The sequence below is a fragment of the Neomonachus schauinslandi genome, chromosome 8 (genome assembly GCF_002201575.2).
Source record: "Neomonachus schauinslandi chromosome 8, ASM220157v2, whole genome shotgun sequence".
Classification (NCBI taxonomy): Eukaryota; Metazoa; Chordata; class Mammalia; order Carnivora; family Phocidae; genus Neomonachus; species Neomonachus schauinslandi.
In genome coordinates, this window is record NC_058410.1 from 45,251,551 (window position 1) to 45,395,729 (window position 144,179).

Below are 144,179 nucleotides of genomic sequence, written 5' to 3' on the forward strand. Positions count from 1 at the left end.
CTATGCTTAATACCTATTGGGTCGCTGGGCCGCTGCCTGGACCAGGTACTTAAACAAGGTGGCCCGAAGCACTGGAGACTCCAGTCAGTTGGGTCTGCAGGTAAACTGTCACCTTAGAACTTTCCCTACAGACAGACTGGTAGGGGACTGGAAAACAAATTAGCTAAGGTCCAAGCCCTCTTTTGGAAGCAAGGCCTTTTCTGATGAGGGAATATCATCCTAGCCAGAGTGGGGCTTCTCAGGGACAGCTCAGTGGTAATCTTGGCATCTCCTGCCTTAGCCCAGTGGGAAGCACACAGTAGCTCTCGATAATAAATAATAATAATAAAATAATTTAAAATTTACCCACACTTTCCACTCAGTCTACATAATAGCCTTATTTAAAATATACTCCTAGTTTTAACAGTTTTAACAGTGTAACTAAATTAACCGTAAGAAATGGAAACATAAACCATCCTAAGAAATGGAAACGTAAACCATACTAATCAAAAACAAGCCCTGAAGGAACGAAACTGAAAACAGTATATACAAATCAGATGAACCACGGGATTGAAAAGTAATATAATATAGTACACAATGGGTAAACTAAAACCACCACGGATTAGTAATAAGCTCTGTAAGAGGCAAAGAGTTTTATTTGCTTACCTGCTGCAACCTCAGATCCTAGCACATGGGAAGCACTCAGTAAATATTTGTTGAATGAATAAATAAGCCATCCTGGTTTTTAAAAAAGAAAGAAAAGAAGGAAGGAAGGAAGAAATATAATTAGCTACAATTAGCTTTTTCTTCTATTAGACGTTGATGTATTTTTTTTTTTAATTTGGTCCAATTCTAGAACTAAAGAAAACATCTCCCATGCAGCTGTATTTTTTTTTTTATGTAGACCACTGCCAAATAGTGATATTTTAATCCCATAAGGAATAGAGAATAGAATGCAAATTGTTCTTTTTCTCATGATAGAAGCTCTTATTCTTTTGCTCTGTCATTCTGCAATTCTAGAGAAGCTGGAGATAGAAAATCATGTGTAGATGCTTGACATTTAGTTCTTTCCAGGGAAATAAACTTACTTGGCTATTTTAATACTCCTTGGTGAACTATTAGCGATGGGTTGTTTCCCAGAGATGTTTTTCTCAGAAACATGAAGAAAAATAAAATCTTAAAAGGAAAAGGAACACATCTGAGCAATGGGAGAATTTTCAAGTAGCATATTCCTGAAACAATCAAATATGATCTATGGCAACATACTTCGTCAGGCAGGAATTCACTCAGTTCATCTTGTAGCACATCCTCAAATACTTCAGTCTTTTCTTAAACTAGCCCAGACAGAGTCTGTTTTATTATTGAAGACTTGCACTCATTTATTCACTTAACAAATACTTATTAAGGATTTACTAAGTGCCAAAATTTTCAGCTACATCCTAAGCATATAGTGTTAAATAAAACATAACCCTTAACCTTCCGGGAGGGCATAGCCTCCGACAATTTGCTCCATGAGATTTCACAAGTTAAAATGCCCTTGTGTTTTGGGACTAGTGAAACAAAAGATGTGAAAGGAAGAAATGATAACATCTTTTGAAATGTTATTACGTGCCAGGCACAGTTAGAGGGGTATCCCTAGCCAAGCTTTCTAAATAGCTTCCCCAATCTACCCCTGCTTACTTTTTTTTTTTTTCATCCTGCGTTTTGTTTCTTCATCTACTAATTTCCACTTGACATTGTTCAAGGCTCTATCCCCAGCTCTGGGAAGTAGCCTGCAGACAGTACCATTTTTTGTAGTCATTGCATGAATGAGCTTGAGAGGTAGGAATACTTTTACAAATGAGACCAAGACTGATCACATAAATGATTTGCTTATGATTGTGAGACTCTTAAGGCACAAATCAGGGGCTTCAACCTTTGTATGAAGGCAAAGCCTGTGTTCTTTCTACAACCACTCCTTTAAATGCATATTTCTGTACCGACTCTCCTCTTTTGTTAAGCACTGTTAGGTGAAAAACACTTGGAGGTTCAGGGATCTTGCCTTCAAGAGCCTGACAGTCTGCTTAGGAAGAGATCCAACTAAAAGTGTAAGGCAGTGTCTGGCTCTGGAAGGAACCTCAGAGACAGTAACAGGAGGAGGCTGAGCTGGGCCTGGTGCTGGGTCCTGAAGAGCACCCTTACCTGGCTGGGGTCTGTTGCCAGAGAATAGGAGTAAGCAGAGTAAGTAAAATGCTTCAGAGTAGACAGCTTTCCTACAAGCCCTTTCCCTGAGTCCCTGTTTCCATTTAGATGCCAGAGAAGAGCGGATTCCCCCCACCCCTTTTTTTGCAGAGGGAAAATGGAGGAAGGTAGAAGAAAGGCTCATTTTGAAGAACGTTTGGAGAGTTTGTGGTCTTAAGAAGAAATGAAGAGATGGAGAAAAACAAATTGCAGCAACTGAGGTTGTTTTGCCTAGGAAAGAGAAAAAGTATGGGAGTGCAGGGTGGGATGAGGAGCCAACTTCAAAATCTCTGTTCATGGGGAATTCAGAAGTTTGTTGCATGTCCTCACACTTACTTGGAAAACATCTGGCGTGTCTTGCCCTTGAAGGACTGTTGGTTCTTTTTGGAGGAGAGGGTTTAGATTTACTCTCTTGATACCAAACAGTGGAACCAAAGGGTGAAGGCCTGATGGAAACGCGTTTCTACGCGACACAAAGAAATGCCTTTAAAGGGAGCTGCAGTCTCAGGAGGTGGTGAATCTGCTCCGAGAGTTTTCCAGCAGAGACAGGTCTCCCCCTGGGCCCCGCCCGCCAGGGAATCGGCCCCCAGGGTCGTGGCACCCGGGTCCAGGGTCTCAGGCCGGGGGCGGGGACCGGGAGCGAGCGTGCACGTGCCCGAGGCTCCAGCTGCGCGTCCCGGGCTCCCCTGGGAGCGCCGCGGGGCGGAGCGGGCCGGGGAGCGGCGACAGAGCTCTGCCGGCGGCTGGGAGCGCGGGAACAGGGCGCAGCATGTTCGCGGCTGTCGGGGGCCTCGGGGGCCTCCGGCGCCTCCGCCTGGGGCGCATTTTACGCTGGGCCCCGGGAGCGCACGGAGAAGCCGCGCCCCGGCCCATCGCGCCTCTGCGGCCTCGGGGTCTGCCCCGCTACTGCAGCGGCCGGGCGGCCAGTGGCTCTGAGCCCCAAGGTCCAGGTGAGGCCGAGCTAGGAACGACCTGAGAGGGAGGGGGTGCGGAGCGGCGGGCGAGGAGCCGGGGCTGGGGTGAGGGAGGGAGTGGAGGCGTGAGTGCGCTCTGAGCCACTGTGCCGTCGGTCAGTCGGTTCCTCCGCAGCAGGAAAGCTCCACCGGGTCCCCGCCGAGTACAAGCCTTCGCAATTCGATAAGAAAATCCTGCTGTGGACCGGGCGTTTCAAAGCGATGGAGGACATCCCGCCTCGGATCCCGTAAGTGTGGCCTGCGCGGCGGCCAGGTTTCGTGCGCGTGGGGGGTGCGCGGTCGATGCACGTCCCGACCGCGGCGCGCCCTGGAAAGAAGGCGGCCGCAGAGCTTCACAGCACCTACCACCTTAAGGAAAGTACCTCCCCAGCCTCCCCCTAGTGCGGTTCAACGTCAAATGCCTTGACTGAACAGTGGGCACCTAAGCTTACAAGGAGATTGGTGAAGTTGAGCGAAACCCCAGAAGTTCAGTGGGCACTTCCACCATCGCCCAGATACCAGCCCCAGGGAGCTCAGAGCCGCAAGGCAGCGGAGTGCCCCGGCCACACGGAAGGCATGGTCCGCGCGTGCACCTCGGGTGCCTGCGGGGTCCCCAGAGAGGGAGAGGGGCTCTGCCCGGGGAGCAGCTCCCTGCTCCACCCAACGAAGGCTAGTGGCTCCTGGGAGGACTATAGAGCCTCTGGGAAGAAGCCGCACCCACGCGACCTCCTATTCTGGGGCGGGAGAAGCCTGGTGTACCTGGTTCTGCAGCCCACCGAGTGCCGGGTTTACTCGGGCTAGGACCCTCGGAGCGTCAGCATCGCTGGCCTCTTCACCATCCCAAAACCGAGATAGAGGCTCGCTTAAATGATAAAACTCAAGCTGACAACTTCACCCCAAGGGTAAATTTAACCTGTAAAAACCATCTTTTTACAGTTTCAGTTTATGCAAGCCCAAAATACTTCCCAGCATTTTTTACAAGGGAGTGGATTAAAAAAAAGGGAATGAAGGAAACTAACAATAAAACCAATCTACTACTTTTTAAGCTGATCTTTAAAAAAAAAATGAGACTAGAACTATAATATCAAATAAGGATTTCAGATGTCCTGTATATAATTTTTATACAATGTAATCAATACCTAGTAGAATGAATAACGGAAACTAGGCCTCCATCTTGTTCTCCACATATTACCTACACTTTTTAAAATTTAAATTTAAAGTTACATTTGTTTAAATTGAAGTATAGTTGACACACAATGTTACATTAGTTTCAGCTGTACTTGTCTACACTTTTATTACTTTGTAATTTACTAGTTACCAAAAGCATATCAAATAAGTGGAAAAAAAACCATGTGATGGGAAATGTTCGGTCAATAATGAATTCTCAAACATTTTATCCCTTTCTTGGATCAAATTATTTAATGAGGAAAGGACATGGAATTTGAAATAACACAGAATTTGAAATCTGTATTCAGCATTTATTCAACCACAGAGACACTTTTTAATATTATAAAACAAATATTGTTTTCTTTGAGATCTGTAGACTCTGAACTACAGACTTAGCCCAAAGCAGAAATTATCCTCAGAACAGCTAAAATACCATCCTTAATTTTTTGGAATTTTGAGTTTTAGTGCTATAACAGAGTAATCAATACTTCAATAATAAATAAAAATAAATAAACTGATAACTTAAAAAAAGAATGTAAAGAACCTGCAATATTGTAAATTAATGCTTGTCAAGAGGCAGTAGGCCCAATATTGCATTAATATAGCTCTATGTGTGAAGAGAACCATTTTATAGAAATAATTTAATTTCCCCAGGATCACAGTCAAAAGAAATGTTATAAAAAGGAGAATTTAACTTCAAATAAGATGTCTAAGAAAGGAATTATAGTTTGGCATTGGAAACATTAAAGTATTTGAATATTTTTCATTGTGCTGTTTTCTATAATTTTTTTATTTTTTTATTATTTATTTGAGAGAGAGAGAGAGTGAGCACGAGAGGGGGGAGGGTCAGAGGGAGAAGCAGACTCCCCACTGAGCAGGGAGTCCGATATGGGACTTGATCCTGGGGCTCCAGGATCATGACCTGAACCCAAGGCAGTCGCTTAACCAACTGAGCCACCCAGGCACCCTGTATTCTGTAATTTTTTAAAGCATTGCCGTTGAAGAGGGATATGCCTCCCAAACTAAATTTTAGACTTACAATGTGAACAGCTTTCACTTAGTATGCTCTTAATGGACATGTAATTAACAAGTGACCTATAATTTTTGTATCATACACTAATGATATTTAATAATAATGCTTTTTCTTGTTTTTTCAGCACAAACCTAATTTGGTATAGCAGATCAAAGCCAGATGGATGGGTAAAAAAGATCGTATCTTCTAGGCTCCATCTGGAACAAAAGTCAGCAACAAGTATAATCTAATAAAGTCTTCATATTCACCTGTTTGCAACTAACATCTTAAAACGTACATTAATCTGTCTCAAATTTAAGGAAAACAGGCTAGATATTGGCTTGCTGTGCTCTTTAAACTGGTGGAAAAGTTAAAAAAAAAGTTTTTCATTTTTAAAAGAAATTGCAACTTGTCTTTCTGAAATTTTTTTTCAGTGTAACCACATTCTGTTTAAACTTGACATTAGATAAGAAAGAATACTGCTGCATACATTCTCAAGAATCATTCTTTAATCATGCGTATCTATAAACTACCACTTCGTATTATTGCAAATTGTTAAAGTTTATTTCAGTATAAAAGGCCTACAGACACGATTAGGTTTGTAACCCTGCTTTGTTAAGTAGCATTGCTAAAATCTTAAACAACTTGCCTGTAACTTTATATTAATAAATAAGTCTCCCCAGTATTCAAAGAAGTATATAAAATTTCAGAATAATAAGAAAACGAAGGTGACTTTGTCTTTTTCTTCGACAAATCATTGTAATTTTGATCATTTATTTTGAAAACTTCATGCAAAAGCCACAAAGGAAACACGTTTTCTCTAATAGTGATCCCCACAGAATGGGGATAGGATGGGAGGGGGCAAGAAGGGATCGGGAGCCCAGTGAGAAAACAAAATGAGGAAAACGAATTTTAAAAAAACGTGTTTAAAACTAAAAAGGAGGGGTGCCTGGGTAGCTCAGTCAGTTAAGGGCCCAACTCTTGGTTTCAGCTCAGGTCATGATCTCAGGGTCATGATATCGAGCCCTCCTCAGGCTCCAGGCTCAGCACACAGTCCGCTTGAGATTCTCTCTCACTCTCCCTCTGCCCCTCCCTCCCACCACCACACACTCTCTCTCTCTCAAAATAAATAAATCAATAAAATCTTAAAAAAAAAAAAACTAAACTAAAAAGGAAGCCCACTTAATAACAGAGGGGCCAAATGAACACGAGTCATAGACATATATAGACTTAAATTCTTACCTTTACCCTGATCTGTGACAAAAAAATGAGAGTCAGGCCATAATTTTTAGTAGTTCTGTTTTGAGTAGTTAGAAACTAAATATACGACATTGTAGTTTCATGGTGACTAACATTAATTAAGACCTAAATATACCTGTCATTTGAAATTGGGAACATAATGGGCTAGCCTTTGGATGTCTTCCACATTGGCAGTTGGCATTCAGGGAAATTTGGGGAATATTTACATAATAAATGATTGTCTATCATGCCAGTGAGAAAAAAGCAGATTGCTTCAATTAATTAACAGAATACACATCTTGGTTTAGGCCAGAAATGATAGATGCTGCAAGAAACAAGGCTCGGGTGAAAGCTTGTTACGTAATGATTGGACTCACCATTATCGCCTGTTTTGCAGTGATAGCCTCTGCCAAAAGGGTGAGTATCTCTTTAAAATAAAGCTGGAATGGTGAATTTTAAGAAATATTATGAGCTTTGTTCTCAATTTGGGGATTATTGCTGTGTTTTCAGTGTAAGCACAATTTCAACTTAAACACCTTGAGGCACCCATAAATATCTATCCTCCTGGAAACAATTTCTTTCATGAAAATTTGAGTCCACAAATGCAAACTACATGGGCAGACAGGAGGAACAAATGTTTATTTCCATTTATAAGATGAAAACAAAAACAGGACAGTTCATAGCCTGGTTAAAATCTGCACAAGAAGTTTGTTGTGTGAAAGTTACCCAGACTAGATTGTTCCCTAAGTCATGAACTCAATCAGAGCTGTCGTATAGAATCATGAAATCGTCAGAAATGGCAAACCTTGGAAGTGATCAAGGCCGACTTGTTTGTCTGTATCCTGTATGTGAGCCCTTTCCTTGTCATCTCCAGTACGTGTTTTCTAGAGACAAATTAAGAGCTGATTACTCTAATTGTGTTTTTTGCTTCCCCAAATCCTTTCATCTGCTGATCAGTTTTTACCATGAAGAGCAGCCCCACAAATATTGGGAGACATCTAACACATCCCCATGAGTCTTCTCTGCTCCAGTCTTAATTTCCCTATCCCTTACAACTTCCTTCTATTTTGAGCTCTCCTCTAAACACACTGCAGTTTATCAGTGTCCCTCTTCACTGTGGCATTTGCAACAGAACCCATCAGAGCACCACTGTAACTTCCTTGTTTGTGAACTGCACCCTGGAAGCGCAGCCAGAGTTGGAACTAAGTTTTGGCAGCCGCATCACACAGAAGAGTTTGCTTGGATCCGTACATCTTCACTCTCTGGGCGTGTGTAGCCGATTACCATTCTCCCTCCAACTTTTCAGGTTTTTGAGAGTATTTGAGCCCACTCATTCACATAGGGACTGAGGCTGCAAGCTTACTGATGTCATGTACATATCCATTCATTTCTATTAGCATGGCAGAGAACGTGTGCTTTGAAATGATTCTCATCAAAGGGGAAATTTCTTAAATATTTCTTAAATATTCAAACATAGAAATAAAGAAATTTGGTCATCTCTTGTTTATAACCTACTGTAGATAAAATGACTGTCCACCAAGGTGATGATTCTCTAGCTCCTGAATGACAGACTAGAGCCTGATATTGTCTGGACCCTCCTTGTTTTATAATATCTTCTCTTTGTTCATTATGCTCCATCCACACTAGTTCTATTTTTTTTTTTTTTTGCTTTAAAATATTTTATTGGAATCCTTTCAAGAAAAACAAGTATTTATGTTAAAGAAATATAACATAAATTTTGTAATGTTCAATTAACATAAATTTAAGTACTACTTAAGCATCTCAAAATTTCTGGGCAGTTTCTTTCCTCCAGTAAGTTGACAGCTGCTCACACAGGGTAATGCAGGAAAGCTAGATGGAAGCTCCTAGGATCTGCCCAACACCAGATAAGAGAGATCCTCTGCGTTAACAAAACCCGTAGTAGCCAGGAAGAAAGGACAGGACGCAGCTCTTCACTTCTCATCACAGCCTGTAGTTTCAAGTGGCAGGAGCCATTACCTAGGCATCACAGACATCTCTCCACAGCATCTCTCCCAGAGGGCGAATTCCAAACCTCAGCCCTTCGGCTACCTAGGCTTCCTTCTTTCCCCTCACCTTGCCATAGCTGGCTTATTCTCACTCTGGTCAGAGACCTTCCCTGACCACCCCCTCTAAAATGTCCTTGCCCAAGTGCTCACTATTTTATCATCTTCCCAGCTGCTCACGAGTAAGCCATTATACATCAACAATCCTCTTGACTCCACTTTAAAATATACCTACCATTGGACCACTCCTCACCATCTCTCCTGATACCACCCTGGTCTGAGATAACTAACATCTGTTGCCTAATGGATTGCAAAATCTTCTAATGGGTCTCATGGTCTCCCTCTTGCTTCTCTCCAATTCTTTTGTTTTAAATAATCAATGCATATGCTTTAACTGAGACTGTGATAGATGGAGGTGGAGAAAAGTTTAGCAATTTGAGATATATTTGGGGAGGTAGAAAGGGTAGAACTTCGAAGTAAATTTGATGTGGGAAGAAGAAAGAAAATGGAAGACAGAAACCAAAAAGCCTGGGTTTTTTACTTCAGCAACTAGGTGGATGGTACCACCATTTGTGGAGATGTGTAAAGCTGGGGAGAGAACTGGTAGGCACGACAGGCAAAATACACTAAGTTCCGTACTGTGGATATATTAAGTGTGAGGGGCGGATTAGGCATTCAACAGTATCTATTAATTTTTTTTATTCTGCTAAGGACTTTGTACACTCTTCAGTCTAAGGACCTATATACAGTTTCCCTCACTTCTGAAAAGTCTAAGCTGTCATAACTTCAAATAGGGCCCCTTCACCCATTCTGTCTATTCTTTCCACCTACTATGCATGTGTGTTGGAACTTCTAATTCGATTCTCCATGTCTCAACTTTTTTTCTATTTTTGGTATCTGTATCTCTGTATTGCACTTAGATCATTCCCTCAGACCTATTTTCTAGCTAGAGGTTTTTTGTTTTGTTTTGTTTTTTAAGATTTTATTTATTTATTTGAGAGACGGACAGTGAGAGAGAGAGCACAAGAAGAGCGAGGGGCAGAGGGAGAAGCAGACTCCCCACTGAGTGGGGAAACCGATGTGAGGCTCAATCCTGTGACTCCAGGATCATGACCTGGGCCGAAGGCGGACGCTTAACTGACTGAGCCACCCAGGCATCCCTCTAGCTAGAGTTTTTACATCCCAGTTATGATGCTGATCATCTTATCTTTTCAGAGGTGATTCCCCCCCCCACCCCCAGATAAATGCCTACTTTCCTTGCCAGTTCCTTGGGCTAGTAAGAGGAATTCTAGTCATTTCAGTGGAGTATCTGATACTTCCAACCCCAGATCCAAACTCTGGACTCACCTTTTGGGGGTAGAGATTAAACTCCCAGCTCACAGCTATTAAAACCAGTATTTTTGGGGCACCTGGGTGGCTCAGTCGGTTAAGCGTCTGCCTTCGGCTCAGGTCATGATCCCAGGGTCCTGGGATCGAGCCCCGCATCGGGCTCCCTGCCTGGTGGGAAGCCTGCTTCTCCCTCTCCCATTCTCCCTGCTTGTGTTCCCTCTCTCACTGTGTCTCTCTCTGTCAAATAAATAAACAAAATCTTAAAAAAAAAAAAAGAATTAAAACAAAAAAAAACCCCAATATTTTCCCCTAATGCCCCCTGCCTGAAACCATTCCTTCCCATCCTGGCCTCAGTCCTTCTTATTACCCACCAATTCTTGCCTTTTGAGTTCTTTCCATTTCGGATACCTGAGGATTTCCCTTTCTTGATTTTGAACATAACTATTTGAAAATATTTTTATTTTTTTATCCAAAAAATATGTTTTTGTGTGTCAAGAGAGCCAGGGCAGATTTCTGATGTCAGTTGTCCTATTGACTAGAAGTCTCGCAACTTACATAATTTTTTTTCTATACCAAAGGATTATTTTTCTTGGATACTATTTGTGACAGATGTTTTAAGTTACTTTTCTCCTTTTCACAGAGTATCTGGTATGTATGTCTATCTGAAACACAAATCCTTTCCAGTGGAAATGATGCTTTGCTTTGTTTTTTGTTTTTTATTTTTTTATTTTTCAGGCTGCAGAACGACATGAATCCTTAACAAGTTGGAACCTGGCAAAGAAAGCTAAGTGGCGTGAAGAAGCTGCATTGGCCGCACAGGCGAAGGCCAAATGAAATTCTAAGTGACACAGTGTTAATCAGAGGATCATTACTATTATCAAAAACAATAAAAGATAGGTAAAATAGAATATTTAACAAAATAATTGCCATGGTTTTATTTGGTAAAGAGAAGCACAAAGTCTTTTTATTTTTACTTTTTAGTAAAATCTTACTGAAGTGGAACTGTATTCAGAAAAGTGCACAGAAGTGTATATAGCTTGATACATATTTACATAGTGAACACACCTGCATAACCACCTCCCAGGTCAAGATGCGCAACACCAGTAACATCTCAGAAACCTCCTTTCTGCCTTCTGTCATTCATTACCCTCCAAAGGTAATCATTGCTGTGTTTTGTCACCATAGGTTAGTTTTGCTTGTTTTTGAACTTTATGTAAATAGAATTACACAATATGCACTTGTGAGGATGGATTCTTACACTCAACATTATGTTGTGAGATCCATCCACAAATTTTGTGTAGCATGAGTTTATTCATTTTTATTTTGTTATAGTATTCCATTGTATGAATATGAGTCAGTTTATCTGGGTATTTGTTCCAGTTTTTGGCCAAGACAGATAATGCTATAATGAGCACTCTGTGTATGTCATTCACTAAGCGTTCTTTAAAATCTAAACTAATTTTCAACCAAAGTACCACTATATTTGGGTAGGACTCTTACATTGATTGAGAGGAATGTAAAACTATCAACTTTAGATTTTGTTAAGTTAAATATATATGTTAAGGTTTCTAGGGTAACAGGAAAATATGAACTCTCAAACAAGTAGAGATTTAAAAAAAAAAAAAAGATGACTGACTATAGTCAAAAGGCAAAAAAGGGGGAAGGGAAAGAAAAAGAGAATAGAAAAAAGAGAAACAGGACAAAATAACATGGTCAAAATGAATCCAGATATACTAGTAGTCAGAATAAAGAACACTACTTGAACAATAGAATACTGTATAGACCGTTATGAGAGCTAAGATTTATAGAATAAAAAATGGGAATTTTGTCAATGGAGAAATGAAACCAAATGGACACCTAGCTTCGATACATTAACTTTGCTAAAGCTGGCTGATTCATCAGTGGAGAATTAAACCAAACTATCAGCCGGTTATTTTATCTTTTAAGGCAGAATTGCCTTATGGCCAATTAGTTAGGCTGTAAAAAGATTTGAAGGGAAAATGTTTATGGCAAAGATGTTTACAGAAAAATTACCTATAACAGAGATCGGGAGCAGGACTTCTGTTGTTAGTCCTCTTTTGTTTTAGTCACATCATTTTATTAACCAATCTGTTCCCTGTCACCTATTTTAACAGTAAATCCCTAGACCAAAGGTTTTGTGCTCTTTCATTCTATAAATTGACTGCTTTTTTGGATGATGGCCATTCTCTAGTGCATTGTACAGAAGATTTCACCATGAAAAGCTGTGATTGAACCTTCAATCTTATCACATTTTCATCTTGGCATAATAAGGCTGCCATGTCTTCAGCTTTCAGCATTAAAGTCCATTGTTCCCACCATAACAACTGAAAAAGAAAACATTTTCTTTTCTTTTTTTTTTTTTAAGATTTTATTTATTTATTTGAGACAGAGAGAATGAGAGAGAGAGAGAGAGCACATGAGAGGGGGGAGGGTCAGAGGGAGAAGCAGGCTCCTTGCTGAGCAGGGAGCCCTATGCGGGACTCGATCCAGGGACTCCAGGATCATGACCTGAGCCGAAGGCAGTTGCTTAACCAACTGAGCCACCCAGGCGCCCAAGAAAACATTTTCCGTTAGGTTTCAACTGGTTATGTTTTATTTAAATTCAGTCACCACATAAGCTGAAAATAAAATTTGTAATAACTATTATTCTGGTTTTTTAACACATAAATATACAAATTCTCACTTGAACTTGAAAAATGTTATACTAATTCTAAATTTGTATGCACAAAGTAATGTAGCATCTAAATACATAAAAAACAGAACTACAAGGGAAAAATGGACAAACCCACCATTATCTTGGGAAATTAACACATCTCTCTTAGAGACTGACAAATTCCACTGACTAGTAAATATATAAAAGATGTGAATCAATAATACACATTCTTTTTTAGCATGCATGGAATTTTCACTAAAACATCACATACTAAACCATAAAGCACATTTCATCAACTTTTGAACTTCATGCAATCATATCGCAACTTAGAAATTAATAGGATGATATTTTTATTCACTTGTTTATTTATTGTCATAAGGTTTTTAAAGTGTGATTTTCTAAATGACTCATAGGTCAAAGAGTAAATCATGATAGAAATTTAAAAATGCTTAGAACTGAATATTAAGAAAAAGCTATATATCAAAACTTGTGGAATGTACTTGAAGTGGTAATTCAAAGTAAATTGTTAGTCTCAATATGCTTTTCTTAGAAAAGAAAGGTTTATAACAAATGTATTAAACATCCCTAGAAATTTGAAAAAGAAATATAGAATAAATCCAAAGGGAATAAAGGATTGGAAATTACAAAATTAAGAGTAGGAACTAACAAAGTAAATAAAAACATAGAATATAGAGGGTTGATTTAACTGAATTTGGCAGAGTCTTCAAGATAAAAAGTATAAAAAACAGTTTAGAAATGATAAAAGGGATGAAAGCCAAGGTACAACAGAGATATTAAAAAGAACGTTATGAATTGGTATGCCATCTTCTGCTCTGGCCAAAATGGAGTAATAGGGATAAGATATACTCTCTTGCCTGAAACAACTAAAAAATTGGACAAAAACATGAAACAACAATTTCCAGACATTGGGCATCTAGCAATGAAGGGCAGTGATCTGTGAAATAGAGAAAATAAGTTAGTTGGACCTGGTAATTGCTCCACTTTACTGCCTAAAGAGTTTCAAGACTACATGGCATAGACGGGAAACCTGGGTGGAACCTAGAAGTCTCTCAGAGTTGAGGAGAAGAGTCAGGAGTCCAGGGAAGATAAGACAATTAGATTTCACAGGCTAGGGAACCAAAGTGAGAGAGCTGTACAGAGAGCTCTAGAGATCTGCGGCTGAGTGTTGATGACCACAGGTGACCACTACACATGGTCATGTAAAGAACAACGTGAAAGAACAAGGTGAAACAATTTTTGGAGCTCACACATGGCCAAGAGTAGTTTGAGTTCCACCAGCCAAATTAGAAACTCTCATATTTGACAGAGAAGCAGAGTACTTGGAATGGTATTACCTCAGTAGTAAAATAAAGGCTGTTCTGTGCCTGCCTTACAAAGTTTAAAAGCAAAAAAAAAAAAGTTTAAAAGCAAGACCGTAAAGTATCAAATTGTCTTCAAGTAACTTCATTGTGTCCCATAACAAAGCTTAAGAATAGATGTAGGAAACCCAATATCTAATAGCCAACAGTCACATTCACAATGCCTGGTATCCAATAAAAAATTACCAGACATGAAAAGAATATATGCAAAATGGAAAATACAAACCATAATGAAGAAAAAGAATAAAAAGAAACAGACCAGATGATAGAATCAGCAGATAAGGACAACATAACAGCTATAATCATACTTGCTGTGTTCAATAGAGTACAGGAAAGCTTGAGTATAAGAAACATGGGAGATATGAAACAGACCCAAGGAGAACTGCTAAAGATAAAATATACAAAATCCGACATGAAAAATACACTAATGGAATTAAAAACAAATTAGACATAACAGAAGACAAAATTAGTGAGTTTAAAGACCTAATTACCCCACCCCCCCCCAGCCAGCTCCCCTCCAGCAACCCTCAGTTTGTTTCTTATAGTTAAGAGTCTCTTATGGTTTGCCTCCCTCTCTGTTTTTATTTTATTTTTCCTTCCCTTCCTCTATGCTCATGTTTTGTTTCTTAAATTCCATAAATGAGTGAAATAATATGGTATTTGTCTTTCTCTGACTGATTTATTTTGCTTAGCATAATACCTTCTAGTTCCATCCACATTGTTGCAAATGGCAAGATTTCATACTTTGTAATGGCTGACTAATATTCCATTGTGTCTTTGTCCTTTCATCTGTCGAGGGACATCTGGGCTCTTTTCCTACTTTGGCTATTGTGGACATTGCTGCTATAAACATTGGGGTGCATGTGCCCATTTGAATCACTATTTTTGTATCCTTTGGATAAATACCCAGTAGTGCAATTGCTGGGTGATAGGGTAGTTCTATTTTTAACTTTTTGAGGAAACGCCATACTGTTTTCCAGAATGGCTGGACCAGTTTGCATTCCCACCAACAGTGTGAGAGGGTTCCCCTTTCCCCATATCCTCACCAACATCTGTTGTTTCCTGAGTTGTTAATTTTAGCCACTCAGGAGGGCACTTGATGTAATGAGCACTGGGTGTTACATGCAACTGATGAATCACTAAATTCTACCCCTGAAACAATACACTATGTTAACTAAATTGAATTTAAATTAAAAAAAATAAAGACAAAGCAATGAAAACTACCCAAACACATAGAGAAAAAGAAATGAAAAAAGCATCAGTAAGCTGTATGACTATTTTGAGAAGCCTAGTATAAGTGAAATTGGAATTGAAAAACTATTTGAAGACGTAATGGTTGAAATGTTTCCAAAATTGATGAAAACTATAAACTCATAGACCCAAGAAGCTCACCTACCTGCAAGAACAAGAAACATGAAAAAAGGCAAACCAGGACACATCATAACCAAATTGCTTAAAATCAGTGATGAAGAAAAAAATTTAAAAGCAGCCAAAGAAAAAGTTAACATTACTTACAAAGGAACAAAGATAAGAATGATAGAAAAATTGTTGTCAGAGAAAGGCAAGTCAGAAGACAGTGGAGCAACATCTTAAAAGAACAAAATACATCTAGAATTCTATACTCAATAGAATTGCCTGGGTGACTCAGTTGGTTACACATATCTGACTCTTGATTTCAGCTCAGGTCATGGGCTGTGGAACCTGCTTAAGATTTTCTCTCTTCCGGGGGCGCCTGGGTGGCTCAGTCGTTAAGCGTCTGCCTTTGGCTCAGGTCATGATCCCAGGGTCCTGGGATCGAGCCCCGCATCGGGCTCCCTGCTTCGCGGGAGGCCTGCTTCTCCCTCTCCCACTCCCCCTGCTTGTGTTCCCTCTCTCGCTGTGTCTCTCTCTGTCAAATAAATAAAATCTTAAAAAAAAAAAAAAAAAAAAAAAGATTTTCTCTCTTCCGGGGCACCTGGGTGGCTCAGTTTGTTAAGCATCTGCCTTCAGCTCAGGTCATGATCCCAGGGTCCTGGAATCAAGTCCTGCATCAGGCTCCCTGTTCAGTGGAGAGCCTGTTTCTCACTCTGCCTACTTGTGCTCTCTATCTCTCTGTCAAATAAATAAAATCTTAAAAAAAAAAAAAGATTTTCTCTCTCCCTCTCTTAAAAAAAAAAAAATCTTTCAAAAATGAAGGTGAAGTTAAGACTTAGGCATACAAAGGGTGATGGAATTCACCACCAGCAAACAGAATGCAAAAATATTAAAAGTCCTTCATGTAGAAGGAAAGTGATACCAGATGGAAATCTATATCTACACAAAGAATTGAAGAGCACTAGAAATGGTAACTATGGGGGCAAATATAAAAACTTTATAATTTTTAAACCTCTTTTAAAACAATAGACTAAAGTAAAAATTTATGACTAAACCATGAACGTATTATGGGATTTATAACATATAGAGAAGTAAAAGGTATGAAAACAATAGGACAGAGGCAGAGAAGGAGAAAATGGAAGTATATTTAAGTTGCTTATAATAGTATTGTCAAGTAGAAAAATAATGCCACCTATGAAATTTATAATTTTTTAATAGCCATGTTAAAAAGTAAAAAATAATCAGTAAAATTAACTTTGATGGAACTTAATCCAAAATGGCCAAAACAGTATTTTAGCAAGTAATCATAATATAAACATTATTAACATCTTTTGCATTTTTTCCTTTTTAAATTTTTGAGATCCAATGTAGATTTTACATCTCAGTTCAAAGGCTAAATTTTGATCGGAAATACTTGGTCTATATTTAGACTTCATAAAATGTATAGGAAAAAAAAAAGATTCCCTTACCCAAGTTGTTCCAAATATACTTAGGTTTTCTAATAACCAAGTAAAGTTATCAGTTTTTATTTTTAACTTGATTAAAATATTAAAAGTTCAATTTCTCAATGGTACTAGCCACATTTCAAGCGCTCAAAAGTGCAGTGTGATATGTGATATGCTTCCATATGACTTAAGAGTAGCCAAAATTAAAGATGCCTATTTTAAAGCCGAAAGCAACCAATAGAAAATAAAAAACAAATATAGATTTACAGCTAATAAGTCAAAAAGGAGATGAAATGGAACCCTAAAAAATACTTAATCCAAAACTAGGTAGAAAAAGAAAAAGCAGGCCAAAAAAAAAAAAAAAAAAGGGACAAAAAGCCTGATGGTAGGTCTAAACTAAATCAATAATCATGATAATTGTTAATGATTTATAAACACTCCAGTTAAAATGCAGATATTATCAGAATAAAAAAGCAAGACCTCTTCGTTGCCTACAAGAAATCTTTATAAAGGAGGAAATTAATTAAAATTTTTACTTTTGGGCACCCGGGTGGCTCAGTTGGTTAAGCAACTGCCTTCGGCTCAGGTCACGATCCTGGAGTCCTGGGATCGAGTCCCGCATCGGGCTCCCCGCTCGGCGGCAAGTCTGCTTCTCCCTCTGACCCTCCTCCCTCTCATGCTCTCTCTGTCTCATTCTTTCTCTCTCAAATAAATAAAATCTTTAAAAAAAAATAAAAGTTTTTACTTTTTAGATGGAAAAAATATACCATGCAACACAAAGTAAGTAGGAGTAGCTATAGTAATATCAAAGTAGATTTTAGAACAAAGAATATTATCAAACATAAAGAGGGTTATTTGATAAAGGGGACAACTCATGATAACCAACGTGTGGAAACAACCCAAATGTCCATCAACCAATGAGTGGATAAATAAAATGTGTTATATCCATACAATGGAATATTACTCAGTAATAAAAAGGAATGAACTATTGATATATGCTACAACATGGACAAACATTGAAAACATTATGCTAAATGAAAGAAGTGAGTCTCAAAATAAGATGTTCTACAATTGATTGTGGTGATAGTTACACATCTGTATGAATATAGAAACCACTGAAACCATTGAATTGTGTACTTTAAGTGGATAAATTATATGGTATGTAAGTAAATAACTCAATTAAAAAATTTTTTTTTAAAAGAAAGCAGCATGTCCTTGATACCAGAACAGGGAAAAATTTTTTTTTTTAAAGATTTTATTTATTTATTTGAGACAGAGAGAATGAGATACAGAGAGCATGAGAGGGAGGAGAGTCAGAGGGAGAAGCAGACTCCCCGCCGAGCAGGGAGCCCGATGCGGGACTCGATCCCGGGACTCCAGGATCATGACCTGAGCCGAAGGCAGTTGCTCAACCAACTGAGCCACCCAGGCGCCCAGAACAGGGAAAATTTAATGTAAAAAGATTAGTAATGAAGGATTGGCTACTAGAGGTAAAGAGAAGTCAGATAAATAACAGAAGCAGTTGTAGGGAACAACCACTATGTCCAAGGAAGGAATGAACTTGGAATAGGGCCCTCTCCTCCAAGGCTAAGATTCAGACCTTGTTGGTATGTAGCATTCCTGGATGGCAGCTAGGTTCTTTAGGTGTCTCAGGCTGAGGCTGGCAAACAGAAAACTGTCCACTGAGATGCCAACAAAACTCACCAGGAAGTTGCTCTCAGGGGTGCTGGAGGAACTCCCTAGAATGTTTGCTTGCAAGGTGCTGCTTAATTTTACTGAGAAGTTGCCCACTGGGGTGCCTGCAAGGCTCATTGCAAGCCTGCTGGAGCACCAGTGAAACAAGCTGGGCAACTACCTACTGGCTGTTTGTGCAACTTCCTAGAAAACCAGATGGAGGGGCGGGGGCACCTGGGTGGCTCAGATGGTTAAGCATCTGCCTTCGGATCAGGTCATGATCCCTGGGTCCTGGGATCAAGCCCCGCATCAGACTCCCTGCTTGGCGGGGAGTCTGCTTCTCCCTCTCCCTCTACTGTTCCTCCTGCTTATGCTCTCTTACTCTGTCAAATAAATAAATAAAATCTAAAAGAAAAGAAAAAAACAGATGGGTTACTGGGGTAACTCTCCAGTGAGCTGCCCATAAGAGTGCCAACTGACCTTGCTGGAAGCTGATTGGAGGTGCCAATGAAACTTACCAGGAAGCTGCCTGCAGAAGTACCACTGCAACCACACTGGAGGTGAACGCCGGAAGACTTCTGCACAGTGGCTGGGCATCACAGGAGCAAAAACTAAGAAAAGCACACTTGGAAGAGGTCAGGACACTTCCTCCTTCAATGTCTCTCCAGTACCTTCTACTGACAAAGCTTAACATCATGCCACTTGGCAAAGGAGAAATGTTTACAGGGTCCAGTACCAATATCACAAAGTAGGTTGAGGAGGGGTGCATTTAGAGCTTAAAAGCAATAAAATGGTAAATGACATATTGGGTTTATCTTAAAATAGGTTCAATACTGGAAAGTCTATTTTTCAACATATTAACAATGGAAAACCATATGCTTATTCATGATGCAGAAAAAACACCGGATGAATTTCAACTCCATTCGAGTTAAAAACAGAACAAAATAAAAACCTTACACTAGGAATAAGAATACTTTTTAAAGCTGACAAAAACTATCTACAAAAAAAACAGTCAATTCTCATTACTCATGGGAGTTATCGTATAAAGTTGCTGCAAACACTGAATTAGCAAGTACTAAATCATTACTCTTTGGGGAAATACAGGGTTAGATTCCTGAGAGCCTCTGGTAGCATTTTTGTCAACTAAATACATAATCTGTTCTGTGTGTGTTTCTGCTTAAAGACTATATATATGATTCATTAACACTGAACTCACAGCCTACAGAACCGTAATTCATGCCTAAACAAAACCTAGCTAACATAATGTGTTTTTTTGTTAAGACACATCACTGTTTTCTTGTACTTAGGAACACTAGACAGCACTTCAGCATATTTGGAGGCCATTTTAAACAGAAAAAAAAAAAGGTGCAAGAAACGTAGCACTAAATAGATCAGGAAAGGATAGTTGTTTATAGTACGAAAGCTGAAATAAGACAGCAGAGCATTGTTTTGTTCAACCTCAGCTGGGAACATGTGCCCTAGGTGACTCAATTTTTTCACCACTCTACACAATGTCCACAAATAACCTTGAAAATGCCCTGAATTTTGATTTTGGGTAGGCAAATTTGATAATAAAGAATCTGCAAAAAGCAAGAAAAACTACACTGACTACATCATATTTTGTGGTGCAACATTAAAGATGTTAAAAAATAAGAACAAGTTTAAAATGCCTGCTACTATTACTTCTAATCAATATTGTACTAGAGATACTACATAATAAAATAAGAAAAAGAAACAAAGATTTGAAATGAATGCCATTATTCAGTTACTATTGTCTACAGACACCCCAAATCATCTATAAATTGGAATTAATTTAGCAAGGTTGTTAACGTGATTAATATATAAAATTCAATTACATTTCTACACCCCAGCAGCAAGTTGGAAAATTTTAGGTAACAAAAGATAACTGTTTTTACAACAATGAAAAACATAAGGGAGTTTTACCTTGGAGTAAACTTTAAAAATGTGAATGATCTTTGTAAAGAAAACTACAAAAAAAATTTTTTGAAATACAGTAAGGAAGCTCTAAGTAAATGGTAAGCTATAACTTGTTCATGGATAGAGTTAGTATCATTAAGATGTTAATTCCTCCAAAACTATCCTCTAGATTTTCATCCAAAAACCCTATGGGGCTCTTAACCGAATTTGAGAAGTGAATTCTTTATGTGAAAATGCAAAGAGCTATGACAATCCTGAAGAAGAACAAAATAGAAGACTTACCTTATCAGATAATCATGATGTAGTCACAAAATGGAATAGTATACAGCAAAGAAAATGAACCACAGACGTATACAACAATGTGAATGCATCTCAAAAGATGTTAACATTGAGCTAAAAAAATAATGGAATACGTAAAATATCCCATTTTATACATTTCAAAGACAGGGAAGGGAAACTATTTTAGGGATACATAAACATGAGATAAAACAATGAGGAAAAGCATAGGAATTATTAACATAATCCAGAGTAATGGTTACAAAGGACTGATAATTTGTTGGGTGGTGAATATGTAAGCGTTCATTTTGTTATTCAAACTGTCTTCTTTCACATTATTCTCTTTGTGTATATTTTATAATAAAACAGTTTAAAAGATGAAATGCTCAGAAAATGGTGAGTCACGTCAAAACCCTAAATAAAGTGTATTAAATTTTGTCATGCTATTTTAGATTTTAAAAACATGTTAACCGGGGCGCCTGGGTGGCTCAGTTGGTTAAGCGACTGCCTTCGGCTCAGGTCATGATCCTGGAGTCCCGGGATCGAGTCCCACATCGGGCTCCCTGCTCGGCGGGGAGTCTGCTTCTCCCTCTGACCCTACCCCCTCTCATGTGCTTGCTCTCTCTCACTCTCTCTCTCTCAAATAAATAAATAAAATCTTTAAAAAAAAAAAAAAAAAACATGTTAACCGTAACTGAAAAAGAACAGGAGAGATCCCTCAAAAGTAGCCTGTAAGTTTAAAACATTCAATTTTTAAATAACAGGCACCTTTGGGCATTACACATTAAATTCCCTCAACTGCCTACTGTCTCCAAATTAAAATGGTTGTGCATTAACTACTGAGCGTTCCAAGTTGTTTATTTCGTGGGGTTGCCCCCAGTCAACATTTTAGTTCTGGTGGTGCTTTACAGCAATTATTTCAAAGTTCTATTTCATACCAGAATGGAAAACTGAAATGTTAAAGTGCTATTAATAATGATATGATGCATGTTTCCTAAAACTTAAGCTCCTGAAACAAATACAAAAATTGTTTGATGTGCTAAAAGGGGGAATCATGTGCTCACTGAACTTAGTCAACTCTTTGATATGAAAGGAAAGGAAATTAAAGAACTCTTAATCATAGGAAACAAACAGGGTTGCTGGAGGGGAGGGAAGTGGAGGGATGGGGGAATTGGGTGATGGACATTAAGGAGGGCAGTGATGTAATGAGCACTGGGTATTATATAAGACTGATGAATCATAGGCCTGTACCTCTGAAACCAATAATATATGTTAATTAACTGAATTTAAATAAAAAATGTTTAAAAGTTTTAAAAAAAGAACATATATAAAATTGAGCAAACACATCATTAAAGGATGTACTTAGGAATTTCTGGGAAGGGAATGCCACTGCATATTTAAGTCTTTTGATTGACCTGTACATTTTATCTTCATACATTTTCAGGAATTCATTTGTCACTAGAATTGCAGACTGCCTTATTGAGAATAAGGTACCCTAAAAATAACCGATCCAATTACTTTCACTACTGATTAACATAGTTTCAAATACTGAAGGAAAAGCCAGGCAAAGCAAAAAACATAGTAGCAACAGAAGAAAACAAAAATATTAGGCTAGGGAGGCTTAGGCTTGGCTACGGTGTGGACCATGTATCCCAGAGTTCATTAATAAATTAAATCGGACATTCCCTCTGATTTCTGTTTATCAGGTTTAAAACTCTACCCCTTAAATAAATGCATTATATTGCATTAAAATAATAGTAAAGGAAAAAATAATCTCAAAACATGTGAATGTCTGGTAACTTCCAAAGCTTGAAATACAAAGACAAATTTGATATATAGCAGAATGTATGTTCTAAAATAAAAGCAACATACTGTTTTATCGGATATGCTACAAACAACAATCTGACTGGTTTTAGAAAGTGGATGGAATTATAATCAATGAGGGCATCGTTTTTGTTCCATTAGGAATACACCATCCTGAGAACAAATGAAACAGACACATTTATATAAATGCAACTGTAAAATAGTATTTTATTATTTTTAATATAGTGCTGTAACATTTCATAATATTGCATACTGCTCAAATGTTGGTTTATTTAGTTAGGCAAGAATATCCTCCCCTCATCCCACTCCCCAATTCAGAATTTAAAGACACATTATCCTTGTAGAGCCCTACCATATTGGCTCCTAATGTCACATTTCATAAAACAGTAACGCTATGAACTAAAATGAGTAAAGGTTAACAACAATTACTTTGATTTCACAGTTTCACAAAGCAGCCAGTAGATTGTTGAATTCAGAACAGCAACAAAAATTCACTAAGACTTTGTATTAGAGTTACCTTTTCCATAATGCTCCTTCTTAAGAAAAAATATGAGGCAAAGGTAATGCTTCTTTTAGTCCTTTATTCAATAAATCAACTTTACCTTGCAAATAAGTTTTACAGTTACCAAATGATGTTATTTCTGTGCCAGCAGATTTTTTATGTGTGTGGGGGGGGGTTTTTGTTGTTGTTGTTGTTTTTGCTTTCTTGTTCTGGTGCTACCAGTTAAGTGAACAAAATGACACTAAAAATTAAGTTCTAGGAACACCTTTCAAAATAAAACTTGTTAAAGAAAACCAGGCTAGTGAGTCAAGTACTTACAAATATAAAACAAGCATAATTGCATAGATTAACTAGTACAAATTCAAATTCAGACAAAATAAAACAATGAATTTAATTAAATAAATGTAAAAGGCTCTTTCAAGTGTTTTGTTTTTTGCATTAATGTTGCATGTGTTTCCCCTTTACAAGATGTTTTAATTTTTTTTTTTTTTTTGGCACAGTTTCTCTTGAATTTAAATATATCTTATTAGGAAAGCAAGATAAAAAAAAGAAATTTTTTTCCATAAGGGTAAGTGAAGATTAATGAAAATATATTTTGGAGCATTTTAAAGATTTTATTTGAAAAGAGTAGCCATATATAAAAAAAATTTTAGTAACAAAGTATTTGCTAGTCTTGGTTCAATGAAGTCATCATCATCATGTCCATAGCTGGTCCCAACTATTAGACAGAAACTCGCTCTTGCATTCAAATCTAATCAAATTAATTACCCAAATAACAAATCTAAGAAATTAAATATAATTCTAAATTTAGATGCTTAAAATATAGTCATACTCTGTATTTAGAGATACAAGGTTTGTTTTACTGGCAAAATTTAAAAATTATCCCCTCAAAAATCATTTTATATGTGTGTGGGTATGTACACACATATATATTATTTTTCCTTCTATAAGAACCATTTTGTTTGAAAGACTTGGCTTAGATATTTTTTAATGTGACTACAGGGTCCTCAAAATAAAAGCAGGCACAGCTGGTTAGTTTATGAATTATGCTGCATTATCAAGTTCGGTTAGAAAGAGTGGAATACCCTGTCACCTGATACTTAGAACCATCTGTACCACAAAAAAATGTTTATCTCATAAATTCACCATCAATTTGGTAATCTTTGATATAACTACCCTGTTCTTTTGACTATATATAATGCAAAAGAAAAACTTTTTATACTAAACTTTATAACTTCCACTACAATAAAATGGGCACAGATACAATCCTCTACTTAACAATATAAAAGAGGTTTGGCAGATACAGTCAGCATTATGGACACCATTTAAACCTGTATTTTATAGCTGTAGGTTTTAAGTGTCTTGCCAAAAGCATAATTTCATGATACATAATTTACAAAGTGTCATACTATTTAAAAGTACTCCTATATACAATTTCTTCTTGTAACATGCCTCTGATTTCCAGCAGAAACATTATAAATGCTATCATAAATGAATTCTTTCTTTACAGAATAGACTATGAATCATATCAAAAATGCTTTAGTTCCCATCTTAAAACAGTTGTAAATAAGTATTTTAGGTATATAATTGGAAGTGTAAATAGCCTGCATATAACTATAAATGAAAAGACTGAGTTCAACAGTACCATATCTGCTTAGAAAGCTCTACCAAGTACAGCACTGTGAGAATAACACACAGACAACATTTACATATGTATCTATAAATAAATATATATATACTTTTTCTACTGAAACTTTTTTTTAAAAGCTTCATGTTTTGAAGAGGTTTTTGCTGTTAATACATAAAACACATACATTATATTGACCAATCTGATACAAATGTAATTTAATACACTGATTTACAAGCAGCAGTATGGCCCTCCCAAGTATTATGAAAAATGAAAAAAAAATTCCTAATACAGATTTCAACTATATTAAAGAATCCTTAGCAATTTTCATTAGTGTCATCCTTTAGTGTCCAAACATTAAGAGCATTTAATAAAATTTAACACATTAACAAGGTGATTTCTTCAGGATAATTTTGTCAAAGTACCTAAGTTTATTATTACACAAAAAGTGAAACTTTTCAATTACTGCTCTGAAAAAATCAGAGAAAGAATTACAGTATTATTTTTGCTATGCAGCACTACTTTAGATTCATGATGGCATCTCTATCATGATGCTTTTTAAAATGAAGAGTGAAAAAATAATAAAACACTATTTCAAAAAATGGTAGCATATTTGGTCAAAATACAAAATATACTAATATAATAGCATTTACATGTTAAAAACACAAATATTTAAATGTTGTGTAATCATTTCAATGTGTTCAACATGAAGAACAGCTTTTCTCTTCACAATTGCCACATTTTAATTGATTATCAGTACAATACTTACATGTTTTATAAATAAATTTTACAGGTTTTCTGTTGTAATTTTTTTTTTTTTTTGCAAAGTATAACCTACAGCACAGTGATTTATAATTTAAGGTAATAGATATTTTCACATTCTAATTTAGCTTTTACACTATTTCATGCTTCTGAAGCTTTTTTGTTTTTGCTTCAAGATAGAGGTAGATTTAGTAGATTGGGCGTGTCAGACTTACTGCCAAAATGCAATTATCAGCTGTACTGCTAATGTGCAGTTTCCAAGATGCTAGAAAAAATTCAGAACCATATGTAATACTTTACCCAAAGTTCTCCTTTTCAAGCTTAAGTTACTAAATAATTTCATATGTATTTAATTGCTCACAAATAGTTACAAAAAATAGACAAAACAATAAAAACACAAATATAGGTACACCAAAATAAAAACAAAACTATAATGAAAGATTGCATCTGAATGGAAACTTTTTTGTTTTGCTTTTTAAAAGTGCATCAACTTTTTCTTTTCTGTTCTAAGTAAAAACACATCAAACATTCCTACTGACATTGTAACAAAGAAGATATCTCTGAAACTATCCTTTGTAGCCATTAATTTTTCCTCCACCAAGTTAAAGTTGAAACCCTTCCATTGGTGCTTCCTGCTGCTGAAACACGAACTGTTGCTGACTTTCATCCACCTGAGGTACAATGCTGGGGTCATCTTCCTCTACACCAAAGTAATGTTCAATCAGATCAAAAGCCTTTTGGTAAATTTCCTGATTTTCATGGCTTTGCAGAAATTCAATTTTATCCAGACCTGTTTTATACATATATATATATATATGAAGAAAATTGTTACTCAAGTTTCATCAGATATTTGAACCAAAATAATGAATCAATAGCATCTGTCAGTCCATCAGCAATGGGGTTGTTATTCTTATCTAATTTTTGCATATACTGATAGCCAACACCACTTATGTCTTAAACTTCAAGAATGACAGCGTAAGGCAGTGTGGTATAAACAAATAGCACAGGCCTGGGAATAAAAAGATCACAGGGGCGCCTGGGTGGCTCAGTCGTTAAACGTCTGCCTCCGGTTCAGGTCATGATCCCAGAGTCCTGGGATCGAGCCCCGCATCGAGCCCCTCATCGGGCTCCCTGCTCGGCGGGAGGCCTGCTTCTCCCTCTCCCACTCCCCCTGCTTGTGTTCCTGCTCTCTCTCTCTCTCTCTGTCAAATAAATAAATAAAATCTTTAAAAATAAAAAAAAGATCAGACTCCACCTTGCTAGCTGTGTCATTTTGCCCAAATAAGTTTGGTTTCTCTATACATTAGTTTCTCAATTTTAAAATGACAGTTTTAGAGTATGTAACTCCAAAGGTCCTTTCTAGAGTAATTATGCTATTTATAAAAAGCACAAAAAGGATAAGCACCAAAACAAACACAAATGAAGAAACTAAAAGGTGAGCAAACTAACACACACACACGTTCTCTCAGAGAAAGAGCCAGAGGAGATCAATATGGAATGAGTACTATTTACAAATCCATGTAGCTACTGTATATATACCAAAAGTACAAACTATAAGTGAAACTGAAAAAGCCTATTTTTACAAAATAAGCAAAATCTAGAGCATTCTATTTTATTGCTTACAAGAAGAAAAATCTACACTAAGTCTGGGTGATGCTGAATATATTTTTCATTTAATTACAGGTAAACCTCTTCAGTTATATCATTGCAGAACAGTACAGGAAGTACCAGCCAGAGCAATTAGGCAATAAAAAGAAGTAAAAGCCATCTAATTAAAAAAGGAAGAAGTAAAACTGTCACCATTTGCAGATGACATGGTATTATATATAGAATATCCTAAAGACTCCACCAAAAAACTTAAAACTAATCAATGAATTCAGTAAAGTAGCAGTATACAAAATCAGTACAAAAATCTATTGCATTTCTATACAATTTCTATACAAACTATCAGAAAGAGAAATTAAAAAATAATCCCACTTACAAGTGCATCAGAAAGAATAAAATACCTAGGAATACATTTAACCAAGGAGGTGAAAGACCTGTACATTGAAAACTATAATGAAAGAAACTGAAGGAGATATAAATAAATGGAAAGATATTCGGTGCTCATGGGTTGGAAGAATTAATATTGTTAAAATGTCCATACTACCCAAAGCAATCTACAATCTACAGATTCAATATACTCTGTATCAAAATACCAATGGCATTTTTCACAGAAATAGAACAAACAATCCTAAAATTTATGTGAATATATATGTATTTAAAGATTTTATTTGTTAGAGAGAGAGCACACAGAGGGAGAGTGAGAGGGAGAAGCAGACTCCCCAATGAGCTAAGAGCCCGATGTGGGGCTCGATTCCAGGACCCCGGGATCATGACCTGAGCTGAGGGCATGAAGGCAGACACTTAACTGAACCACTCAGGTGCCCCTATATTGAAGCACAAAGAACCCCAAATAGCTCAAAGCAATCTTAAGAAAAAGAACAAAGCTGGAGGCATCATACTCTGATTTCAAACTATACTACAAAGCTATAATAATCAAAACTTATTGGCATAAAAACAGATCAGTGGAATAGAATAGAGAGCCCAGAAAGAAATCCACATATAAAATCAATTAATTTACTACAAAGAAGCAAAGAATGTAACATACAATGGGGAAAGGGCAGTCTCTTAAAAAAAAAATGGTGCTGGGAAAACTGGACAGTCACACACAAAAGAGTGAAACTGGGCCACTAATGTATACCATACACAAAACAAACTCTGAATACATTACTTGAATGTAAGGTCTGAAACCATAAAAGTAGAAGAAAACATTAGTGATAAACTATTTGACATTGGTCTTGGCAATATTTTGGATTTGACACCAAAAGCAAAGGCAACAAAAGTCAAAATAAACAAGTGGGGATTACATCAAACTAAAAAGCTTCTGCACAGCAAAGGAACCCATCAACAAAATGAAAAGATAACCTACAGAACAGGAGACAATATCTGCAAGTCATATACCTTAAGGAGTTAATGCCCAAAATATACAAAGAACTCAGCACCAACTGAACACCAAAAACAAGCAATTTGGTTAAAAAATGGGCAGAGGATCTGAAAAGACATTTTTCCAAAGAAGACAGATATCCAACAAGTACCTAAAAAGGTGTTCAACATCAGTAATCATTAGGGAAATTTAAATCAAAACTGCAATGAAATAATTACCTCACCATCTGTTAGAATGACTATTATCAAAAAGACTAGAAATAACAAGTGTAGATGTGGAACAAATGGGACCCTGGTGCACTGATGGTAGGAATGTAAATGGGTGCAGCCACTATGGAGGTTCTTCAAAAAATTAAACTACCCCCCCAAAAATAGAACTACCACATGATTTAGCAATTCCATTTCTGGGTATTTATCCAAAGAAAATGAAAACACTAACTAGAAAGACATCTGTACCCCCATGTTCATTGCAGCACTATTTACAGTGGCCAAGATATATAAGCAACGTGTTTACTGATGGATGAATGGATTAAAAAAAAAATGGTATATATGTATATAATAAAATATTATTCAGCCATAAAAAAGAATGATATCTTGCCATTTGTGACAACATGGATGGACCTTGAGGACATTATGCTAAATAAAATAAGCCACACAGAGAAAGACAAATACCATATAATCTCACATATCTGTAAAATCCAAAAACAAAAAAATAACAAGCTCATAGATACAGAGAACAGACTGGTGGTTGCCAGTGGGGCAAGTTGGCAAAATGAGTGAAGGAAGTCAAAAAGTACAAACTTCTAGTTATAAAGTCATGGGGATATAATGTACAGCATGAGGACTATAGTTAATAATACTGTATTATGTATTTATAAGTTGCTAAGAGAGTAAATCTTAAAAGTTCTCATCACAAGAAAAACATTTTGTAACTATGTATGGTAATGGTTGTTAACTAGACTTATTATGGTGATCATGATAGTTTTACAGTATATACAAACACTGAATCATTATGTTGTACACCTGAGACCAACTTGTAATGTTATATATCAAATAAAAACAAAAAGACTTGACTATAATGATACATTTTGAACTGACTGCTTACCATATGCTTCTTCAATGAGAGCACAGTATGGATTAATGCCTATTCCATTCTGCTTAGATTCTTGTTCTCCAAGACGTAAAATATTTTCAAGTCCATTTAAAGCCACTTGGACTATTTTAGAGTCCATAACAGTCAATAGGTCACAAAGTGGTTTAATGCAACCTAAGGCTACCAAATACCTTCAGAGTGATTAAAAAAAAAGTAGAGGAAAAAAAAAACATTTAAAGAGACTTAAGTATTATTTATAGCAAATATTCTTCAGTGAAATGTTCTACAAACAATTAAGAAAAGTATTTTTATACAAACTCAAACATTAAAACATTTAAATTTTCACTGACATAGGAAACTGAAAACTTCTTTCTACTCTCCTATTTTCATTTAACATAATTAGCAATAAATGAGATAACAAATATTACAAAAATATACATACAAGCAAATCGGTACTTGGGTGGTTCTGCATGGCATATGAGTAGTACTAAGAATAACAGTGGCTTCAAGGTGCTACTATTTAAAGGTGAGCCTATGTACACACACTGGGGTCATATGGGAGTAGGTAGAAATGAAGAGGGAGAAGGGACATTCAAATCAAATTTCCCACAAAAACAATCATAGCTGATGTTCTAAAATACCACCTGTGCTTCAGAAGCATATAGAAGGCTTCTAGGACTAACATAACACAATTAAAAAAAAAAAAAAAGGCTTCTAGGAGCAAAACATGCTATGTTGCGAATAATTTTAATAAACAATGTTCACGAAAGTTATTCCACTCGTTTTTTAATACTTTGTCCTTTTCTAGTTTTTATTAGCTCTTTTCCATTCTCTATAATATAAAGTGACTGATTTATTTCCTTGGAAAAAAGTCCATTAAGGCTAAAGGAAAAAAAGATGTACTGAAGCCAGACTGCATGGCTTCAAGTCCCAACTCCACTCCTTATTAGTTGTGTGACCTGGAGTGACTGCTCTGTGCCTCAGTTTCTCCATCTTAAAATGGGGATAATAACAGTACCAAGCTCAGAGAGTTGCTATAAACATACAGTTAAGCATTCAATAAAAGTTAGTTTCCACTTTCCTTTTTTTAAAAAAAAAAAAAGTACATACCTTCACTAGAGCACTCACTTGCCATATACTATACTATAACTAATCAGTATATTTGTTGAATGAATATCTCATAGCTGTATGAAGTTAAAGGACATAAAGTATATGACAGTATTGGATACTATCCTGGCACTCAATAACTGAAATGACTTAGCACAACAACTGGCAATATCAGACATTCAATAAATATTAGTGGTACACATGCTGAAATCAATCTGAAGATCTCCTCCCATATATGTAGAATTAATGAAATGGTGAAAATGGTTAGAAAAAATAATGATCTCAGTTTGGACACTTGATTCATATCAATAAATTTAAGTAATAATATATGGACTAGACATAATAATGAAAATAATTTGAAAAAATACAACTATTTGTAGGTGAACAAAGAAACTTTGGTTCCCAAAGCAGATAAAAATTATATTAGTTTATTAAAAACTGCAAGCTAGAACAGGGGGAAGATCTTGTTTTATTACTCTTTATATTCATAACATAATGAGATGGAAATGTAATGGAAAGAGGAAGAATGGAAAATAAAAAGCAGAAGAGATGTTATCAACATATAGAAATATAAATCTAAGACACCAAGATAATAGCACAAATGAAGGCAATAAGACAAAGATCTCACAACAAGTTATTTCAAAATCCTCTCAGTGATTTTTTAAAATAGCTAGTAGCCTTATTTACTGTTTTATAAATTAAGACATAAATTAAATACTCATTAGAAAATACTTCCTAAACAGTCACTTCAAGAAACCTAGAAAGTCCTGAGTTTCACAGACAAATCCATAGAATAAGAAAATTCTGTAGGAAGTCAAGCTTTTATACAAGTGCGAAGTAGAACCTTGCTATGGGGGAAAAGAGAATAAAAGCACAAGATAATAAGAAATTTAGGAATCAATTCTGATCATAAAAGTTGTGATGGTTACAAATAACGATAATAGCAGCTAATCTTAGTAGAGAACTTAATGTTTAGGCACCATGTTAAGCACTTTAAATGTATGAATCCCATTTAATTATCAAGAGACTACCATAAGGTATTATCTGTTAATCAAATTCATTTAAAAAATGAAGAAACTGTGGATTAGATAGGTAAAATGGTTTTGTCAAGGTCACACAACCTTTACCGAGGCAACAGGATTTTAAAGCAGCCTGATTCAAAGCCCATGTACCTAGTATTTATGTTGTTAGTAAAAGAAACAAGTAAACAACAAAAGGCCTATCAAAAAAGCTACCATAAAAAAGAAAAAAAGAAAACTAGTATAGAGAAAGAAAAGATACCATCCACAGGTAAGGCTAACAACTGACTAGGAGAACATCACTATACAAACAAATGTCTATTTCAGTATTTAATTTTATTTTTAATAATTATTTTAAGTAAGTGGATGTTCAAATCATTAGTCATTTTTATATAATAAAGTCACATGCACGTGACTCTAACGGTATAAAAAATATTTAATGTCCATCAGAGTATATTTTGCAAATTAATATAAACTGTTCTTTTTCAGATTCTTAATCTCTGATTTTTCATAAATAGTCTGCGAAGGCAAGTGATGTTAATTATCCTTTACTGAAAAAACAAAACAAAACAAAAACTACTGTGAATGAATAATACAACTGATGTAACAAATGCTTTCATTTCACATTAAAATGACTTAGAAATAATGTTTCGGTTTCATCAACAAATAAAAAGTACGTAGTACTTCATTTTGTCCCATTTACATTTAAAAAAAAAAATTAAAAAACTCTGTATCACACCTTATTTGTTCTGGAGTACCTCCTGATGTTGCATTAGTTATAGCCCAAGCTGCTTCTTTCCTGGTGCGAAACTCTGCTTTCTGAAGAATCTCAATCAAAACAGGAAAAATATTTGCATCTATAACAGCCTAAGGAGGAAAAATGATAAACAGTGCCAATACTGTTTTAAAAATGTTATTAAGTAGAGAAATTGTAAGACCCAATGGCTTTAAAATGTCACATCACGCTTTTTGGAAATAAAAATCTTTGGAAATCTTTCTAATCTTTCTTTCTTTTTTTTTTTTTAAAGATTTTATTTATTTATTTGACAGAGAGAGACAGGGAAAGAGGGAACACAAGCAGGGGGAGTGGGAGAGGGAGAGAGGGAACACAAGCAGGGGGAGTGGGAGAGGGAGAAGCAGGCTTCCCGCTGAGCAGGAAGCTTGATGGAGGGCTCAATCCCAGGACCCTTGATCATGACCTGAGCCGAAGGCAGAAGCTTAAAGACTGAGCCACCCAAGCGCCCCTCTTTCTAATCTTTCAACAAACTTTCATACTTTCAAGACTGGAAAATATATTAACAGAATATTAATTTTAAAGATGATAAAGCAGGGGCACCTCGGTGGCTCAGTTGGTTAAGCGTCTGCCTTCGGCTCAGGTCATGATCCCAGAGTCCCAGGATTGAGCCCCAAATAGGGCTCCCCATCTGCTTCTCCCTCTGCCCCTCACCCCACTCATGTTCTCTCTCACTCTCTCTGTCTCTCAAATAAATAAAATCCTTAAAAAAAAAAATAAAAAAATAAAGATGATAAAGCACAAGGTAGATACTTGATCAAAATGGATAAGTAATTTTTGACTCAAGAAGCCTGATAAGACTCTAATAAATCATTACTTAAAAGTTTTGAGAGGAAGATTATTACCTAACTTATTTAAAACTAATAAAAATCAATCCCTTTTTAAGACTAGCCATATGTGTCCAGCACCGTGGGCAATTTTATACACACACCCACACACAATTCCTCCCTAGACCACTATAAATGAATGTTATTATTTTAGAGGAGAAAAGGCCATGTTCTGTAAAATCCTTCTCAAGAATTTAAGTAACTCATTAAAAAAAAAAAAAAATCACTGATAAAATGCTGACTTTTGTCCAAACTGACTCAAGAGATCTTCCTGTTTTCTTAGATCTGCAAGGTATTTACCTGAATCTGAGCTCTATTTCCAGCAGTGATGTTAGAAACAGTCCAGCAGGCTTCTTTTCTGATTGATTCCTTTGGGCTACTCAATAAGTGTAAGAGACATGGTAATGCAGAGCAATTCAGAATTACCTGAAACAAAAATCAGAAATGGAAACAAAGTTTTATAGCAAAATACTACAGAAAGATAGACTGATTTATAAAAATACAAAAATCACTCTTGAAAAACTAAATTAAGAAAAAAGAAATTCCTCTCAAAGTAAAACTTAGGTACTTGCTACCTTCTACTCTTTCCACTTCACCAAAACTTGGTGCCATAAAGTACTCTGTCAAACCACTAAAATGAGAATAAGCAGGACACCAGAGGTGTGTCCTTCATGTTTACGAATACACTCAAGAATTCAACTGATATGACAATTCAAGAGAGATTTAGTGACTGGTCAGGATCCAAACTCTAGTTTTGCCAAATGAGATGATGAAAAAAAGATGATGAAACAGTTTGAAAGTACCTAATTCCATAACTGGTAAGAAACCTCAATGTATAGAGTAAGTCAACTTTTTTCATTAAAATTTTTTACTGTTCCACTTTTCTTTTGTAAAGAAGTATGTTCTGCTTTGTCCCTTTACATTCTTCATTCCATGGCATAATTAATTATGTTCCTATTTTCAGAATACCCACAATGATTTATATTAAATTTACTTGGTGAAGAATGTATGAAACAGTGTACCAAAATTCTGTTGAAGAGTGTTATGTTTAGAAGGGCATTCTCATTTAAAGAGATATTTTAAATTAGTAACTATCAAATTACTAAGGATCAACTATTTAATAACTAATATATCTAAATAGGATTAAATAAGATTAAACCTGAAAGATGATATGTAAATCAGAGTAAAGTTTAAGTTATGGTGGCAAGCAAAGGAGAATCTAATGCGTTAGAGTTTAAGTTTCTATCTTCAAGAAAGATTGCTCCAGATCTAAAGTCAATCTTGACATTACACCTTTTCTGGTATCTCACCATCCTCCAAAAGACAGAGAGACAGACAGACACACACACACATAGTTACTAACCAGGAAAATGTTTCCTTTCTATCTTTCCTTCCATTCCCATAATCTAGGTCTTCAATCTACTATAAAAGGACCTCCCGCTTCCAACCAACCTCATGTTTAAACTATTTATAATTAATCACCCTTTCACTAACAGTTCCTTCTCCGGTCAAGCTTAATGTCTCTTAAATACAACCCACACATGTCTGCCTTTGCACCTATGTTCACATAAATCTCTTCTAGTTTACTTAAGTTCTTCCCCAGCTTTAAGATATAGCTTTAATTCCAACTTCTTTATGGAATCTACAAAGATTTCTCAGCATAGTGATTTCTTTTTTAAACTTCTATAGCGTTTACTGACCAACCAACTCTCAGCAAACATACACTAACTTGGGTAATTTGCTTTGCTTTAATATATATTTTCTCTTCAATTTTATTATAAATCCCTCAAGAGCCAACCTCCTACCTTGTACTTCTTTATATCGATATAGATCTAGGATAGTGCTTTCACATACAGGTATTCGAGGTTGAGCACTTATCATCAAGAATATGCTGTCACATTATAGATGCCTATATAGTTATGGTAATGCTAAAGTCTTGATTAATATGTAACCAAGTATGAAGTATCTAGTATGAAACTTGATAAATTTCTCAAAATCCATTATCTTAACAATTTATCATATTAAAGTCTGAACTCACCTGTGTTTGAATATCATCACCAGTCACAATATTACCAACTGCTCTTAATGCAGGTGATACAACTTTATAATCATTGTGCCTAAAAATAATAAAAATATGAACTTACATACTATGCAAGAGTTAAAATTTACAAAAAAATTGCAAGAATAATACAAAATAGTCCTGTATACTCTTTACCCGGAGATCCCACTCAAGTTTCACTAATTATGCCAGTAATACTTCTGTAATAAAGAATCTATATATTAGACCCAACTGTCATGTCTCTAGTCTCTTTCAATTCAAAACAGTTCCTATTTTTTCCTTTATTTCCTGATCTTGACATTTATAATGATCATAAACGAATTATTAGGTTTTGTCCAATGTTTCCTCATGATTAAGATACAAATTATATACTTTTAGCTAGGATATCACAAATGCAACCATCTTTTCATTACATAGGATAGCATCTGATACCTGTTTTGTCCACAATAGTAGCACTGAACTCGTCACTTAAAATGGTGTCTGTCAGATTTCTCTACTTCAACATTACTGTTTTTCCCTTTATAATTAATATTTTTGAGAGGATATTCTTTTAGACTATGTTAAATCCCATTCCTTATCCCACTTTCACCAACCACTACTTTCACCACTTCTTGATGTGTATTGTCTGAATTATTATTAATATTGTTGCCAATGATAATTTTGTAATACCATCATTATATGCTTTTTCAGTCTATCTATTGATGTACCTACTTATTTTAGTGTGGACTCATGGACTCCTATTTTATTCAATACTCTTAACATATTACCATAATTTATTTTAATGCTCAAATCATCCGAAGTTTGGAAGTTTGAACGGTTGGAGTCCCCTTAAGTGGGCTTCTGTGTCCTTTTGATATTTCTCCATTCTTTGAGCACTTAATACTTTATGGGGTCACCTTATTTTTTCTCAATGCCAGCCCTAGAATCAGCCATTTATCCAAGAATTTTGGTTCCTGTTAATGAAGAGTAGTTTTTAAAAACCAAGATTTGGTGTGTTCAGCTTTTTAGTACAGAAGTGTCACTGCTCACAGGGCCTTTAAGAGCGCATGTGCGTGCACGCACACATATATCTATTTATTTCTACATCTCTTTATGTTGAAAGCCATGAGTTCACATTGATATCTCCAGTTCTAATCTAATAACATAAGATTATTCTGGTTTTCCTCCTTTCCGTATTTGTATCTCCATTCTCTTAGAATAAGAAACTGGCTTCTGATCCAGCTAGGCTGTTATCCATCATGTGTTGTTCCAGCCTGCTTGCTATTCTGCTTTAGTGGGTGCCATACTCAAGCTTGAGCCCTGATCCCCTCATTGGACCTGCCTGCCTACCCTCCTCAGATGTTGTCTTTGGACTAGAGCCACAACCCCTTATCAGACCTTTCTTCTTTGTGCCATCTGCTTTGTTTGAGCCTACCTAATGGCTTTTTGACAAAAGGAAGTAGTATAATAAATCTTTTTAAAGAAAAAGATAAACTATCCTTTTAAAACAAATTCTCTTACAAGTTTTTAAACTTCTTTTATAAAAAAAATCTGTTCTTTTTAAAGAAGGTAGCAATAATAGCCTAGCAAGTGAAATACTAAAACAAGTGAAATACTAAATGTTTTCACTACATGAACTTGTACACAAATTAGTTACTGTAATGAACAACTAACTAGATTACTGGTTCTGTGAGAGCAGGTACTGAGTTCTGTACTTCATTAACAATATGTTGTACAATACTCTAGCAGGTAACAGGCATTCCACATATACCTGTTGAATTAAGTCCCTGCCATTCATAAAAAGATTAAAACTAATGAAATACATTCACAAAATTATTAGTTCCAACTAAAGGATGAGATACAAATTGAAAAAGGTCAACTTTTCAGCATTACAGCTATTCTGAAAAGTGGGGTTGATGGCTTTTCAATTCTTCTGAAGATAGTCACTCTCGAGATATTTATAAAGCCATTAACTGCTAAATTTAATACACAATCATACAATTATTAATCATAAATTGTAGTTACATCAAAAGTTCCACCAATCTTCGACAGACTCCAGAATCAATGACTGCTTGAATTTTATCATTGGGTCCATCAGAAAGATAAGAAAGGGCCCAGCACACATCTGCTAATACATCTGGGTCACTGCTAAACAACAATCGTGACAAGACATTTAAGCAAGGTGAAACCTGGAAGAAAAGAGCCAATATTTAACAATTTTCTCTAAGACTGAGTTTCTTTAGGAAAATATAGAAACCCATTTTAAAACAAAACTAATGCTATAAAAATACCAGTGAAATTAAAACATTCTATTGTTTTAAAAAATTATGATCATATATATGAACATGTAACTGATTGTTTCCAATTAATCTTTTTTTTAAAGATTTATTTATTTATTTGAGAGAGAGAGAGAGAGGGCACAAGCTGGGGGAGGGAAAGAGGAAGAGAGAGAGAGAGAAGAGAGGAAGCAGACTCCCCGCTGAGCAGGGAGCTCAACACAGGGCTCGATCTCAGGACCTGAGATCATGATCTGGTCTGAAACTAAGAATCGGATGCTTAACTGACTGAGCCACCCAGGCGCCCCTCCAATTAATCTTACATTAAGTAAGACATGTGGTAATTTAAAATTTTTAAGAGTAATGAAATACATATTTGAGATCCCCTATTTTTAAATCACACACATAACACACCCAAAAAAGGCATACCAAAGCTAAGGGAAGTAAAGATGTTTTAGTTAGGTGTTTAATATGATCATGAAATATGAACCAACTGAAATAAACCTCACCCTACTTATTACATGTACATTATTGGAAACAAATCTAATAATCAGTTGAGGACTAAAGGTGTAGAAAATACAAAAAGAAATCTGAAGGATTTTTAAATGAAAGTCACTAATAAACTGTACTTCCTAATGTACTGAAACCCTGAATCTTCAATTCCAAAAAAAAGAAAAACCACATACATGACAACAGGTTTTAGTCCCTCTAGCATTAATATTACAACTACTTAGTTGTGAAATGAGCATATCACTTCACCTCTCTGAGACTCAGTTTCCAAATCTGTGAAACAAAGGCCAAATTAGACAAATTCTATGATCCTTCCTTTCTCAAATCAGACAGTCCTAGATTCACTAGCTGTATGACCATGGGAAAATTACCTACATCTCTGAAATCCAATTTCTTCATTTATAAAAGAGGGATAAAACAGTACTGTTAAATTAGTAAGAATGCATGTAGCATCTTAGAACAGTACCTGACATACAGTAAGCACAGAGATGTTCGCTCTTTTTATTGCCATGATCAGTACTGATTTTATAATCCTTAAAGTTTTTTTTTTTAAGATTTTTATTTATTTATTTGACAGAGAAAGAAAGAGAAAGGGCACAATCAGGGGGAGTGGCAGGCAGAGGCAGAGGGAGAAGCAGCGGGGAGCCCGCTGTGGGCTTGATCCCAGGACCCTGAGATCATGGTCTGACCCAAAGGCAGACGCTTAACCAACTGAGCCACCCAAATGCCCCAAGTTTTTTTTTTTAATCAGCAACCTAAAGTATCCCTCAGATAAGAGCTGTGTACTAAATTTAGATGTGCCACAAATAAAGAGTAATGACAGCTTTTTTAGGGTTCTAGTACTTAAGATGAATTTTCTCTTTACCTCTATTTTAAAGATTGCAAGTACATAAACTATAACCTTCTGAAAATACTTATCTATTTTCTCTGCTGGGCCCTTCTGTACAGATGACCCCAGGGCCCAGGAACAAAAAAAACAGTTTGCTAACAAAACAGATGGGTTTGTAAGTTAGTAAAACAAATCTGCACAACTGGATCCTTTCCAAACAAACATGCCTTCACCCTTACCAATGACCTCCTCTTCCTCAAACAGAGAAATGTGAGAATCATTTAAAGCAAATATAAATTTTTGAGTTAAAAAAATCAGCATACTGATCCGTATCTTTTTACTGATATAAAAAATGAAGCTATTACAGCATTACAGATTTCTAGTTTTAAGGGAGCAAAATAAAAACACTTCTGAGCCACTGTCTTCTCAGAAACAAGGGAAAGAAGAAAGAGAAATACAAATCCGATCTCTGAGAAGTGCAGCAGACATCTGTAATCATGCCCATAAGATATCGTGGACAGGATTATAAGTGAGGAGAGAAAGGTGACACCTCTATACCTGCAGAGAGAACTACCAATTAGAAGAAAGCTAATTTTAAAAAAAGAAGAAGAAGAAGAAAGCTAATTTATCCTCCAATCATCACCCCAAAGGGCCTCAAGAATCAGAGGTGCCAGCTATCACAGAAGGCACAGGAGAGGAATGATGCTAAAACAGAAAGAAAGCTTAAAAAGTTAAATGAGAAAGAGGTTAGACTACAGGTAGGTGTCTAATATTCTCAATGCCAGCAAAGACTAGAGGTTTATTTTAAGGAGAAACTGAAAAACAAAAAGTGAACTACAGAAACTACACTCGGGGTATCAAAGACAAGTTTGAAATAAAGCATGAGAACAGAAATCACAGAGATTAAATAAAAGTTTACATACTGACTGATGAAAACCTGTAGTCCTCTTCCAATGCCCAGCTCCCACATCTCCAGTAGTATTATCTACTCTACACTTCAACCCAATCTATTCACTTTGCAGCAGGAGACTGGAAAATCTGTCTCTGGAGAAACAGAATGGTCTCAGAAAACATACAGAAATTCTGAATTCCTCAAAGAAGACATGGTTCTGCCGCCCAATTACTCTATAATGAAGCCCATGAAAGGACAAGTCTATACACCCACCTCTATACCCAGTTTCCATTTAGCTTTTAGTGTCTGCCTCCTAAGTATGTCCAGAGTGCCCAGGATCACAAGTTATAGGAGGAGATCTTCCAGTAAAAAAGAGACTAAAACAAACAAACCACAAACAAAACAAAAACATAAAAAGAAACAGAGATACCAGAAAAAAGAAAACTTCAAAAAAATTATAAATCCTCAGGTAGATAATTTGCTGGGTCCATAAAAAAAGCTGTAACACCTATATAGAAAAAGTCTATCTAAAGATGAGCAATCAGAGAACAAAAAAAATTCTTGAAAATACGATTGTGAAAATAAAAATTTCAAAAAATGTGAATGATAAAATCTCTCATAGAAAATCACAGAAAATTTACCCAACAAAAGTCTTAAGCCCTATTAATGTGAATTACACTGTAAGTTTGGAATACATAAGTAAACAAAAAGAGACAAAGATTCCTAACTCTAAGGAGTTTATATTTTAGTGGAAGAAAGATTTTTTTTTAAAAATTAAATAGGTAATAAATTTTTAAAAACATGTATTATGTTAGAAGATGCTAAGAAAAAATTAGAGTAAAATGTGGAGGTCAGTGGCTGGGGTAGTAAGAGATTACATTATTATGTAGGGTAGTCAGAGTACAGCTCATGGAAAAGGTAACTTATAAGCAAGCACTTAAAGAAAATGAGGGAATTATATAGATATTAAGCATTAAATTGTAGGCCAGTGGTTCTCAAAGTGTGGTCCATGGACTCCTGAGGGATTCTTGAAACCTTGGGGAAGCAATCTTTAATGCCAAAATTTTCATAATTATACTAACACATAATTGGTCTTTTTCATTTTGTTGACATTTGCACTAAAGCTATAAAAGCAATGGTGGGTAAAACTCAGCATAAATCAAAGCAGTGGTACCAAAATGTACCACAGATCTTTGTATTCTTTATGTTCACATACTTGCAAAGAGGCCGGCAGGGGGAAGGGGGAGGGTGCCTATTTAAGAATTACCTTGTAGAAGCAGTAAAAATTACTAATTTTATTAAATCTCAATTCTTGAATACATGTCTTTTGAAAACATTGTGAGATGAAATGGGAAATATGCATACACACACACACACACACATATATATACATACAAAATATATTTTAAAAATATATTTGCTGGCCTATTTGAGAACTGCAGATGTTATCATGATACTTCACCCCTACATCCTTCAGCATGTATCTCCTAAGAAAAATGGCATTTCTTTACATTCTTCTAAGACATTGTTATTGTCACATCCAAAAATTTTTCATTGGTACAATAATATTATCTAAGATCTAAAGCAAATTTAAATATTTTAAGCTAGAACTTAATTTCAATCCATGATCTAATCAATAATTAAACACTGCATTTACTTGTTAGAGTATCTTAAAAAAATCAGGTTTATTGAAGTATAAATTACAGTAAAAATAATTCTTTTCAGGTATACAGTTCTAATGAGAGTTTTGACAAATACATTCAGTTGTATAGCTACCACCCAATCAAGATATAGAATATTTCTATCACCTTTAAAACTACCCTCCTGTCCCTTTTAGGCAATCACTGATCTGATTTTGTTTCTATAGTTTTGTCTTTTCCAAAATATTATATTAACGAAATATACAAGATATAGCATTTGTGTGTGGCTTCTTTTGTTTAGCTTAATTCTTGTGAAATTCACTCATGTTGTTGCATGTACCAGTAGCTTCTTCTTCTTTATTGTTGAGTTATATTCCATCATACGAATGAAACATCATTTGTTTATCCATACACCAGCTATTGTACGTTTGGGCTCCTTCCAATTTTTGGTGATTATGAATAAAGCTCTCATAAACATTTATGTACAGGTCTTTTGTACACATACTATGTCCTCTTCCTTGGATAAGTACCATATTGCTAAATAGCACAGTAAGAAACTGTCTTCTTACTTAAAGATTTTAAATAAAATCTTTAAAAAAAAAAATGCCATTTTACATTCCTATCAGCGATGTTTAAGAATTTCAGTTGCTATCCATCTTGTCAGCACTTGGTATTATTAGCTTTTTAGATTTTAACCGTTCTAATAGGTGTGTGCCATCTTTTAATCTTGAATAGCTCCTCGGCCTATCTGTGTGCCTTCACACCGCTGATATTCTTAGAGTCCGGACATTTATTTCACAAACCATTCCTCAATTCTGATTTGTCTTACTGTTTCCTCATTATTAGATTCAGACTAAACATTTCCAGCAAGAGCGTTACATAAGTGATGATGTGTTATTTTTTAGTCATGACACATCTGAAGGCACATAATGTCAGTTTTCCCTTTATTAGTAATGTTAAACTTAATCATTTGGTTAAGGTGACTAAACTCCACTAGAATTCTCAACAGTAAATAAAACTCCCTCCTATCCTCTTTGTAATTAATAAATACTCTGTAGGGCAATACTTTCTAACCATGTCAATATTCTGTTCCCAACGATCTTTCACCTAAATGTTATAGAACTCATTGATGATTCCTGCCTAAATCAATTATTAGCATGGTAAATGACTTTTCTAATATGAAGTCCTTCTACAAGTATTAATTGGGATTCTTCTGTTAAAAAGAGCTTTCTTTCCCCATTTTTAGTATTAGGATAGACTCACAGATTCTTTTTTTTTTTTTTTTTTAAAGATTTTTACTTACTTATTTGTCAGAGAGAAGAGAGTGTGTGCACACACAAGCAGGGGAAGCAGGAGGTAGAGGGAGAAACAGACTCACTGCTGAGCAGGGAGCCCGAAGTGGGACTCGATCCCAGGACCCTGGGATCATGACCTGAGCCGAAGGCAGACGCTTAACGACTGAGCCTCCCAGGCGCCCCTAAGGAAAGGAAATACTTTTAACACATTGAATAAAAAGAATCTGGGGTGCCTGGGTGGCTCAGTCGGTTAAGCATCTGCCTTCTGCTCAGGTCATGATCCCAGGGTCCTGGGATCGAGTCCTGCATTGGGCTCTCTGCTCAGCAGGGAGTCTGCTTCTCCCTCTCCCTCTGCCTGCCGCTTCTCCTGCTTGTGCTGTCTCTCTCTGTGTCAAACAAATAAATAAAATCATAAAAAAAAAAAAAAAGTATTTCCTTTCCTTAATTCATCTTGATCCTCAAATAGTACCAAATTTGGCTAGAGGAACCCCTACGTGAATATAATTCAGAAGTACAGCCAACAGGATTTACTGATGGAGTGAATGTAGAGAATGAGATAAAAGAGAAAGCAGGCAAAAAATGTTAAAGTACCTCATTTAATGATGGAAGATGAAATTCTATTAACTGATACGAAAAACTGTTGGCACAAAAGGTTCTGGGGGAAAAGAACAGGAATTACATTTTAAATATGTCAGGTTTAAGATGTCTATTAGATATCCAAATAAAGATGCTGAGTTTGGAGTTAAAAAGAAGATCTGAGGGGCGCCTGGGTGGCTCAGTTGGTTAAACGACTGCCTTCGGCTCAGGTCATGATCCTGGAGTACCTGGATCGAGTCCCGCATCGGGCTCCCTGCTTGGCAGGGTGCCTGCTTCTCCCTCTGACCCTCCCCCCTCTCATGTGCTCTGTCTCTCTCATTCTCTCTGTCTCAAATAAATAAATAAAATCTTTAAAAAAAAAAAAAAAAAAAAAGATCTGAGCCAAGCACTGAAATCTGGAAGTTGCTGGCATGTGGATGACATTTAAAGTCACAGAATGGGCAATATCAACAAGAAATTGAATGCAGATAAAGATAAGAAAAAGCCAAAACCATTCACTTTGTACTCTCAACTTTAGTAGAAAAAAGAGAAGAGGAACTAATATATGAAACTGAGAAGGAGCAATCATTGAGGTAGAAGGAAAACTTGAGAGTAGTGGCCTGAAAACCAAGTGAAAAAAAATTACATAGGAGGAGGAAGTGATCAAATATGTCATATGAAGGCAATAGATCAGGTAAGATGAAGACTGAGAAATCACCACTGTGATGTAGCAAGTCATTTAAGATGAAGTCTAAACACTGACCCCTGGATTTCACAATGTGAAGACACATGTGCCCTTAGTGAAAGCAGATTCAGTGCAGTGACTGAGGGAAAATTTTGACTGGAGAGGATTCAACAAGAATGAAAGGAGAGAGAGTAGACAATGAGAATAGACAAATGAGGAATTTTGCTATAAAAGGAAGCAAAGAAATGGGGTGGCAATAAACATGGGAGCTAATAGGGCTTTCAGGGACTAAGAAAAGATTTAACATGAGAGAAATAACAGTATATTTTTATAGTATTGAGAATGATGTAGGAGAGAGTAAAACAATTACTGATGTTGGAGAGGAAAGGAGTGATGCACCTGGAGCGATGACCCTAAATAGGGAAAACAGAAAGCTATGTAGTGTCCAAACAAAGGAATTGACTTTATAAAGAAGCATGGCTAAAGTAACCAACAATGACAGGAATGTATAGCAGTACAAATGATGACAAGATGGCAAATGTAATGATGGTAGTAATCTACGGAAGTTCTCTTCAGAGTGCTTCAATTTTCTCAGTGAAGGAGCAGGGTCATAAACTAAGAGTGAGGATGGAGAAGGAAGTAGAGGTAGGACGGAAGAGAAAATAAGAAACAGTCTCCTAATTAAGAAATCCTTTTTTTTTTGCCAGCTGTTAAAGTAATATCTACCATTATAAATGTGAATTGGCCTGAAATTAAGATAACCACATGGCTTCTCAAGATTCATATAACTTCTCAAAGTCCTTAATGTTCCATTAGATGTCTCATAAAGACAATAATTTTTTAAAAGGAAGCTTAGAAAAATGTGGTTTAGACTACCAGTTTTACAAATTATAAATTTTATAAATTTCAGTTTTTTTCAAATAAGCAAATTCTTCAGGCAAAGCATCTCTATGAGACAGTTTTTAAAAATGAGTCCTTTATAATAAAGTAGATGATTGTTATTATAAAAATTTTTTAAAATCTTTACTGCTTGTCTATGGCTAAAGAACTCTTAAAAACCATGTAATATAATTACACAAAAAGATCTCAAAATTTAACAATGCCTACGAAAAATTCCAATACTAAGTAGAAAAAAAAAGAAAAATGAAATATGGCATTTTAAACTAATTATATATTTACAACTATTATCGCATAATTATTATCTCAACATATACACATAGAGATGCACACTATTTTAAAAGCAAAGGGTAAAAACCTCCAAATTCTTAAAAGGAATGTATTTTAAAGAAATTTAAAATGAAAAGCAATGCATAAACCAAAGTTCATTGAGTAAAAACTCAATCAAAACACAGTTATCCCATACCATTTTTTAAGAGGTAAAATAAAGAAATTACTGTAATTGCTAAAACCATGAATCTATATATAATTAGCAAGCCAATTCTACATATGCAAGTTTAAACCTACAAATAGCTGGTGAAGGATTCACCATCATCAGTTGAATTGACCCTTATTATCTCCTCAGACAAAATATGAACATTTTTTTCCTTTCAATTCTATAATAATCATTGCTAAATGATGTTTTTATATAGAATGTTTAAAAAAAAAAGGTCATTGAGGGATACTTGCTACCACATAAATATTCTTTTCCTTGTATTATACTCAGTTCAAATACTCATCCCTTATCCTTCTACTATTAAAGTGAAAATTATAAAAAATTCTTTTAAACTAACTAAGGCCATTGCTGCAATATTATTTCATAACTTGCTTCCTTGGAGAGCAGTGGTATATAGTTTACTCAAAACTTTTCTAAGATATATATCTACTAAACCAAATTTCTGATTAAAACAGTAATTTGGGGGGTGCCTGGGTGGCTCAGTAAGTTAAGCATCTGACTCTTGATTTTGGCTCAGGTCATGATTTCATGGGTCATGAGATCAAGCCCCGCACTGGGGTGGGGCGGGGGGGGCCCATGGTCAGCATGGAGTCTGCTTGAGATTCTCTCCCCCATGTGCATGTGTGCCTTTTCTCTTCTCTCTCTCTAATAAATACAAGTCTTTAAAAAAAATAAATTTTGTTCCCTCTTTTATTTTTAGCATACTTTACAATGCTTTAAACTAGCTTCTTAGTCATATTACATACTTGTCAATAAACATGGAATAGAATAGGCATGGATGGTTACGGAAAAATTTTACGAATTATGATTGAACCCATAACATGCTATGGGGTGTGGTAAAAGATCAACAGATGATGGTACCAATGAGATTTTAAAGTCATGTTGGTGGTTCAGATGAAACGTGGCTAAAATGATCATGCATTTTTCAAACTGGAATGGTAAAAGTATAAATGAGAAGGCATACAACTCATGCATCATATTTTTCAATTAGGAATTTATTATTTTTTGCCCCCAGAAACTTTATCACTAAATCCTCACCAGATTTTGAGCTCTTCTTAGTGCTACAGTCAATGTTGCCCTTTCATTCATAGATACTGAATTCAAAAGAAGTATAATGGTAGCCCAGAAATTTACCTACATTCTGTCTTTTTAACATCTTATTGGTAAGAAAATAGAACTAGATTGGAAACTTATTAATAATCTATTCTTTTAGCAGAATATGAGCAGATGGGGAAAAAAATATTCTAAACAGATAAAAAGTACACCGAGAAAGCACAAGCCACTGTGGACTAATTAGTTTTCCAATTTTACAACTAATAGTGGACCTGGATGAATTACCTTAACCCTTTTGGGGGCTTCAATTTCATTTATAGGATATAAATGAGAAGAACTAGACTAGAAGATTTCTAAAGTCAACACTAACATACATAAACATCAAGTGACAGTGGTTGCTGAGAGGCAATCATGAGGTAAAATAAGAGTAGAAAGGGAAACTTCCTTTCTATTATATATCTCTAGACTTTGTATATGTGCAAATATTGTCTAGTAAATAAAGAAAATAATTGCTAAAAAACGGCATAACGTTCCTTCAATCTCTGAAAGTCTATTATAAGGAGACTTAATTAAAAGTTTATGTATATAGATTCCTTAATTTGTATATTTTACTCATACCTTACTAAAGTTTGGAGGAGGGTTTTTGCCTCTACATAAATTTGAGAGGGCCCATACGGCATTTCTGGTTGTTGTAAGTCTGTTTGAATTTGTTAATAACCTGCCAAAAAAAAAAAAAAAAAAAAATAGAAAAAAGAAAATTGTCACTTTACATTCATTTCTTCTATTTAGTTATTTTATATCATAAAATATAAAAATTCTCAATATACTTTATAACATAGTCAATGTGGTAAACTAGGAAAAGGTAATTTTAAAAAATCATTATAAATATATATAAATATATATTTAGCAATTATATATATATATCACCACTTTATTTTTAAAATTCTGAATCTATGATCTGAATGGATCCTTAGAAGACATAAAACGTGTTCAAAATAAAGGGTGTCATGGAAAACTGACTTATCTGCTTCTGTATACTTTATTTTTTTTAAACCTTGACAGATTTATTGTTTTAAGTTACAATATAAAGTAATAGATAATGCAATTTTGCATATGAAATCTTTACACTGGGGCTTTAGAGGAGCAGAAAAGGGAATGCATAAAGTCTTACCAAAAGTAGCCTAAGCATTACAAATTAAGACCAAATTATCTCAGTAAAAAAAAGAAAAGATACAAAATACTGGGTTTGGTGCTTAAAATTATTTCTATATACTTTAAAAAGAGTATTAGGATGCTGGGAGAAAGAAGAAAAGATGGCGGAGCAGTAGGGGACCCTATTTCAACTGGTCCCCAGAATTGAGCTGGATATCTACCAGACCACTCTGAGCACCCACGAAATCAGCCTGAGATGTAAGAAGATCTAGACTTCTACAAACAGAATATCACAGGCGGTTGGTTTCGAGGTACAAAGCGGGGAGCCGTGATTCCGCAGGCAGATATCGGAGGATAAACGGCAGCGGGAGGGAGCCTGGCTGTGGGGATCCTACACCGCCGGTGAGTGACAGCCTCGCTCACTGGGGACGGGGCACAGACTCGCAGACCGGAAGCGGTGGGGAAAGGACTTTAGGGCAGCCCCTGGGGCGGAAACTCTGAGCAGCGGGGTCCCCCGTGCGAACTGGGAGCGGCTGGCGGTTTTAGAAGCACAAAGGGCAGAGACCTGCTCAGACCTGGAGGCAGGACTGGGAGCGCTATGGGGGGGCGCACAACCCAGGCCGCTGCAGTTTATAGCAGCACGGACAGAAACGGAGACAGTGTGGCCTGGAGAGCTCACTGAAGAACAGATTGCGATCTCTCTGCTCTGAGGCAGAGGGTTGGAAACGGTCTCTTCTGCTCTGACTCTCGGAAGAGACGTGGAAAGCCGCCAGGGAAAGCCGCCAGAGAACAAAAGCCCCAAAAAACTGATTCCCACTAGCCCATTCCCCGCCACAGGGGGGCAGGGCAACTCTGCCCAAACAGGGTTGCCTGAGTAACAGCACAGCAGGCCCCTCCCCCAGACGACAGGCTGGGAAAACAAGAGGCCAGCAACCCTAAGGTCCCTAGAAAACAGGTGCATCTTGCTTGGGTTCTGGTCAATAATTTGGACTCTATACATTCCCTCAACCACCCATCAACAAAATGACTAGGAGGAGGAACCCCCAAAATAGAAAAGACTCAGAGATTATGACTTAATGCTGCAGATTTACAAATGGATGCAGATATAACCAAGATGTCGGAGACGGAATTCAGGCTAGCAATTGTGAAGACAATAGCTAGAATGAAGAAACCAATTAATGGCAACATAGAGTCTCTAAGGGCAGAAATGAAAGCTGAATTGGCAGAACTTAAAAATGCTATCAATGGGGCACCTGGGTGGCTCAGTCGTTAAGCGTCTGCCTTCGGCTCAGGTCATGATCCCGGGGTGCTGGGATCGAGTCCCACATCGGGCTCCCTGCTCAGCAGGAAGCCTGCTTCTCGCTCTCCCACTCCCCCTGCTTGTGTTCCTGCTCTCGCTATCTCTCTCTCTGTCAAATAAATAAATAAAATATTTTTTAAAAAAATGCTATCAATGAGGTCTAATCCAACTAGATAATCTAACAGCTAGGGTAAGTGAGGCAGAAGAATGAATAAGCGACCTGGAAGACAATGTAATAGATAAAAAGGGAAAAGAGGAGGCCAGGGAAAAACAACTCAGAATCCATGAAAATAGAATCAGAGAAATAAGTTACACCATGAAGCATCCCAATGTCAGAATAATTGGAATCCCGGAGGAAGTGGAGAGAGAGGACTAGATGTATTTGAGCAAATCGTAGCTGAGAACTTCCCTAATCTGGGGAATGAAACAAACATTCGCGTCCTAAAGGCAGACAGGACCCCTCCGAAGATCAAGGAAAACAGGCCAACACCCCGGCATGTAATAGTAAAACTTGCAAATCTTAGAACCAAGGAAACCATCTTAAGGGCAGTTAGGGGGAAGAGATTCCTTACGTACAGAGGGAGGAACATCAGAATAACGTCAGACCTATCCACAGAGACCTGGCAAGCCAGAAAGGCCTGGCAAGACATATTCAGGGTACTAAACGAGAAAACCATGCAGCCAAGAATACCTTATCCAGCGAGGCTTTCATTTAGAATGGAGAGAGAGATGCAGAGCTTCCACGACCGGCAGAAACTGAAAGATATGTGACCACTAAGCTGGCCCTGCAAGAAATATTAAGGGGGGTTCTATAAAAGGAGAAAGACCCCAAGAGTGATATACAACAGAAATTTACAGGGACAATCTATAAAAACAACGTCTTCACAGGCAACATGATGACAATTAATTCATATCTTTCAATAAGCACTCTCAACGTGAATGGCCTAAATGCTCCCATAAAACGGCACAGGGTTGCACACTGGGTAAAAAGACAGGACCCATCCATATGCTGTCTACAAGAGACTCATTTTGAACCTAAAGATACATCCAGACTGAAAGTGAAGGGATGGAGATCCATCTTCCATGCCAGCGGACCTCAAAAGAAAGCTGGGGTAGCAATTCTTGTATCAGACAATTTAGATTTTAAACTAAAGTCTGTAATAAGAGACACAGAAGGACACTATATCATTCTTAAAGGGTCTATCCAACAAGAAGATCTAACAATTGTAAATATCTATGCCCCCAACATGGGAGCAGCCATCTACATAAGCCAACTATTAACCAAAATAGTCATATTGATAACAATACGTTAATTGTAGGAGACCTCAATACTCCACTCTCAGCAATGGACAGATCATCTAAGCAAAAATTCAACAAGGAAACAAGAGCTTTGAATGATACATTGGACCAGATGGACCTCAAAGATATATACAGAATATTCCACCCTAAAACAACAGAGACTCATTCTTCTCAAGTGCACATGGAACTTTCTCCAGAATAGACCACATACTGGGTCACAAATCAGGTCTCAACCCATACCAAAAGACTGAGATTATGTGCTGCACATTCAAGGACCACAATGCTTTAAAACTGGAACTCAATCACAAGAAAAAATTTGGCAGAAATTCAAACACTTGGAAGCTAAAGACCACTCTGATCAAGAATGTTTGGGTCAACCAGGAAATCAAAGAAGAACTTAAACAATTCATGGAAATCATGAGAACGAAAACACATCGGTCCAAAACCTATGGGATACTGCAAAGGTGGTCCTAGGGGAAATACATAGCCATCCAAGCCTCACTCGAAAAAATAGAAAAATCCCTAATTCACCAACTAACTCTACACCTTAAAGAACTAGAGAAAAAGCAACAAACGACGCCTAAGCCACGCATTAGAAGAGAAATAATTAAAATTAGAGCAGAGATCAATGAATTAGAAACCAGAAACACAGTAGATCAGATCAATGAAACTAGAAGTTGGTTCTTTGAAAGAATTAAGAAGATCGATAAACCACTGGCCAGACTTATCCAAAAGAAAAGAGAAAGGACCCAAATTAATAAAATTATGAATGACAGGGGAGAGATCATGACTAACACCAAGGAAATAGAAACAATTATTAGAAATTATTATCAACAACTATATGCCAATAAACTGAGCAATCTGGATGAAATGGAGACCTTCCTGGAAACCTATAAGCTGCCAAGACTGAAACAGGAAGAAATTGACAACCTGAATAGGCCAATAACCAGTAACGAGATTGAAACAGTGATCAAAAACCTCCCAAAAAACAAGAGTCCAGGGCCTGATGGATTCCCTGGGGAATTCTACCAAACATTCAAAGAAGAAATAACACCTATTCTACTGAAGCTGTCTCAAAACATAGAAACAGAAGGAAAACTTCCAAACTCATTCTAAGAGGCCAGCATTACCTTAATCCCCAAACCAGGCAAAGACCCCATCAAAAAGGAGGATTTCAGACTGATAACCCTGATGAATATGGATTCCAAAATCCTCAACAAAATCCTAGCCAATAGGATCCAACAATACATTAAAAGGATCATCCACCATGACCAAGTGGGATTTATCCCCGGGATACAAGGGTGGTTCAACATTCCACACAAACCAATCAATGTGACAGATCACACTAATAGGAGTAGGGAGAAGAACCATATGGTCCTCTCAACTGATGCAGAAAAAGCATTTGACAAAATACAACATCCTTTCCTGATTTAAACTCTTCAGAGTATAGGGATAGAGGGAACATTCCTCAAGTTCATAAAATCCATCTATGAAAAGCCCACAGCAAATATCATCCTCAATGGGGAAAAGCTGAGAGCCTTTCCCCTAAGATCAGGAACACGTCAAGGATGCCCACTCTCGCCACTATTGTTCAACATAGTACTAGAAGTCCTAGGAACAGCAGACAACAAAAAGAAATAAAAGGTATTCAAATTGGCAAAGAAGAAGTCAAACTCTCTCTCTTCACAGATGACATGATACTTTATGTGGAAAACCCAAAAGACTCCACCCCCAAATTACTAGAACTCATACAGCAATTCAGTAATGTGGCAGGATAAAAAATCAATGCACAGAAATCAGTTGCTTTTTTATACACTAGCAACGCAACTGTAGAAAGAGAAATTAAGAGAAACGATTCCATTTACAATAGCACCAAAAACCATAAGATACCTTGGAATAAACCTAACCAAAGAGGTAAAGGATCTATACTCTAGGAACTACAGAACACTCATGAAAGAAATTGAAGAAGACACAAAAAGATGGAAAAATATTCCATGCTCATGGATCGGGAGAATAAACATTGTTAAAATGTCTATGCTACCCAGGGCAATCTATACCTTCAATGCCATCCCCATCAAAATTCCAATGACATTTTTCAAAGTGCTGGAACAAACAATCCTAAAATTTGTATGGAATCAGAAAAGACCCCGAATCACCAAGGAGATGTTGAAAAAGAAAAACAAAGCTGGGGGCATCACGTTGTCCAATTTCAAGCTATACTACAAAGCTGTGATCACCAAGACAGCATGGTACTGGCACAAACAGACATATAGGCCAATGGAACAGAATAGAGAGCCCAGATATGGACCTTCAACTCTATGGTCAAATAATCTTCGACAAAGCAGGAAAAAACAAGCAATGGAAAAAAGACAGTCTCTTCAATAAATGGTGCTGGGAAAATTGGACAGCCACATGCAGAAGAATGAAACTCGACCATTCTCTAACACCATACACAAATATAAACTCAAAATGGATGAAAGACCTCAATGTGAGACAGGAATCCATCCAAATCCTAGAGGAGAACATAGGCAGTAACCTCTTTGACATCGGCCACAGCAACTTCTTTCAAGATACATCTCCAAAAGCTAGTGAAACAAAAGCAAAAATGAACTTTTGTGACTTCATCAAGATAAAAAGTTTCTGCACAGAAAAGGAAACAGTCAACAAAACAAAGAGGCAACCCACAGAATGGAAGAAGATATTTGCAAATGACACTACAGATAAAGGGCTGGTATCCAAGATCTATAAAGAACTTCTCAAACTCAACACCCAAAAAACAAATAATCAAGTCAAAAAATGGGCAGAAGAGATGAACAGACACTTCTCTGAAGAAGACATACAAACGGCTAACAGACACATGAAAAAATGTCCATCATTATTAGCCATCAGGAAATTCAAATCAAAACCACATTGAGATACCACCTTACATCAGTTAGAATGCCAAAAATGGACAGGGAAAGAAACAACAAATGTTGGAGAGGTTGTGGAGAAAGGGGAACCCTCTTACACTGTTGGTGGGAATGCAAGTTGGTACAGCCACTTTGGAAAACAGTGTGGAGGTTCCTCAAAAAGTTAAAAATAGAGCTACCCTATGACCCAGCAATTGCACTCCTGGGTATTTACCCCGAAGACACAGATGTAGTGAAAAGAAGGGCCATATGCACCCCAATGTTCATAGCAGCAATGTCTGCAATAGCCAAACTGTGGAAAGAGCCTAGATGCCCTTAAACAGATGAATGGATAAAGAAGATGTGGTCCATATATACAATGGAATATTACTCAGCCATCAAAAAGGATGAATACCCAACTTTTACATCAACATGGATGGGACTGGAGGAGATTATGCTAAGTGAAATAAGTCAAGCTGAGAAAGTCAATTATCATATGGTTTCACTTATTTGTGGAACATAAGAAATGGCATGGAGGACATTAGAAGGAAGGGAAAAATGAAGAGGGGGGAAATCGGAGGGAGAGATGAACCATGAGAAACTATGGACTCTGAGAAACAAACAGGGTTTTAGAGGGGAGCGGGGAGGGGGGATTGGTTAGCCCGGTGATGGGTATTGAGGAGGGGCACGTACTGCATGGAGCACTGGGTGTTATACGAAAACAATGGATCATGGATCACCACATCAAAAACTAATGATGTACTGTATGGTGACTAACATAACATAATAAAATTAAAAAAAAAAAGCATGGAAAATAAAACAAAGAGTATTAGATTACATTTTTTTAAACCATGAAAATAATATGTTTCAGGAAGTAAGGAATACAGGGTCAAATTGAATGAAGATCAGCTACTGAGAAGAGATGTTTGTTTTGAACAGACCATATTTTTGATCTGCAACCTGTTACAAGTGAGAAACTAGGTTTAAAAAAGAAATCCCTATTCTGTAGTAACCTCAGCAAAAATGGTGGAGACAGTAACTCTGGCAGCCTGTTCCCCCCCCCCAGAAACAACCAAAAAAACTTGTAAACTTTGTCAGAATCAACTTTATCAGAACTCTCAAAGATAGTCAAAAGTTTATAGTAACCAAGAAAACTGTTAACTAGGAAAGGGCTGCAGTGTGGTAGGAGAGATTTCAGGCAGTATAATTTACCCTTGACCGACTCCCTTCCAAGTCTGGCAGCAGTCTTGAAGAAGCAAGCTAGAATTCCCACTGTGAGTTCCTGGTTCCAAAAAGGAGCTAAGGAAACTTGTTTCCAAGGAACTGTGTTTGTTGTGATCTGTGTGGGTGCTGCCAGAAGGATGGATTCAAGGGGCTTGCCTTTGCTTTGTCTTACTGGGAACTCTTTCATTAAGATCAACAGATAAATTCTCATCAAAAACCATGGATGGGAGCCTGGGTGGCTCAGTTGGTTAAGCGCCTGCCTTCAGCTCAGGTCATGATCCCAGGGTCCTGGGATCGAGTCCCACATCAGGCTCTTTACTCAGCAGGGAGCTTGCTTCTCTCTCTCCCTCTGCCTCTCCCCCTGCTGGTGCTCTCACTCTCACTCTCTCTCCCTCTGCCAAATAAATAAATCAAATCTATAAAAAAAATTTTTTTTTTAAAAAGCAACCATGGAGAACAGAAGGCAATGAGATTATATTTAAACTGCTAAAAGAAAAAGTTGTCACTTAAGAAATTCTATATCCTGCAAAACTATCCTTCAAAATATCAAAGAGAAAGTAAAAGATTCCCAGAACAACAAAGGTGGAAAAACTCAACACCAGTAGATCTGCTTTACAAGAGCAACTAAAAGAAATATTTTAGGCTGAAGTGAAAGGACAATAAACAATAACTCAAAACCAGAAGAAAAAATAAAGAACACTGCTAAAAATAACTATATTTGATAACTATAAAAGGTGGTAATTTTGATTTGTAATTTTTCTTTTTTTCTGTGATTTAAAAGAAATACATAAAGCAATAATTATAAATCTGTCTTAATCGGCATGCACTGTATAATGTTATTTTTGACAATAACTTAAAAGGGGTAGGACAGAGATGTACAGGAGCAGGGTTTTTTCAAAATATTGCAACTAAATTGGTATTAATTCAAACAAGATTACTGTAAGTTTAAGATATTAACTGTACTCGCTGGACTAATCACTAATAACTAAAAAATATACAGAAAAGGAAATGAGAAGGGAATCAATACCATATCTTACCCCAAAAGAATCAAACACAAAAGAACATAATAAGGAATTAAGAAACGAAAAGGATATAAAAGATACAGAAAACAACAAAATGGCAAAAGTCCTTCCTTGGGGCACCTGGGTGGCTCAGTCGGTTAAGCAGCTGCCTTTGGCTCCAGTCATGATCCCAGGGTCCTGGGATTGAGCCCCACGTCAGGCTCCCTGCTCAGTGGGGAGCCTGCTTCTCTCTCTCCCTCTACCTGCAGCTCTGCCTACTTGTGCTCTCTATCTCTCTTGTCAAATAAATAAATAAAATCTTAAAAAAAAAAAAAGTCCTTCCTTGTCAGTATTTATACTGAATGTAAATGGATCAAATTCTTGAATTAAAAGGCAGTGACCAGCAGAATACATTTTTTTAAAAACCCCAAGATAAACTAACAACAATCCATAAGCCATCTATAATGAACTCTACAAGATACTCACTTTACTTTTTTTTAAAGATTTATTTATTTTACAGAGAGGGAGAGAGTGTGTGCAAAAGCAGGGGAGGGGCAGAGGGAGAGGGAAAGAATCTCAAGCAGACATCCTGCTGAGCATGGAACCCCACATGGGGCGCAATCTCACAACTCATGAGATCATGACCTGAGCTGAAACCAGTACTCAGATGCTTAACCAACTGCGCCACCCAGGCGCCCCTACAAGATACTCACTTTAGATTTGAAAATAAATAGGCTGAAAGTGAAAGAATGGAAAAAGATATTCCATGCAAATAGTAACTCAAAGAGAGCCGGGGTAGTATCAGACAAATACACTTCAAGTCAAAAATTATTTAAAAGACAAAGAGGAACATTATATATTGATTAAAAAAGTCAACCCATCACAAAGCTCTAACACTCATAAACTTAGAAGATGTAACAACACAGCAAAATATACAAAGCAAAAACTGACAGACCTGAAGGGAGAAATACACAGTTGTACAATCATAGTTAGAAACTTCAATAAACTGTTTTCAGTAATGGACAGAACACCTAGATAGAAGATCAGTAAGAGAAAAAGAGGACTTCAAGAACATTATAAACCAACTAAATATAAAAAGACACCCTACACAACATTCAACTCAGTAATGGCAGAATATATATTCTTCTCAAGTGCACATTAAACATTCTCCAGGATATACCTATCATAGAGTAAGTCTGATATATTTTAAAAGACTGAAATCACACAAAGTATCCTCTCTGACCACAGTGAAACTAAAAATCACTAATATAAGAAAAACTGGAAAATTCACAAATATGTGGAAATTAAGAAAGCACACTCTTAACCAATGGGTAAAAACAAAAAACAAAACAAAAAAATGAGGAAATTAGAAAATATTTTAAAATAAATGAAAATGAAAACAAACATACTTAAACTTAATGGGATACAGTGAAAGCAATGCTCAGAGAAAAATTTATAGCTGTAAATACCTACATTACAGAAAGAGGATCTCAAATAAACAGCCTAAACGTCCATCTGAAGAAACTACAGAAATTAGAGCAAACTAAACCCAAAGCTAGCAGAAGGAAATAAAGAGCGGAAGAATAAATGAAATAAAGAGTAGAAAAACACTAGAGAAAATGAACTAAACTAGAAGTTGATTCTTTAAAAAAAAAAAATCAACAAAATTAACACCTTTACTTAGACTGACAAAGGAAAAAAGACTCAAACTTAAGAAATGGAAGTGGGGAGGGGCAGGCGCCTGGGTGACTCGGTTGAGGGTTTGACTCTTAATTTTGGCTTGGGTCATGATCGCAGGGTCATGGGATTGAGCCCTACATTGGGCTGTGCACTTAGTCTGCTTGTCCCTCTCCCTCTGTTACCCCCTCCCCACCCCCAGAATAAGCACAGGTACACACGTGCGTTCTCTCTCTCTTGTGCTTGCTCTCAAATAAATAAATAAAATCCAAAAAAAAAAAAAAAAAGAAAGTGAATTACTACTGATTTTCCAGAAATAAGAATGTAAGTATAAAAGAATACAAGAATACTACGAGCAATAGTAATCCAACAAATTGAATAGCCCGGAAGAAATGAATAATTAGAAACACATAAACTACCAAACTGATTCAAGAAGACACAGAAAATCTGAATAGGCCTACGACGATTAAAGGTATTGATCAGTAATCAAAAACCTCACAATAAAGAAGAGTCTAGCACAAGATGACTTCACCGGTAAATTCTGCCAAACATGAGAAAAACTGAATCCTTCTCAAACTCTCCCAAGAGATAGAAGAGAACATTTCCAAACCTGTTTTATGAGCCAGCATTACCCTAATACCAAAGCCAAAGACATCACAAGTACAGACCAGTATTTCTAAAAAATACACATGCAAAAATCTTCAACAGAATCTAGGGAAATTTAATCCAGCAACATATAAAAAGGGTTATATACTATGACTTAATGGAATTTACCCCAGGAAGACAAAGATAGTTCAATGTACAAATAATAAATAATAAAATACACATTAAAAGAATGAAGGGGAAAAAAAACCAAACATGTGATCCTGTCAACTGATGCAGAAAAAGCATTTAACAGACCCCAACACTCTTTCATAATATCAACAAACTAGGAATAGGAGCAAACTACCTCAACATGATAAAGAACATTTATGAAAAATCTGCAGCTAACAACATATTCAATGGTGAGAGTGAAAGCTTTTACTCAAGATCAGAAACAAGATGAAGATACCTGCTTTTGCCCTGTTATGCAACACTGTACTAAAAGCTCTAGCCAGAGCAATTAGACAAGAAAAAGAAATAAAGGCATCCAAATTAGAAAGCAATAACTGAAACTGTTACTATTCACAGATGACATGATCTTATATAAAGAAAATCCACAACAAAACCCCACTAGTGCTAATAAATGAATTCAACAAAGGTGCAGGCTACAAGATTAAAACACAGAAACCAACTGTATGGCTATACACTATCAATGAAAAGTCAAAAAAAATTTCATCTAAAATAGCATCAAAAGAATAAAACACTTAGGAATAAATTTAACCAATTCTGTACTCTGAAAACTAATTTATATGGAATTGCAAGGAGCCCTGAATAGCTAAAACAATCTTTTTTAAAAAAGACTTATTTATTTGAGGAGTGCCTGGGTGGCTCAGTTGTTAAGTGTCTGCCTTAGGCTCAGGTCATGATCCCAGGGTCCTGGGATCTAGCCCCGCATTGGGCTCCCTGCTCAGCGGGAAGCCTCCTTCTCCCTCTCCCACTCCCCTTGCTTGTGTTCCCTCTCTCGCTGGCTCTCTCTCTGTCAACTAAATAAAATTCTTTAAAAAAAAAAAAAAGATTTATTTGAGAGAGAGAGAGAGCATGCATGAGCAGGGGGAGGGGCAGAAGGAGTGGGTGAGGAAGACAGAGGGAGAGAGAATCTCAAGCAGACTCTCACTGAGCACGGAGCCCAATGCGGGGCTCAATCTCACAACCCATGAGATCATGACCTGAGCTGAAATCAAGAGTCAGACACTTAAGTGACTGAGCCACCCAGGCACCCCAATAGCTAAAACAATCTTGACCAAAAAAAGAAAACTGAAGGACTCACACGTTCTGATTTCAAAATTTACCACAAAGTTACTGTAATCAAAACAATATTGTACCATTCAATGAGGAAAGAATACTCTCTTCAATAAATTATGCTGTGATAAGCAAATGCCCTCGCATCATTTAAAAAAATTAACCCAAAATGCATCAAAGATGCAAATGTAAGAGCTAAGACTGTAAGACTCTTTGAAGAAAACATAAGGGCAAATATTCATGACCTTAGATTTGGCAATGGTTTCTCACATACAACACCAAAAGCATAAGCAACAAAAGGAAAAAAATATATAAATTGGATTTCATCAAAATTAAAAACTTTTGTGACTCAATGGACACTATCAAGAGTGAAGACAGCCCAGAAAATGCAAAAAAAAAAATTGTAAATCATTAATCTGATAAGAATATATTCAGAATATATGAAGAATTCTTACAACACAGCAACAAAAAACAAGTAACTGAATTAAAAATTATTCAAAGGACTTAATAGACATTTCTCCAAAGAAGATATAGATATAGTCAACAAACCCATGAAAAGATGTTCAATGCAAATCAAAGCAAAAGTTATAGAGTTGCATACAACCCAGCAATTCTTTTCATAGGGATATACCTAAAAAGAATTAAAAAGTACTGTTCAAACAAAATCTTGTACTTGAATGTTCAGAGGAATACTATTTAATCAAGAGGTGGAAAATAAATGACCATCAACTGATGACTGGGTGAACAAAATGTGGTACATCCATACAACAGAATGTTATTCAGCCATAAAAATAATGAAGTACTCATACATGTTATAATATGCATGAACCTTGAAAACAATATGCTAAGTGAAAGAAGCCAGATACAAAAGGTCACACAATGTATGATTCCATTTATATGAAATATCCAAAATAGACAAATCCATTGATAGCAGATTAGTGGTTTCCAAGAGCTGGGGCTAGGAGGAAATGGGACATGACATCTTAATACGTATTGGGGTTTCTGTTTGGAGTGTTAAAAATTCTGGAACTAGATAGTGGTAATAGGTACAAAACACTGTTTAATGCCAGTGAACTGTACATTTTAAAATAGTTAAAATGATAAATTTTATATGTATGTATATTTTACCATATACAAAAAAAATCTGTTCTACAGGTTTTCCTATAGTCTTTGAAGGCTCCTAAAACCGTAACTCATTTAGAAATAAAATAATTACATTGACTTTCTATATCAGGGGTTGAGAAACTTTTTCAGTAAATATTTTAGGCTTTGTAGGCCTTTCTCTGTAGCAACTATTCAACTCTGCTGATGTAGCAAGAAAGCAACCATAGACATTAAGTGAGCAAATGGGAGTGACTGTGTTCCAATAAAACTTAATTTACAAAACAGGAAGCAGGCCAGATTTGACCTGAGGCCTGTAGTTGGCCAAGCTGTGTTGTATACTATTCTTTATCTGTCTTAATGAGATTATTATATAAATTAAAGTCAAATTAAATTAAAACAACAAATGTGTCAGTATATGAAATCGACAGTAAAAGGTTTACATTTGCTGAGAGATTTACGTTTACTGCAGTTATGTTTACTGAGAATCAAATGAAGTAGAATAAAACAAATTAAAACTCACTCAAACAGAATTGATAAAACCATACATTAATAGAAATTTTACATTTACTTAAGCAATAACTAAAATGTGAATTTCAATGTGAACAACAGATAATCCATAATCTTAATCTTAATAAAAGCCAATAACTTTCTCCTTTTGCCCAACTAAAGTGAGAGCATCTGGTAGCTAAGTTGACATAATTTCTTTTTTACTACTTTTCTCAATTTGTTAATGAAACTTTCAAATTTTCTAACTTTTTAAGCCTACTCATTTTCTGAAATTTATTATATTTGTAACTAGCACAACATAGCTGAGTACTTTTTCTCCATTACAGCTTTATTTTTTAGTTTGGTTTCTTTGGTCATGATTAAAACTCCTTAGAACATTTAAAGGAATTAGAACTAATAAATGCTTACTTACTACTTCAGAAACCATTACCAACTTGAGATATTAACAAATAAGAAAATGAGACAGAGTGCACAAGTAAAAAGAAACAAAGTGCTCAGTTAATCTATGAACCATATAATCAGGCCAGAAAAATCTCAAACTGAAAATTTAAGAGATACTTTTAATAGTATGAATTTCAAAATAACTCTGATATTGAACTCTAAATCAGTATTTTCTTTTACAGCTCAGTTAAATTTTCAAATACTGTGGAACATTAACTTTGAATAAACCCAAAGTTAATGACATTATAGCAAGTGGTTCAGTGGCCTGCACATAGTTAAGTATTCAATGTTAGTTGAGTGAAATGCTGTGAAATCACTTGGTCCATGGAAAGTTACTCTCTCTAAAAGAATAAAATATCTTTTGCAAACTCGTAACTAAAAATTTATTCTTCCTTTCAATTCTTCAGCTTGAAGAGAATGGCTAATAGCGTAGAAATGATAAAATTTTCCTTTTAACCATCTCCTCAATTAGTTTTTTCTTTTTCACTACTTGCCAGTAGCATCTAGTCTAAAAAAAAAGATCCTCTTAGTGAATGTTAACAAAGATGAATAAAGGAAATCTACCTTTCAAATAATTTTACGTATTTTCTGTAAAGGTCCTTACATTATAGGGTAACTGCTTTTTTAAAAAGTGTGTAATGTATTTGAAAAAGAAACTACTAGATAAATCATTTAATTATAATTCCAAAAGAAAAATGTCTTATGATCTTTGTTCTCTGAACATTTCAACATCAAATATAAAAACCTGATATCCTAAATATATCATCTGTTCATGTACTAAAGATTCCCTTCTTCAGCAAAACTTAAATTTTTATTGTACTAAAAACTACTACATATCCTTATTTTGTAGAATTATTATTTCAGCACAGTAAGCATCAAGTACACAATAAACACTGTTACGTATAACTTAAGAAAATATAAAAGAAACGATAAAATTGGAATTTTTTTGTTCGCTTTACCTACCTTTAAGTTATTGCTTTTGGAGATACAGCTAAACATACCCCAAATTTAAAAGCACCACTGAAGAACATAATTGTGTATGTAGAATTATAGTGTAGAATATATAGTTTTCTTCTCTAAAACTAGTATTAATTTGTGATAAAGTACTTACTCTAAAAGAGGTGGAAGTATTTCACAATTCAAAACAAAATCTCTGCATTCTGCATTGTCACCAGCAATATTACCAAGTGCCCAAACAGCCTTAGAAAAATGAGAAAAAAATATTCTGTTACAATACCTTAAATAAGATGCTCTCTCTTAAGAATGAGATTTTAGTACAAAATGAACAAAGTAATAGTTTCCAAGATGTTAAAAAAAAAAAAATGCTAGTAGGACAGTAAAGAAAGTTTAAAAGTACCATTTACCAATATTTTTAACCAACTGAAGGATAGGGCATTAAAATTTCTTCATTACATACTAGTGAAATGTTTATTCTGTTCAACAAAGAGATAGTCTGTCTACTCTGAATCTACATGGAAAGACAAAATACATCAATCTAGTGAATTTTGCAATTACCTATTCTAGAGGTTTGCTCCTATGCCAAGTAATCCACTCACTGGGAAGGGACTCATTTGTAAAAGAAGGGAAGGAGAAACAAAATATAGGAAAGTGAAGTAAAGCTACTACAAGAATTAGCTTTGATTGATCTCTGAAAATAAGTTTAGAATTAGTCCAGGTTCATTATAATTTTTTTAAATAATTTAGGTAAAATATCGAATTATTCACTTACTAAATTTCAATTAAATGACAAGTTACGCAAAATATCATTTCATTATATGCTCACTTCAAATTTTTCAAGTAAGTGCAAAAGTAGACATACGTTACTTTTTCAATTGGGAAAATTTTAACATTTAAAACATGAGTTAATAGGGGCGCCCGGGTGGCTCAGTCGGTTAAGGCTCAGACAGTTCATTCGGCTCAGGTCATGATCTCAGGGTCCTGGGATTGAGCCCCGCATCAGGCTCCCTGCTCAGTGCAGAGCCTGCTTCTCCCTGTCCCTCTGCCTGCCTCTCTGCTACTTTGCTCACTCTCTCTCTGTCAAATAAATAAAATCTTAAAAAAAAAAAAATTTTGTTAATATTTTTAACATATTTTTAATCTAGGCCTAAGTTTATTTTCTATCTTTTAAGAAAAATCTTTTACAAGACAGGTGCCTTAACCAACTATGCCATAGAGCCACCTTAAGGAAAGTCTTTTTAAGTAATGACATTTCTCACCCTGTGAAGTCTAACATTCTGTTGGTGGGGAAATTAGTATGTGTAACTTCTTTGGAGGTCAACTTTGAAATACATAATAAGAACTTGAAAAATTTTTCTTTTACCAGGGTTAAAGTCATTTTTCCTAATAAAATAATCAAGACACACATACAGATTGATAATGATGTTCTTTGTAATATTAATAAGCTAGAAATAACTCTAATATATAATTGAGGAATATATAAAAAATTATGGTTCATACCTGACTAGATAATGAGTAATCAGTAAAATTTTCTTGGAAGAATAAATAATGCCATTAGAAAAGGCTCCCAATATCAATTAAGTGGGGGGAAAAAAACTCCGTGTATATATATATATAAAACTAAAACAGATGAATATATATATATAAAATATATATAAAACTAAACAGATGAATGGAATGGTAGATCAACAGATCAATTTGCCATAAAAATAGTTCAAAACAAAAATACCAAAACATTTTATTTTATTTCATTCGTACAAAGTATATGTGATTACATTTTCCCTATGAGAATTTATGTCTATTTAAAAACAGTTGCATTGAAAATAATGTGATATTTTAAAAAGAAACAACAAAATAATCTATGCACATGCAAAGAATAAGGAGTCAGACCAGCCCAGGTTTAAAACTTGGTTCAGCCATTCACTGTGACTGTGGGTAAATTACTAACTTTCTGAGTCTCAGTATGCTCTTTTATATGCAGGAATAGTAATTTCTGATACCTGAGATCACACTTACAGAGAACCCAGGATTATGCCTGAGACAGTTCATTCTGGCTTCCTTCAAATAATTTGACACTGAAGAGAAATTACTACATTTTAACAAATGCAATGCACATGCAACTCTGAAGAGAACATTAAAATCTAGTAAACATAACCATTCAAATTAGAAACATACCTGCTCTTGCACATCTTCATGCTCTGAATTAAGAAGTTTGATAAAAATTGGAACAGCCCCAGTTTCAATCACTACCTTGGTATGCAGAAAAGTTCCAGATGCTATATTAGTTAATGCCCATGCAGCTTCAAACTAAGGAAAAACAGAAGTAGAATAAATGAAAGTACCAACGAATTGTCAGAAAGAAAGGGAAGAAGAGAGGGAGTAAAGAGTTAGCTGGACAAGCCTGAAAGAGTGATTTATGATTAATAAGATTAATCAGATTTCATAAATAAAACCCCTTAGTTTTAAAAAAGGACTCAATTTGGAAAAATAAAAACTGAGAAGAATATAATGAAAATTTTCAAAATCATGAACAATAAATGAACATATCTGAAATTATATTTCCTAGAACTCCTAATGCTTACTATTTAGTGAGCCAGGTGTCCTAAAGCAAGCAGTTTAAAAATAAATGAGACACTACTAATAGAGCAATAGTACATTTATGGAACTTAGAATCGTAAAAGGTACTTTGGTTTCCTTAGGGATGGATCATCTAGTTCCAACCTCCTCATTTAAGAAATTAAGAAAATTAGAAGGCCAGAGACTTAGATGATTTGTTCGAAGTCAAAAAGTTCACTATTAGCAGAGCCACAGGCAGGACTTGTATTCCTGTAAGCAGCAGAACCTCTGAAAAGCCACCCATGTCAATCTACTTAAATTTGGATATACTTAAATGTGATGGATTTGTAACAGAAGAAACAGAAAATTCAACCCATGGCTCCCAAACAATAAACTAGTGAATAACTGAAAATGATCTACAAATCCACAGGCAAACTAAGGAGTGACTATAACTTTAAAAATATTTGACATAGGGTGCCTGGGTGGCTCAGTCGGTTAAGCGACTGCCTTCGGCTCAGGTCATGATCCTGGAGTCCCGGGATGAGGTCCCGCATTGGGCTCCCTGCTCAGCGGGGAGTCTGCTTCTCCCTCTGACCCTCCTCCCTCTCGTGCTCTCTGTCTCTCATTCTCTCTCGCAAATAAATAAATAAAATCTTAAAAAAAAAAAAAATTTGACATAGACAACTCTTCACATGAAAGGTATATATCACTATGATTAATAATATAAAAACACATCCAAAAGCATTACTGAAAGGCATGAAAAGTAGTTCTTACGTGTAAGACTAAATTTTTAAGGGAGGAATTTATGCTAAAAAAAAAAAGACCATAGTACTAACCAATTATAAAGAAACAAACTAAAGAACAATTAAAAGTTTACTCCATAAAATTCTCCTAGGTATCCCCAGGAGAAAGCATTAAAGAAAAGTGGTGAATTCACAAGCTGACAAAACAGATAATTAAGAATAAAACGAGTGATATGAGTAAGTGGGGAATTGCAGCAAACTAGAGAGCATGACTATGATTTTTCTTAAAAAAAGGGAAAAAATGGAAGTAACTTTCTAAAGTGGGGGGGGGGGGCGAGGCACAACTATTCAGCCCCACTAGACCTTTACTGTGTGGCAGCAATGCCAACTCTTCTGATTTGTCAAAAGGCGGCAAAAATCTGGATTTTCATATGAAATTCTCCAATATTTTAAAGACCAATATCTAATTCACATTTTTAAAACATATTCAGGACAAACAAAACTCGTTTGTAGGCCAATATGGCTGGTAGGCCATCAGTTGGGAGATCTCTTCGACAGACCAATAATCTGAACTAACATATTTTATATGAATGTGGGTAGTATGGCAAAGCTATAGTTATCCCAAGACCATACTGTTGAATTTCATTAAGTTTTAACTTCAGTGATCAATAAATGCCAAAGTCCCCAACGTTCTTCTTGAATACTCTATGCTTTTTGCACATGCTGTTCTCACAACAATTAATTTTCCTCTTTTCAGGTTCATCCAGAAAAGGTTCATCCTCATGACTAGCCACACAATACTACATTTGTGAAGTTGTCTTCAACTTCCCCTACACAGATGAGTTATTACACTGTGCTCCTAAAGCACTTTGTTTATAGTTCTGTTATAGCACTAAGCATACTACGGCATCACAGATCTGTTTACATGTTTGTCTTTCCCAACAAAGAGTGAAGAATGTCTGCAAAGGAACAATATTTTAATTTTGTAATACAATGCCTTACACACAATATATGGCTAAAACTAACACTCAATTTTATTTATTCATATTTACTCATTTCCTCTTTCATTCATTTAGAATTAAAAAGCCAAATAATAAACTAAATATCAGGAGACCTGGGTTTTAGTCTGGACTTGGGGCTTAAATATGAAGCAAATGGACTAGAAGTCATGACCTCTAGCCCTTACTGAGCTAACACCTAAAGACTTTGAAAACTAATGGACAGTATCACCATATATAACATAAAGTGGCTTTTTCCTCAGACATCCTTATTGTAAACACTCTCAAAATTTTGCAGCATAAAAATCATGATAAGTAATATTCATGTGTGCAACACATTCCTTTGCTTATCATCTAAAATGTGAGGAGCTTTCCCAAATTACTCAGATCAGTGGAACACTATTCTAAGTTGTAATTTCAACAACTATTATTCAAATACCAGTAACAATCTTCCATTACTGACAACAGCACTGATAAACTATGTGCAGGTCTTGTGCAATTCCTGATAGATGTAATTCCACACTGTATTCCTACTTAAGAATATATATAGCAATGAAATCAGGAAAGCAATCTTTCTTTAAAAAACAATAAATATTTGCAAACTTCAGTAATTTACTGTTAGCAGCCAATTATTTGGAAGACATAACTGACACTACAATATAACTGAGAAGTAATGCTCATTTGGACAAATCTAACTTTGGTCACATTTTTAGTAGATTTTATTGATTTCATTTTTTTGGGTTTTTTGTTTTTTGTTTTTTTCCAAAAAAAGAACTAATCAGACTAATGCCTTAAAAGGTAAAAGAGTTTATATTAAAAAGTTACAACTCTAATTAACTAAGAGCCAAAAAAAATTTACCCATTAATATTTTAATTTGAGGTTTTCTAAAACGAAAAAGTTATTAAAGGTTGGCAACTACAAAATTTTTATTAACATTACGAATGACTTTATATAGCTTTCCCAAAATTGTTTTAATGAAGTAACAGTCCCTAGAAAAAAAGTAGCATTGCAAACATGACTAAGGCAAGACAGGTGGCACTACCTTTTCCTTTAATTGCCAAGTATTTCCTGAATGTTTACAATATATTTAGTATTGCAGAAGTTCACTAGAAACTTTAATCATGTTATTTCTGGAAAGAGATTAAGAAAAAACTTTAGAACTCACCTGTAAAGTACAATTTTCATTTCTTTCAAGAAATTTCACAAATCTCTGTACAACTCCTGGTTTCTGTATAACCTGATCAATTGGTGGATTAGGTTCTAAAAATTAAAAAAGAATTAAGTTATTACATAGACACAAAAAGACAATAACCTGGTCCCTGTGTCAATTAACAGGATGCACAAAATAACTCTTTCCTAGGTTTCAATGACCAAGTTTAAAAGCCTTAGGTGGATTTAACTGAAGTAAACAAATGTTCTCATAATTGCAATGTTTACTGAAAAGCAAATTCTTTTTCATTAATCACAGTAAGAAAAATTTTAAAATATTTTCTACACAAATATTTAAATATTATAAGTTGAAGGCTATTTAGAATGTCATCTTCACAACATGGAGTATTTCAGCCTAATACTCAAAACACCAACTGACAGATAATCTTCCCCCTAATCTTTTATTAGTATACCCCACTTTCCAGGTATGTCTCCTTACCTATCAGCCATTACCTAATGCTTCTTAGCCAAATGATATTCTATTCTGTCGGGGTATCATTCTATTCTGTCGGGGTATCATTCATTATTCACAGAAATACTACTGAACTATATAGGATTCTTCATAAATTTTCATGAAATGCAGAGGGCTTTTGAGAATCATAAAATCTCTAGGAAATTTTAAAACAAAGATATGCAAAATTAAAACCAAGATATTTCAGCTACTGGCAATCTAAGTATCTATCAACAACTCTTCCTTCTCTCTTGGCTTCAACAAAAAGTATGCTCCTGTGGTTCTCCAGGAACTTCTCTGTTAGTATTCCCTATTTATATAACAAAAAGGATAAAAAAGACTTCTTTTAGGGTTCAGTCAGTACAGCATGTGACTCCTGATCTCAGGGTTGTGAGTTAAGCCCCACACTGGGCACTGGAGCCTACTTTAAATAAATAAATAAACTTTATAAAAAAATAGACCTTACTTACAAGTATACTTTAAAGAAAAATTAAGACCTACTGACTTACTGACAATGAAAGTGTCTTAAAATAAAAAATATCTAATAAATAAAACTCTATTACAGAACCTTTTAATATCAAATAAGCAAGCATATTGAAAATAATTCTTGCCTTTAGAAAGCAGCTTTCTAAATTTCTGTGTTGCTGTTAGCTGCTGATCAGCATTGTTAGAAAAAATCATCTGAACCATATCTGAGGTGATAACTTCTTCCTAAAACATAGAAAATATAACTTATCATTTAAATATTTTACATGAATAATTGTTGCTATACCTACTAGTTCTGAAACATTGTTTAAGTATAATTTGAAATACATTTTTGTATATCTACCTCCGGAATGGGCACAGTGGAACTGATATCCGGATCCTGGATAGGACTTTCTAGCATAGATTCATCATTTCTGGGCAAAGAGACATTTCTGCGTTTGAACAACTGTAATAAAGAGAAATCACTTTATACACTGGGCTTTCCATAAAACACTGAATTCCCATAGACTTATATTTTTCATTTAAGTGAACAAAACAAACTGATCATTTAAAATTCTAAATATTTAGTATTTCTCAATGACTATACCATGAAGACCTAAATTATCTTTGAGAAGTTAAACTCTCCTGGTTTGGTTAGCTCTTACCTGCAGATTGCTTTGGGTCATTCTTAATCTCAGATCTTTAACAATGGCTGGTCCCATAAGTGGAGTACACATTTACGTTTTATAGCATTTGAAAAAGCACATATGTTCACACTGGTATATGAGAAGTCTAAGAATTTTTCTAAGAAAATCTTAATAAAAAAGCAAATTAGTTACATGGGAGAAATACTGTGGTATACTAATAAACACATATCAGATTAATAAGGAATAGAGAACTCTGAGGAAATATGGCCCTATCCGTTTTATTTCAGGAATGAATAAAAATTAAAAAAAAGAAAGAGAGGAGGAATGAGGCACAGTGAGGTCACTGAGTGGGATTTATGGATACATTTCCTATATCAAAATAGAGAAGAAAAAAATCTGGTATATTCTTTTTTTTTTTTTAAAGATTTTATTTATTTATTTGAGAGAGAGCACATGAGAAGGGGGAGGGTCAGAGGGAGAAGGAGACTCCCCACCGAGCAGGGAGCCCAATGCGGGACTCGATCCAGGGACTCCAGGATCATGACCTGAGCCGAAGGCAGTCGCCCAACCAACTGAGCCACCCAGGCGCCCTGGTATATTCTTTTTTTTTTTTTTTTTTAAATTTTTTTTTTTTTTAAGATTTTATTTATTTGTGAGAGAGAGAATGAGAGACAGAGAGCATGAGAGGGAGGAGGGTCAGAGGGAGAAGCAGACTCCCTACCGAGCAGGGAGCCCGATGCGGGACTTGATCCTGGGACTCCAGGATCATGACCTGAGCCGAAGGCAGTCGCTTAACCAACTGAGCCACCCAGGCGCCCGTGGTATAGTCTTTTTGATAGCTAAAGAAATACTGCTCTTCTTCAACCAGTATACAGTTCTTTCTAATCATTCATTCAACAGATTTTTTTTTTTTTTGAGTCCCTACTATAATAAAGTAGGGACTGTGCTAGATACTGTAGATAGGAAGATGACGAATCATATTTCTAAAACAGGCCTTTCTCTACTTTCATCACTGCTAGTTCTTTCTACACATCAGTTTTTAATTCATGCACGTGAGGACTACACCCTCTTAATTATAAATACTTCTAAATTTAAGTATATCTTGGAATGAAAAATATTGAGATGCACTCTTTGAACTGTTTTTCTATTCCTTATGTCACATATATAAAGTTCAAAACAGAGAAGGCTAAGAGAGCTAGATGGCTGATGAGACTATAGAAGGAATAGTATGAGTAGCATAGGAAGAGGACTAATTAACTTCGGAGCAAGAACTATGAAAACCACAAAGCAACAAATGAATACAATGTTTTTGGCGGGGGGGGGGCAAATTTTACAAGGACAAATGGAAGTGATCTACATAGGCTCAATAGTAAAAATTTCTTAACACTGGGATAAAATATGATTAACATAAAGGTTTATCAATAAAACAGAAAAGCTGTTCTCTTCAGTGATTAAAAATAGCACAGGATTCTGATTCATGAATTCCTGGAGTCTAGTAAATTAAAGAACAGATTTATTTATATTCAATTTCCTAAAAACACTTTTTCATTTTAAATTATCTAAAAATAAGCAATAATAATGTAACTTCTAAAATCTATATATTGATGCTTCTGTGTTAAACATTTAAATATTTTAAAACACCTACCTGCTCTTCCCTTTTTTGTTTTCGAAGCTGTATTCCTTCTTCTTCTCTTCGTCTACGCATCTCTTGGGGATTTAGGGCTTTATTCTTGTAACTTTTCATTCTATAGTTATCTTTCCCTGGACTAGCCATGGCATCTTAAGGTTAGAAAAGAAAAAAAACAGATACTGATATTCTCAAAACAACATGAGATGTTTACTAGGAAAATTAAGTTCATGCTTACTACTTAAATAGACTGACAAAATCAATTCTGAAAATTATGTACAAAGAATACATTTCCCTCATTCCCATATCAAAATTGGAGCAAAGTGACCAAATATTTTTGGACTAAACTATCAAACAAATAATAGATTTTGGTCTAAACACAGATAAAGTCATTACCCTAACTTCACTGATTTTAAGATGCACTCCCCAATGCCTGGTGTTTTAACCTTTCTGAAGTGGGATGCATCTTAAAATCACTATCAGCCAGGATATAATCAATCATGAAATAGTTGGGTAAAAAACTTCTACAGCTCCTGGCAAGATCAAAAGATAGCCAGAGTGAAGTATCTTATTTTCAATGGAATATGATCTTAGGCTTCAATGCGCATCCCTCAAATATTTTGGGGGGGCCTGGCTTCTTTAATTTACTTAAGGTGCTGTCTTCAGACCTAAGGCTGCATAGGTCATGACTTCAGTCATGACTGCAAAAATAATCTGCAATACTAGGGTATAATTCTTTTTAAATACTGAAATACCTGTATACTTTATTTTAAGTAATTTTATTATAAATGTATTTGAAAACATTAACATTTATATAAACATATTCTTATAAGTATATTTATAATATTTTACATAACATTTTACATTTAAAATAATAAGACAATTTTACTTTTAGAAACCAGAGAGAATGTTGTGATCAATTAACACTTAGGAAGTAAACAGAAGAAAAGGAAAGGCTGGCATTTATCTGCCATCTCTGATGTCGAAGATAGACTACTGAACTCGTAAATTATACTCTAAATAGTAAAGTACACTAAAACATATGCATTAAATCCTGAGAGAGCATAGAAGAAATAGCAACTAACTGTGCCTTAGGGAGCTCTGATGGTTATCTTAAAAGAGCAAGAATTTGTCAGGGAAGAGGATGCAAAGGGAAAATCGGGAAGGAAGAAGCATTTCAAGCAGAGGGAATATATGCAAAGGCAAAGGGTTCTTGCAGAAGACTGGCATAAACACAAAACAGTAAGAGATTGAGCGTGCCTAAACGAGAAGATGTGTGGGAGAAAAGGCAGGAAGTAAAGCTAGAAAGGTAACTAAGAACACATATGGTTCCTGCAATCAGGTTGAGAAATTTGGATTTGGTCCTAAGTAACAATTAAAAAAATTGAAAAGAACATTGTTTCAAACTTTGATGATGAAGACCTGAACTAAATTAGCAGCTGCACTGAGACTGGTTGATTTCTGAAACACTGCAGAAATTGATTCAATAAGAATTAGAGACCAAATAAATGTAAGGAATATGTGGTCAAGAAGAAAAAGGAGATTAGGATGACTCCTTGGTTTTTAGCTTGATCTATTTCAGTATGGCAACAAAATAAGCCAAGACAGGAAATAAAGATGGAGTATCAGAGTGATGGTTTTGTTTGATTGCCTGCTTGTTTTTGAGATGAAAACAATGAATTGTTTTATTTTTAAATTTTTTAAAAATATTTTATTTATTTGTTAGAGAGAGAGCAAGAGATGGAAAGAGAGAGAGAGCGGCAAGCCCAGGGAGAAGCAGGCTCCCTGATGAGCAAGGAGCCTGATACGGAACTTGATCCCAGCACCCTGGGATCTCGACCCAAGCCAAAGGCAGATGCTTAACCGACTGAGACACCCAGGTGTCCCTATTTTTTAATTTATATACAGTAAAAAAAATCACTCTTTTGGTATAAAGTTTTATGAATCTGACAAATGCACAGGCATAAAACTATCACAATCAAGATACAGAACAGCTCCATGACCCCTAAAAAACCTGGTCATGCGGCTCCTATTAACCCCTCATACCCTTAATACCTGGTAACCACTGATTGGTTCTCCATCTTCACAGTTCTGACTTTTCCAGAATTTCACCATAAATGGAATAATAACAGTATATAGTCTTAAACTGGCTTCTTTTATTTAGCAGTGCATTTGTGAGATCCATACTGTTGGCATATATAAATAATTTATTCCTTCTTCTTGTTGAGTAGTATTCTATTGCATAAATACTCCACAGTTTATCCATTCATTAGTTGAAGGACATTAAAGTTGTTTCTAGTTTAGTGCAGTTATGAATAAATCTGTTATAAATATTCATGTACAGGTTTTTGTGTAAATATAAGTTTTCATTTGTCTCAGGTAAATATTTAGAAGTAGGACTGATGGATAACACGGCAAGTGTATGCTTCACATTTTATAAGAAACTGCCAAACTGCAAAGTATTCCATCAGCAATGTATAAGACTTCCTGTTGCTCTACGCTCTGCCTACACTTGGTATTGTCATATTTTGTTGGTAATTGTAGCCATTCTAATAGATGTATAGTAACTTTCATTTTAAACGTATTATACTTATAAAATAGGGCACATACAGGAGATTAAGACCTAGGACGGTTAAAAGTATGGGTCAAGGGGCGCCTGGATGGCTCAGATGGTTAAGCGTCTGCCTTTGGCTTGGGTCATGATCCCAGGATCATGCTCAGCGGGGAGCCTGCTTCTCCCTCTCCCTCTGCCTGCCACTCCCCCTGCTAGTGCTCTAGTCAAAACTCCTGGTCAAAACTCAGGATCATCCAAGATCATGAAGAGCTATAAAAGAAAGATGGCCAAGGGAGAAATCCTGAGAATGTTTGTTTACCTTTGAGTGGGGTAAAGGAAAGAGCAAAGGAAACCAAAAAGAAATAGGTGAGAGAATCAGAAGAAAGTAAGAACCATGAAAAAGAAAGGAATTCAAAAGACAAAGGAGTATTTCATTTGTAGTAGTACTAAAAACAAGCCACTCAATTTATTCATTCATTGATTCATCCAGCAAATATAAGTGCCTACAATAAGCCAAGTACCACATGAGGCATAAGATTTGATAATTACTGGTAAAGATAGGGAGAAAAATTTCATTAGCGGTGGAGCTAAAAGTAGAATGGAATAGGCTGAACACTTCAGAATGATTTAAAAAGTATTTTGTGCCTTTGAATCTAACACATGTAAATTCTAGCAATTAAAGTATATTTATAATCAACCAAAATCCTTCCTTAAAGTATTTAATGAGTTGATTTCAACAATACTGTGTGGACCTACAAATACTTATCATTAGAAACAGTTCAATCTAACTCTATTAGTAATAACAATGTTCAGCATTATTCCCTAAGTATCTCACATATAAAAATTCTGTCTCATTAATAAGAGGTTAGGCTCTGGGAAGAGAATAACAGAGATGAGTTCATTGTAGAGCAAACTGGGCTCCAACATTAGTTGTTGAATTATGCCCAATAAGTATAAAATATTTTAGCAAAATGAAATGTTCACAGCAATAAGCCTCTTAATATTTATCACCCACATTAGACTTTTCCAGGCCATTGGCCTCTAACAGCTTCTGATCACATATCCTCATGTATGCAAAATATATTTGTGCATTCATCTTCAATGTTTATTTATATACAAGTATTACTAATCTAATAATCTATCCCATTAAAAAAGTAAAGGAGGGCATGTGTTGTGATGGGCACTAGGTGTTATACGCAACTGATGAATCGTTGAACACTACATCAAAAACTGATGATGTACTATATGCTGGCAAACTGAACATTAAATAAATAAATAAATAAATAAATAAATAAATAAATAAATAAATAAATAAAATTAGTAGAAAATTTTTAGAAAGGAATACTTTTAAAAGGTAAAGAAACAAGTTTTAATATTTTCTCCCCATACCTGATTCAATTACCTTGTGCCTCCACAACCTACACACTGGACACTTCTTCTAAAACCATTACTCTAGGTGACCACATTAAAACCTTTAATATAAATATGTTAACCAAATAAAATCTACCCCCAACAACTCATATATCATTTGTTCCTTTTTCTGATGTAGTACTAACTTATTTAACACCTGCATCCTCACTGCAGTTGCTTTAAAAGGGACATAAAGTACAAGAAAAATCATCTCTAAAGGTGCCTGACCCAACAGGATTGTTCCCTTTTCTGGAAAATAACTTTAAAAGACCGTATTTCAAAGGTTGCTATCTCATACAAGTTATTTTAAATATAAGAAATGCTATTCAGATACTTCAAATCCGCAACAGAGGGATTTTTTTCTTTTTCAGTCAAAAGCTTATTTTTCACTCAGCTCTTTCAAAAACTGTTTTGAGGTTGGGAAAGTAACTGGAATTCTAACTTCTTTCAGTATCTATTAACGGAACTTCTTGTGTCTCTAAAGACTCCATTTCCACGGCTTGGGTGGACATTAGTACAATTATACATCGGTACCAAAGTGCTGACTAGAACCCCTACAACCAAACAAGCAGTACTTAAAGACAGAAAGGGGAGAGCTGTTTCTTGTTTACCAAGGAAGAAAGTCGCTTTATGAATCACTGAGTGTAATTAAGAGACATCAAATCAGAGGTTTAAAAAAAAATTTAAAAATGTTTTAAAAGCCTAACAGTAAATGCTGATGTCGTATTCTTTTGAAGTATCACTATCCCGTTTCACAGCTTTCAAATCCTTCATCTCTTAGGCATTACCGAGGAAACACTTATTAAATTTTCATCTTGGAAGGGAGCTGACAGGCTATTAGAGAGAAGCATCTAACCCACCCCTGCCGGCGTCCACACTGAACCTTCCCAGGCACCTGCATCCAGGTGGAGGAAGGCAGCTGGCGGAACGCGACGGTGCGACAATTACCACCCGCCCCAGGGCCACCACTGCCGTATTCTGGACACTGTGGAACTTCTAATATGCTGCGGGACTCACACAGACGCTGAGTCCCAGGAGTGAATGGCAACATTTGACAAGACCGGGTACCGAGAACAGGAACTACCAAGGCGCGGAGAAGCAGAACGGCAGGAGGATGAGCTCGGCTGCTTAAGGCTCCTTCCGAGGGCCAGCCTGGTTGCCTGCGAGGATCTGTATTCCCCGCACCTTCGCGTCAGCAAGGAATAGGTCCGGCTGCCACGCCCCCGCCACCGCGGTCTCCCTCAGGGGAACCTGAGGAAAAAGACCTGGCAGCATGGCCTGGTCCTCAAGCCTTCGCAAGGAAAAGGGTAAATAACAGTGGCCCCTGGAACCAGTAACTCCCAAAGGGACCAAACCCGATGTTCACCCAAACTGGCCTGTGTCACTCCCACTTACCCATTAATGTGGCAATACACGGTGTCTTAACTTCCCAGCTCCCGGTTGCGGCGTCCGCGGCAGGTAACAGTGGGGTCGCCACTCCGCCCCTAGCGTTGAGCGTAACGACAAGGTTCTCAACTCAAGATGGCGGCTACCTGCGCCCCTTCCCCGAGACCCCGAGGCTCGGCTCCCAGAAGCCCTTGCATGCAGCGACCGCAGTGGTGGCGGCTGCAGCTGCACCGACCGGCAGAGGGGCGGAGAGAAGCGGAGCGCCCCAGCTCCACCCACCGAAGGAGGAGCCGGCCGCTGCGCTAACTCCGGGATTTTAATAGGGCGCGATCGCGGTGGCAGCGCTGTGTCCTACTGCCCTACTCCTCTGTGCGAGCTCTCATTCATTCACTCATTCGTTGGTTTAGTTTGTTTATTCGGTCCTACAAAATAGTATTGATGGAGGGCCTAATCTGTGCTAGGCACTGTTTTAGATATTAGAGCTGCTATAGTGTACACAACGGAAAAATTCCAACCTCGTGGAGCTTTACAGAGGCTCTTTCCTTCTTCAGCTGCTTTAACCTCTTCCTGTATGTCCTGCTCATTTGTTTCAAGTTTTTCAATTTGCCATTTATTTAAAATTTGGATTCTATAACATCTGTGGATTTTTAACAAAAAGGTAGTCACTGATATATGAAATTAATACTTCCAAATAAAGAATTCTAAATTATTATAACACACATAGCTTTGTAACCCACCCTGGAGTTCAACAAACAGCATTGAAAAGAGACTATCTTCTAGAATATAGAAGATAAAAAAACACATGATTCCTGCCCTGAGGAAGATCCTGTTTTCTATCTCTTGTTCTTTTTGTTTTCTTTTCTGAGAAATTTCTTGGGTTATCTCCCAGCTCTGGATTTAGATGGATAGATGATAGAGATAGATAGATAGATAATAGATAGATGGTAGGTAGATAGACAGATTCTGCTATTGTATTTTTTAATTCTGCTATTGTATTTTTAATCCCAAGAGTTATTTCCTATTTTTGATTCAGGAATTAAATATCTTTTTTTTTTTGTCTCTCTGAAGATATCGATTGTAGTTTCCTTGAAGTATTTTTTTCCCCTTCATTCATTGTCTCTGATTCTTCAGAGTGTTTTTCCTTTTTGATCATTTTGGTTTTCATCTTTCCTGCCACAGCTGTATTCTAAAGCCTGGTGATCTTTGAGTATCCATTCATGTTTAAGAGTGAGACACTAAAGAAAACTATTGTAAACTTGTGTATCAGCTGATTGTTTACTTGCCAATTGTTGCCCTCCCTACGGAGTAATAACATGGGATCTTGGCTGTTTCATTGGAGGACTTTCTAAAAGCCCTTATCTGTAGGTCTTTTCTCTCAGACCAATGATTTTCCCTGGAGAAGAACTTTCTAATCTTACTAGAAGGCACATATCAGACATCAGAATGTGATGGGGGGTGGGGATGGCCTCATAATTCAGTATTTAGCTTTCACTATTCCCCACTTACAGTCCAACACCTTGACACCCCCTCCCCCCAACTCTTACCTGTGCATTTCTGACTTAATTGCCTTTCTGGTTCGTTTTCTTCATGAAACCAAATCTATACCCTTCTGTTTTGGAGGGAAAGATCAGTCACTTGGCAACCTGGTAATGGAGAAAATCTGGAGGTAGAGTGCTAACTACTCCTTATTCAGACTTTTCAGCAAAATGTTCCTCTTTTCAGGCCCAGTTTTAGTATGTTTTTTAGAAGTATCTGGTCTTTAATTTCTGAACATTTCCAGAATTCTGGTGTATAAACCGATTTGTTTTTGTTGACTTCTCTTAGGCAAGTTAGTTACTACTCATCCATCCTTTTTCTAGCTTTCAAATGTTATTAAAATCTCATTAGCATTTATTTTTATTATTTTTATTCTGTCATTTTAGTAGATTTTGAGAGGCAGGGAATATAGATGTACATGTTCAGTCTGCCATATTAAACCACAAAATCCCTAACATATTGTACATTATCAGATTATGCCACTCTCCTGTTTAAATATTCCAATAGTTTTCTACAAGAGCCTACATGATTTGGCCCCTGTCTTGATATACCGTGGCAGTCAGGCCCTAGGGTATTGTGTACTCGTGTAATGTCCTAGTACCCGTCATAGGAATTCATTCTGAAAATTCTCAGAGCCTTGTGTCCTCCTAGTAAATTTAGAGTCATCTCCCTGAACCGAGGATGCAAAAAAGACTACGACTCCCAGAAAACACTACAACCCAGACCGGCGTGGAGCAGTGCATGCTGGGAGTCTTTTCCTTCCGGCTGACAGAGGAAAAGCTTTTTTGAATGTGATAATGGAAGTGAAAGTATTTTGGAGGCGCTGGTTGTTGTCTTGGTTAACTGTGAATCTCTGGGTGTAGGGAGGGCCGGTCCCAGCCTTCCAGGCCGGGAAAGGTAATCGGCGCTGAACGTGCACTTCTCTGCGGGAGAGCCAGACGGCGTCCGCGGCGGACCCGAAGGGGAAGCCAACCATAAGGCAGTGTGGCCGCGGCCGGATCTTTGGGCCGGTAGGAACTAACGGTCCCTTCCCTTATTCCCCCGGCCTCAACTTTGACTCAGTCAGTGTCTGGGCCGGTTTCGGGTCCTGGACATTGGCGCGGACTTTTGGGCAGACTGGACTTTGTGGCATTCGGCCTTTACGGCTTCTCTCACCTCCTGCCCAGCCTGTTACCTGTCATAGCCTCCTTACATCTCTCACCCACTTGATCTTATCAGAGTGTTTGGGAGTTCAAGCGTATCCCTCTGTCTCGCTGTGTCCCAGCCTCGGGAAAAGAAGAAACTGACGTTCTTTCCACTGGTGGTTTGGGAGAATTTCCTTCTAAAATCGGAAACTATTTTCACTTGTCTGAAGGGGAATAAGAAACATAAGGACAATGTAGCTTCTTACAAAGCTAAATTTATTCAAATAGTGGGAATAGTTTCCTTATTTTTCTTTTCGTTTTTAAATAGTCCTTAGCTGAACGACATAGGAAGGTTGTGGCTGTGATTGCTTTTTTAAAAACTCTAAACAAAATCACCTTTTGTCCGTACCCAGTACTTTATTAGTCCATAAAACCCTAAAGTGACTGCTGGTTTAGTACAATTCATTTTATAGACCAAACCTCAAAGACATGAGCTGTCTTACCTAAAATTCTGAAACGTGAGATTGCAATCCAGTTCTCTTGGTTCTGGAATCTGTGTTCTTTGCTACCATGGTCACTCTTTTTATTTGGGTTGAGAGGACAGCGTTTGGAGTTTGACTGAGTTGGCATTTTGGATGACCATTTTCTGGCCTTGGTGACCTATCTGAGCCAGGGTTTCCTCCATATAGGATGATAATAATGCTACTTAAATTACTTTGATATATCTAAAGCTCTTTAACTGTTAACTCCTGTTAGTAAGATGTATTTATTTACCCTCCTCATTGTTAACAACTTTAAGTTTCTGTATTTAGATAGACCAGTTGATAAGATTTCTTTTCGTTTTCTCTTAACTGACTTACCATACTTGGGCAATTTTATAAACATTATTTTCTTCTCTCCCTCAGACCAGACATGCTTTTTGAAATATATTTAAAATTATTTATTTTAATTTGAACTATTATTGCTTTTATTTTATTGAAACCCTAAACTTAAAATACAGTAGAGAAATTTTGGTTGAGATTTATAATGAAGTTTGTGCATTTGAGGAAACGTTAAGTACATCGAAAATATCTTCAAATATTCCAGCTTTAAATATTTGTTAAAAATTTGTTTCAAATCATTTTATAGAATGCATTTTTTTTTTCAGTCTTTCAAACTTAAAATAATATTATATTCTTTTCTAGCTACCTGATGTACTATGCTTTCTTGTGATATTTGTGGTGAAACAGTAACCTCAGAACCAGACATGAAGGCTCACCTTCTAATTGTTCACATGGAAAATGAAGTTATATGTCCATTTTGCAAGTTGTCAGGCGTGAATTATGATGAAATGTGTTTTCATATTGAAACTGCTCATTTTGAGCAAAATGAACTAGAAAGAAGCTTTGAGAGAATCAATACAATACAGATTAGAACTTCAGATAACAGGAAAGACACCTTACAGTGTAGAATGGAAGTTAATTCTAGTGTCCATTCAGCTTGTGCATCTAATCATCCAAAAATTTCAGCTCAAAGCCTGCCTAATGATGGTACTTTAAAACATAAAGCCTTTTATTCGGAGAACTTAACTGAATCTAGAAAATTCCTTAAAAGTAAGGAAAAAGAGTGTGACCCATCTAAAATAAAAAGATCAATTTATGAAACAACGTATAGTCCTCCCGAATGTCCGTTCTGCGGAAGAATAGAAGATTGTAGTCAAGATATGGAAAATCATGTGAAAACAAAGCATGCTGATCTTTTAGACACTCCATCAGAAGGTAAGATACTCATTTTATGTAATAAGTAACAGTAGTGTCAGTTTAATATGTGGTGTCCTAAAAGTTGGTTTGTAAATCAGATTACTGCAAATGTGTTTTTTTTTAAAATTCAGCTTATAACGTTGTTCATTTGCTATTATTACGATATAAAAATACAGTTGTGGAAAAGAATTTTTTATTCAGATAATAAATGTTTCAACCACACTGAGAGTAGTTTTAGAACCTTTCTGAGGAGGAATATACTAAGAGTCCATTTTTCAGAGGGCATTCTCTTAACACCAGCCCAGTGGCATCTGAACTGTCTTGGACTCTGATTTTCTGTGGTTCTGAGTTTCACTCCCTTATGATCAGAGAACACACTCTATGATTTTAGTTCTTTTAAATGTGTTGAAACTTGTTTTATCTACCAAGGTATTGTATATGATCTATCTTGGTACATATTCCATGGACACTTGGGAAAGAGAAATATATTCTGCTGTTGTTGTCAATGGTTAGAGTGTTCTAAATTTGTCATTTAGATCATTTTGTTTGTATTCAGATCTTCTATATCCTTTCTAATTTCCTGTCTAGCCTTTTTTGAAAGGAGGTTGTTGAAGTCCACGATTATAATTGTGTATTTGTCTATTTTCCCTTTCAGCTTTCTCAGGCTTTATCTGTTTGGAGGCTCTGTTGTTGGTGAATACAGTACATTTAGAATCATCTCTTTTTCTTTACTGTTGAATTTTAAGAGTAATTTGTTTATTTTGGATATGAGTCCTTTATCAGATACGTGTTTTGCAGATATTTCTCAGTCTGGAGCTTGTCTTTTCATTCTCTTAACAGTGTTTTTCACAGAGCAGAAGTTTTAACTTTTAATGAAGTGCAACTTACTTGATTTCTTCATTTATGGATTGTGCTTTTGATGTTGTATCTAAAAACTCATCACCAAACCCAAGGTCACCTTTCCTATGTTATCTTCTAGAAGTTTTATAGTTATGAATTTTACATTTAAGTCTGTGATTCATTTGAGTTATTTTTTTAAAAGGTGTAAGGAGAGTCTAGATTCACTTTTTTAAAATTAATAAATATTTTTTACAGCAGTTTCAGGTTCACAGCAAAATTAAGGAAAAAGTACAGAGAATTCCATGTACTCACTGTCCTCATATACTCACAACCTCCTCCACTATCAATATCTGTACCAAGTGATACATTTGTTATGATCAATGAACTTACACTGACCCATCATTATCACCCAAAATCCATGGTTTCCATTAAGGTTCATTCTTGGTATTGTATATTCTATAGGTTTTGACAAATGTGTAATAACAACTACCCACCATTTTAGTTATCATGCAGAAGAGTTTCACTTCCCTAAAAATCCTCTGTGCTCCCTCTAGTCACCCCTCCCCAACCCCAACCCCAACCCCTGGCAATCACAGATCTTTCTACTATCTCTGTATTTTTGCCTTTTTCAGAATGTCATTGGAATCATACAGTATATAGCTTTTTCAGATTGATGTCTTTTACTTAGTAATATCCATTTAAGTTTTTCTCCATGTCTTTTCACGGTGTGATAGCTCTTTTTTTTAGGGCTGAATAATACTACATTGTCTGGATGTACTACAGTATATTTATCCATTCACCTACTGAAAAACATCTTGGTTGTTTCCAAGTTTTGGCAATTAGGAATAAAGTTGCTTTAAATATCCACATGCAGGTTTTTATATGGACAGAAATTTTCTATTCACTTGGGTAAATACCAAGGAATGTGATTAATGGATTGTATAATAATAGTGTGTTTAGTTTTAATAAGAAACTGCCAAACTCTTTCACAGTGGCAGTGAATGAGATTTCCTGTTGTCCCACATCCTCACCAGCATTTGGTATTGTCGGTGTTCCAGATTGTGGCCATTCTAATATTTGTGTTGTGGTATCTCATCTTAATTTAATTTGAAGTGTTCTCTCATAAACATAAATGAACATCTTTTTGTATGCCTCATTACCATCTGTATATCTTCTTTGGTAAAGTGTCTGTGAGGGTCTTCAGCCCACATTTTAATCCGGTTTTGGTTTTCTTATTGTTGATTTTTAAGAGTTCTTTGTATATTTTGGATAACGGATCTTTAGTACATGTATCTTTTGCAAATATTTTTTCCCATTCTGTGACTTGTCTTCTTATTCTCTTTGACAATGTCTTTTGCAGAGCAGAAGTTTTTTATATTAATGAAGTCTACCTTATCATTTATTTTGTAACTTCATCATGCCTTTGGTGTTTTCATCGCCATATCCTAAGTCATCTAAGTTTTCTCCTATGTTAATGTCCTAGGAGTTTTGTGGTTTCACATTTTAAGTTTAGGTCTATGATCCATTTTCAAGTTACTTCTTGTGAAGGACATAAGGTCTGAGTCTAGATTCATTTTCTTTGCATTTTGATGTCCACATGTTCCAGCACCATTTGTTGATAAGATTTTCTTTCCTCCATAGTTCTGTCTTTGCTTTGTCAAAGATTAGTCGACTGGGCTATTAGTCTATTTCTGGGCTCTCTGCTCTGTTCCGTTGATCTATTTGTTCTTTTTTCAGTACCACAGTGTCTTGATACTGTAACTTTCTACTAAGTTTTGAAGTCTGGTAGAGCCAGTCCTTTGACTTTGCTCTTCTTCAGTATTGTATTGGTTATTCTGGATCTTTTGCCTCTTCATATAAATTTTAGAATCAGCTACTTAATAGCCACAAAATAACTTGCTGGGATTTTTTATTGTGATTGTCTGGAATCTATAGATCAAGTTGGGAAGTATAGACATTGTGGCAATATGGAGTCCTATCATGAACAAGAAATATCTCAACATAGTTTTTCTTTGATTTCTTTCATCAGAATTTTGTATTTTTTCTCATGTATGTCTTTATATTTTGTTAGGTTTTTACCTCAGTATTTTTTTTTTGTATTAATTTGCCCAGTGGTGTCTTTCAAGGAATTGGTCCATTTCATCTAGTTTACAAATTTGTGGCATAGTTCATAATATAACTTTATTATCTTTGGAACGTACATGGGATATGTGATGTCCCCTTTTTTATTTCTGGTGTTAACAATCTGTGTTCTCTTTTTTCTTCTTCGTTAGCTTGGCTAGAGGCCTTTGGTTTCATTGTTTTTCTCTATTGGTTTTCTGTTTTCAATTTCATTGATTTCTGCTCTATTTTTTTTTTTTAATTTCTTCTGCTTATCTTGGATTTACCTTTTTAATTTTCATTTATTTCAAAATATTTTAAAATTTACCTTGAGATTTCTTTGGTACATTATTTAAATGTGTGTCTAATCTCCAAGTATTTGGGGATTTTTCAGCTCTTTCTCTTAATTTTTGTTTATTTCCCTTGTAGTTTGAGAGCAGACTGTTTGATTATAATTCTTTAATTCTTTAAATTTCTTAAGCTTTAATGGCCTAAATTATGTTTGATGGCCTAGAATGTGGTCTGTCTTGGTGAATATTTTATATGAGCTTAAGTAGAATGTGTATTCTGCTGTTGGATGAACTTGTGTATAAGCATCAATTATATTCAGTTGATTGATGGTACTCTTGAGTTCAGCTATATCCTTACTTACTTTCTGCCTGCTGGATTTGTCCACTACTAAAAGAGTAGTGTTAAAAATTCTCTAACTGTATAATAGCAGATGCGCCTGTTTCTTCTTGCAGTTCTGTTAATTTTTGCCTCATGTATTTTGACACTCTGTTAGGCCCATACACATTAAGGATTTTTATGTCTTTTTGGAGTATTGAACCCTTTGTCATTATGTAATGCCCCATTTTATCCTGGATAACATTCCTTGTTCTGAAATCTGCCCTCTCTGAAATTAATATTAGCTGACTCCGGATCTTTGTTTGGTTTTGGTTTTGGTTAGTGTTAGCATGATGTATCTTTTTCTATCCCTTCACTTTTAATCTATATTTGTATTTTTTTAAGATGTATTTATTTATTTTTGAGGGGGTGTGTGAATAGGCAGAGGGAGAGAATCTTCAGGTAGACTCCCCACTGAGCACAGAGCTCACGTAGGGCTCCATCTCACAACCCATGAGATCAAACCAAGTCAGATGCTTAACCAACTGAGGCACCCAGGCGCCCCTCTATATGTGTATTTATATTTAAAATGAATTTCTTGTAGACAACACACAGGTAGGTCTTATATTTTGCTCCACCTTGATAATCTGTCTTTTAATGTGTATGTTTAGACCAGTGATGTTTAAAGTGATTATTCCTATAGTTAGATTAATATACCATATTTGTTATTGTTTTCTATTTGTTGCCCTTGTTCTTTGCTTCTTTTTTTGTCTTCGACTTTTTTCCTGATTTTGTGGTTTAATTGAGCATTTTGTATGATTTTATTTTCTCTCCATGGGGAAAAACAGTTCATGCATGTAGTCTTTTGACCCTATTTGGCCACATAAGAATGATCCTTAGGCCTAGAACACTTCCTTCTCAAGAGATAGAGTTCTCACAGCCTGTGTATGGAAATAGCTTTCCCTGTTTCAGGCAATAATATATACTCCTTTGTTTTGCTTAAGCATGTGTGTCCTATGGCACCTGAACAGCCTTAATGCTAAATCTATCCTCTGCTGGAAGGGGATGACATCTTTCATTCTGTGGTGCAGGAGAGGTGTGTACAGACCAATTGCCCTGTGTGGGCTGCTGGAAGTGACCCACTGGCCATGGCAGACTAATGTCTAATACTGAAGAAGATCTTGCTCTTTCTGTTTACTGTGAGTCAAGTGTTCTGTCCAGTACTTGACAGCATTGTTTTCCGTGGCGATTCTGATATCAAGATGCATTTGGACTTCTACTCCTGATAATAGGCAAGAGATGTCACTTGCTCAGTACTCTCCTTTCTTAGCATATCAATTACACTTGTTTTTACTTTTTTAGTCCTTGGCCTAGAGTTTGCGGTATACATTAACAACTAATTCAAGTCTGCTTTTGAGTAACGTTGTATCACCATATGAGTACAAAGACCTTATAATAATAAGATATTCCTAATTCCTCCCCGTCCCTCATGTCATTGCTATCATTCATTTCAAGTAAATGTAAGCACACATGTATATACGTATATATATATACACACACACACACATAATTTAATACGTTGTTGCTATTTTTATTTTGAATAAACTTACCTTTTGTATCAATTAATGAGAAAAATAAAAGTTTTTATTTTATCATCTCCTGTTTCTTCCCTGATGCTCTTCCTTTAAGGATATCCATGTTTCTGACCAATATAATTTTCCTTCTCTCTGAAGAACTTCTTTTAACATTCCTTGCACAATTTCCCTCAATTTTTGTCTGAGAAATTCTTTATTTTTCCTTCACTTTTGAGGGATAATTTTGAATGGTACAGAATTTTAGGTTGGTGGGTTTTTTTTTTTCTTCTGGAAAATTTAAATATTTTACTCCTCTCTCTTATTACCTGAATGACTTCTGAGAGGTTGTATGTAATTCTTATCTTTGTTCCTCTATAGGCAAGGTGTTTTTTCCCTCTGGCTTCTTTCAAGATTTTTTATCTTTGATTTTTCTGAAGTCTGAATATGATGTGCCTAGATGTAATTTTTCGTATTTACTGTGCTTGGTGTTTTCTGAGCTTCCAAGATCTATAGTTTGATGTCTGACATTAACTTGGGGGATACTCTCAGACCTTATTGCTTTAAATAATACTTTTGTTCCTTTCTTTCTTCTCCTGGTATTCCCATTTTGTGTATGTTCTACCTTTTGCAGTTCTCCCACAGTTTTTGGAGATTGTGGGGTTTTTTTTTTATGTTTATGGGGGGAGGTTTTGGGGGGAGGGTCTTTTTCTCTTTACGTTTCATTTTGGGGAATATCTTTTCTCATCTCACACTCAGAGATTCTTTCCTCAGCCATGTCCAGCCTGCTAATAAGCCCACGTGTTTGATCTCTAGCATTTCTTTCTTTTTTTAGGATGTCACTTCTATTAACTTTTGAAGATTTATAGCACTTAAATTATGTTTGCTTGAATGTATGAAGGTTAAAAAAAATTTTTTCATAAAATACAAGAGCACCCAATTTGGTCATCAAGTAAAAGTAAAAACTGGGTTTCCTTTTAAAATTAGTCCAAGGTAGCATTTAGGAACTTAGTCGTAGGCTGCAGTGTTGACACCATGACAAAGCCAAGTATAGGGTTGTGTCTGGTTTTGTTTGGTTGTTTTCAGTAGCCAGTGCTCCTGGATTAAGTTCTGAAAATGGTCCAGTTGTAAGGCAGAGATCTATTTGGATTCCACCAGAGGTATGTTCCTTGAGTTGGCTGCTGTAGGATGAGGCACATTTTCTGGGACCCATGTCAACTACCTGCTAGTCATCAAGGTAAAAAAATTCATCGTCTCCTCCTTGGTATTCCATTCCATGGAAATCAGCTCAGTATTGCAAGATACTTCAGTTCCACCAAATCCTTTCACAAACTAGGATCTTTCTTATGACCCATCTGTGACAATTTCCAGTGTAGCTCCAAATTTTTAATAGTTGTGAGCAAACCATTCCAGGAGGGACATATTCTCAATCAGTTCATGTTCCTGTCCTGTCAGTGAAATGAGATTTATCCTTCTCTTATTCTTCAGTTAGAGAATTTTCTCCTCTTCTGTGCCTTGGCAATGAAGAACATTTCTCATAATATCCAGATTTTCATAAACTGTTAGAATCTCTACAGCTCCCACTTGCAAAGCCTTTAGTGTATCTTCATCTCCAAAACAGTACTTATCTGTCTTCTGGCTGCTTTCACCAAAATGTTGAATTAATATCTCTGTTTGAATGAATTTTACCTCAGTAGATAACTCAGTGGCCTGGTTTCCATATTCACCACCATAGGATATATCAACTAATTTTAAATCTTTTGACTGCAGCGTCTCTCCAAACATATCAGATTGACTTAGTTCAGTTTTAAGGTCAGCTGATCCACCTAAAATGAGACCGGTCACATTCATTTTGTGGAAATAAACAGCTGTCTAGCAGTCTCAGCTACTTTCTAAATATAGTTATTCCACTTCCAGATCAGGCCTTACATGTATGGATTGCTCGGCTCAGTGCTCAGGGTCCCTCTTCTGTGCCCAGTATCAGTCAGGTCTTGGTTTTTGCAGAGGTACTGCTTCTGGCCTGGGCAAGCTACACCTATCTACTTGCCGTGCTGCTTGATGGATGCAGCTCTTTGATCTCCTGCTCCAGTTAGGCAGTATGATCCCAATTCTAAGCTTTATGCTGAAGGCTTTATGTTGAATTTTGTACCTCACCATTTAGTTTGGAAGGAGGGTGCTGATAACTCAGCCCCTAAAATTCATGCGTAGACTGGCCCCCACTTACCGTTTTGATTTTCCTTTATACTTTTCTTTTCTTGCTTTGACCACAGATCCGAATATTTATTATTAATTTTTTCTTTTATTATAGTGGTAAGAGAGATGTGTGCTTATGCTCAATCTTCCATTTTGACCCCAGAAGTATAAAATAGCTTTAAATCCAACTATGAAGAGCTTTTACTTATTTAATAAGGTTAGTGGGCAGTGGACAATCTTTGACTTAGGGTGAAAAAAATCTAAAAGTTTTAAAAATAAAATCAACTGAATTATATCTCTAAAACAGACCATGATCAACCATTGTATGACTGTCCTATGTGTGGGCTCATCTGTACAAATTACCATATTCTCCAGGAACATGTTGACTTACATTTGGAAGAAAGCAACTTTGGACAAGGTATGTTGATATGTTAAAAATAAGAATCTCATGATTTAATTTCTGCTTCCTAGGATATATCTAATTTTTAGAGTAGTGATACAGAGGGAAAAAAGCATACTGGTTAAAAATAAATTTGTCCCTTTAAAGAATTCTAATGTAACTTCAACTTCTTTTTGGAAGTTGTTTCACAGAAAAGTTGTATAGGATGAACTGTTTTGAGCAGTAACTAAATTAGTGATTTTGCTAGTATTTAGAAGACAATGAAATATGTACACTTTAAGAAATCTGTTTGCTGAGGTTGAGGCCATTCGTTCAACAGCTAGAAATAACTGAATTTAGCATCAGGTCAGCAAAAGTTGTTGTTGAACTAGGAAACTGCCATATGGCACTTATAGTTTTTTAAAAATCTATGAACTGTATGATTTAAAGGTTTTTCAAGTTCATTTCCAGTTTGCCCAGTTTCTTATATTACCACTTACTAGTTTTGTAAGTGACTCTATACAATTTCCTCTCTGTTCCTTTCTTTTTGAATAGTGGCATTGATCATTGTGGTGCCTTAGAAGTAGGATTCTGTGAGTTTCAGAGTCCCATTGAAACAATATAAAGTAGACCCTAAGAGAAACCAATTGTGTTCTACTGGATTTCATTTTCTTAAGGTACATTGATATCTCCTGTTAATTCAGGGGTCTTCAGTACCCAGTATTAATGATCCTAATACCAATCAGTGATCTTCATGAGTAATATTTCTTGCTCACTCAGCCTAATCCCAAAATGAGAATCACTGGAGCAAAGATGTAACAGTCCTCTTCTCCAGTGATTCTCCACTGACTGCTGTGGAAAAATAACCCTCTGAAGCTGAAAGTCTGATAATTCTTTTGTTTATAATAGGCTTTGTATGGGTACATAAATTATTCTATAAGCCTATGATAGATAATGAAAGATATGTCCTGAGTAAATCACTGTAGATAGTGTCAGAATTATGCTAAAAATCAGTTGTAAATTGTTTATCTCTGGCAGTGGAAGTGGGGACCAAATAGGAAGATGTAGTAGAGACTGAGAGATTTGAAAGGAAAGAAAGAATATTCAAATACATAATTCAAATATCAAATTGGAAGTCAGGAAGACCAGATCCTGGCCAGAAGCCACTGACTAATATATCTGTGGGATACTGGGTAGAGAGGAAACAGGGCAACATGTTGCAAAGTTGTACCATTTGTTTGAGACCAGACTGTAATTAAGCTATACTTGGCAGACATATTTTTATGCTCTTCATTATTTCCTTTTCTCCCCCCAGTTTATTTTAAAAGCCAGTCTTCCTTATTTGTGTTAATAAGGAACACCAATGAAGAGTATTACTTGATTTCTCTAAGTTCTGGTTTCCTTAGGAAATAATATCTAACTTCCTAAGGTTGTTATGAGGATCAAATGAGATAATTAATGAAAAATGCTTGTCACAGCCTACCTATTCAGTGAATATTAGTGACTTAAGTGGAGGTTCTACCCTGTAGAAGCCATTCAAGTTCTGCTAGAAACAGTGTTTCCGTGACATCATAGTCATGGGTAAATATCAAAATAATAGCATTTATTCCATTTAAAAGATATGAGTTAACATATAATAGGTGAGATTTGAATTCAGTAGTTATTTTATTCTAAGCATTAAAAATATCTCATAGGCATAGATAGAGTCCAATGTTCTAGAGATCTAGAATTGGCTCACCAGCTTCAACAAGAAGAAGACAGAAAGAGGAGATCTGAAGAAGCACGACAAGAAATGGGAGAATTTCAGAAGCTGCAGGTACAAAAATTAATAACAATTGTAATATTTTGCTTCGGTAGAGTTCTTATTTTTCAAACATGCTGTCAAGACTGCAGCCTATTATTTTTGTCATTGTTGGTATACAAAATACTCTTTTTACATATGCATTTTATAATTCATAACAGCTACCACTTATAAGTACTCATTCTGGTCATGTACTGGGATAAGCACTTCATATATAGTATCTTAAGATCATCAAAACAACTCCCTAAATGACAAATGAGGAAGTAAAGACAGAGTGCTTATGTAGCTAGTAGTTTGTTCAGGTTCAGGCTGTATTAAATGGTAAAGCCTGGATTCAAACCTATGTTAAATTGACAGGGCAGATTAGGAAGCAAGTACTCAGAATTTAAGTGTTTGTGTAGATAGATACTTAAAAGAGAAACTTAGAATTAATATCTCCTGTCTGAGTGTTAAATTTTTTTAGTGATTGCAATTCAGGCATTTAAAAAGAGCCATTTTTAATAGAAAACCCAATTTTGGTGGTATTTGAGACTTTATCTTGGGTTGGTGGTATCTGCTGAAGTAAACTGGCAGCATCTAGTATATTTTAATGCATTTAAATTTTTAATAGATTTTTCTACTTTTTTCAGTCATAATTTTCTGTGAACTACTACCTGTGCTAATAATGCTCAGAGTTTCTAAAAACTTTTTCTATGTGCTAATAGGGTAACATTTGAATAAAAAGGGCTTATGATTGAATAGGTTTGAAAGTATTCAGTTAAACAGGTTTGTATACTGCAAGATTTCTCAAAACCTTTAATATACTAATGTGCATTGTACATACTATAATTTCGCAGACCTACTTCTGAGTTTTTCTTCTCAGGTGTTACACATGACTGTAATTCTCATTTTAGAATATCTAATTTAGGCTATTTTTCTCCTTGGTGATTCATTTATTTGCAAAACATTTTCCCACCAAGATTCAGAGGAGGAAAAAAAGTTGGCTTTTCCTCAGTTTTCTTTGTCTTATATAATTTTGAACATTATCAATACAAAAAGCTTCCAGTATTTAAGGGAGTTTGTTAAGTAACTTTGCAAGTTGTTTAGATCTCAAAAACTTTTTCCATAGAGGCTGTGTTATACATTGGAGATTCTCTATCCAGTGTGCAAAAAAACGTAGTTAATTTACTATGTAGAATTACTGCCTGAATGAATTATGGATTAAGTAGGCCTTCATAGGCTAGCCTGGAACCAAATAATAAGTACTGACAAGTTTTCTTAAATAAATCAGTATGTTCAGAACTCACTGCCTTTTTCCATACGTTTAGTAGGAAGACAGGATTCTCTACCTTCCCTAATACAAAGAAAGCAAATCTCTTGCCCTGGTGGTTGTTAACAGAGAAAGGCTGTTACTAACTTAGGGATTTGTGTGTGTGTGTGTGTTATTTATCTTTAATAAAAATCTTAAGAAAAATCTTTAAATAAAAATATCTAATAAAAAATCTTAATCTTGTATGAAAGTCTATAAACCAGAATGTTTCAATTAGCAATAATTGTGCCTCGGATAAACCTCATTGGCTACGATGCTGCCACTGCGCAAAGCTATAAACCAGAATGTTTCAAAGTACATTTCCAAATAAATAAAATTGTAGTAAGTTTCCATCCTCATCGAGGTAAAGGGACATAAAAAGTAAGTCATTTTTAGGGGCACCTGGGTGGCTCAGTTGGTTAAGCGACCGCCTTCGGCTCAGGTCATGATCCTGGAGTCCCGGGATCGAGTCCCACATCGGGCTCCCTGCTCGGCGGGGGGTCTGCTTCTCCCTCTGATCCTCCCCCTCTCATGCTCTCTGTCTCCCATTCTCTCTCTCAGATAAATAAATTAAAAAAAAATCTTTAAAAAAAAAAAAAGTAAGTCATTTTTATATTTGATAGAGACAATATGGTTTAGATAATTCTGGAGGATACAAACAACAGCAACTACGAAATATGGAGATAGAAGTCAATAGGGGAAGAATGCATCCATCTGAATTTCATAGAAGAAAAGCTGATATGATGGAATCGCTAGCTATTGGTATTGATGATGGAAAAACAAAAACTTCTGGTGAGTACTTAAACATCAAAATCATTATTTTAGTATTTCATGTAACAGTGAAGTAATAATCAGGATTTTTTGAATTTTGCTTAATTTTAATTATCCATAGTTTGTATACTTTTAGGTGAGACTATTCAAATAATTTTTTTAAATGTTTTTTTTTAAACCTCTGCACTTTTATTTTTTCATTAAATAATTCACTTAAAAATAATTTACTTTTATATTGTGTTCATTTACTTGACATTTGAAAATGAGCCTTTTAGAAGTTTTTATTGATGGTTACTGTTCTAGATCAATGCTGTGTGATAGAAATATAAGCGAGCCAAATATATATATATACATATATATTTTTTTAATTCCAATAGTCACATTAGAAAAAGTAAGAAAGAAGGATGAAGTGAAATTAATTTTAGTATTTTAAACCCTATGTGTCCATAATATTATTATTTCAACATATAATCAATATTAAAAACTATTAATGAAATATTTTACAATCTTTGTACATTCTTCAAAATCCAATGTGTATTTTATACTTTACAGAGTATTTTTATCTGGGCAATAACATCTCAAGTGCTTAATAGTCACACTTAGATAGTGCCTACTATATTGTTTTAGTATAGATTTAGACACTAAGATCTTTATATATATATATTGCATCATTTAACTCAAAACAGACATTCACTTGTATACTTTTACATTTTTCTGGATTAGTTAATTGTGATTTAGATAGATTAAATTACTTTCCCAACGTAACCACATAGTTACGTTGTATGTAATGTATACCACATGTATGTATACCACATATGATTCACAATCATATCTGCCTTGCTCCAAAGAATGCCTTTTCCATGATGTTTTTTAAGGTATCTTTTTAATATACCTATTAGTGTAGTAAAAAAATTTATATGGAAACAGCTTTGTTCTTGCCACAGAGATTCCTGATCTTACTGTTTTGAAGCTGTAAACCTCATATGTATTTTAAATCCCTTGTGCATCCCTTTCTGATTCTAATCCCTCCTCATCCACAAGGAGAACCGATACCCTGAATTTGGTATTTATTAGTCTCATATACTGTAATGCTTTTACCATATATGTAGGTATCCATAAATATATGTAATATTTTAATGTATTTAAACTATGTATAAATTGATATACATCTGTTTCTATTTGGTCTGCTCAGATATGTTGATTTTTATAGCTGTACTTCATTCATTTTGACTCTGGTATAGTATTTCCTTGTATGAGTTTTACACAACTTATTTACCTGTTTTCGTGGTTGACAAACATTTAGGTTGTTCATACAAATTATGAATAGGTTTTTTTTTGTTGTTTGTTTGGATGGTTTTGTTGTTGTTTTTTAATCCTTAATGCCCATTATCCATTTACCCCATCCACCACCCACCTCCCCTCAGTTTGTTCCCTTTTGTCAAGAGGTCTTTTTTAAGAGTTCCTCTGTAATGCATCCAGAACTGGAAATACTAGGTTAAAGGGCATATACATCTCTAACTTTGTTAAGGTTATTGCAGAATTGTTTTCCAAAATGATCATAATCTACATTTGCATCATTGTATTCTCACTCACACTTTGTATGGTGACACTTTTTAATTTTTGCTACTTGTTTTTGAAATTTTAATTTGCATTTTTCTAATTACTCCTGAGTTAGTTTCTTCAGTAAAAAACCTATTCCCTTCCTTTGTCTGTCCTCTTTTGGGTTGTCTTTTTCTTACTGATTTGTGGGAGTTCCTTCAATATTCAGGACACTAATTTGTTGATTATATGAAATACAAATGTCTTCTTCAATATTTATAATTTGCCTTTAAATTTTGTATATGGTATCTTTAATTAGAGTTTTAAATTTGAATTTAATCAAATTTCTGCCTTTGTCTTTATTTATATCCTAAGTGTCTTGTTTAAGGAAATCCCCCAACTCTGAGGTCATAAACATATTCCTTTATATTTTCTTTAAACATTTATACTTTGCTTTTCCTATTTCTACTTTTAATTCACTTGGGATTTATTTGTACATAAGTGTGTATGAGAGAGAAGGAGAGAGAGAAAGAGAAGGTGTGGATTTAATTTTTTCCCCTTATTTATAACAGTACTTTTAAGTTCTTATTACTGATGTATCTCAAGCAATAAGAAAGGAAAGCAACTCTGTACTTTCCCCACTTATTTGTAATTTCCTATGCCATATATTTTCATATCCATGAGTCTGTTTCTGAAGACCATCTTTATATTTCTTCAAGCGTTTCCATGTAAAAAGGTTTCTGTGGGATAGGACATTCCAGCAGATGTGGAATATGATTCATTAGGTTATACAGGAAGAAAATACTAGAATTTCTATTTGTTTTTAATTTATGTCACCCCTTAATTTCTATTTATGCATATGTTTAAAAATTACTATAGAATGTAGTAGAGTATGTATAATTTAGTACTAATATATCTGTAGAAGATTAAAGAATACTGCTCTGTAATGTATTATGTCCTTTTTGTAAACTGCTTTGAAATTCAGTGATTGTGTGGCAAAGATTTTTATTTTTATTAGTTGTGCAAATGTTAATTGAAGCAGCTATTAGTTAAAGCTATTATTTCTGTTTAACAATAGATTATAATTTAACAAAAGATATTGGAAAATATCTAAGGAAATTTAGGGGCCAAGGATAAAAAATTTTATTATGAGGAAATTTTTCTTTGGCAATTATATATGATGTGGTTGCTAAGACCATATTACCTAGACAGTGAGGCACCATTGTCTTAGTATAATAAGTAGTATGCTAGTGTTAGGAAAACTTGCATAGTAGTAATAAGACATGAACAAAGGTTATAACAGTAAAAAGATAAAGAAGATGGAATTGACAGGATTTAGATGGGGCACTTGAGGGAGAGACTAATATTAGAAATATATGAGACAGCCATCAAAGATGATAGGTTATCCTTCTAAATCTTCTAAGTCTCTTTTTTATTTTAGGAATTATTGAAGCACTTTACAGATACTATCAGAATGCGGCCACAGATGTGAGGCGCGTGTGGCTTTCCACAGGGGTGGATCACTTTCAATCGTCTTTTGGTGACAAAGGTTGGGGTTGTGGTTACCGAAATTTCCAGATGCTACTTTCATCATTACTGCAAAATGATGCTTATGACGATTGCTTGAAAGGTATGTGAAATACAGTTCTCTGAACGTGTCCACTGATATGTAGTTGGCCCTTGAAAAACATCAGTTTGCACTGCATATACGTGGGTTTTTTACAGTCTAATATTGTAAATGTATTTTCCTTATGATTTTTTCCTTATGATTTTCTTTGTTCTAGCTTTATTATAAGAATACAGTATATAATATGTATAACATATAAAATATGTGTTAATCAACTGTTCGTTTTATGTTTATTGGTAAGGCTCCCAGTCAACAGTAGGTTATTAGTAGTGAAGTTTTGGGGGAGCAAAAAGTTATATGCAGATTTTCAACTGTGCAGGCTATCAGTGCCCCTAACCTCCCTGTATTGTTCAAGGATCAACTGTACAAACAATATGGAATGAATTAATATATAGTACTTTAGTAACTATCATGTAACATGTTTGCTTGTATTATTTTAGGTATGTCAATTCCTTGCATTCCAAAAATTCAGTCTATGATTGAAGATGCGTGGAAGGAGGGTTTTGATCCTCAGGGTGCCTCTCAACTTAATAACAGGTTACAGGGGACAAAGGCCTGGATCGGAGCATGTGAAGTATATACACTTCTGACCTCCCTAAGGGTAAAGTATGTACCTGAAAACCCAAGTTAAGGTTATTGTCATACCTGGGAGGTTTTCTTTGTTGTTGTTTTTTTCTTTTATCAAAGGACAGTTAAAAAATAAAATTTAAGTGGCACTGAAAGGCTTATAAAAACCAGCAATTCAGTCCCTATCTTATGTTCTTCTCTCTTCTCAAGTCTGATTTCTCAGACGCAGCTGTTACGTCCATTGTTTCTGAATAATATGCTTTCAGGGCTTTTTTTTTTTTTCTTTTCTTTTGGTTAATCAGTTTTAGACGTTGTTGCATTTCCCTCACATTTCTTACCTGTGTTCACCCTCGATCCTTTTATTTTGGTTAATAATTAATAATTGTATTAATATTGTTCATTTCTGATTTTATTTCCTTTCCTGAAAAGCTTTTAAAAATTTTCCTTGAGTTAAGAATTGTCTTTTCTTTTCCTTTTTACTATTTGACTGCATCATGGTCTCAAACTTTTTCACAACCTCCACTTATGTAATCTGAGGCACTCCTATTCCTGGACTCTTCTTCCATGAAGCCCTCCATTGTCTTTGCTCTAGTCTCCTAGATTCCCTTCAAAGCTGTAATCATGTAGCATTTCTTCATTGTTTTCTTGAAGTAGAGCCAGGACTTTTTTCTGGATTCCCTGTCTTTATCTTTTTTGGATTGCTCTTCTGCTTAAACACATCTTTCATTAGCTTCCTAAGAAAAGGTGCCTAGTCCTTATTACTTAAATGATAGTTTGGGTGGCTGTGTTATTCTAAACTCAAAATCATTTTCAGATCAAATTAAGTTCTTACTCTGTTGACTTCTAGCAATCAGTGTTACTATTGAGAAGGTAAGATGTTATCTGATTTTCATTCCTTTTATGTGTAACCTATTTATTTTGTCTGGAAGTTTTTTGCATCATCTCTTAGTCCTGCTATTATGAAATTTCACCATGAATGTGGGGCTTTGATTCATTGTATTAGGCATTTGTTTTTCCTTTTGAATCTAGAATTGTGAATTGTAAGATCTCAGTATAGTGGTTAAGAGCTTGGACTTTGGAGTCAGACTGCCTACAATTGATTCTAGTTTTCCTACTTATTGGCTGGCTGTATGACTTAATTTGTCTGCAGCCTAGTCCCACCATTGATAAAAAGAACATGTAAATAGTAACTGCTTCATAGAGTTGCAGTGATATTAAGTGAGATGATCAAGTGCTTAGAACTGTGACTGGCATGTAATAAGAGCTCAGAGTTAACTGATAATTACGATTCCTCCATTTTCTTTATTCTTCTTTCTGGAACTTCTGGTAGTTGGCCACTGAACTCCTTTGACTTTTTAAGTTTATTGGTCATGTTTCTTTTTTTATCTTTGCTTTTTGTTTTACTATGTAGATTTTCTCAGCTTTATCTCCCAACTATTCTATTGAAATTTGTATCTTAGCAATCATGTTTTTAATTTTAAGGGGCAATTTCATAGCATCATAGTCTGTTATGGTTGCAAATTTTTTCCCAACATTTTCTTTCTATTCCTTGAATTTGTGGGTTTTTTCCATGTTAATTTGTTTTCACTCTATTTATTTTAGTCTTTTGCATTTTGAAGGCTTTCTTCGAACTTTTGTAAATCCCTAGTTGTCCATTCCTAAAGTGAGGATGAGGCACTAAAAGATCAGAGGTCCTATAGGATTACATGGAGCTTGCATATGAGCAGACTTCATTTATAGAATTTTAGGGGAAGCTTTCTGTTTGTTTGGGGAACTCTGAAAATTTTAATATAGGAAGAGATCTTTTCTAGGGGCCATTCAGAGAATTCTCCACTCTCCTGACTAGAGCTCCTGCATTGATGGAGGGAGTAGTTAAGCAGTGATTTGCCTTCTTTATGCAAATTTTCAATTCATGTCACATTATACCCCCATTACTACTCTCCCCAATACCTAGTGCCTCTAAGCTTCCGGCCTCTCTGGGATTTTAAGACAATTGTCTGGTTTTTTTTCATTCACTTTTATGTTTCCTTTCTGCTTTTCATTTTCCAGAAGTGCAGGGCAGTTTGGTCTGTCTCCATTCTCTTTGTCTTTGGCTGTTTGAATCATTTTCTGCTTCAGTATTATGTTGTTGGGCTTTCAAGAGGGAACAGAGATAGATGCTTATGATCATCTTTAATGGAAAGTTTGCCTTTAAACTTCATAGCTCTGTGTTTTCCTTTATGTTTGTTTCACATCATTTTTACCATATTAATTAATTAGATTCAGAGGTGAAACTATTTCTTAATTTTTAAATAGAAAAACTTTGGGGGTGCCTGGGTGGCTCAGTTGATGAAGCATCCAACTCTGGATTTCAGCTCAGGTCATGATCTCTAAATCAAAAGGACTATTTTAATGTCCTCTAACTTTATTTTTTCTTCTTGCCAGTCTGTTCACACTTTCAGATTACATATATTATATCATATACTAAGTTTTCAAGTCATGTTTAAGGGAAGGAAAATATCTGTCTAAAATACCTGATATATCCAGCTGTTTTCTTGGTGCCTGAAATAGTTTAATTTTTTAGTAAAACCTCTTTAATACTATGCTCTGAATTTTTTTTACTACTTGTTTAAATGTCTTCCTTTCGCTGTCTATGAATTATATTCTGTAGGGTACCATTCAGATTCTAAATCTAAATACGCAGTCAATTTCAAACCCAAAAGTACTGTAGCTACTTTTTTAACAATTTATCCAGAAGTTCATTTCAGCATTTAAAACTCAGTAGTAATCAGTTGAATGTTAGCCTCAACACTAAACTTCCTGAGGCTAAGGATAGCAACCATTATAATCTTGGTGTATTTGGAGACTATGTTTTTTTTTTTTTTTTTAATTTATTTATTTATTTGAGACAGAGAGAATGAGAGAGAGAGAGCACATGAGAGGGGGGAGGGTCAGAGGGAGAAGCAGACTCCCTGCCGAGCAGGGAGCCTGATGTGGGACTCGATCCAGGGACTCCAGGATCATGACCTGAGCCGAAGGCAGTTGCTTAACCAACTGAGCTACCCAGGCGCCTCTGGAGACTTTGTTAAGAGAGACAAGGAAGGACAGGATATCTGTCCTATACTTTAAAGTGACAGAAAAGCTTTTAGTTGCTTTTGCTTATAACCGAACTTTTATTATTTTTTTAAAGATTTTATTTATGAGAGAGAGAGAAAGAGCACATGCACAAAAGTGGGAGGGGCAGAGGGAGAGAGAGAATATCAAGCAGACTCTTTGCTCGGTGGGGAGCCTGACATGGGGCTGGATCCCACAACCCTGAGATCATGACCTGAGCAGAAATCAAGAGTTAGGCCCTTATCCCACTGAGCCACTCAGGCACCCCTTGCTTCTACCCGACCTATTAAAAATAGTTGCTGAGAAGTGTCAGTAGTGCTTCTGGTTAAAATAATTTCATTAATTCAAGGCTGACTTCCCCTTGAGGAAGGAATACCACTGTGATCTAGTGCCAAATAGTGAATAGATAGATGTATATATGAAAGGAGTACATACAGGGTTTTTCTGAGATCTTTGCAGGTATTCTTGTCTGTTACTGGAATTTGTGAGAGCCAAGAGGAAAAATAGGATATTTTTGATAGATGTGAATGGCTATTGCGGAATTAAAATTAGAAGTCAGCTTCTAATTGATCATCAGGTTTAGAGACTTTAGAATGAAAGTTGTGTCTCAGATTACATGTAGATGACTTTTAAAAAACCAAGTATGGGGGCGCCTGGGTGGCTCAGTCTTTAAGCGACTGCCTTCGGCTCAGGTCCTGATCCCTGGGTACTGGGATCGAGCCCCGCATCGGGGTCTCTGCTCAGCGGGAAGCCTGCCTCTCCCTCTCCCACTCCCCCGCCTGTGTTGCCTCTCTTGCTGTGTCTCTCTCTGTCAAATAAATAAATAAAATCTTAAAAAAAAAAAAAAAAGTATGGTCCTTATTTACTCTTCATAGAGATTTTGTATGTCAGAAAATGTAACTTTTAGGGCGCCTGGGTGGCTCAGTTGGTTAAGCGACTGCCTTCGGCTCAGGTCATGATCCTGGAGTCCTGGGATCAAGTCCCACATCGGGCTCCCAGCTCAGCAGGGAACCTGCTTCTCCCTCTGAACGTCTCCCCGCTGTTTCTCTCTCTCTCTCTCTCAAATAAATAAATAAATAAAATCTTTTAAAGAAAAGAAAATGTAACTTTTATATTAGTCATCAATCTTATTAAATCTTATTTAAATAATTATTTATTCATAAAATGACATTTTTCCAGATACATAATGAAACTTGTATTTATTTTCTTCTTAGGAAAATATTGATGAGATAAAATTAGTTCTAAATTAAAATTTTTTTGTATTTGATAACTCCATTGGTGAACATGTTTTAAAAACTATTTTCCAAACCATTTTGTCAATTTTTTAATAGATGCCGCATTGTTGATTTTCATAAGTCAACTGGTCCTTTGGGTACACATCCTCGTTTATTTGAATGGATATTGAACTATTATTCTTCAGAGAGAGAAGGGAGTCCAAAAGTAGTGTGTACATCTAAACCTCCAATCTATCTTCAGCATCAAGGTTGGTATAACTCATAGATGATAAGTATAGCTTATACCTTTAGAGGATAACTAATTGACTTTTGCTTGAGGACAGATTAAGATTCAGATAATAGGGAAGAGGGGAGTATTGTGACATTAGTCTGATTTTCAGAGCTACATTGTCATTATGGTACCTTCCTGGGTATTGAAGGGTGCTATCCCTTGTATATTTCAGGGCCACCTGGTTCACTTTCTTGTTCATCCCTTACGTCTTTATTTTTTAGGTCTCCATCTATGTCACTTCAGTGAGGCCTTCCCCTATCACCTTATTTAAAATTCCATCTTGTTATCAACCCCTCACCACTGGCATTTTCTGTCTCTCTTCCCTGCTTTATTTTTTTGCATCTAACATAATAATATGCTTAGTTACTTACCTTGTTTATAGGGTATTCCTTCCTTTTAGAGTGAAAACTCCATGAAGACAGGAATGTTTGTTCTGTTTGCTTCTGTATAACTAACTGCCTGGAATAGTGCCTGACACATGGATACTTGATAAACTTTGTTGAATGGATGATTTGAATCAACAGGAATAGGAGCAGTAAATGTTGGGAATTTCATCATTTAGGAATACAAGCTGTAAAGGTTAAACCCTCCCCATTGAAATTCTAGTATATATAAATTTACTTTTGTTAATCTTTTGGATTCATGAGAAATTTTGTGCTGTGGTAGATAATTTTCAAATGCTTTCATGCATTTGAAATAATGCATTTGAAATAATTTGGATAAGAAGAATCAAGGGATTAAGAAAGAAGAACTAAAATAATATGGCACAATAGACATAAAATTTTTTGCATTGAAGCCTTTAAGAAAAGAAAAATTGAACAAATGAAAACTGAAGGTTAGGAAATAGAACTAAAACTATTTGTGTCTTCAGAGTGAGACTACCTGTCAGAGGGACTGACTTTATTTCTGTTCTAAACACACATGTGCACACACTGCATACAGAGAATATATATATAGTGTGTGTGTATTTAATAACATGTCTATATGTATAGCAATAGACAGGAGACACACATATATATAGTTTTTTTTTTTTTATTTTTTGATAGGTCATAGTCGAACAGTTGTTGGAATTGAAGAGAGAAAAAACCGAACATTATGTTTACTAATATTTGATCCTGGATGTCCTTCTCGAGAAATGCAGAAACTGTTAAAGCCAGACATGGAGGCTAGCAATCTCAAGCAACTTCGGAAATTTGTGGGAAATTTAAAACATAAGCAATACCAGATAGTGGCAGTAGAGGGTGTTCTTTCTTCAGAGGAGAAAGTTGTAAGTATCTACATATTTGGTTATGTGAAGCTTGAACCAGTTGAACTTACAAGTTTAAAGTTTTTAGTTAGAATCAGTGTTAATCCCTTTGTATCTCATTCTGCATTATTTTGGTTTTAATTTCTGGAGTAGACATCTTTGAATTTCAAATGCTACCTAATGACTTTCAAATACTTTACTCAGAGCTTCATAAAAATATTTACTCTTATATAATTGTTAATAACATATATGGTAAAGAAAACCTCACTTAATCCCCGGAGACCTAACGCATATTGGTTTTAATAATTATGGTTTATTAAGTGTGATTCTTGTAATTATTGAGACTCCATCTTATGCATTTGGGGTTACTGGATATACACAGTTCTAGAATTTAAGTTCAGTACAGTTGCCTCTTTATCCCTTACAGTTAAGTGGTGACTGGTATGTTCATAAGAATTTCTAGGGATTGAGGGCGCCTGGGTGGCTCAGATGGTTAAGCGACTGCCATCGGCTCAGGTCATGATCCTGGAGTCCCGGGATCAAGTCCCGCATCGGGCTCCCTGCTTGGCGGGGAGTCTGCTTCTCCTCCCTCTGACCCTTCTCCCTCTCCTGCTCTCTGTCTCTCGTTCTCTCTCTCTCAAATAAATAAATAAAATCTTTAAAAAAAAAAAAAAAAAAGAAAGAACAAATTTAAAAAAAAGAATTTCTAGGGATTGAAAAGCCTCCACTTGGTATAAACTGAAGCTATGTAATGGCATATCAAGTCTAGAAAATGCACAGTTCCCAGAATCTTAAAAGAAAAAAAATGTCCCTATTAGACTACTCCACATGATTTGTTTCTCTCTGAGGAGAAAAGAGAGGACTAGAGAGAAGCATTTATGAAGAGTAACAGCATTACAGGGGAAAGCACTAAAATTACTTGAGAGAACTAGAGTTCATCTTTTCAGCCTCACAACTTGGAATATAAAGGCAAAGATTGTTTCAGAGGTTCTTCAATTTAATTATATCTCAAAGGTTTCTTTGCCATGACATAAATGCCAAAATTGCATTCATTTTTTCACCCTATCATTAATTTGGCTGCATAAAGTTAGAGATTAATTTTATTTATTTATTTATTTATTTATTTATTTATTTATTTATTTATTTATTCTTGACTTTTAAAAAGACATATTTTTATTTTATTTTTCAAAAGATTTTATTTGAGAGAGCACGCATGCACACACAAGCAGGGTGTGGGAGAGGGAGAAGTAAGCTCCCTGTTGGGCAGGGAGCCCCAGAACCCTGGGGTCATGACCCAAGAGGAAGGCAGATGCTTAACTAACTGAGCCACCCAGGTGCCCCTATATTTTTATTTTATTTTATTTTATTTTATTTTATTTATTTATTTGTCAGAGAGAGAGAGAGAGCACACCAGGGGGAGTAGCAGGCAGAGGGAGAAGCAGGCTCCCCGCTGAGCAAGGAGCTCAATATGGGACTTAATCCCAGGACACTGGGATCATGCATGACCTGAGCCGAAGGCAGATGTTTAACCAACTGAGCCATCCAAGTGTCCCTATATTTTTATTGTACTTCCAGTGTTGTTAACATACAATATTATATTGGTTTCAGGTGTACAATACAGCAATTCAGCAATTCTATACATTACTCAGTTAAGTGTGCTCTTAATCCCCTTTACCTAGTTCACCCATCCCCACACCCACCTCCCCTCTTGTAGCCATCTGTTCTCTATAGTTAAGAGTCTGTTTTTTGTTTGTTAGAGGTTAGTGTTAATAGTTACAAATACCAAGATGCTTGTTCATCAACAGAGCATAGGTGAGGTTAAATATTATCATGGAGCCTAGCTGAACATTTTAGTTGTTAACTTTCTGGTTTTAGAAACTGAGACATTGGTGTTAGAATACTAAAAATGTGCATTTGCTACTGTTCTTCTTCTTCTTTTTTTTTTTTGAGTCATGGAGAGTAGCTGTGTCTTTAACCAAAAAAATCAGAACTTGGCTGACTGTGTACAATGCTGCCAGATAGAGAAGAAATAATAATATGATTATAATTGTAATACTGATAAAGTAATACTTTATAATGCTTGCTTTGTGCTAGGCACCATCCTAAGCATTTTACACAAATATTAACTAATGTAATCTACACAACTGCCCCATGGAGTAGTCACTATTATTCCCATTTTACAGAGGAGGATGCCTAAGCTCAAAAAAGTTGTATCCTATTTCTAAAGTCACACAGCTGCTAAGTAACAAGAGGCAGGATTCCAATTCAGTCTATTTACATCCAGAGCCCTTCTCTGTATTGCTTCTTCTGGGAGGATACAAAGTCTCATCATTTCATGTTTGCTAATTAAGCTTGTATGTGAACAATTCACTTTTATTGAAAAGATAGGACAATATATTTTGAAAAATGAAAAGAAATCATCAGTTAACATTGTTTTCGCATATTGCTTTCAGGCTTAGGTTTTTGTTTTTTCCTTTTTTTAAAAAAAATCACTGTGTCTTAGAGTTATTCTGCCATTTTTTTTTTTTTTAAAGATTTTATTTTTATTTATTTGAGAGAGAGAATGAGATAGAGAGCATGAGAGGGGGGAGGGTCAGAAGGAGAAGCAGACTCCCTGCTGAGCAGGGAGCCTGATGCGGGACTCGATCCCAGGACTCCAGGATCATGACCTGAGCTGAAGGCAGTCGCTTAACCAACTGAGCCACCCAGGCGCCCTATTCTGCCATTTTTAACAGTGCTTGTATACATTATAGGAATTCAGCAAATACTGATGTACTGATTGATCTGCATATCACCAGATAGAAACCTGTGTCTTTTACTAAGGCCACATTAATGACTTTACTTTTTATTTCAGGGTGATTGTTTTTTTATAGCTCATTTTAAAATGTCTTTTTCCTCCTAAGTGATAGCTATAATTTTAATTGTAGGAATTTCAGAACAAATTTGGTATTTTAAAGTATCCCAAAATGTAGATATTTGTAACTGCATTTTATGTTTTGTTCTTCATATTTGGAGTTAATTATAATATTTTAATCATGCAGCTCTTATTCAAGGAGAGGAATCAGGTTTCAAAAAATTGTTTTTATCCTGACAACTGTCCTATAATTACCATAATACATTTCTGCCATAAATACATTTTGAGTATCTAATAATTCCAAACTGTTGTATATGTTTGAACACTTGTTTAGGTGAAAGGATTTATGTTGGAAAATATCTCCTAATGCAATTCAGTTAAGTAACGCATACAAACCTATTTAATAGCCATTTTCCTCAATTCTTTTCACACGTTGACATGTTGTAGTTAAATTCTGTCACTGCATTCTTTGTTTTCCATTATGTAATCTTGATTTAACTTTGTTTTAAATTAGCTTGGTATAATATACCTTGATTTGTAACTCAAGTTGTGAAAATAGAACAAATGTTTAAAAGGTCTTTTAGGGGGCGCCTGGGTGGCTCAGTTGGTTAAGCGACTGCCTTCAGCTCAGGTCATGATCCTGGAGTCCCGGGATCGAGTCCCGCATCGGGCTCCCTGCTCAGCAGGGGGTCTGCTTCTCCCTCTGCCCTCTTCCCTCTTGTGCTCTCTGTCTCTCATTCTCTCTCTCTCAAATAAATAAATAAAATCTTTAAAAAATAAAATAAAATAAAATAAATAAAAGGTCTTTTAGGGGCACCTAGGTGCCTCAGATGGTTAATCATCTGCCTTCAGTTCAGATCATGATCTCAGGATCCTAGGATCCAGCCCCCTTAGGCTCCCTGCTCAGAGGGGAATCTGCTTCTCCCTCTCCCTGTTCCCCCTGCTTGTGCTCTCTCTCTCTCAAATAAATGAATAAAAATCTTAAAAAAAAAAAAAGTCTTTTAAAGTGACATTTTTAAGACCATAATGAAGGAGATAATTTTCTTAAAGGTTCTCTGCTCACTGCTCTATCTCTCCTCTGTATTTATACATGTCTCTCTATGACTGTGATCCATCATTTTTACTTTTGACTCATTATTCCTTAAAACAATGAATTTTCTTTTTACTTTGTTTTGTGTTTATCTGGTATTTTGTTTAATTTTTTTCTTTTTTTTTTTTGGTTTGGCTTTAAAAATGTTTATTCCTGGGATGCCTGGGTGGCTCAGTCAGTTAAGCACCTGACTCAATCTCAGCTCAGGTCTTGATCTCAGAGTCTGTAGTTCAAGCCCCACGTCAGGCTCCACTCTGGGTCTGGAGCCTACTTAAAAAAAAAAAAAAAGTTTATTTCTAATTTCCTAAGTTTGAAGTTGTAATTTTTCTTAAGGAATTTTCATTATCTTGAAAAAATTTCTAGATTTTATTTTTTATATTAGATAATTAATATATATTCTAATAATTGACTTATTGCTTAAAATTAACAGTTCTTTAAAATTCCTTTTCAAGGCCAGGAGACAAGCTTCTCAAGTTTTCACAGCCGAGAAGATTCCTTGAAGAATTAAGCATTTCAGTGATCATGGAATTTTACTTTATTTTCCAAATTCAGATATTAAGGTCCCTAATACAGCTTACGAATCTGAATTCCTTACTCAACTTACAATTTAATTTCTAAAACATCTAAATCACACCTCGTGTACCTCATTCTTTAGTAACTATTTCAATAAACAATTTTGTTTGCATTATGAGTTCTGTATTTCCTCTCTATGTGTTAGAAACTGGTTTTGTATGATAATCATATGTAATATTTATTGGGTCCTTGTGTTAGGTATTCTTAGTATTTTCCATGTATTAATTACTGTAATCTTCAATTCTGTGAGACAAATTCTGTTAGTCCTGTAAGGAAGCTGAAGCTCTGCAAAGTTTGTAATTTGCCCAAGAAAATGATTGTAATCCAGGGTGTGAACCCAGGCTGTCTCACTTCCAAGCTCTTACATTTGGGTATTCTGCTTTCTTTTGTTATAAAACATATATAATGAAATTCCCTCCTCCTCACTTAGAAATTACCTTAATATTTAACAGGTATAGCTCTAAAAAGAGGGATTTGCTTTTGTTAAATATTTATACTCTTACCCATACAACTGTGAATTAGAACTTTGGGTTTAACATGTCCTGTAGGAAAGAAACTTTCAGATTCATGTTGGATGTGTCAGGTAAGATTGCAGGCAGGAATCCTACTTAAGCCAATTTGAGCAGAAGGGAATTCACTGAAAGATTATCAGAAGCTCAGAGAATACACCAGTAACTAGGAAACTGTGCTGGAACAAAGGTAATTCTAGAGGCTAGAATGTGATCTGATTCATAGCGGAACTACCAGGTTAGGAGCTAAGGTCGGATGTCTCTGCTCAAAATTCACATTCTAGAAAGGCCACATCTGATTGGCATAAGACTTTGCCATGGGACAGAGGCAGTTTCTCAAAAGGAAATCAGAGTAGATAAGGAAATGGATATTATACAACAACAACAAAAAAGCAACATGAAAAAGGAAGAACATACTTGAATACGGTTTTATGAATATTAGCTACTCCATCAAATAGTAAAAGCCGCACTCCAAGAATGAATAATATTGCCAATTAGAAAATTCTGGAAACCATCTTTCCTAATACTCTGTCCCTCAGACAGGTAACCAGGTTTCTACTTTATCTTGTTTCAAGCCATTACCTTTTATCTAGATAATGTAATAATCTCGTAAACTGGTCTCCCTGTCTTGATCCTCTGTCAGTCAGTCTTCCACGTGTAAACCAAATGTTTTGAAATACAGATGTGATTTTGTGACTTCCTAGTTGAGTCTTCTTCATTGCTCCTGGATAAAGTCCAGACATTCCACACAACCTGGGCCTTGCTTACCTCTCCAGGTGCATCTCTCACCACTCTCAAAGTTCTACTCCTTCCAGCCTAAAATCCTTTGCGGAAAAAACAATTGATGCTGCCTAGGACCCTTCTTGCCATAGTTCTCCACCTCTTGGAAGTGCTTTCTGCAAGGCTTATGTCTGGATTAAATGCACCTTCTAAGTTTCTGATAGCAGTGTTTTTCAAAGTGTAGATCAGTGATCTGAGAACTGCCAGTCCTTGACAAGATAATTACAGAAATTAGAATTGCTGTGATATTTTATTTTACAAAAATAATGGCATTGGATTATAATTTTTATTTTTAAATTGGTACTTCACAGACTTTGAGAAACACTGTTCTATGGTACCCTGTGACATTTTTATCACAATACCTGCTAAGTTGCAATCTGTTCTAATTTTCTATTTCTCTTTTCATATTCCCCTCCTTGAATGGAAGCTCTAAGATTTCAGGAGCAATGTCTACTTTTTAACAGTAGTCTCAGAGTGCCTGGCACATAGAGGACTTAAAAATACTTTTTTAGTGAATGGAAATAATAATTAGTTTTAGAGAAACAGTAGTAGAAAAACTGTAGTCTGAAGTCTTTGGATATCCCAGCTAGCCATCTCTGTGCAGATCATTTTTCCCCAATCAGATCAAACCAATTTCTATAGGATAAAGGAGTCAGACTGAGAACATTTTTTAAGAAGTAACAAGTAAAAGTGTTAAAATTTTGAGTGTTCCCAGCCTTTGGGCAGGTGATAGAATTATAAATCCTGTCCTCAACAAAACAAAACAAAAAACAACCCACCCCCCATACAAACATACATACACAATATTTGCATATAGTATCACAGACTGGTTAAAAAAAATGCTCTGATTCAGGGATTATCAATAATTTTGGTCCCAGCACCCACTGACAAATATTGAAGTCCCCAAGAAGATTTTGTGGATTACATCTTTCCATGTTTGCCATATTAGAAATTAAACCTAAGACTTTTTTTTTTCCTTAAAGAATACACATTATTCTATTAGCTATGGCCATTAGAACAGCGATATAAGAACATGTCATTTAGCCTCTGGGAAATCCATCGAGCGTCTTTCTAGAAGTACATATTAGCTATTGCACATATGAAATTCCAAACCTGACATTTTCAAGGAACGACATTTTGCACATGAATAGTTGCCAATTTTATGTAATTCTATACTACATATTATATATGTAAAATCGGGTCCACACACAGTGTATGTGTACCAGTCTCACACAAGAGTGGGCTGATACTATTCTTGGTCATAATCTTCCTCATCTTCATCTTCCTCAGTTTCTTCCATTTCTTCAACTGGAAGAGCAGCTGCTTTCTCCTGTATGGCTTTAAAAGCCCGCTCTTCTTCCACACTAGGATCATCCATTTCTGTAATTTCGGCTCCACTGGGGTATTCTTGGTAAACTGGTGGTAGAGCTGGGGGTGTATAGTTGTCTGGATTATATTTATGACCCCAGCCTATGTAGAAATTTTCGAACTTTCTATAAAGTTTGAAAAGAAAGTAGATGATCATTATATCATTTTTCAGTAAGAAAAGTTGATCCTTCTCTTCTGTAAAAGCTGATCACTCTCAGTGTCATAGTCCAATAATTTTAAAACACTCCATTTGAAGTGCTGGGGATGAACTAGCCCTCAATGATTCTTCTACCACAGGACACTACTGTGATCCTAACTGCTTAAGCTGGTTAAGAGGCTGGCCAGACTCTGTCAAAATGTACCCTACACCTAGACCACCATCTTTAATCATTTAACTGCTATTTTCAGGAAAAACAAAACAACTAAGTTAAAAAGTTACTAATCCTCTTTAGAGTTAGGAAGACTTAAAAACTTGCCAACCTAGCAAATTGTTGGTATGGCGGAGGATGCTTGTGATTGGTTACAAACCTGTGTGTGGTGTTTCAGGCCCACCCAATATGCAGTTGTTAGGCTTTATCTGTCAGGCCTTGTGGGAAAACTGCTGTTTCCATGCCAAACTCGATGCCCAGCCAGTGCATTGCAGTCTCTAAAGGAAAGTTCTAGTCAAGGACTCTGACCCATCCGGCCTGCCATGCTCTTTGCATAGTTGAGTTCCTAGCACAGCTGCCTTCACTCTAGGTCTTATCGGAGGCCTTCGGCAAAGGTCTTCAGGTGCCTCTGCCAAGGCCTCCTTATGGGATTGTGGAAGGGGGGCACCTTAAAGACACTTCTCTCTACTCTGACTCAGTACTCGGTACTTTTTCACTTCTAGCCCTTCCCCCCACCCTCCACCAGCTCCCTGGGCCCTTGAGGCCATAAAATTGCAGAAGCCTGATACCTGGGGACTCCTCAGTGAGATGACCTCTACATCTACACTGACCCGCCGACCTTCCATCAGTGTGCCATTCCATGAAGGAAAACGGGACAGGAGCAGTCAGAGTTTTCTCTTGCATACATTGTCACAGTAAATGATCAAAAGCTTAATTCATTTTTGGCTTGTGACTTTAATGGCATCTCTCACATTTGGCCACTCAGCTCTCTCTCCAGCTTAGCTGAGCTTCTGACACTGGGTTCCCAGATGAGAAATGGAAGCACAATACAAATGCAAGTGTATGTTCTGGGTGAGGGATAAAAGGACACTGAGTATCGGGGCGCCTGGGTGGCTCAGTCATTAAGCGTCTGCCTTCGGCTCAGGTCATGATCCCGGGGTCCTGGGATCGAGCCCCGCATCGGGCTCCCTGCTCCGCGGGAAGCCTGCCTCTCCCTCTCCCACTCCCCCTGCTTGTGTTCCCTCTCTCGCTGTGTCTCTCTGTGTCAAATAAATAAATATAATCTTAAAAAAAAAAAAAGGACACTGAGTATCCTCTTGATCCTAATTCTCTTGAAAGTGATAGCTAAAATAATACATATTTTAAATTATTTTCATCAAGATATCCAACAAAAATTATATGAGATTCAAACTAAACAGTGCATAGAACTATCTCCATTAATCCTAGAAAATGAGTAAGTCTATTACTGAAATAATCAGAATAAAAACCATATTAGGACAGAAGAATGAATTACTCTAGTGTTCTAAATTTGATGCTTTACTATGTAATATAGATGTCACTTGACTGAATCTTACAGCACACACACTTGACATGCTAAGATGAGTTAAAACAAGAGTAACCCCCTTCCTCCTTCCTGAGCATTCCTGGCACCAGCCTTGGCTCCAGAAACAGACACCACTGAGAAAATATCTCCAGTGAGAAAATAGCTTCACAGATTGTGGTGGTGTAGGTTCCCTGGGAGTGGTCAACTCGGCAACAGGAAGAAGCTCGTTGTAGGCAGTGACATTGTACCCACTATGGAATCTGGGGACTTCATCATCTGCCTCCAGCCTCTTGCTCTCTCTTTATCTCAGCCCCATTTCGTAAGCTGTGAAATGGAGGACCTCTCTCCCCAGAGTTGTGATAAGAATTCATGGGGAAGATGTAAGTACAAGTGCTGAACGTGACATCTGGCTCATGGCCTGGACCTTCCTAGGTATCCCTCCTCCCGACCCCCTACTCTGGGTAGACTGCCCCATACTCTTTTTTCCCCCTCCCATCCTGGTCTGGGATCTCACCCCAGCTTTTTGTGAGTGGCTGCCCTGAACAACCACCAGGGCAGCCTTGTCTGTTACTCTGGGGTTACTCTAACTGCCTCACCCAGGTTTGTGCTTCACCTGGGGAAGCAGGTGAGGGAGGGGAAAAAGAAAAAAAAAAAAAAAACTGGAACATAACAACATTCCAGCGATAACTATAATTTCCAGCACTTAAATAATCATGATAATGGCTTTGTATACTTACTTGCCATTGGAAAAGGCATATGCTCCAGGCCAAAGGTTGGATCTCAGAACTGCAATAGCATATTGAGGAATGAGATTTGAGGACAGCCGTGTTGTCCAAGGCGGTATATTCTGGATTTCTGTAAACCAAAGAGAAATTCAAAAGCTTAACTCCTAAATAGATAGGGATCTACTGTGTAACAGAGATCTTTTTACAAATATTAAAACACACATACTTGACATATAAAGAAAAATTAAACATCAGCAGCTTAACATAAAATCAGAAGGGTAATTTATGAACACTGTGGAACAACAAAATTTGATTATTTATATGCATGTATGTGTGCAGGTATGTGTCCATCTGTGCAACAGAAAAGTTTTATTAAGAGGGAGGAGAACTATGTGGTAGAGAGAATATTATTTAATGACCAAATAAAAGATCAAATTATTATTATGAAAGAGAACAAGAGTTACAAGCAAAACTGCTCCAAAACTGAATAGGAAGAAACAAGACTAAGGAGGACAAGAGTAGACTTAAAAAACCCACGATACCTCAGATGACTATGTCATGTGTTTATGGCCATAGGTTATGGTCTGCAGAATGCAAGACAAGAATGGTACACAAGACAACTGTCAGCATTTCCCATAAGAGCTGCAACCAATTTACATTTCTTTCCTGCATCTCTCCTTCACCCTCTGTCCGAGAAAGTTGGTGGTGAGGCCAGCTATATTCTCTAGTCCCCACTATCCCAAAACACATGAAGGGGAAAAGGGATGAAATTTTGGCTCCTGTTCACTTTTTATAGGTTTCCAACTCCCATTTATTACCATATAACATACACAGTATATTATATATACATGCATAAAAACACGATAGTATATATATGTATACCGTATATAGTATATGTACATACATAAAAATATACTACAGTATATATGTATACTATATATACTATATTATATATACATAATACCTACATATGTATATAATACACATGGTATATTATATAGTTTGTGTAAAATTACCTAAATCTTCAGAGATTGGTGTCAAAAGAGGAGGCCCCACTTCCTGTTCCATATAGTCAGGCTCTTCTCCTTTTTCTTCTTCTTTTTCTTCATCTTCCTCTTCTTCCTCCTCCTCACTTTTTTGTGTGGGGTTGAACCAATTACAGCGACCCTGGGAATGAGTATTGCAAGATTTAGTAATCTAATGAGGACCTTAAAATATTGGAATATTCATTTGGATTAAAGCAATTATCTGCAGGAGGTCCTACTGTATGGGAATTTGATCAATCACTTATTCATTCAACATCCCAAGTACTAGGTTTTTGATCTAGCTTGTTTCAGTCAAAAAATGGTACAATTTATTTCATAAATTTGCCAACTTCTTAAAGTTACAGAGCATTTATATTTTGAAATCAGCAAAACCTTAGTGAAGAAAATAATGCGCTTTACTAATTTGTAATAAATAATTTACGTGAAAGTGGTAGGGTACTATTATTAGTAGCAATAACAAATTTTTAAATGTGATATTAAGTTAGGTAAGGAGGTTTGGGGTTATGACTCATTTAAGTAACTCTTATCCAGAGATGTCTAAGAGTCCCTCTTCCATAGATCCAAGGATAATGACTTTCTACCTGCAGATGAGGCAGTATAGCAGGGTAATTAAGAGGATGGACGCCAGATCCATTCTGCCCATTCACATGTGACTCTGTTGCTTATTAGCTACATTCCCTTTCTCACATTTTCTAAACTCTCTGCCTCAATGTCCTCATCTGTAAAATCAGGATAATATTAGTCTTCCATACGGTTGCGAGGATTACATGAGATAATACATATCAAGTGCTAGTAAGAGCACCTGGCAGAGGAGGTACCAGTCCAGCACTACTTGTTTTCATTTTTGTTATAATATTTTATTTTTCTTGGTATAAAAGCTCCATGTATTACAGAAATAGAATAAAAGAACTGTTCCCAAAATGGGAATGCATCTATCTATATTTAATGTATAAAATATAATTTCACCACACACATTCATCTAAATCCTCACATAACTTGTCAAATTCTCCATAGAAATATTTATTTTATTTCTATTTGGAAATAAAAATTTGCTCAAAGATCCCAGATCTACACTACTTGGCAGTTTCATAGTACTCTGTGTTTTTATTTGATTTTTCAATGGTTTCTTTGTCTAGGATCTGAAGAACTTTGTTTTGTATATATCTGTGCATGGTAGAGAGAATTTAACAAAAATTTGCTGATTGGCTGAACAATTGAGAATTGCAAAACCCCTACCTGAGAGAGAATGTGTTGGACATGATGAACCCAATTGGATAGGGATTCCACGAGATCAATCACTTGGATGCCTTCAAAATCGGGGTTTTCTTCAAAGCTATCTCGCCTGCCTTCTACCTCTTCCTCCTCCTCTCCTTCCTCTTCACCAAACTGATAGAATCCCAGAGGGCTGACATGGGTCCCTGCTGAAATTCTGGCAATTTGTGCTCGTAAGTAATTGCTCTCATTTCCTGGGAAAGGTGGGTAGCTTACAATTGGAGTCTCTAAATGCCCAGTGAAAAATTTCTTGATCTTTCTTGCAATAACAATTTGTGCAGGCGTAACCGATGGTAACTTCACCCATGGTCCTCCTGGTTCGTTGCAAACAAAATACACATATTTGTTGGCCCCTGTTCTACTTTCTTCTTTTGGTATAGGCTGTGGGGTCTTGTAAAATGTCCTTCGTAATTCCTCTTCGTCATTTTCATCAGCTTCGCTGTCTCCATCGTCCCTCTCTTCAGTTACATTTTCGTCTTCTACGTCCTCCTCATCTTCTCCCTCACGGAATTCTACTTCAGCTACAATATAATTCATTTCCAGACCCAAGATCTTGCCCCAGAAGCGGCATCTTTGGATTGGGTGGGTGTCAGTAAGCTGCTTGAGGGCAAGAAATACACGATAAGTCTCATCGGTGCCCAAACCAACTCCAGCTTGTTCAAAATAAAAAGCTGACTCCATTACATTTGGGAGAGAGTTTTCTGCCTGGGGATACAAAAACACTGTGGTTAATGTTAGAAAACTGCTTGCTTCCCTTTTCCTTTCTCAACATCTTGGTATTAGCTCTACCTTCTCTCTCCACCATGTCTTCGACATTTCTTGCAAGGTTTAGATCAAACTCTGACAATTCCTCTATTCCAATTTTTCTCTCATTACTTATAAATGTAACTTCTACCATTATGTCTTATACTTACCAATATAATAGTTGCCTTGTATGTGTGTATCTTAGGGATAATTTAATAGGTATTATGAATAATAAAAATTCAACATCTTCTTTTTATAAAAAATATTTAAGTGGTCCCTTTACTATCCTGAAATAATAAAATATAATCTATCTCCCTACATATATTTAGAAAAAGTTTATATATGTTTGTATATATTACTATATTTTTTCTTAGTAATTATTATGTACATATGATAATATTTAGGGTAAATAAAAATCAATATGGCCCTCTATATAAGGTAATATATAGGATAAATAAAAGGAAGATATAATAAAACAAGTGCTCAGACATGACTTCCCTTGAAAACATAATTTAGTCAGGTGTTTGCCCCTACTTATAATAAATACTTTTGGATTTAACATAAGGAAGAAAATAAAAAATGATTTTACAAAAAAAATAGAAGTGAAAAAGCAGTCTCAAGTGGACCCTAAGAAACATCTATGAGAAAGTAGAGAATAGCTTTAAGTAAGATAGGGATCACTTGCAAATTTTAGATAAATTTAGACAAATTTTAGACATTGAAGATGGAGAATTGAGAGCACTTTGCTGTTCTAACAAGTGATCTGCTCTTGTTTATATTATAATTTTGGTGTCAAAATAAGCATGATGACTTTTTACAATCCTCATCTCTTTCATTTTGGCATGTGTTGCACCGCTCACTTTCTTTTTCTTTTTCTTTTTTATTTGAGTGTATTGACACACAATGTTACATTTGTTTCAGGTGTAGCCATAGTGAAGTTTATACATATGCTGTGCTCACCACAAGTGTAGCTCCCATCTGTCACCATACAATACTATTACAATATCATTAACTGTATTCCCTACACTGTATCTTTTATTTCTGTGACATTCATTTCAAAACTGGAAGCCTGTGTCTCCCACTCCCCTTCACCCATTTTGCCCATCCCCCTACCCCCCTCCCCTCCGGCAACTATCACTTTCTTCTCTGAATTTATGGGACTAATTCTGCTTTTTGTTTGTTTGTTTATAAATTTGTTGTGGTTTTTTAGATTCCACATATGAGTAAAATCATATGGTATTTGTCTTTCTCTGTCTGACTTATTTCACTTAGCATTACACATTCTACACATCCATGCTGTCCCAAGTAGGACCATGTCATCCTTCTTTATGGCTGTGAAATATTCCCTTGTCCTTATCCATTTGTCTTTCAATGGACATTTCGCTTGCTTCCATATCTTGACCATTTTAAATAATGTTGCAATTAACATAAGCATGCATATATCTTTTCAAATTAGTGTTTTTGTTTTCTTTTGGTAAATACCTGGTAGTGGAATTATTGGATCATACAGCATTTCTATTTTTAATTTTTTGAGGAAACTCCCTACTGTTTTCCACAGTGGATCTCACTCTTCATCCTACTCTGCCCTCTGTAAGTATTTCTTCTTAGTCTCTAATTGGCTCCTTTTCCTTAATTGAGCCCTAAATATTCATGTCCTCAAATTTCAGGCATCATTCAGTACTTTATGCTTAGAAGAGTGCTTCCACACTCTACAAGTGTTATGTGGTTGTTTAAAATCCAGCTCTCTTACTTTGACTTTTCTCCCATGTTCGACACCTGTTTTTAGGCACCTATGAGAAATTTCAGCTGAATAGTCTACATATACTTCAAATTAAGATTGCATTCATATTTCTTTCAAAACCTTCTCTTTTTACCAGTCTTTGCCAATAACATCACCATTCACTCAGTTTCCCAAATTAATTTCATCATCCTGTTTCTTCTGACTCTCTAGACTTTCATATTTAACTAGTTAGAGTCCTACTGATTCTACCATCTCAAGTGTTGTTCGCATTATTCCTTCCTCATTAGCTCATTTCTACCATACTAGTCTCCATCCCGACTCCTTGTCCTGGCCCAGAAGGCTTCGAATGCTCTCCTTGCCCCTGTTCCAATCTTTCTTCTTTCATTCTCCTCCATGTGATTACCAGAGTTACATTTCTGAACCAAAAGTCAGACCATTGCTATTTTCTATGAAAAGCTTCTATTGACTTCCCATCATATAGAAAAAAGAAATTTCTTATCAATGCACAAGAGCAGGCTGGCTTAAACACCTTGTTTGCTTTGTTTCTATCATTCCCTCAAATCCATGTTCACTTCCCCGAACACTGCATAATGTCTCCTGACTTTGTATTGTTCTTTTTGCTCAGAATTTATTCCTTAGAGTCTTTATCTTGTGAACTTCTACTTGTCCTTCATGACCCAAATGAAATATCACCTCCAGTACAAAGTCTTGCCCAATTCCCAATAGTGGAGTTATTTATTGCTCCATTTGGTTTCATAGCTTGTCAAAACAATATAACAATTGCTACTATCCATTAAATTCCCAGTATGTGCCAAACCCTTCATATATAGTACTCTACCTCTTGAGTTGTTGCCATGTGATTATCCCTGAGGCTTGAAAAGGTTAAATCACTTACTCAGAGTCACACAGCAAGTAAGTGATTGAGCTAGGATTCTAGTTCCAAGCTCCTGTTTTTCCCACCAAACGATGCTATCTCTATTATTGTGCTAATCAAATAGTTTTATAGGCTTTTTTGCTTCTTTCACTAGATGTGAGCAACTTAAAGCCAGAAAAGTCTTTTTTATGTGTATTTCATTTCATGTGTATATTTTTTTCATGTGTAGCTGGCATGCGGTAGGTAGTCACAGTGTGAATCAATGGGTGAATGAATAAATGAAAGCTAAAAACTAGGAACAGGAATTCTCATGTGGTCAAAGACAGGAATAGAAACATGAACACTCTAAGTCTTAAGTCTGAGACAGAGTTGGTCACAAAGCTCATATTTCAACGCTTCCAAGAGCTATGTGTCTTCCTGTTGCTGCATCTTTCTACTGTCTGAGGTAGAACTTTTAATCTTCATCTGATGGCTCAGCTCTTCCTGGCTCTAAATCGTACTCCTCATTAGGAAGAATTTATGAAATCTGGCTAAGGGGTTCAAGTTCCAGGACCAAAACACCTTATTTGTGTTCTCACTCCTAGTTTTTAGGATGCAGATCCCTACCATGTCAGACCATGCCTAGAGAGGACCCAAAGCCCCATTCCTATACTGGAGTCTGACTTCTCTTTGATAAACTCCCCCCTGAGGGTGTCTGCCTATCTGCCTGATCCCCACACACTGATTGCCCCCAGACTCGTCATCACTGTGTGTGGCTATTTAACCGCATGTTTAGCGTAAGATATTTTCAGAAAAGGTTCAGCCAATGTCAACTCCTTGACAACTATCACCTGCGCCTTCTGAGCACTCCGTATCCCACTGTGTCAGGTTGGTCTCCCCACAAAGCTGGCAGAGCCCTAGAAGATGAAGCTGCTGTCTAGATCCCCACTCTCCTATGTTTTTCTTGACTGAACTCTCCACATTTTTCTGAAAATATCTTAGACCAAATATCAAATTTGCAAGTATACAGACAGATTTTAAGTAGTCTAGTGGTAACACAACATGGAAGCTCAGTAGACGTATAGTATAAATCACTCAGTAGTATAAATTACAAGCATGCAGGTATTCAGGAAACAGAATACTTGATGCTATTTTAAAAATATTTGGAGCAGGGGCACCTGGGCGGCTCAGTTGGTTAAGCGACTGCCTTCGGCTCGGGTCATGATCCTGGAGTCCCGGGATCAAGTCCCGCTTCGGGCTCCCTGCTCGGCGGGGGGTCTGCTTCTCCCTCTGACCCTCTTCCCTCTCGTGCTGTCTCTCATTCTCTCTCTCAAATAAATAAATAAAATCTTTAAAAAAAAAAAAAAAAAAATATTTGGAGCAAAAATTTCTGTGGTACAACTAATTTTATTCTTGAATGATAGTTTTTTATCTCTGACACCAGCTTTCTCTGTAAATATTTCAACACTTTGTCTATAGTGATTAAAATAAATATTTTATCCCTCTCCTCTTATATTATGTCCCATTGATGTAAAATGCACAATATCAAGACATAAATATGAGGAAGTTGCCTTGGAAAATAATGCAAATAACATTAAAGGTACTTCTAATTATTCTAGTAAATTAAAGGGGCAAATAAGCAACTTGTTTTAAAGCCCAACTTTTAACTATCTGACAGTTCATTGATTCAATAAATATTTAATAAGAAACAGCTTTAGACCCACATCTATATCAGGTACTTTGGAGAATATAAAAGGTGAATCATTTTCTCTGATATCAAGGCGCTCAACCCCACAAACATATAACAAACAACCACGCCTATGAAATATTAAAACACAACGTAAAAAAAATAAGAAACCCTAAACATGGATATGAATGATGTGAAATAAGATTGCAAGTACTATTTAGGAAACTATAAAAGACAGTAGATAAGAATTTCAAGCCACACCCACTCATCTCAAATAAAACCTTAAGATCAAACTATTCAAATTTATAGACTTGACTTACTATTTCATCTTCCAGTTCTTGGTCAGCTCCTTCCAAATTTCCGTGGAGAAAAAGAGCCTTTTGCTTCTCTGCTATTTCATATATTGGAAGCATCTCATTCTCATTTTGGAGTGTATCTAATTTTTTCCTAAAATGTGCCATCTTCACATCTTGGCTGATACTTTCAATGATGTCCACAGCATTTTCAGGACGCTCATCTAAGACCTTGGTCAGCATATCAGAAAGATGATCATATCTACCCAAAAAGAGAAAATTCCAGATAATATCCATGTCAAACAACATTCGAACAAGCATTGCATGTTTCAACCTGAAAATGCCTTTGTGTCAAATTATAAAATATGTTTATTAGATTTTAATTCATATTTATAGCTTTTTTAATTTGGAAGATATAATAATTTGTTTTAATAGAATGGCAAAAAAAGAGGATGAAATTCTTTTTGTAGGCTTTTTATTCAATAGAGTAAAACCAATATCAGAGCTTGTATTTTAGTAAAAGGCTGTTTTAATTACAACAAAAAAATATTTTTCATGACTATCAAAATAAGATCTGCATATAAGAGAGTTAAAGTCATCTGTTATTGAGCAGTTTTTAAATGCAGGCTCTAAAGTACTTAGAAGATAATAGTGAATATTATAGAAGATATTAATTTATGATCTCAGAGACTTAGCATTTGGCAATAAAATAAAATTTAGATATTTAAGTAATGTCAGTTCCAAAATAATTCAGTAAAGGAAATTTTTCCATTTTGATGTTTTGTGTTCAGTTTTAAATTGTTAGTGAACTCTCAAGTATTTATAATGAGTTATTCTGGAATTTTAACAGTTTGTAAATTCATGCTTGTTATTTAACCCAGAGAATTATGACAATAAGTTTATATGACAAATTCAAGTAGAATCCACTACTGAGTATAAATCACATCCTTGAAACTTAGTTAATTGTAGTTTAAAACAGGGCTTTAGAAAAAATCTTTTGAATTGTCAATCTCAGGGTTTCTGGAAGATTTCTCACATTAAATATTAATTTAAAAAATTCTTCAGACCTTAAAATTATTGTGACCAATTCTCCTAGTTTGCCCCAGACTGAGGGGTTTTTCAGGATGCAGAACATCCAGTGCTCAAATCAGGACTTCACTATCTTCATGATCTCTTTTAAACCATTCCATAATTCCTAGGTTTTATTTCTGTGTGCTAAGGGTCTTTAAAGAAGTTAAAAGAATCCCCACCAAAGACCTATTTTGAGTTCTGTGATGCAAAGAGTTATTAAGCCACTAACTCTCTCCTACTAATGCAGACTTTTCAAATATATTTTTTTTTAATTTTATTTATTTATTTGACAGAGACAGCGAGAGAGGAAACACCCCGGAGGGGAGCGGGGGGGAGAGGGAGAAGCAGGCTTCCCGCTGAGCAGGGATCCCAATGCCGGGCTCGATCCCAGGACTCTGGCATCATGACCTGAGCCGAAGGCAGACACTTAACGACTGAGCCACCCAGGCGCCCCTCAAATATATTTCCATTCACCCAGAGAAACACACTCTCACACAAAGATACTCACACCCCCTTTTCTTTGCCAAATCCTCCTCCCTCCTTTTTCCCTTTAAGACTTACAAATTTAAGCCAGACTTGCTACTGGTCTTCAGCAGGTAGGCCTTAGCACTCTGAATGGCAATCTCAAGCAGGCTGGGGGCCACTTCAGAGACCCCAGGCTCAGCGTGATCCAGATCATAGTTACTGTTTGAGTCCTCCTCCTGAAAAACGTTAAATCTCAGCTCTTTTTGTTCAGAGTTGTTATCGCTCATATCTTCTGGTCCATACAGGAGACGTTTGGTTTGCTGAGACTGTTGAAAGGTGTTTCCCTCTGATTGGCATGTTTGAGGAGCAGTCGATTCTCCTTTATCAGATGATTGTTCCAAATGGTGGGAGCGAGGTGTCCCAGCTTTGGGATTCACATTCACAGTGGTTTTGTCTGACTGCCACGGGGTCGCAAGCTCCTGTCCGGCCAGAGCCAGGGTTGAAGGAGTGAAAGAGTCCTCCTGAGGAGGGGAAGGTGGAGATGATGCACCTGGTCCCGTGAGGTCATCCAGAGGAGTGCTGGATCTAAACAGTGGGCTCTGAGGAAGGCTGCTTTTGGGTTGGGGTCCAGTTTCCGGCCACTGCTCCGACTCCAGGGGCTCAGATAACGCAGACTCGGGATCTTGGGAAGAAGCTGCTATTTCTTCCCATGGCCGCCCTGCTTCTCCCGGTTCTTGGTTTTCTTTTTCTTGCTTCAGGGATTCCAAGTCTTCCATGGAACGAGTCAAGAAAAAACAAAGTTCTGGATGAAGGGGAAGTGCAGATATGGAAAGAGGCAACGCAAGGCAGTCGCTTTGCTGAGGTCGGCTAAGCGGTTTCTGGGTGTAGGCTGCTCTGCAAGTTGCAGCGTCCTATCTCCATAGCAACCCCAGGCAAGGGTTCCTCGAAGGGAAACTATGCACACCTGTGGCCAGGATTCTAGGGAGGAGACCAAGTAAAATGAAAATCCTAGATTTGTGATTTGGTGAGGTCTCTGCTCCTCTTCTTACCGCAGCCAATCGGGCCTCCAGTTGACCGGTCGTGGTTGGAAACTTGAGAACTGGTCCGGCGCCGCGAGAACAAAAACAAAGGAGGAGGAGCCGGGAGAGTCGCGATCCAGCGCGGGAAAACATTCAGGGTCTGATAGTTTTGATTCAAGGTGCGCGGAAAGGGGTGAGTCATGCATTTAGTGGAGAGATAATGCATTTACAGAGCTAGTGAGTGAGTGAGTGAGCGTGTGCGTGTGCGTGTGTGTGTGTGTGTGGTGCGACAGAGACACAGACAGACAGACCTTGGGAATCCGGGGCTGTAAGTGCGAATGAGATGGCAGTGTGCAGACCAGGAGAGTCCAAGACTCACACTTAGAAGGCAGAGATTTCTCATCTGCGCCATACAAACTCGAGAGACTTTTAGAGGATAAACAAGGAAGTCCTGATTTTTATTCTTCCCCGGCTCATGGAATCTGCCAGATGAGTAGGCAGCATATTACCTTGAAGGTGAAGGCAATGTAGAAGGTTATCCTATATAAATAACACAACTCATGGGTTACCTGTTTTCTAATGATTGAAGTTCAAATTAACCCTAAAACTATATTGGTATAATATAATCATTTTTTATAATATAAATGTGAATTCATAATTTTGCAATATTTAAGGTTGTGACTATCACCTAATTCATATTATTCAGTCTCCAACGTGAAGAAGTTATAAAGGATGGGACCATATCTGGTCTGGACTATAAACAGTATATTCATTAGACTTTAATGTTCATTTGTCCTGTATTTCTTTTTTTTAATAAATGAATACTTGGTTTTTGACACTTTACATTGATATAACTTCCAATTATGCAAGATGTTGGTCATTAATTTTAACTTCATGGAAGAACATAATCCTTAGCTCTCGCCCACTCCCAATTTGGTGGGAGAATTACAGAACCCTTCCATAAAACTGTGGACCTTTTGTCCTTCACAGAATACATGTGTCTGCACACAAAATGTTGCATATAATTTCTGCTGGTTCAGGTACTCCTTGAAGTCAGACTCCCCAGATTAGAACCCTTGGAATAGACTCAAAAAATGAAAGAAAAACTAGAGTGATAAATTAGGGGAGAAGAGCAACTGAAAGAAATACCTAAGAAAACGTCCATTATTTTTCCTGCTTTATTTCCAGCCCAAACATCTATCTAGACTCTGACTCTAGTAATCCTAAAGTTGCTTCTTATTCTTAGAATAACTATCAAAGCTCCTGGCCTACTTACCTTTCCATTTTCATCTGGAGCCACTCTCTCTTGTGTGACTACCCTGATTTTTCTTTCATTCACTCAAATGTTCCATATTCCTTCTGACCTCAGAGCAATTGCAGATGCTATTTCCTTTGCTTGAAAAGTTTTCCCTGTTCCTCCACTTAGTTCTTTTCCTTAGGAAAACCTTCCTTGATCCCATGGACAATTTCAGTTTCCCTTATTATGTGCTATCATAGTACCCTGTACTTTTCGTTCTTAGCATTGATCACAATCTGCCGTGGTAATGAACTCCAGAGGCTTCCCTGGGTTCGTGAAGACCAGAGAAAAAGCGTCTCCTGCTCTGGGCAGAGGGATAGGGGAAAGTAACCATTCTCAAAAATGCCCAGAGCTCTCTGTTCTCCTTAACAAGGATTGCCCTCCAGGAAAGCTATTTTACCAGAGCCTAACTAATTTTTGCAAGGGTTTTGTTGGGCTTTTTACTGAAGCCTAACTGACCTGAGGGGAGATATCCAAATCTAGCCCACTCTAGCCTTTCTATATCACTGGAGGTTGGAGAGGGGGAAGGAAGCTGAGAAACATTTGTGAAGGCCACACCCTGGCAACATGGATGGATTTACAAAGGACTGAGACCTAATTATAGGATTATGGAATGCTTCTCCTTTCTCCACACCTTACCACCAGGGCAGTGGGCCTTCTGTATAACAACAGGGGGTTACACGGGAAGAACTGCAAACCTGAGATCCATTTAATAAGGAGTCTCTGGAGAAACCCAAAGGCAACAGAGGACACAGAAACAAGGACACTAGAGAAAATTTTATCCTCTGAAACCACAGCTGCAGCAAACAGTAAACACAGCCTGACTCTTAGCTAGATAAATATAATACCTCACACTAAGGGTCTATGTATATCAGTTCCTTTTACCTGATACATCCTTCCAGCTTTCCACAAAAAATTACAATGCATGCTAAAAGACAATAAATAGTCTGAAGGGAAAAACTAGCATCGGAACCAGATTCAGATATGGCAGAGATTTTGGAAATATCAAGCCTGAATTTAAAATAACTATGATGAATAGGCCAAAGGCTTTAATGGAAAAAGTGGACAACATGGAAAAACACCTGAGTACTCTAAGCAGAGAGATGGAAACTGTTAAAATCAAAAGGAAATGCTAGAAACCAAAATCACTATAAAAGAAATGAAGAATGTATCTAATGGTCTCATCAGTTTAGTGGACATGGCTGAGGAAAGAATCAGTGAGTTTGAAGGGAGGTTCATAGAAACTTTTCAAACTGAAAAGCAAAGAGAAAAAAGAATTAAAAACTAAAAATAAAAAGGAATATAGATGAAGGTACAAACCTAACTTATCTATCTACAATTACACCAATTTTTTAATTTTTTTTAAGGGAATTCTTTTTTCTTTGAAGATTTTATTTATTTATTTGACAGAGAGAGAGACACAACAGGAGAGGGAACACAAGCAGGGAGAGGGAGAAGCAGGCTTCCCGCGGAGCAGGGAGGCTGATGTGGGGCTTGATCCCAGGACCCATGGATCATGACCTGAGCAGTAGACAGACGCTTAACCCAGATGCCCCACCCCAATCTTTTTAAATCAAAGATCATGACAAAACTAATCTGGGCCTGTTTATTTATATAAAAGCAGCAAAGATAGTGATTGGCTATATAAATTTTTTAAAAGATTGCTTTGTTGGAACTTTGTAAGCAAGGTACTAGGCCAATTTTTGCAAATAGTTCTTTAAAGCTGTCTGGTCATACCTGAGTCTATGCACCTACCTCGCAAACACTAACGTTTTAGTTAAAGCCTTGGCAAGGTAGCCAGTTTTTTAAAAATTGTGTCCTGTGATAAGGGGAACAACTTCTCATTGAATTTATGTAAACAACTAACACTATTGTTTGAATTCTAGAGGGGTCAGGTAGAGAGGAAAAGATAAATGTTTCATCTTTTTTTACAAAGGTTGATCTTACCAAATTGTTGAAAGCTTAAGAGAAAAGATTTCCCAGGGTGCCTGGGTGGCTCAGATGGTTAAGCGTCATGATCCCGGGGTCCTGGGATCGAGTCCCGCATTGGGCTCCTGGCTCAGCGGGGAATCTGCTTCTGCCTCTCCCTCTCCGGAGCTCTGCCTCTCCCCTTACTCATGCTCCCTCTTTCTGTATCTCTGTGTCTCAAATGAATAAATAAAATCTTTAAAAAAAAAAAGAAAAGATTTCCCTAAATCTGGGAAAACAAAAGATTAAAAACCAGTAACACTTTTGAAAAAAGTTATGAAAATTATAATCCATATTCATCAGCTCATTAATTGCATCAGTCCTATGTAATTAATATTTGTTCTGCTTGAGTACAGTTTTTTCATTTGTTTTGTTGACCTTGCCTGATTATCAACAGTGATAATTTTAAGAAATTTGTAAGGTTTTCATTAAGTCTTACGTAATTTGCCCAATGAAGTGGGTCTCTGGATATTGTGGAAGGTATACCCTAAAGGGAAACACATCAACATTTTGATAACCCATTGTAAGTGGCAGCTGAATGAAGTTCAGCTGCAGATGTTCAAAAAGTCCAGAGAGAGGAGGTCTGAGGCCTCTGAGGACCAAGTTAGTTTTTCTTAAATGCACTAAGGTAAGTGAAGAAATGCAAAAGCCAAAAATGGTTTTGCCAGGGAGTTGGGAAGGACCGGCCAAGTGGCCATCCTAGGTTTCCCATAGCCCTGACTGTTCATTTAATTTATAGCCATTGTTTACCCATCTTAATTTCTGTGATTCAGGAGCAGACTGTTGTCATGTTACAAGGACATCAGGATGGCAAGAATGTGGTAATGAGGGGCCATTTTTTGTAGAAGCAGAATATACTTTACCCACATGTGCCACAATCTTTATAGATTTTATTGTCCATTGTTAAAGATCTAAAGAGAATTCACTGCAATGGAATTGTCAAGAAAGTTTGGTTATTTTTGAGACACACTACATTTTAAGATAATAACTGGAATTATAACTGATAAGTAGATTTGGGGAATCTTGTTAAAAATATTCAAGAGGCTTTAAAATACTTGGTCAAATAGGATCATAAGTCAGTGAAACAATACTCAGTTATCCACTTAACCATGGTGACAATTAAAGACTTTGCATGCAAATACAGAAAGTTAATATAGATGTAGGAGGCTTAACTCTTTCAGTAGAAAATCCTCAGTTTTAATTAATCAAAAAACCTGCCAAAGCCATTTTTTAGAAAAAACCTTTTACAATCTTTTATCAACAGCAGACCAAGGGCCCAAGAAACTTGGTCTTTTTAAAAGCATCCCAAATTCTAATTTTGGGACAGCATACTTTTATTTTAAAATAAATTCATTTTAATCTTAGCCAGCTTGACCACATGTTAAAATTCCTTTTTAATGATTTCTTTTCCACAGATCTTCTCAAGTTTCTTTTTCCATTTTAATTTTGTCCTAAGTATCCCATCTTCAAATAACCAGCTCACTATAGGACAAAATTACTTTATTTTTCCTCAACAAAAATGAATTTCCATTCATTTTTCCATTCATCCTACTTTTGTTTTATTTTTATTTTTTGCATACTGAAATATTTCCCTTATTTTTAGTAGTTTTAATTAAATTTATTAAAGTTCTTAACTTTTAGAAACCTTAACTAAGAAGTAAACAGTTTGTGAGCTTTTACATTAGCATTCTGTGAATTGGCAAACTGATAAATACTTTTTATGACTTCTAGAAATATGTGCTTTTTTATAGTATAATCTTTCAGTAAAGCATAAAATGTGTTCACAAACAGATCCAAATATTATCTTTAGTTTCTCTGTAATAGAGCCAAATGTAGATAAGCCTATGTTCAGATATTAATGTTTCATTGTTTTATCTTATTTAAAAATGATCTAGACATTTAATACATTTAATACAAAAAAATTTGCTAAATTAATTTAGCAAAATTCTATCAAGTTTCAAGTTAAAACAGAAAGATTTTGGAAGCTATTTTTAAGTAAAAGTTTCATCATACCAAATTATTGTCAACAAATTTTGTAAGAGAGATGACATAAGCTATTTGTAGAGGCCGCTTTTAGGCAATAGGCTTGAGCAATGGAAACTGGAGCAGAGCCAAAGGGCCCACAGCGACCACTGGAGCTGATGCGAACGGGCTCATTAAGTCAGAGGCCCTAACCAACCAATAGGCTACTTACAACCAAGCACCGTTCCCGAGATTACCAAAAAAAGGGAAAATTGCCTACATTCCCATACTTCCTCACTACACCCTATAACTATAGGCCCCCCGCCCCCAACCTCGTCACAGTCCCTCCTCTGCTGTCCTGTTCGCTGCTCCCTTACAGTGTATTCAATAAACTTCTATCCCCTGTGTTCTGCCCGGGGTGACTTCTTTCACACCTGTGTCACCGGCCCTCACCCAATCAAGACACCCCACATTTGGTGGCCCACACGGGGACCTTCTGCTGGCCTGGAATTCTCCCTGGATTTTCTGAATTGACAAGAAAGTTTGGTTATTTTTGAGACACACTACATTTTAAGATAATAACTGGAATTACAAGTGATAAGTAGATTTGGGGAATCTTGTTAAAAAATATGCAAAAGGCTTTAAAATACTTGGTCAAATAGGATCCTAAGTCATTGTGAAACAATACTCAGTTATCCACTTAACCATGGTGACAATTAAAGACTTTGCATGCAAATACAGAAAGTTAATATAGATATAGGAACCTTAACTCTTTCCGTAGCAAAGCCTCAGGGACTTCTCAGGACTTTCCATTAGTGGATGGACTCTAATACTTTGGGAACCGATGACCCCCAGCCAAGATTGCTCCTCAGTGGAGATCTGAAGCCCCAGGGGGAATCTGCTGGACCGCCCTTGCCCAAAAGGGTGAGAAATTTCCCCTCTTGCCGTTTGGAGGGATCCTGCTCTCCTTCTTCTTTCTCTTCTGGCCCTTCGGCAGCCAACCCTAGTACTCCTCAGGCAACTGAAGATCTCTGGCCAGGGCAGCTCCCCAGTGTGTTTGGAAGGTCTGAGGGCCAACAGGTCAGACTATCCATGCCCATGAGGACGAAGGACCCCTTTCCTCTAACCTGTTCCACTCTGTCTCCTCTGAGGTCTCTGTTCCCAGTGTGTGGCACAGTTGGCAAGAGCCACGCATCCTGGGTAAATCCACCCTTTACAGACTCAGTTGGGACCCTTTCCTGATGCTGGCTAACAGCTACCTTGCCTCTTGGTGGAATGCCCCTTTGAGAATTGGCAGCCCGTCTTTCCCACTATGGGACAAACCCCCGCTATTCCTTCTGACTTGCCCTTGGGTTGTATTTTTAAAAACGGGAACAAACTTGACCCCAAAAGCCTAAGAAAAAAATGTCCCATCTTTTTATGTCATGTTTCTTGGTCTAAGTACAAACTCCCAGGTCAAGAGGTATGGTCCCCCACGGAACCCATTCTTATAATACTATTTTCCAGCTTGACCTTTTTGCTGGAACTCTTCAAATGGTCAGAGATCCCATATATGCAAGCCTTCATGGCATTGTCCCCAAAATCCCGACTGCAAATATTAGAATGTGTCTTGTTCCGTTTCACAGCCCATCCGACACTGCGGACATTCTAGATGACCCCTCTTTTATTCCACCCCATCGTCTTCCCCTACCCCTGAAGACCCAGGTTCTCCCATGGACTTAAACTGCCCACTTTAGATTTTCCCACAGGTGCCCCAGGTAAAAATTGACAGTGGGGAACAAACTGATTGACTTTTAGTGGACACAGATGCAACATATTCCATATCAAAGCTGATCTTCACAGTGTCTTCACCAGGAATCATTTCCATCGCAAGAAACCATGTCCTTTGCTCACCCATAAGAAGCAACTCCTCATCCGTTCAAGTTTGATCCTGAGATTGCAGCAATTCAATCACATCTTCAGGCTCTGCTTCCAATTCTGGTTCTACAGACCTTTAATTTGTAAAAAATACAGTACCTGAGAAACACAAAAAAGTGAAACACAATAAGATGAGGTATGCCTGTCATGGCTATGGGAACATTAAAGAGGTAATAAGCCTAGAGGATAGGGAATCTGGATGGCAGAGGGCTTGGGATGGAGCGGTGCTGTTAGAATATATGAAGAACTGGCATTCATTTAGATATGCATTTTAAAAACTTCTGCCTCTCTTCTTCTGTCATTAATAATATAATTGATCCTCATCATTTTTGTTCATTTCATGAAAATATATACATAGCCAAATCTTATAGTATCATAATATCAGCATCTGACATGTGACTAATGACATAGATCCGCCATTCCAGTGTCATACAGAGTAGTTTCACTGACCTAAATACCTACTATGTCCCTCTTATTTAACCCTCCATCTTTCCTAACTCCTGGCAATCACCAATCTTTTTACTGTCTCCATGGTTCTTTCTTTTCCAAAATGTCATGGTTGTGATCATATAGGATGTAGCTGTTTCAGATTGGTTTCTTTCACTGAGTACTATACACTAGGTTTCCTGCATGTATATTCATGACTTGATAGTTCATTTCTTTTTAGCAATAAATAATACTTCATTGTCTGGGTGTACCACAGTTTATTTATCCACTTACCTATTGAAAGATATCTTGTATTCAAGATTTCCAAATTCTGGCAGTTATGAATAAAGTTGCTATAAACATCCATGTGCAGGTTTTTCTGTGGAGAGAAGTTGCCAACACCTTTGGGTATATACCAAGGAGTGTAATTGCTGGATCCTAAGGTAAGAGTATGTTTACTTTTCTAAGAAACCACCAACTGTCTTCCAGGGTGCCATTTTGCATTCCCACCAGCAATGAATAAAAGTTCCTGTTGCTCCACATCCTCACCAGCAGTGGGTGTTGTCAATGTTGTGGAACATCTTTCCATGGCTTATTTTTAAAATTGAGTTGTTTTGTTATTGTTGAGTTCTTTTTTTTTTATGTTATGTTAATCACCATACATTACATCATTAGTTTTTGATGTAGTGATCCACGATCCATTGTTTGCATATAACCCCCAGTGCTCCATGCAGAACGTGCCCTCCTTAATACCCATCACCGGGCTGACCCATCCCCCCACCCCCTGTTATTGTTGAGTTCTAAGACTTATTTGCATATTTTGCATAACAGTCCTTTATTAGATATGTCTTTTGCAAATATTTTCTCCAAGTCTCTGCCTTGTCTTTTTCATTCTCCTGACAGTGTCAGGTCACAGATTTTTAATTTTAATCAAGTCCAGGTTATCAATTATTTCCTTCATAGATTATAACTTTGGTATTATACTTTAAAAGTCAGGACAAAACCCAAGGTCATCTAAATTTTCTCCTACGTTACCTTCTAGGAGTTTTATTATTTTAAGTTTTACATTTAAGTCTATGACCCATTTTTGAGTTAATTTTTGTGAAGGATGTGAAGTCTGTGTCTAGATTCATTTTTTTTTTTTTTGCATGTGGATGTGCAGTTGTTCCAGCACCATATCAGAAATATGTCGGTTGCCCTATATTTATGTGGGTCTCTTTCTAGGCTTTCTATTCTATTCTGTTGATGGATTATTTTCTTCTTTTACCAATACTACTGCACTGTCTTGATACTGTAGCTTCGTAGTGAGTCTTAAAGTTGGGTAATGTCAGTCCTCCAATTTTATTCTACTCTGTCAATAGTGTTGGCTATTTACTTCTCCATATAAACTTTAGAATCACCTTGTGAGTATCCACATACTTGCGGGCTAACATCTGTAAAAGGCTGTGGTAAGAATTTCAGAACACCATGTGGTCAAATAAGTGGTATTTATTAGTAGTACTGTTGTTATTATTGATACATATTATTAATACATTAAGATCTTAATCTTATTTTGAATTTTGTATTTGGAGACTCTCTCTAAAATACTTACACCTGATTACTTTAATGACACAAATTGTTATTATTTCAGCATTCTCACTTTTCTCTCTTTTATAGATCTACTAAAAGAAGAACTGGCCACTTTAGATTTTCCCACAGTGTTTTTTTATAAGACACAATTTGATTATTCAGGATACTTAAAAGTAGTTCTGAGCATAAAAATAATACAGTCATAATAAACATTTAACTGGTACAGGTATAATGTGAAAAAAAATTAAAACACATACAATTTGAAATCCATTAATCATATAGGAATATGACAATAGTGCATATATTTTTTTTAATTAATTAAATTTTTTAAAGAGAGAATGTGCAAGCAGTGGGGAGGGGCAGAGAGAGAGAGAGAATCCTAAGCAGACTCCACACCCAGTGTAGAGCCCCATGTGGGGCTTGATCCCAGGACCCTGAGATTATGACCTGAGCTGAAATCAAGAGTTGGACACTAACCAACTGAGCCACCCAGGTGCCCCAAAAGTGCGTATTTCTAAGCCAATTGGTAAAAATGCATAAACTTATTTAGCCTGGAAAAAACATTTTCCCCCCATCTAACTTATCTTTTTTTTTTTTAAAGATTTCATTTATTTATTTGAGAGAGAGAGCCCAGGAGGGGGTAGGGTCAGAGGGAGAAGCGACTCCCCGCTGAGCAGGGAGCCGGACGTGGGGCTCGATCCCGGGATTTCGGGATCATGACCTGAGCCGAAGGCAGTCGCTTAACCAACTGAGCCATCCAGGCACCCCTAATTTATCTTTTTTATAAGCTAGGAGTGAATATGTGGTTTTTTGGTTTGTTTTTTGTGTTTGGGGGGGGAGGGCGAATATATGTTTTTATGAATATATTTTTCAAAGAAAACAAATGGGATATTAGGTACTGTTCTATAACTTACCTTTTTTTACATGTAATAATCATTCAACATCTTTCTAAATTTTGAACACGTGTGTGTATATATATACATATGTATTTTATATTAAATAATTCCACAATCTGCTTTAATGGCCATTGAGGAAGACTTACTTTTCAATTTCTTATTTTTAAAACAATGTAACACTAAAGTCTACTGCAGTTGTATCTGTTTAAAACAATGTAAACACTAAACTCTACTGCAGTTTTATCTGTTTAGTTCTTGAGGTAGATATTACATGTTTGTGTGTGTGTTTTTACATATATGCGATAAATTTCTAGATGTGAAATTTTCCAGTCAGCAGCTATGCGTATTTAAATTTTTAATTTGTATTGTTAAATGGTAATTAATTTATAATCTGCCATAATTATTACATTTTTAAGATGAAAAATCTGGGCCAGCATTTTAATTGGTGAGTTATTTCATTTGTATAGATATGAAAGGATAATGCTAATACTTATAAATTAATCTCAGTAAGATAGCTGGTTAAATAATATCTACCTAAAATATTTTGATTCTGTGTAAAGAATTTTCTGTTAAATTATAAGTGCTTCATTTTCCAGTTAAATTTTCATATAGAGAAGCAGGAAAACCAACAACTTTAAAATATATTAAAAACTATATTTAGAAGTTATATATAAATTACCTTGATATGTCAAAGAAAATATGATGAAAATACAAGCAAATACTATGTTTCAGTATTTTGGCCATTCAAAATTTTGTATTTATGTGTGTGCCATATGATACCCTCTTTATGACTTAGCACTTAGATAAAGCACATAAGCTTTGAATGAACCATTTAAAATTGGAAACTACTGGGGCACTTGGGTGGCTCAGTCGTTAGGCGTCTGCCTTCAGCTCAGGTCATGATCCCAGGGTCCTGGGATGGAGTCCCACATCGGGCTCCTTGCTCAGTGGGAGTCTGCTTCTCCCTCTCTCACTCCCCCTGCTTCTGTTCCCTCTCTTGCTGTGTCACTGTCTGTCAAAGAAATAAATAAAATCTTAAAAAATAAAATAGAATTGGAAACTACTGAATGGGAGAAAATATTTGCCAATCATATATTTGATAAGGGGTTAATACCAAAAGTATATAAAGAACTTAGACAACTCAATAGCAAAAAAACAAATAATCCAATTAAAAAATGGGCAGATCTGAATAGACATTTTCCCAAAGACAACATCCAGATGACCAACATGTACATGGCTAACATCATTAATCATAAGGGAAATATAAATCAAAACCACAATGAAATATTACCTCACGTTGTTAGTATGGCTATCAGAAAGACAAGAAATAACAAGTGTTGGTGAGGATGTGGAGAGAAGGGGACCCTGGTGCACTGTTGTTGGGAATGTAAATTGGTGCAGACACTGTGGAAAACAGCATTGCAGTTCCTTGAAAATAGAACTACCAGATGATCCAGTAATTACACTTCTGGGTATTCATCCAAAGAAAATGAAAACATTAACTTGAAAAGATATCTGTACCCAATGTTTATTGGAGCGTCGTTTACAATAACCAATATATGGACGCAACCTAAGTGTTTATTGATTAATGAATAAAGAAACTGTAGCATATTATTTAGCCATAAAAAGGAATGAAATCTTGCCATTTGTGACAACATGGATGGACCTTGAGGGCATTATGCTAAGTGAAATAAGTCATGCAGAGAAAGAGAAAACTGTATGATCTCTCTTATATGTAGAGCCTATATTTAAAAAAAAACAAAACTCAAGCTCATATATACAAAAAACAGATCGGTAAAAAAAAAAAAAGGGACAAATTGGTAGTTGCCATAGGAAGGAGGGGGGGGGGCGGGAGAAATGGGTGAAGGGGGACAAAAGATTTTTAAATTTTTAATTAAAAAATTTTAAATTAAAAAAAGGGGGGCACCTGGGTGGCTCAGTCAGTTAAGCATCTGCCTTCAGCTCAGGTCCTGATCCCAGGGTCCTGGGATCGACCCTGAGTCAGGCTCCCTGCTTCTCCCTCTCCCTCTGCAGCATCCCCTGCTTGTGCTCTCTCTCTCTCAAATAAATAAATAAAATCTTTAAAAAAGAAAAGACAAGAAAAGAAAAAAATGGGACTTAAGACCCATTTCAGACTTCTGACCTCGAGAAACATAAGAGAATAGATTTGTGTTATTCTAAACAATTAGATTTGTGGTAATTCATTATAGCAGCAATAGGAAACAAATACAGCCAGTAAGTAGTAAATAGTAGCTTTCTAATAGCTCCTTGAATATCATTTTAGAATGAACTCAGCATAGGTATGAAAAAATGGACCCTATTCTTCCCGACACTTTATAAGGAGAAGAAGCTACCTTACCAAATAGTTCTTTCCAAAACAAGTTAGGAGGGTGGTGGAGCGTTTGTGCAGGAAGATAGAGAATAGGTCTCCTGCAATTCCAAAAACATTGAGTTAGAAAAGAAGTAGATCCCATAAAGAGTGTTCCTTTTTTTAGGAACAAGAGTCTTAAGAGGGAAACACGATCTCTTACCAGTTGTATCAACCATCTGGAATTAATAAAGCTCTCCCCTGAGTTCTTTAACCCCTTTTGTGGAAGATATATGAATTAATAGTCCTGTATTTATCCCTTCCTCTCGAAAGACGGTAGATAGATAGATAGATAGATAGATAGATAGATAGATAGATAGATAGATAGAGATAGATAGATAGATAGATAGATAGATAGATAGATAGATAGATAGATGATAGATAAACTTGGAAGTTCAATGTAGCTGTGTAAGAACATCAGACCGAAAGCATCTTCTGGGCTGACAGCGGTGCCAGGACCCCAAACAATCTTGCACTCACTCCCCATAAGCTTCTATGTTATCAGTGAATAGGTAGAGAATTAAACTTCTCACTTTCCTAAAATACTACTATACCTTGGTAGCAGATCACTGAATAATGGCAGAACAGACCAAAACAAAGGAAGCTGATAACTAGTGCTATACTTTAAAGACTTTTCACACCTGTTTGTTGAACCAAACTTTCTAGATGTGCTGAAAGACTTTGAAATCCAACATAGTGATACCTTTATTGTTTCTTATCCAAAATCTAGTAAGTTATATAATTATTTTTAAAGCATATGTCAATATGTATATATTAATAATCACTAGAAAATATTATTAGAAATAATTTGGGGAAATAATTATTTCCCCAAAAATGTCCCAAGAGATGAAGGGATGTAAGAATGTATCTGTGTCCTGATCAGTTTTAATGGAATATGTCACCTCATTTTCATGCACAAACCATTCTTTCTTAGCTTGAAGGGAGCCCGAGAATTTCCAATCATTGATTATCGACTTGAAAGATCTTACAGTGTGAGCTGTATCTACTCTAGGATGGAAACATTTTCTTCTACTTTCCACCCCTGAATCCAGCTCTATACGCTCTATACGCTCCTGTTTCCTTCTCAATGTCTCTGGCTTGTGGATTTCATCATAGATCTCGACCTACATGGCTCACGTAGAGCGTATAATTCTAGCTGTAGTATTTTTGGAGCCAAAATACAAGTCATTGAGCCTGAAAACAACTACCAAAGATATATTGCCATCATTTCCACTTTAGCTTCCCTCTGTCAAAAACCTCATTTCACAGAAATACACCCTTTTCTTGAATGTCATTCTTTAGATTCACACATTTTTTTTCAGTAGTTTAATGAGTGAGGAACACCATATTTATACCAAACTTTGTATTAGATAGGATTTGAGATGGTTGCCTGTACTAAAATGATTTCACTTAGTAGCCATATATGTTTTTCCCGTCTGCCCTCCTGATCACAGTAGAGAGACTGATCCTAGCAAAGCCTCAAAGTTTAAAGTTTTAACAGAAGGAATGAAGTTAAAGTTTGCAGAATTCATTCTAGAGCACTGAAATCCATTTTGATTCTTCCAGTCCTTGAGATTTCCCAGGATTCGTGCAACACATTCCTTTTCTAAAAGTTAGTCACCAGAGGTCATTTCTGTTATCTGCAGTAAAAAGAAACTTCATCTATGTAGGACTTGAAGGGAGAGACACGTGGAGGGGCAGAGGCAGAGGGAGAGAAGCAGACTCCTCGCTGAGCTTGGAGCCTGACTCGGGGCTCCATCCCATGACCCTGAGATCATGACCTGAGCTGAAACCAAGAGTGTAACGCTTAACCAACTGGGTCACCCAGGTGCCCAGGCTGTTTTTTGTTTTGTTTGTTTGTTGTGCTTGTTTTGTTTTGTTTTGTTTTGTTTTTTTATGACTTGCCTGCTTTAATTATTTGGTTCCCAAAGTTTGAGAGGTAAAATGGGGAAAGTAGGTTGTAATTTTCTTATATTTGGTGCAAAGAAACAACTGTTTCTTATCTGATTGAGCTACACTAGTTCTGAAGGGAAAAAGATGAATCCTGATAGCTATGTGCATAATACATTCATCCCCCGCTTCTCCATGGAGGATATGTTCCAAGACACCCAGTGGAAGCCCGAAACCACATATGGTACCAAACTCTATATATACTATGTTCTTTCCTATATATACATACCTATGACAAAGTTTAATTTAGAAATTAGGCACAGTAAGAATTAACAACTAATAATAAAATAGACCAATTATAATCATATACTGTAATGAAAGTTATGTGAATGTGGTCTTTTTCTCAAAATATCTTACTGTACTGTTTTCATCCTTCATCTTGTGATGATGTGAGATAAAAAACTGCCTACATGATGAGCTGAAGCAAAGTGAATGGCATCAACATTGTGACATAGCCTCTTAGGCTACTACTGACCTTCTGATAATAGTCGGGAGGATCATCTGCTTCCCGATCACAGTACCATGAGTAACTGAAGTTATGGAAGATGAAACTGTGGATAAGACAGTGGGGGGCTACTGTAGATTGCAGCAAATTACAATTTGCCTTGAGAAGTAAAGAGTTTGACAGTAATTCAATGGCAAATTGTCCATCTTGTGGCTTGTCCTTTGTTTTTCTTCTCATTTTTTCCATCTTCTAGTTTTCCATTTGACTGCTTGCTTATTCTCACACGGGACAGTGGACAATGAAAGGGAAAAGAAATACATATCAATCATTATGGAATGCAAATATGCTAGCTGTTTCGTTCTTTCCCATCCTGGGCGAGCACCATCACTTTAATATTTTATCTGTATGTGTCCTCTACCATCAAGCATAACCTCCTTGTAAATGCTCACCTTTGGCATTTCACACACTCCCTTGGATCTTGGGAAGTGCTGGGCTCTCCTTACGCTTGTGCACTGGGTCAAAGAAGTCTGTAACCTTCTGGTAGTGTTGGCTTGTCACAGCAGGAATGTGACAGATCTCTGTGGATCAGATTTCTATGGTTCTTCCCCCTCTTCCTTTTCCTTCCCAAGGTGTGTAGAATGCTCAAAAAGAGCATGCTCTAGCTATGGAGATCTGGAATTTCCATTAAATAGCTGGTTCAGAAGTGGATTATAGACAAACATGAAGAAGTGCCACATCCGCAAGTCCTCTGGAATTTCCAAGGATGAAACGTGTCTAACAAATACAACACCTGGAACTACATTTGCGTATTTTCAACTTTGTGTTATGAAAACACCTTTAGAAAACATACTATCTCCAAAGTATGCCTGTATTCTTTATCTACAACACTTAAGAAAGTATTTCTTTTTATAGGATGATATCCTTTATTCTAAAAAATACTACTGTTTCATCAATTATCTTTAATCTGGAACTATAGCCTTAACTGCAGACATAGCCCCACAGTCAGTCCTCTTCTCTAGATCCTTTATTCACTTTCTCTAGGAAGCCAGATGCACCATGAAGCTAATGATACTTAATATAGGCCCTTTGCTGTGCACTGCACTTAACTTTGAATTTGTAATTTTGTATTTTCTTAAGAGACCCCTCCAAATTCCATAAGCCTTAGGTGCCACAAATCCTGGATCTGCCCTCTTCTTACGTAAGACTCAAGAGGAAAAGGCTCATATGAATAAAAAGCAATCCCGTGTCCTGATTTAAACTAAGAGATGACTTTATTGATGAGCAGCCCCATTTTCTTGGGTTGCCAACTCTCCTAGGTTGGCTTGAATGGAAGCACTTCACTTGTGGCTTTAGTCAATTTTATGTGCAGTCTTCTATAAAACCCTACCTTACAGTGAGGAATTAACACTTTGGCGAACACCTATGTGCAATGTTGTTAATATAAATACTATATTTGGCCCACACTGAAACCCCAAACAGTAAGAATTATGTCCCAAACTCTGTCTCAGAGTATTAGGATAGTTTGTCCAGGGTTATACAGCTAAAAAGTTGGCATCTGGGATGTAAAACCACTTTTATCTGACTCTAAAGCTCCACACAACACAACTGTATTGTTCTCTTTATTTCTCCTACGTAGATATTTGATTTTACCAAGATATCCATAGGCTACAAAGTTGGAGATAAGCATGCCGATAAAATACTCAGAAATTTTCCAGATAAATTACTTACTAATATGAAAGTAGACATCCTGCATTTTTCCATTTGCCACAAAATAAAATTATCAATGAGGACTACTTAAAAGAGATGTTCAGCTCTAAATAGGGTGGTGGGGGCAACATTTCGTTCTATAGAATAACTTTTCACTTTCCCGCACAATTAATAATGCTATTCTTCCACTACACATATCCATGTGGGAAAATCTGTCAGGGTTTTTAGCCAGGGCCAGGAAAATAAAAACGGAGCACTTCCTAGCTTCCTACTTGGCTAATTATAAGCTCAATGAACATTTTGGGGATGAATTTATAAAACCTGGCCATAGTTTTGCTAAGTATCTACAAAGCTGCCAGTTCCTTAGTCCTGAAGCATAGATTTCCACAGCCTCTGCCAAATGCTTTACGGCTCCGCTCAGCCCCATCCCTGACTCCTCTTCTCGTGGCTGCGGTTGGGGGCTAGTCATCACTCATCACAGTCCGGAAGGTCACTGTAGGAGTAGCCCTGGCAGCCTCTGCGGGCTCTGTAGGCGATGAGCAGGTGGTAAAACCCGGGCAGGAACACCAGGATGCCAATAATCAGAACCGGAACGGCCCGGTTGGCCCCCACTTTGCTGATGTAGCCCGCCAGCAGGAGGCAGCCCACAATAACCAGAAAGGCGCCAATCAAAAACTGAGCAGCGGCACAGGCAATGGCCTTATAAGGAATCTTAGTAGAGCTTTTCTTAAACTTTAATAAGTGAGATCTCACTACACATCTTTGCAATTTAAAGCTAGCTTCAGCAGGTGAAGTTTCCTTCTGACGGTGAAGGTGTCCAGTGTCAGTGCTGAAGAGCTTTGAGTATTTCACTTTGCTACTGGGGATCCCGGCAGCCACGTTGGTGCGAGTGGGCACCATGACCCGCAGAGTGGATGGGGAGCTCGCCCACTGCAGCGGGCAGAGGCCTCAGGGCCCCCGCGCCCACCCAACGGCTGCCCCGAGCCACGCGGAGGCTCGCCTCAGCATCTCCCATTCATCTAACTCCCCCTAAAGAATTGTTTCTGCAAGACTGCCATATTTTTTATGGAATTCCTCTTTTATCGTGCAAAGTTGCGATTACTTTGATAATCTGATGATATGTTGGCTCCTTCATTTTCTCAGGGCAGTTCTAGTAAACTCCGATTCCTTTGTCATAACAACTATTTAGATTGAGTAGATTAGCTTACATTCAGTAGTTTCATTCAGTCAATCTCAGAATTTCCATTTTCCCAAAATGTTCATCATCATCTCCTTTGTTTGCTTCTCTTCTCTTCCATTGGTCTAACATGCAGCACACTTAGCTAATTTGATCAGCCTCCAATGGCCAGTTAGGGAACAGGAGATATGTGAGTGTTACAATCAAACCTGGCTGAAATCCTGCTCTGAAGGACGCCTGCTTCTTCTTCTCCCACTCCCCCTCCTTGTGTTCCCTCTCTTGCTGTGTCTCTCTCTGTCAAATAAATAAATAAAATCTTAAAAAAAAAAGAAAGAAAAGCATACAAATAGAATCCTACAGTGTGTTACCTTTTGTTTGGCTTTCTTCACTTAGTATCACACCCTTGAAATCCATCCAAGTTATTGTGCTTTGTTCATGCCTTTTTATTCCTGGGCCGAATTTCATTGTGTGGATAGGCTATAGGGTTTTTGTTTTTTGTTTTTTGTTTTTTGTTTTTTATATCTCTTCACTTATTGAAGGACATTTGGGATACATCCAGTTTGGGGTTATTACAGACAGATGCTATGAAAATTATTATACAAGTTTGTGTGTGAATTTAAGTTTTTATCCTCTAGGGTAAATACCCAGCAGTGGGATTGCTGAGTCATATGCTAAGTTTATGTGTAAGATGATAAGTTGCCAGAGTGTCTTCCAAAGTGGCTGGACCATTTTGTATATTCACCAGCAATGTGGGAGAGATCCATTTGCTCCACATCTCTGCCAGCACATGGTATTGTCAATATTTCAAAATTCATCCTAGTAAGTATATAGTGATATCTCACAGTAGCTTTAATTTCCATTTCTCTGATAGCTGATGGGGGTACACATCTTTTTAAGTGCTTATTTTCCATTCCTTTATCCTCTTTGATAAAGTGGCTTTCACGTGTTTTGCCCATTTTCTAATTGGACTGTTTGTTTTCTTATTGCTGAGTTTAGATAATTAATTATTCTCTGGTCAGAAGTCCTTTATCAGATATGTGATTTGCAAATACCATCTCCCAGTTTATGGCTTTTCTTTTATCTCTTAACAAGGTCTTTTGCAGTGCACAAGTGTGTGTGTGTGCTTCAATTTTGCCAAGTTTAATTTATCATATCTTTCTTTTATGGATCATGCCTTTGGTGTCATGTCTAAGAACTCTTTGCATATGCCTAGGTCAAGAATATTTTCTCCATGGGCGCCTGGGTGGCTCAGTTGGTTAAGCGACTGCCTTCGGCTCAGGTCATGATCTTGGAGTCTCTGGATCGGGTCCCTGCTCGGCGGGGAGTCTGCTTCTCCCTCTGCCCTCTTCCCTCTTGTGCTCTCTGTCTCTCATTCTCTCTCTCTCAAATAAATAAATAAAAAATCTTTAAAAAAAAAAAAAAGAATATTTTCTCCTATGATTTCTTCTAAAAATATTATAAGTTTATGTTATTTTATGTTATTTATTTATTTTAAAGATTTTATTTATTTGAGAGAGCTAGAACATGAGCAGGGGGAGGGGCAGAGGAAAAGTGAGAGGGACAAGCAGACTCCCTGCTGAGCACAGAGTGGGGGTGGGGAGAGCTCCATCCCAGGACCCTGAGATCATGACCTGAGCTGAAGTCAGATGCTTAACTAACTAAGCCATCCAGGCGTGCCGTTTTATATTCAGATCTATAGTGCATTTAGGTGTTAGATTTAGGTGTCATTGTTTTTGTCCATGAATGCCCAATTATTACCATACCATCTGTTGGAAAACCTATCCTTCTTCTGTGGAATTGCTTTTTCACCTTTGTCAAAATTGAGCTGGTATACTTGTGTAGCTTGTATATGGAATCTCTATTCCGTTCCACTGGTCTAAGTTTCTATCTTTTGCCAATACCATGCTGTCTTGATTAATTGCTGCTGTATATTAAGCCCTAAAATTGAGACTTAACTTTTGTATGGCTACAGAAAATCGTATTTGGATTTTGGTAGGAATTTCATTAAACCTATAGATTAATTTGGGAAGAAATGACATCTTTACTTTGATGAATCTTACAGTCAATAAATATGGTATATTGCTCTATTTAATTTGGTTTTCCTTGGTTTTTGTCATTATAATTTTTTAATCATCTGCATGCAGACCCTGTACACATTTTGTTAGGTGTGCACCTAAATATTTTCTTATTTTTTTTTAAAGATTTTATTTATTTGACAGAGACACAGCGAGAGAGGGAACACAAGCAGGGGGGTGGGATAGGGAGAAGCAGGCTTCCCGCTGAGCAGGGAGCCCGATGCGGGCCTCGATCCCGGGACTCCGGGATCACGACCTGAGCTGAAGGCAGACACTTAATGACTGAGCCACCCAGATGCCCCAATATTTTCTTAGTTTGGAGTAATTGTATATGGCATTATGTTTTTAATTTGTTTACAATTTTTCATCATTAGCATATTGAATACGATTGATTTCTACGAGTCAGGAACTTGCATTTTGCAACTTTGCAAAACTCACTTATCAGTTCTGATAGGTTTGTTTTGGGGTGTTTTTTTTGGCTAATTTCTTATAATTTTCTACATAAACCATCATGCCATTTGCCGACTGGGATGGTTTTGTTTCTTCCTCTCCTGTGCTTTTATTTCCTTTCCTTGCTTTATTGTGCTAGCTACACTTTTCCACTACTATGCTGAACAAGAGTGGAGGGAATGGATTTCTGTCTCCAGTTATTAAACAGTGCTTGGTGACACGTATTTGGATATTTATCTCTCGCATCAGAGCTAATCAGCACTATGCTATCCTACTGACTTCTTTGGTGTGGCTCCAGAATCTGCCTCATGGCCGTGGTTTAGAGTAGCAATTATTAATGAGTTATAGAGTATTGTATTAGATTCCTAGAGTTACTATAAAAAGATACCAATATGCAGGAGACGCCTGGGTGGCTCAGTCGGTTAAGCATCTGCCTTCAGCTCAGGTCATGATCTCAGGGTCCTGGGATCGAGCCCCGCATCGGCTCCCTCCTCCTCCAGAAGCCTGCTTCTCCCTCTCCCACTCCCCCTGCTTGTGTTCCCTCTCTCGTTGTCTCTCTCTCTGTCAAATAAATAAATAAAAACTTTAAAAAAAGTGAAAAAGATACCAATATGCAGGTGGCTTAAAACAACCGAAATTTATTGCCTCACAGTTCTGGAGGCTTTAAGTACAAAATCAAGATTTCCCTCTGAAGCCTGTAGAAGAGAATACTTCCTTGCCTCTTCTGGGTTCTGTTGTTTTCCAGCCATCTCCAACATTCTTTTGCTTGTTGATGCAAACCCAGCCTCTGTTGTCACCTGGTCATCTTCACCCTGTGTCTCTCTTTTTATAAGGACACCAATTTTATTGGATTAAGGACCCACCCTACTCCAGTATCTGAAGATAACTAATTACATCTATAATAATCCTATTTCCAAATAATGTCACATTTTGATGTAATGGAGATTAGGACTTCAACATATCTTTTTGGAGGACATAATCAAGCCATAAAAAGTGTCACTTTTTTTTTTTTTCTACTGTCTCTCTTATCCCCTGAAGGATGCTACAGAATTCCAGGTGCTGTTTGTACTCAACTATTTTGCCTTGACCGCAGGTTGACTCCTAAAGGAAGCTAAGTGACCTACACCACTCAGTTTCTCTTCCTGAAATTTTAATTTGAATTCAACAACACTAGCCTATCTCTGTTTGTTGTTTGAACTGAGGTCATTTGAACATAGTGTATGACTGCTATCATGCCGAAGCAAAGCCAGTCTTCAGAGACGGAGGAAAGAAACATGTGTCCTTTCAAAGAAGAACGCAGAGATGAGAGACCATGAAACTCGAAGACAAAGAAAGAATTTTTAAAAAGTGGAAAGATATATGAATCTTTGACTGCTTCATACTTCTAGGTTCTAGTTCTTCAGGAAGTTCAAGACAACTCTTTTTTCTGTGTTCCATGAGTCATTTTAATGAATTACCTTACTTTGTCTAAGCTGGTTAGAAGTAGCTTATTCTTACTTGCAACAAAGTGCCTGGCCAAGACGCCAGGAGAAAGAGTTTCACAAATGACAGAAAACCTCAGATATATGTTCTCCACAAAGATGTAAATAGATGTTTTATCTGAAAACAAAACAAAGCCAATTGCACGGACATGGAAAAATATGTTAGTTGGAAAAAGAAATGTAGTGAAAGGAAAATTCAAAGTATAGAAAAGTGAGTTAATTGAATCAGAGTTCAGAAGTTTCCTAGAAATGAAATAATGGGATCACAGGATGTGACTAGTTTTAATACTCTTGATTCTGTTTCAAAATTGCTATGAAGAAGATTTGAACTGATTTGTGTTTCCACAAAAATACAGGAGAATGTTTATTCCACCCTACTCAACATGGAACATTCCCCAATTTTTACACTTTTGCTAATCTTGAATTAATGTTGTGTGTTTTCCCAATAAATTGCAAGCTTTTTTTGGTCTTGTCTAACAAAAATTTCTCATATTTGGGAATTGTTTCACAAATTATATTAAAATACGACAAAAATACAAAAACATCGATAAAGTATACATTCACAGCCCAGTGAATATTCACCAAGTGACCACAACTCTGGAACCAGCACTAAGACCAAGAAACAGAATATTCTCAACACCTAAGGAATTCTCTCATTTACTTGTTCTGTTACTATACCATCCCCCAAACATAGCCACTCTTTAAAATCCCAGCTTTTAAAATCCCGTGCAATAAGCGTCTGGCTTTTTTCCCCCAATACTATTATATTTCTGAGAGTCATTTATGTTTTCCATGTAGTTGTAATTCATGCATCCTTACCGAGGTATGGTGTTTCCTTATTGGAATTGCCACAATTTACTTATGTATTTTACTGTACATAGACATTGGGTTGTTTCCCTTTGTGACTGTTATGAATGGTGGTGACTTGAAATGTTTATGAATATAAATTTACTAAATTTTCTTCTTTTAAATTTCTTCCCCTGCTTTTATGCTTCAAAATTTTTCTCCATTTGGGAATTGTAAAGAGATTCATCTATATTTTTCTAGTTATTCAAAATGATTTTATCTTAAGTATTTAACTATTAAATACATACGGAATTAGTGAGTGATATGTTATGAATACAATTAATTTTGTATCCAAACATTTAAATGATTGAACCATTTGATGACTAATCCATCTCTGATCCTTGAATCTTTAGTGCAAATGTGTGATCTGGTAAAGTATTAAAAAGATCCATGTGTTTACATGTGAGCTGCCTATTAATTTTGACAATCACACTGATTTTAAACCAAATAATTAAAGTTTAATTGCAAGAA

At 36.3% G+C, this 144,179-nt stretch overlaps 5 protein-coding genes, 1 non-coding gene and 1 pseudogene across 6 annotated transcripts; 2 read left to right on the forward strand and 5 right to left on the reverse strand.

The window, feature by feature from the left end:
- The first annotated feature begins 2,968 nt into the window (after positions 1-2,968).
- Positions 2,969-10,789, forward strand: FAM162B (family with sequence similarity 162 member B). Its single transcript, XM_021693339.1, has 4 exons — positions 2,969-3,149; positions 3,292-3,400; positions 6,879-6,987; positions 10,659-10,789. The coding sequence occupies exons 1-4, from the start codon at positions 2,969-2,971 to the stop codon at positions 10,755-10,757; spliced, it is 498 nt and encodes a 165-aa protein (XP_021549014.1). The 3' UTR covers positions 10,758-10,789.
- Positions 10,790-25,979: 15,190 nt separating this feature from the next.
- Positions 25,980-76,088, reverse strand: KPNA5 (karyopherin subunit alpha 5). The gene is made up of 14 exons (XM_021693444.1): positions 75,876-76,088; positions 70,535-70,668; positions 68,607-68,708; positions 68,389-68,488; positions 67,283-67,377; positions 63,995-64,126; positions 61,974-62,062; positions 47,007-47,106; positions 37,265-37,428; positions 35,240-35,318; positions 33,502-33,627; positions 32,321-32,448; positions 29,468-29,646; positions 25,980-26,167 (listed from the first exon to the last, which is right to left on the reverse strand). The coding sequence occupies exons 1-14, from the start codon at positions 75,877-75,879 to the stop codon at positions 25,980-25,982; spliced, it is 1,620 nt and encodes a 539-aa protein (XP_021549119.1). The 5' UTR covers positions 75,880-76,088.
- Positions 76,089-79,693: 3,605 nt separating this feature from the next.
- Positions 79,694-106,020, forward strand: ZUP1 (zinc finger containing ubiquitin peptidase 1). The gene is made up of 9 exons (XM_021693233.1): positions 79,694-80,283; positions 87,883-87,993; positions 89,649-89,770; positions 91,667-91,835; positions 94,795-94,983; positions 95,421-95,586; positions 99,972-100,123; positions 101,193-101,413; positions 105,789-106,020. The coding sequence occupies exons 1-9, from the start codon at positions 79,725-79,727 to the stop codon at positions 105,834-105,836; spliced, it is 1,737 nt and encodes a 578-aa protein (XP_021548908.1). The 5' UTR covers positions 79,694-79,724; the 3' UTR covers positions 105,837-106,020.
- LOC110583132 lies at positions 86,608-87,539 on the reverse strand (annotated as a pseudogene).
- LOC123325671 lies at positions 91,201-91,338 on the reverse strand. The gene has a single exon (XR_006540584.1). It is a non-coding gene; the product is annotated as a U4 spliceosomal RNA (small nuclear RNA).
- Positions 106,021-111,038: 5,018 nt separating the features above from the next.
- Positions 111,039-120,931, reverse strand: RSPH4A (radial spoke head component 4A). Its single transcript, XM_021693613.1, has 4 exons — positions 120,252-120,931; positions 118,647-118,881; positions 113,266-114,006; positions 111,039-111,113 (listed from the first exon to the last, which is right to left on the reverse strand). The coding sequence occupies exons 1-4, from the start codon at positions 120,929-120,931 to the stop codon at positions 111,039-111,041; spliced, it is 1,731 nt and encodes a 576-aa protein (XP_021549288.1).
- Positions 120,932-138,147: 17,216 nt separating this feature from the next.
- LOC110583606 (transmembrane protein 230-like) lies at positions 138,148-138,579 on the reverse strand. Its single transcript, XM_021693611.1, has 2 exons — positions 138,486-138,579; positions 138,148-138,431 (listed from the first exon to the last, which is right to left on the reverse strand). Exons 1-2 carry the CDS (start codon positions 138,577-138,579, stop codon positions 138,148-138,150), a joined length of 378 nt encoding a protein of 125 aa, XP_021549286.1.
- Positions 138,580-144,179: the final 5,600 nt, after the last annotated feature.

What these genes read in the sequence shown, in the direction of transcription:
- FAM162B (XM_021693339.1), top strand. Translation starts at nt 2,969, where the DNA reads ATGTTCGCGGCTGTCGGGGGCCTCGGGGGCCTCCGGCGCCTCCGCCTG. An exon ending in CTCTGAGCCCCAAGGTCCAG is followed by an intron (nt 3,150 to 3,291) that starts GTGAGGCCGAGC and finishes CCTCCGCAGCAG; the next exon opens with GAAAGCTCCACCGGGTCCCC. An exon ending in GACATCCCGCCTCGGATCCC is followed by an intron (nt 3,401 to 6,878) that starts GTAAGTGTGGCC and finishes ATCTTGGTTTAG; the next exon opens with GCCAGAAATGATAGATGCTG.
- KPNA5 (XM_021693444.1), bottom strand. An exon ending in CCACTGTGCCCATTCCGGAG is followed by an intron (nt 68,489 to 68,606) that starts GTAGATATACAA and finishes TCTATGTTTTAG; the next exon opens with GAAGAAGTTATCACCTCAGA. An exon ending in ATACTTCCACCTCTTTTAGA is followed by an intron (nt 47,107 to 61,973) that starts GTAAGTACTTTA and finishes TTTTTTTGGCAG; the next exon opens with GTTATTAACAAATTCAAACA.
- ZUP1 (XM_021693233.1), top strand. Translation starts at nt 79,725, where the DNA reads ATGCTTTCTTGTGATATTTGTGGTGAAACAGTAACCTCAGAACCAGAC. An exon ending in AGAAAGCAACTTTGGACAAG is followed by an intron (nt 87,994 to 89,648) that starts GTATGTTGATAT and finishes AATATCTCATAG; the next exon opens with GCATAGATAGAGTCCAATGT. An exon ending in GAGAATTTCAGAAGCTGCAG is followed by an intron (nt 89,771 to 91,666) that starts GTACAAAAATTA and finishes TATATTTGATAG; the next exon opens with AGACAATATGGTTTAGATAA.
- RSPH4A (XM_021693613.1), bottom strand. Translation starts at nt 120,931, where the DNA reads ATGGAAGACTTGGAATCCCTGAAGCAAGAAAAAGAAAACCAAGAACCG. An exon ending in AGCAAGTCTGGCTTAAATTT is followed by an intron (nt 118,882 to 120,251) that starts GTAAGTCTTAAA and finishes CTTTTTGGGTAG; the next exon opens with ATATGATCATCTTTCTGATA. An exon ending in TCCAACACATTCTCTCTCAG is followed by an intron (nt 111,114 to 113,265) that starts GTAGGGGTTTTG and finishes TTTGGTTTACAG; the next exon opens with AAATCCAGAATATACCGCCT.
- LOC110583606 (XM_021693611.1), bottom strand. Translation starts at nt 138,579, where the DNA reads ATGGTGCCCACTCGCACCAACGTGGCTGCCGGGATCCCCAGTAGCAAA. An exon ending in TGACACTGGACACCTTCACC is followed by an intron (nt 138,432 to 138,485) that starts GTCAGAAGGAAA and finishes AAAGATGTGTAG; the next exon opens with TGAGATCTCACTTATTAAAG.